At 43.6% G+C, this 119,271-nt stretch overlaps 5 protein-coding genes across 5 annotated transcripts; 3 read left to right on the top strand and 2 right to left on the bottom strand.

Annotated features, from left to right (window-relative positions):
• The first annotated feature begins 7,240 nt into the window (after positions 1-7,240).
• LOC129339496 (vomeronasal type-2 receptor 26-like) lies at positions 7,241-11,499 on the top strand. The gene is made up of 4 exons (XM_054994075.1): positions 7,241-7,672; positions 8,355-8,582; positions 9,950-10,076; positions 10,598-11,499. Exons 1-4 carry the CDS (start codon positions 7,241-7,243, stop codon positions 11,497-11,499), a joined length of 1,689 nt encoding a protein of 562 aa, XP_054850050.1.
• A 10,180-nt stretch (positions 11,500-21,679) lies between these two features.
• LOC129339495 (vomeronasal type-2 receptor 26-like) lies at positions 21,680-37,869 on the top strand. Its single transcript, XM_054994074.1, has 5 exons — positions 21,680-21,973; positions 22,067-22,225; positions 33,510-33,740; positions 34,295-34,421; positions 36,932-37,869. The coding sequence occupies exons 1-5, from the start codon at positions 21,680-21,682 to the stop codon at positions 37,867-37,869; spliced, it is 1,749 nt and encodes a 582-aa protein (XP_054850049.1).
• A 1,832-nt stretch (positions 37,870-39,701) lies between these two features.
• LOC129339494 (uncharacterized) lies at positions 39,702-44,446 on the bottom strand. Its single transcript, XM_054994073.1, has 2 exons — positions 44,329-44,446; positions 39,702-40,746 (listed from the first exon to the last, which is right to left on the bottom strand). Exons 1-2 carry the CDS (start codon positions 44,444-44,446, stop codon positions 40,145-40,147), a joined length of 720 nt encoding a protein of 239 aa, XP_054850048.1. The 3' UTR covers positions 39,702-40,144.
• Positions 44,447-45,159: 713 nt separating this feature from the next.
• Positions 45,160-80,968, top strand: LOC129339493 (vomeronasal type-2 receptor 26-like). Its single transcript, XM_054994072.1, has 6 exons — positions 45,160-45,506; positions 50,480-50,620; positions 58,792-59,083; positions 68,311-68,538; positions 73,856-73,982; positions 80,028-80,968. The coding sequence occupies exons 1-6, from the start codon at positions 45,160-45,162 to the stop codon at positions 80,966-80,968; spliced, it is 2,076 nt and encodes a 691-aa protein (XP_054850047.1).
• Positions 80,969-100,291: 19,323 nt separating this feature from the next.
• On the bottom strand, positions 100,292-105,083 carry LOC129339492 (vomeronasal type-2 receptor 26-like). The gene is made up of 3 exons (XM_054994071.1): positions 105,003-105,083; positions 104,609-104,735; positions 100,292-101,190 (listed from the first exon to the last, which is right to left on the bottom strand). Exons 1-3 carry the CDS (start codon positions 105,081-105,083, stop codon positions 100,292-100,294), a joined length of 1,107 nt encoding a protein of 368 aa, XP_054850046.1.
• Between the last annotated feature and the right edge of the window lie 14,188 nt (positions 105,084-119,271).

The following is a 119,271-nucleotide window of genomic DNA, read 5'->3' as shown; positions in this document are numbered from 1 at the left end:
TCTATATGCCAAGCGGGCACAATAAGTATTGTGCCTCAGCCCACTTAAAATGGCTGCCCCCAGCCCAAGAAACAAAATGGCCAGTGCTCTCAACTGCTTGGCAGCACTTGGCAGAGAAAATGGCTGCAGAAAAAAAAAATGGCTGCTGCTGCAAGCCAGAAAATGGCTATTCCTGAGGGCAAACCAATCCCAGCACACCTGCAAGTAGGCGAGGGGGGGGGAGAAGAAAGGGAGCTAGGCAAAACGGTCATGGCGTCCCTGAACTTAAAAGAGGGGCTTATAGCCAGTACTGCCACCTAACTCCAAAATGATGCAGTTAGGGAAAAATGGGAAGGGGTGAGTTTGAGGACACCTGCACCCCAGAGAAGAAGATGGTCCAGGAGTAATTGTGAAAAGCCTCTCGCCCGGCCCCACAAAACTTCAGCGCAAGACGATGACAATGCTCGTAACAGGGGAAACAGGGAGGCAAGAAGCCTTGAAGCAGGTGTGTGTGGGGGATGCGGAGTCTAAAGCCAGCACCCCCGCTGTATGCCCAGCCTCATGAGCCCTACAAGGCCCACGGTAGGTCCTTGGCTGCTGCGGTTCGCTTGCCACTGCCATTACTCCCCTGCCACCGCCACTCTTCACAGCTGCACAAGCCCAGCAAAGGCCACAGCAAGGCCTTTAGCTGCTGCACCTTATTTGCTGTTGCTGCCGTGCCTCCCTTGCCACTGTGGCCCATCACTCGATGCCGCTTGGCACTGCCGCGCTGCCTTGTTCCCCGATGCTGCACTGCAAAGTGCTGCAACAGGCCTTGGGGAAATGCTCAGGAGAAAGCCGCAACTGTCTGCCTTTCCGACCAAGCACGAGGCAACTGATGGCGAGCGCTGGGGCGGAGCTGCCAATATGCATTTGGATCTGCCCTTCCCCTGACCCCTGGATGGCTGGGTAGAGCGCACTATGACTCTTCCTCCATTGGGGGAGCAAAGAATGGCCCCCGGCTTAAGTCAGCTTTGCTGCCAGCCGGGACTGCAACATTCTTTAAGGTGTGAGAGGTCTTTAAGGTCAAGATCTGCATTTCAATAAATGTATGTGGGAGGTGGGGGGTGGGGGAAACTGGGATACTTTTAACAGTTGAGGAGGAACTGATATTGAACGTGTGAATGTATTTACACAGAGCAAATTGAAGTGTGACTGTGCGAATGAATATATGGAAAGTTGGAGGGGGGATACATGATATGAGGTTCACTTGAGCATCCAGAGGCACGTAGTAATGTGCATTTCCATCCACAGTTACATTCTTTTAAACTGATTGACTTCAACAGACTTTAAAGGGTGTCACTTTGTTAAGGAGGATACTGTTAGGTAGTGAGCTAGTCCTGTGTAGCCAGCCCTGTGCTTTCAATCTCCTAGGAATGAAGAAGGGAAGCAGATAAATCAGTACACCATTGTGTTCTGTGTAAGGAAAATAAACTCAAGTGTGAGGTTCTTATTTACACTCAGGTATTTGCCCATGTGTTATGTTCACACAGGAGAAGCCTTGAGTGTAAAATATTTCCATTCACTTGCTCTTGAGGCCATTTCTACTATTTTGTTGTTGTTGTTATACTGGCCAAATGTACCAAATCCTGGTACATTTGGCCATCCAGTTAAGTAGAAGAGAAAACTTCTGTTCAAGTATGGTAAACATGTTTTCTTTGGCAATTCCTTGGGGAATCCCAATTTTGTGTTATTACTTATTTTCCCTCGGATTACCAAACAGACCATAATTTATTCTGCAGCTTGCCAAAATCTCTGTGGACTTCCAGTGTCCAGACAATTTTTTTCCAGTGGAGAAAGATGACATAAATACATCCCATGTCATTCAGAATTGGGGCTAGGGACTAGGATCCAACAGTCTGGTTTCTGACATTTTACCAGTGCAATCCTAAACGGAATTAAATCCTCAGTCCATTAGAAAGGTGTAACTCTGCTTAATATTGCACTGCTAGCCTCTCAAAAGATTGAATATTCAGTTATATTAGGAATTGGATGATGTAGGAACTAAAGGTGGAACTTGAATCTAGAAAGAAGATTTATACTTAGGATGCCGATACTACTTTTGCAGCTGGTACTGCTCTCTTACAGGCTATGCAGGGTTCACCTTGTTAAATGCAGGCTTAGAGAACCACATGCTTCACTTCACAAATATCATCAGTCAGGAGACTTCTTTATTGGAGGTCTTGCTTCTCAGAGTTTCCTTATCATAAATCCACCAGACTTCAAGAATTATCCCCCTCCGGCATCATTTTCAGAACTGGTGTAAGCAGTTTTTTTAAATATATATATATATATATATATATATATATATATATATATATATATATATATATATATATATATATTCCAAACCTTTAACTGGATATACTAGCAATTGAACCTGGGATTTCTTGTCAGCAAAGTGTGTGCTTTACTGCTAAACCACAATCTATCTATCTATCTATCTATCTATCTATCTATCTATCTATCTATCTATCTATCTATCTATCTATCTATCTATCTATCTATCTATCTATCTATCTATCTATCTATCTATCTATCTATCTATCTATCTATCTATCTATCTATCTATCTATCTATCTATCTATCTATCTATCTATCTATCTATCTATCTATCTATCTATCTCTTTTGAACACCTGAGTGATCATTCCTAGAAGTCTCGCAGTGCAATCAGTAAATTTACAACTTTCTAAGTCCATTCAAGTCAATGGGTTTAGAAGGGTGTAACTCTGTTTAAGATTGTACCATCAGTCCATCCTGAGAAATAGGACCATAAGTGTTTGATCCAATGTTCTAAGACTCTCAGAAAAAAATCCAGAGGTTAATTAATCATAAATCCACTGTGTCATGTATTCCTGTTTTTTTTTCTTTTTGTTATGTACTATATTTGCAGACTTCCCTGTTACTACATAACAATAGCTAAAGATGTCCTATTTTAAGTTTGTCTAGTTCAATATTGTCCTTTCTATTTTGATGTGGCTCTGCACAGTCTCAGGCAGTGAAAGTTCTTTCCCAACATTCCAAACCTTTAACTGGATATACTAGCAATTGAACCTGGGATTTCTTGCTGGCAAAGTGTGCGCTTTACTGCTAATCCACAATCTATCTATATTGCCTTTCTAGCATACATGCTCTTTTTGACAGTTTTAAATCCATTAGGAACAATCTTTCATTTATATTCCTACTGTGAAGCATATGTAACAACTTTGTTTCAGATCTTCTCTAAACCTTCATGAGTTTAGTTGGTAAATGATATTTTAACCACATATTTAGTGTCTAGCACTTCCAGCACTTTTCCAAAATACTCGTCTTATAAATTTAATTGAACCCCTGGAAGTTTCAGATCTTTTACTGATTTTTTTTAAAAGAAAAAAACATGTTACTTCAGAATTTGAAGCATCTTTATATTCTTCCACTAATTTCATGCATCAACGTACATTTGCCATTATTCTTTAAATCCATCTAAACCTACACTGAACCATTCCAACAGAACATTGTAATTTGGAGACATTAACACTTCAGTGCCTCCCAACAATAATATTTTTACTTCAGATCATTCTCTTATCATACTATTTTCTTGCAATATTCCCATGTGTTAATGTTGAAATATTGAAATAATGGGGTCTGCATCCTGTGTCTTTTTGGATTTCTTCATATGATAGACTTCTACTGTTTAAGGTCATAGTTTCAAGAGAACCAAGAGGGGCACATTCACCTGACAAACTCGCAGCTCAGGTAATGAAAGCCAACCCAGGACTAGAGCTATTTCAATAGAAAAACCCAGAGGGAAAAAGACTGAAATGATACAGAATATAATTGATTCATTTTTAGCATTCCCAACTCTAACGAAGTACAATACCAAGAAAGTATCAGTGTACTAAAGGTGAAAATTGGTATTGTAAATATGGAAATAACAGTGTGATGAATTTGAAACCTGTAAAACATCTTTCTGATACTCTCATTCCAGAGTCGTGCCTAAGAATTATCAACATATTGTGGCCTTGGCATTTGCTGTAAAGGAGATCAATGAAAATCCTGAGATCATACCCAATGTAACTTTGGGTTTCCATATCTATGACAGCTATTTCAATGCACAGTGGACCTATCAAGCCACAATGCAACTTACTTCTTCCTCATCAAAGAATTTTGTCCCCAGTTACAAATGTGACAGCCAGAATAATCTGATAGCAGTCATTGGGGGACTGGACTCCCAAATCTCCCAGCATGTGGCAACACTATTGGGGATCTACAAAATTCCACAGGTAAAATGTGTCTTGTGGTGTGGGTAGTGAATACCTTGTTAACATATTACTTATTCTTCTAGAACTGGATATGGATTTTAAGAAAGGAATGACCTCAGTTGAATTGGTAAGACCTTATTATTTGCTGTGAATGTCAAAAGGGGACTGCCAGAAACCCATGTCCAACTCAGGCTTAGGCTGACCTTCCCCTACCCTGAGGTAAAACTTCTCCTCTTTAAGCCTATGAAGCTGTATACAGGGCTGGGAAGCCTCTGGTAGCGTGGTTGATGTTAAGCTTCAACTTTTCTTCTTGTCCCACCCTTATGGAATATTAAAAATGGTTACCCAGCCAAGTCTTAGTAGCGAACAGATCAGGGGTTTGCGCTTTCCTTTAGCAGAAACTGGCTCACAAGGCTTGGGGAGGTTCAAAATGTAACAGAAGGTTTATTTACAGAAGGTTAAAATCAAAAGGCAGGCAGGCAGGCAGATGTTTGAACTGAAGTAACAGAAAGGTTTTTATACAGAAACTTCACTGGTGTGAGGCACTAAACACTTGGTATTTTTGAGAGGTTGGCACAACTTCACAAATGTTTCACTTTTAAAGCACAGACAGAGCATGACTTTCTCTCCTCTCCAGACTTAAGGGTGCTCCACTGAGACAGACCCTTACTAGATACTGGGCAAGCGTTATAGTTATTATGAGCTATAACCCTGTTCCTGGCACTGAAGGGGAGACTCCTTTCTACCACCTACCTTGGCCCACTATAATTCCCAGATCTCTCAAGTCTAAGTAGGAGTTAGTGCTGATTTTTCCCACTTTAGTCCAAAGACTAAAAGTGCTTCACAAACGTTACTTCCTCACACAGAAGATTCTCTAGCTGACCCTTTCTGGTCAAAAGCCAGGCTTCAACTCCCTTTCACTCTCTTGTTTTTTCTCCAGCTCCAACTGATAGCCCCCTCAACATTCCATCCCCAACTGCCATTTCAGGCTATGCACATGGTGGGGGGGGGGGGAGGAAACATGTCAATCATAGCTCACTGACTGGAAATCTCAGCATCTGAAACTGAGTCCATCACAGGGACAAACAAAAATGGTCTTAAAGTTTCATTTATAACTGAGAAAAGGTTGGCAAGGCACCTGGATGTAGTCCCAGTGGTTAACCAAATATTGGATAAGGTAGGAGGTTATCTACAGTACCTCATAGCAGATTATAAGAACATTTCATACAATAATTTAAAAGTATTCAAAATTTCCAGTAGGTTTCATTATTCATTATTCATTTCATTATGCAAATAATTTCTCTGACATGAGTAGTGTGTGGGTTAAAGTGAGTTATAAGACATAGACAGTCTGATCCTAAGCAGAATTATACTGTTGTAAGCTTGTTGACTTCACAGGATGACTCTCTCCTGAGCAGAAAATTCCTTAGGAATTCTCCCTTAAGCAAGCTATTATGCTCTCAGCTACTGTTGTTATGGGAAGGGAACTTTCTTTCTCTGAAATTCACTTTTTTAGGTCCCTTTATTTCTTTTGTTCTTTTTTTAAAAAAGGGGTTATCTTTAATGTCTCTTTGTAGATAAAGCAATGCACTCTTTTGTAACTTCAGCCCTTTAAGTTGTTTTATGGTACACACCATCATGTGATGCTCTAGCTGAAGGACAGGAAGGTTTGGAAAGACACTGCCTGCCTCCAAGCATCTAGAGTGAAATTCTGAAATTCTGCAGAACCTCCCTTCCTGCCCATCCTCTCTTCCAATTGCTCTTTGATCAAAACAGAATTGGTTAGAAACTGACTCCAAATTCCTAAAAAGAGGAAAAGAAAAGGATTGTTGGATTTCAGGGAGAAGTTTGGTAATGAGAAATTAGAAGAATTTCAATTCGCAATGCTCCTCAGAGACTCTAGCATAGGAATAACACATTTTTTTTACCTGATAGAGTTGTTCTAATTAGAGATGGGCATGAACCAAAATACGAACCAAAATTTATGACGAACCAAGCTGGTTCGTGGTTCGCAAACCGGTGGTTCATCAGATCCCATTTCTGACAAACCACCACGAACTTTAGGCTGGTTCGTTTGGTTCATTTTTCTGCTCGTCACTGCAGACAGCCTGGTGTCAATCAGTTTCCTAGGCAACAGGGGATGGACTTCCTGCAGATCTTCTGCTGACCTGGAAGTGACCTTCTGCTGGTCTGGAAGTGACCTTCTGCTGGCCCAGAAGTGATGATTTTCTGACCTGGATGTGACATTTTCACAAACCAAATGAACTGGTTTGCGAACCGGGGGCTAGGTTTGTGAAAGTTCGTGGATCATGGTTTGTGAAATTTGACGAACCACGAACCACATGGTTCATTTCCCCCCCCCCTGGTTTGTGCCCATCTATAGTTCTAATGTGTACTGACATAATATATAGGTTCTTTGAAACCTTGGCAGAAAGTAGAAATGCATTTATTATTCTGTCTTCTTACACTATAATCAATCTGCAGCTCATATATGGCTCTGTCTTCTTACATTTTCTGTCTTTTGTCTTGTTATGCTATAAACAATTTGCAGCTCATATATGGCTCTGCTCCAGTAATGAAGGCTAAAACTTCAGGCTCTTCCATCTACCACATGGTACCTAATGAATCCCTTCAGTATGCAGGGATTCTCTCTTTACTGTTGCATTTCAAGTGGATATGGATTGGGATCTTTATCATGGATGATGAAAATGGGGAAAAAATTGTGCAAACGTTGCTCCCAGTATTTTCCCAGCATGGTATCTGCTTTGCCTTCATAGAAAGAAGTGTTAAATCACATTATGTCACGGAAATTTCTGACATGATTGGACATGGTGCTAAAATTCATGAGAAGATAATGGGCAGTACAGCCAGTGTATTTCTGGTATTTGGAGAATCTTATTCCGTCAATGATTTGAGATGGTTGCCGTATGTCTCAGAAAAAGACACTGTGCGGTGGAATACAAAGGGTAAAATATGGATCATGACATCTCAGATGGAGTTTACTTCTTATGCCTTTCAAAGAACATGGAGTACAGATATCATCCATGGTGCTCTATCCTTCACAGTTCATTCCAAAGACGTTCCAGGATTTCAACAATTTGCTGGAAGCATAAACCCTTCCCACTCAAAAGGAGATGGTTTTATGAGGGATTTCTGGCAGCATGCCTTCATTTGCAGATTCCCAAATTCAGTTCAGCGCCAGGAGACTGATGATATCTGCACTGGGGAGGAGAAGCTGGAGAGCCTTCCAGGATCTTTTTTTGAAATGAGCATGACTAGCCACAGCTACAGCATCTACAATGCTGTCTATGCTGTGGCCCATGCTGTACATGCCATCAAGTCATACCAAAAAAAGCATAGCGCAATGGCAAATGGAGAAAGCCTGGATTTGTCAGGCCAGAAACAATGGCAGGTAAAGTCAGAGGAAGCAAATATGGGACAGCACCATTTCTGTATGAGTGACTTAGCTCAGCTCAGACTAGTAAACCATATGCCCAAAGGTGTATTGTGGCCACATATTCATCTTCCTTTCCCTTTCTCTAGATCATATTTCATTTGGCATGTGTTGTTTTTTCCTCTTTGGAAAAAGGGTCACTTGCACTTATGTAGATTTTGTTCATTTTAACAAATAACAACAACAACAACAACAACAACAACAATAGATTTATATACCACCCTTCAGGGCAACTTAATGCCACACTCAGAGCGGTTTACAGTGTGTTATTATTATCCTCACAACAATCACCCTGAGATGGGTGGGTCTCCAAGGTCACCCAGCTGTCTTCAAGTGGAGAAGTGGCTCTCCAGATTAGAGTCCTGCTGCTCTTAACCACTACTCCAAACTGACTCTCATGTGTTAGACCTCTGTTCTATTTTGTGTGTGTGTGTGTGTTATGTGCCTTCAAGTTGCCTCTGACCTATGGCAGTCCTATGAATGAGAGACCTCCAAAATGTCCTATCCTCTTTTTTATATATGCAACTTTTACAAATCACATCGGGGGAAAATACATAGAGAAAGCTGCCCAAAGTAATACTGTGAGACATTCTGTGACTTAGTTTCAATCTTTTCTAAAATCTTCTCCTTTTCTTTTTAGCTCCATCACTTTCTCAGAGATATCTCATTTAACAGCAGCAATGGGAACCAAGTTTTCTTCAACAGGAACAGGGAGATAGTAGCAGGATTTGACATCATGAACTGGATTATTTCCTCAAACCAAACTTTTCACAGAGTGAAAGTTGGCAGGATAGATCCTCAGGCTTCCCCAGAACAACCATTTGCCATCAATGATGAAGACATAACATGGCCAAGCTGGTTTAACCAGGTAGGGTCCAACAGCATGGACAAGTCTCCCCAAATTCTTCACATGCACTGAACATCTGTCCTGACAGAACAAAGTGATATTAATTAGACAGCACTATAAATAATATACTTACACTGAAAACACAGCAAAGTTCAAGTGATGAAAAGAATGAAGCTTCATAACTTCTGTTCAAATCCTTCTGCAGTTGTATATATAAGTTGATGTTTTGGAATAGGGGATCTAACAGCACCGTCCTATGCAGTTAAACCTTTTTAAGCCCTTAGTCTTCAGTGGACTTAGAAAAGTGTAACTCCGCTTAGGATAGCATTGAAAAACATTGAACTTCTGTCCTGATAGAACAAAGTGATGTTAATATAAATACTATGCTTGCACTGAAAATGGGAAAATCCTGTTTCAGGTAATCCCTTCTTCCTGGCAGTTACAGCATCTCAAGAAAAGTCACAGTCAAGATTCATGCATGCTGGCAGCTTGCACAATGGCAATGGCCAGGAAGAAAGGGATGCCTGAAATGGGATTCCTTGCTAGCTAACCCGTTGCGGTTACACCTGATTGTATTTTCAAATATATTTATTGGTCAGTCACTGGATTTTTGCCATGCAAAATGCTGTATATGAATTTTGATATATAAGCTTGTATAGCTACTGAACATTTGTGGTCAAACCTGATTGTATTTTCAAATATTTATTGGTTAGTCACTTGGTGTTTGCCATGTAAAATGCTGTATATGTATTTTGATTTGTAAGCTTGTATAGCTACTGTAAATTTCTGTCTATTTACTCTGTGGTTACTCAAGGTGACTTTGTGGGGCGTGCAAGCATTGATTTTGCATATTGCAGCTGTAATTCACTCCCACAGGGCACTTGTTAGCAATTTGTGCCAGCTTTTGACCACTTAGAGTTTATTTTATATTCTATTAACTTTCTTATAAAGTAACTTTTGCATTATTTCTTTGGAATTGTTATTCATTCTGCCTTAGTTGGTCACGGCTATTGCTTCTTTCCATTGTACACAGAGGCTGCTTCCACACACGTTGGATAATCCACTTTCAACACTCTTTAGTGAACATTTGAAACTGATTTTCCATGTGTGGAACAAAAAATCCACTTCCAAAGGATTGTGAAAGTGCATTGAAAGTGCATTATTCAACGTGTGTGGAAATGGCCAGAGTTACACCTTTCTAAGCCCATAGCCTTCAATGGTCTTAGAAAGGTGTAACTCTGCTTAGGATACCATTGAAATACATTTTTAAATTCTCTCCTTAATATTATGAATAATGATTATATGATGGTGATGTGAGAACATTAAAGATTTTAATTAATTAATCTCAATGTAATTATATGTGTCCTCCTCTCCCATTTGTGGATTAGACACAACCTGTTTCTGTATGTACGGAGAGCTGTCAGCCTGGATACAGCAAGAAAGTGAAAGAAGGGAAGACATTTTGCTGCTATGATTGTACCCCATGTCCTAAAGGGAAGATTTCAGACCTGAAGGGTAAGAATAATGGTGTACAAGGTTATCAACCCTATAGATTTAAAATCACATCCACGGTTAGCTTTGTTTAGGGTTTGAAACATGATTGCAAAATTCAGTAAAGATGGGCTGGGAAGAATCTGGTGAGGAGAGAAGATCCTGATATGTATGGGCCTTTGTGTGAATTAACATATTCAACAGCCAGAACTGAAGGAGGTGAATGAGCCAAAACCACCATTTGACTTTTCAAAAATTTCATCTTGTCACTGTGACTAGTTTTGGTCCACTCCATTTTTATTCATTCTTTTGTGAAGTTGACTACTGCTACAGGGTTTACTTGGACTTTTCTTTGACGGCTACTGTGATTCTCCAATCTATATAGAAGTTGGTTGCTTATTGCTTGATAATCGTGGGTTACTAGAACCTCCATTTAAAGAGGGCTCTGTGATCTCAACTGGCTGAACCATTTTTCCTATGCCCCTACAATGATTTATGACCTCTTTAACATTTTGGTTTAAACCACTCTTTTTTTCCTTTTCCAGACCTGAATGACTGCAGTAAATGCCCAGATGAGAAGTATCCAAATGAAAACCAGGATTTGTGTATTCCCAAGGATACAAGTTTCTTGTCCTATGAAGAACCTTTGGGGATCACTTTAGCCTTTTTTGCTCTTTCCTTTTCTTTGATTACGTTGCTGATACTGGGTACTTTTCTGAAGCACCACAACACTCCCATTGTCAGAGCCAACAACCGGAGCCTCACCTACACTCTGCTCATCTTCCTCCTGCTGTCCTTCCTTTGTGCTTTGCTGTTTATTGGCTCTCCTGGGAAGGTCCTATGTCTACTCCGACAAACTGCCTTTGGCATTAACTTCTCAGTGGCTATTTCTTCTGTGCTGGCAAAAACCATCACTGTGGTTCTGGCTTTCATGGCCACCAAGCCAGGATCCAGCATGAGGAAGTGGGTGGGGAAAAGACCGGCCAATGCCATTGTTCTTTCTTGCTCCCTTTTCCAAGCAAGCTTCTGTGCTGTGTGGCTGGTAACATACCCCCCATTCCCAGATGTTGACATGCATTCAATGGCTGAACAAATTGTATTGGAGTGTAATGAGGGGTCCGTGATTATGTTTTACAGTGTCTTAGGCTACATGGGCTTCTTAGCCGTTGTCAGCTTCACGGTGGCTTTCTTTGCCCGGAAGTTGCCTGACACATTCAATGAAGCCAAATTGATCACTTTCAGCATGTTGGTGTTTTGCAGTGTTTGGTTATCCTTTGTTCCAGCCTATTTGAGTACTAAAGGGAAATATATGGTGGCTGTGGAGATCTTCTGTATCTTAGCCTCTAGTGCTGGGCTGCTGGGTTGCATCTTTTTCCCCAAGTACTACATAATTTTGCTACGGCCTGAACTGAATGTCAGGGAACAGCTAGTAAGGTGGAAGGTTTAAGCATGTAACTAAGGGTGAAGTATGTAACTCTTTGTTGTATGCTGCAATCCAGAGATATATTTGCATGGCCAAGTATTTTTGTGATAAAAATAAGAAGTTGTACAGTGGCATCTTAAAGGTTATTCCAGCATATGCTTTCATGAGAAAGAGCTCGCATCATCAGATGTACTGCAGTGTGCATCCATTAAGATGATGCTTTTATATTCACAAAAGAGTGGTGGTAGCGGGATGTTACAAAGAGAGGTCTAAACTGGTAATGCCTGGTCTCCACACACATGAATTGTATAGCTTTGTCTAGCAATCACTCTTTCTGGCTTAGGGTAGATATTGCAAAACAACAGTTTCTCTTATTCTAAGCGACCTGGAAACAAATCATCCCTTAACTGCCATGACTAAGGGGATGGCAGGGTGTTCAAAGGGCAGCAAGACTATAAGCTAAACAAGTTATTATTGGATTTATTTATTTATCACATCATCAAAAAACCCCACCCACAGCAAACAGAAATAAAGCCTAAACTATTTAAATGTATCCCATTATGTCCTATTTTTAAAGCAATATAGTTTCCTATTGTAGGTGAAAGAAAGTGCTTCTGTCATTTAAATAATAGATCTTTCAGCCTATGACATTGTTGGCAGAATGTCTTTGCAGCACTCAGGCCACTGCACTGATTAAAGGGGTAAAAAAACCCTTTATTATTAGAATTGACATTTCTGTCTATCTAGAGCTTGCTGCTGACCTCTACAGGATCTTGTCTTCTTCTTTGTATACTAGACATTGCTATATTCCAGCAGACACAAAATGACACCATTCAATGAAAATTACCAGCTATATAATTTAAGCTATATTTCCCCAGACTTTATGAATAGGCATAACATGCCAGGCATAACATGAGCGGATCCTGGAGGTTGGGGAGTATGGTGGTGAAGGAGCAGTTCTTCTCAATCTACACTAGGGGCCAAGCTACACATGATGAATGACACTTGAACGGCAAGTGGATTGAGTGGAGGGCAAGTGAACAGGGAGAAATACACTTGCCGTTCAAGTGTCATTCGTCATGTGTAGCTTGGCCCTAGGTGGCAGCAATACCCTTTGGAGCTTTGAGTCATGGTGAAATGGCTAGAAACCATTAAAATATATTCGAAATAAATATTTATTATACAGTGTACATATTAATAAAATTAAATACAAAGGGCCTGAATGTCAGGCTACATAGGAAAGCTTTAGATAAGCAGTAACATTCTCCAAATACAGTTGATAAACACGTCAAATGACTAACACAAGGCCATATGCATGTCAGCCCAAGGGACTTCCTCAGTGGTCAATAATACACACTTCTGCAATAAACAAACCCACACATCCAAAACCCAATATGTATGAATTCTGCCCTGGTGTTATCTCATATATTGTGTGGTATGATATAAATTATTACAGCAGGCCATGGATCCCTTCTTATGGTAATTGCACTCACACAAAGCTCTTCATTGGTGTTATATTCTGGTATTAAGTTGACAATATTTCTTGATGTGTGTATCATCAATCTATAATTGAAGTCAAATGGCCAATACAGATTGGTCTTTTGTTGGTCATTTGATATGTTTATCCATTGTATTCGGAGAACGTTACAGCTTATCTAAAGGTTTGCGTAACCTGACATTCAGACCTTTTGTTTTTAATTTTATTACTGTGTACACAGCATATTAATAAATATTTATTTTGAATATATTTTAGCTTAACCCTTGTAATATCTACAGTATATTTCAGGTTGAGTTGTGGGGTTCCCCCTTCTTTTCTTTGTTTGAGATGGCTAGTAACACCAGTAGCCCTTTTTCAGATAGGTTAGCTCACACTAAGGCAATGAGGGAGAGCTGATAAATCCATTGGTTAGGTGAAATATAACCAAGCTGTTATATAAATATAAATATTAAACATAAATATAACCAAGCTTTTCTGTATTGTGTCGTCATTTCAGGGGTGGGCAGCCAGAGATCCAAATCACTGTGGCGCAGCTGCTGCCTTTTCTAAACCTTTCTTCTTTTCCTTCTAAACCTTTCCTTCTTTTCCATCACTTCCTGAGAGGGGTTGCCTTTAACAACAGCTCTGGGGACCAAATTTCGTTCAACAAGAATGGGCAGTTGGTAGCTGGCTATGACATTAGGAACCGGGTTTTTGCCTCAAACCAATCCTTTCAGAGGGTGAAGGTTGGGAGAATGGGTCTCCAGGCTGCTCTAAAACAAGCATTCGCCATCAGCGAGGCAGAGATAACATGGCTGAGCTGGTTCAACCAAGTAGTTTGAACCAGCTTGGCTGGTTTGAGATGCCTTTTAGCCATAGATGAGCAATGAGTCTCAGATGGGGTGGGGGTGTGGAAAATTTGACTGGACAACAGCAAACAGTATCCTTGCGATACAGCTATTTACTAATAGATCTCTTTCTGTAAACATAAACACTCCTGGATAACAAAATAAATGTTCAGTAATCTGGTTTTGGTGCTGGTGTGCTTGTTTGCATGAGTTAATATAACATAATATGCTGAGGGTATAAAAATACCCACATGAGAAATGATAAATATTTTCCTTCACAGCTGTTGCCAATTTTCTAATATCTAGGCTTCAAAGCATTTCCTCTCTTGTTTCAAATATAAAATAAGAATACCTTTATAAAGTATACCGAACTGGTATGTTACTTGCTATGGAAAGGGGGTGGGTGGGAATCTACTCAGAAGATACATTCTCCTTCATGTGAAAGTGCATATTTACGCTCATGATTTTGTGACACACACTGTCTTCTGCAACCACAAACATAGATTTGGGGGAAGTGGCGGGTGACATCCAAATATCCTAAGATACAGTGAAGCTTTGCTATCAATTTGCCTCAAAATGTGTGTAAGTTTTTTCACACGTCTTTAACTGGGACCTCTACCTGTGCTCATTCCACTCTCCAACCCTAAAGCTCCCAGCGCTCGCCATATATGATGGTAGTTAGAATACTGAATGAGCAGTTTTGCCTCTTGCCAACAGAGCTGTAGCAATACTGGGGGAAACAACAGCAAGAGCAATGATCCCTTTTTGCAGACAGTTCCCAAAATTAGATTCATAACAAAAGTATTAACCCACCATGGGCTAATGTTCCAAAATGGGAAACAAAGAGGCTTACATTGTTCTTCTGTACTCTGTTTTATACTAACAACAACCCTGTGACATTGGTCTGGCTGAGAGGGTATGATTGGGCCAAAGTCATCCAGCAACCTTCCTTGGCAGAGTGGATCCCCTTGAACCTCATCTAGCATTCTAACCACTACACCACACAGGCTCTGATAGGTCAGGGTTCAACCTCTTTTGTTTTGTTAGAGTGGGGATTTTATTTCACCCTTCTTATCTGACCTGACTGCTGGCTTCCATTGCAAATGCTAAAGGTTTGTTTTGGAGAAAATCTATTCCAGGGTGGTGTGATGCCCATTTTAGACATTGGAAGTCTCATTATCATCCTGAAGCCAGTCCCCTATTTTTAAAGCTGCTAGCTTTATTTTCTGATGAGTTATGCCTGCCACAGATAGCTGCAGCTTTCAAGGCAAAAAACAGGTATGTGTGTGTGTGTCTGCAGATGGCAGGGGCCAGGATGTTCTGATTTCCTTCATGTTTAGCACTGCAACTCCCACAATCACCCAGAAGCCAGTTGAAATTCTGAGGCAGGAACCTTTACTTTTGGATGAGTTATGCCTGCTACTGACAACCTTAGCCTCCAGTGGAAATACTGCTTTTTCGTGTGTGTGCCTAGGTGTGTGTTGTGGAGATAACCAGTGTTTCTGGCAATTACATGGGACAGGATTTGGCATTGCATCTCCTGTCCCATGTAATTGTTCAGGACAAGGAGTGAACAATTTTGAGGGTCCTAGCTTTATTTTTGGATGTCTCATGTCTGCCCAGGCACACTTAACTTTCATAGCAAATAGCATTGTGGGGCTTCTGCAGCTAACCCAGGCCAGGATCTCCTTATACCCTTCATTTTTGTTATGGCATCACCCGTCATCCTAATTGGAAGTCCAAATTTCATATTCTTAGGCTTATTTTCGGAGGACGTATGCCTTTCAAAGGAAGAAATGACTTTCAATACAAAAAACACTGGGGGTGGTGGTCCTAGTGATTATATGGGCCAGGATGTTCTAATTCCCCTCAAGTTTGTTAATGCAACTGCCATGGCCACCCTGAAACCTGTGGCCAATTTTGAGACTCCTAGATTCATTTTCTGAGGTGTTATGCATGCCACAGATGGACAAATGGATCCTTTAATTTACACAGATAACTTTAACATTCCAGATAATCAGTCTGAAAATAATTTTTCTCACATGCCACTTTCTAGATTAGGTGCTGCCTATTTCTGTATGTAGTCAGAGTTGCCATCTTGGCTACAGCAAGCAAGTGAAGAAGGGAGAGGAATTTTGTTGCTATGACTGCATCTCATGCCCAGAAGGGAAGGTTTCAGAACAGAAGGGTAAGAAACATGTACACACTCAGCAGTCAGGTTGACGGTGTTCCATGCGAACATGCTTTTAAAAACAAAAACATACGGTGATTAAATAGGTTCACATTTTGAACACTGTTCGCAAGGGTGGGGACTGGGAGATAAAGGCTTAGAGGAAGCAGCTGAGGAGGACATAATCTGATGTGTATATGGATTCCCTGTCTCAAAGGAATAATGATGGAAAGTTCTGATGAGAAATGAAGACATCTTTCTGTGTTTGGGGCTGAGTTGCTCATTTTATTGTTCCTTGATCTTCAGTGAGTATTCCCAGAAGGAAAAGAAGGCCACCAACTTTCATTTTATGTCATGAATGACACTTACGTAATGCACTGGGAAGTCTAGAGGCTTCACTTTACCTCCAATTGTCCAATGAAGCTCTAATCCTTCCAGACCTTACAACTCCAGAGACCATTTAGCAGCATAAAGAGCTGTAATTCTTATCACAATCTCCCTGCCAGATTTCTGAATATCAGAAGATTTAAGGTGAAAATATTCTGACACATCATAAGAAATGGGTACAATGTGTTTGTATGTTTCCCCTCATATCTTGATTGTAACCTGAATGTTTTCTTTTTTTCAGACAAATGCCCAGATGAAAAATTTCCAAGCAAAACCCAGGATGTATGTGTTCCCAAAGATCTCTTCCTTGTCTTACGAAGAACCCTTGGGACACAGCTTAGCCTTTTATGCTCTGTCTCTCTCTTTTATCACAGCTCTGGTGTTGGGAACATTTATAAATTACTGGAACACTCCCATTGTCAACGCAAACAACCGGAGCCTCACCTACACTCTCATCATCTCCCTTCTGCTCTGCTCCCTTTGTGCCCTGCTGTTCATTGGCCAGCCTGAGGTGGGGACATGCCTCCTCCGTCAAACTGCCTTTGGCATCATCTTTTCAGTGGCCATTTCGTGCATACTGGCAAAGACCATCACTGTGGTCCTGGCTTTCATGGCTACCAAACCAGGAAGCAGGATGAGGAAATGGATGGGGAAACGACTGGCCAACTCCATCGTTCTTTCCTACTCCCTTGTCCAAGGAGGAATTTGTGCTCTGTGGCTAGCAATGTCTCCTCCATTCCCAGATGTTGACATGCACTCAGTCACTGAAGAACTTATATTGGAATGTAATGAAAGATACATGGTTCTGTTTTACTGTGTGTTGGGATATATGGGGTTCTGGCCGTAGTTAGCTTCATCGTAGCCTTGCTAGCTAGGAAGCTGCCTGATACTTTCAATGAAGCCAAGTTTATCACTTTCAGCATGTTGATCTTTTGCAGTGTGTAGTTGTCCTTTGTTCCAACCTACTTGAGCACAAGGGGAAAATATATGGTAGCTGTGGAGATTTTCTCCATCTTAACTTCCAATGCTGGTTTGCTTAGTTTAATATTTTCCCCTAAATGCTATATCATTTGGTTGAGGCCCAAGTTAAATAACAGAGAAGGATTAATTAGGGGGGGGGGGGGGATGAAAGCACATAAGTATCATTTGTTCTCTTCAGTAGTACAGAGATACCTTTGCTCACATTCGATTGTCTCTGAGTTTTCTTCTCAGTAGTTCCCCAGTAAAAACCATCAATATAGTTTCATCCCTCTCTTCGAACCAGTGTGAGGAAGGAGGTGAGGAAATTTTGGCCATTGTTCTTTGCATCTCTCTTATTCAGCCGTGTTCTCTGGTTTGCAGTATCTCACCCATTCCAAGATATTGACATCTATTCAATGTCTAAAATTATACTAAAGTGTAACGAGGATTGGGTGACTACATTTTACAGTGCCTTCGGTACAAGTTAGGTTGAAGAAGAAATGACATCTGACTCCAAGTGGGTGTAGTTAGTGCAACGGCAGCCACACAGAATCTATTCACCCCAGGAATCTATTTTGTGATCTATTTCAGATAACAAAAACTGTGTGGGAGGGCAGGTGGAAGCCTCTCTTATTCAAGTCCTGCCGCTGAACTCAACTGAGCCCCAGTGTGCTCTGTAATGTGAGTTCAGAATCAAATGAAAACAGCTGGGTCAAGGTGTTATCTTGACATCAGATATGATGTCTAGTAATTCCTTTGGCAAAATGGGCCTCCTGGCCATTGTTTGCATTCCGCCCCCCCCCCCCCCCCGGTGATTTCTGGGCAAGTTCAGCAAAGTTGGTCTTCTATTCTGTTTGGTTGTACTCTGGTCCAACCTACTTGAGTGCTAGAGGAAACACATGGTGGCCCTGGAGATCTTTTCTAGATTTTCTTCCAGTGCTGGGCTACTGGGATGCAGTGTTTCCCTATGCGTCACTTGTGTTGCATCATCCCTACATTCAGACACCTTTGTCAAGAAAAATCTGTGCTGTTCATGAAATATCTATTTTGAACTTCTGTTTGTCCCTTCAAAAATAGCTTTCATATCTCCGTGAAAGTGGACACACATTGTGGATGCAATTGATGGCCGGAATATGAAAAACTGTCTGTATATATACCTCTCCAGATAAAGAGAGGGCTCAGAGATCACCCACTTTCTCTTCAATGGTGACAAGCCTTCTGGATTTAGAGCAGAGGCAAAAGTCTGTGTTGTAAATCAGAGGGAATTGCTGAGAGACTGGGTTTACAGCCTGCTCCTTGACGGAACTCAAGTCTGACCACTCTTTTAACTTTCTGAGGAACTATCTACTAACATCTGTTATGGTGGACTCAGGGCTTTTTTTCTGGTAAAAGAGGTGGTGAAACTCAGTGGGTTGCCAGCACAGGGGGCAACTCTTGGAGGGAGGTAGCACCCCTGGAACCACATGCATGTGCACAAAGTGCGCGCATGCTCCCAGGACCACACAGTGATGTCATTTTGGGTCAGCTGGAACAAGGGGGAAGTTTTTAAAAGTTTAAATCGCTCTCAGCGAAGCAGCGCAGAGGGCAATCTAAACTCCCCTCTGTTTGGAGAGCATGGGCTGGGGCCACCAGCCATGTGACCATTTTCAAGAGGTGCCGGAACTCCATTCCACCACATTCCTGCTGGGAAAAAAGCCCTGAGTGGACTTGTAATAAAGCCAAAAAATGTTGGAAACAAATACACGCAATTATCCAGAAGGTTTTAAAGACTAATATACAAATGAAATGGGAGGGTTTTTGTTGAAACTAATAGACAAACAGAAGTTACTCATGGAACATGTTTTTTGTATATGACAACAACAGCGAGAATGTTATATGTTAAAAAATAGAAATCTATAATATTACCTACAACAGAAGAATGGCTGGAGAAGATGATGGACTATGCTGAGATGCCTAAACTTACATCTTTGATTAGGAAACAAAAATGAATTGATGATTTGTGCATTTGAAGATGACCCAAGCTGAAAAAATATGTTTTAGAGGGAAGAGAGATATAGTCACTTAGGGTTAATTTGGGGTTAATGTATATTATTGATGGTAAAGGTATATTTGGAGTTAGGTAATATGTAATATGTATACATCTTTTCACAGGGAAAATTGGTACTTATTCCTAATTTCTATTACTGTTTCTTTTTTTGGCTCAGTGTTTTTCTTTTTCTTTTCCTCCTTGATGTTTTTATTAACCTGGAAAAACTTTTCAATGAAATTCTTTTAAAAAGATTATAGCTTTAGTTTGTTGAAATTTATGGTTCCAAATTTACATATTAATCATTGCCACTTAGTTAAAGGAGTCATAATCAGAAGAACATTTTACACCAACAGCCCAATCCAAAGTGCTGGTCTGGCACAGCTTGTTTGCTTCCTAAGCACTTTGGCAGGAGAGCTATGCTGGTGCCCAAACCCAGGAATGTCTGGTGCAGATGCCACCGTGAACACGTGCCCCACTGTTCCCCCAATGACCCCACCTGCACCCGTCAATGGCTGGGCTGCCCCCATGATAGGCATACAAGTGGCAAGCAATGGCGCAGCTAATGGGTGAGCTGTGATTCCTGCAGCCCATAAACACCTCCCTCTTCCTGATGGAGCTAGCAGCTGGGGACTAGGCACCACCACGAACTTTGTGGCAACTGCATAGTGGTGCTCTGTTGAGGTTGGGTGCCCAGATGAGCTGCTGATGGGGTACATGGCCCAGGGCCTGGAAGTTGCATGCCTTTCTGTGGCAGGCCTGAGGCAAGCACCCCCCAGAGGAGTGTACACTGGTGGGGCAGTCCTGCCCCTGTTTATGTGGTTGGCCAGTGGCTGTGACTCCCTTCTGGGGTCAGAGTCAGAGGGGTGGCCCAGTGTGGGGCAGAGCTGGTGAGATGCCCCAATGACAGGGCACATTCCAGTAGCCCTAGCAATGCTGTCAGAACTTGCCCATTGGGGGGGTGGCTGCCAGTGCCACAGCCATCCAGTGCAGGTACCCTGCTCCACTGCCAGTCATGCCCACTCCTTGGGACATGGTGTGAGATGGGGTTCCCACCCAGGGAACATCCCATTGAGTAGTACCCAGGGGCATTGACGGGGACAGCACCCACCAGCAGGTGAGTAAGCATACTCGGAGGCACTGGGTGTCCAAAAGAAACTTTATTCATCCATAGGGAGCATACATGTTATCCAGACAACTGTTGGCACAGGGCAGGGGACATCCGCACCATATGCTGGTCAGGCTGCAGGCCCCATGCCTGCACCCCTAGCATAACTTCCTCATCCTCTCCACCCCCATCCAAGTCTGAGGGTAGCTTGTCTACCTCATCTGGCCTGCCAGGCTGTGGATCAATGGCCCCACGTCCCCCTCAGAGGATGTGGAGTCTGCCGTGGAGCAGGGACCCCACTAGCCACTGTATACATGGACTGGCCAAGGCCAAGCATCTGGATGAATGCCATTCCAGCTGTTGTGGCCTGGAATGTCTATGTCATGGCCCATAGTTCTGACAGCACCTCTGCGAAGAACACCACCATGCAGGCTCCTGCGGAAAAGGAGGCAAATGAGCATGGGAGCCATCTGCCAATGGGTCCCATTGCCACCCGACTGGACCCCCTATCACCTGGCAGTTCTGGGCCCTCAAGATCCTCACATGCATCTCCCTGCTCCAGCTGCCCGTGGTTGTCCCCCTTGGTGAGGAGAGGGATGGGTTCTGTGGCAGGGTGGCTTCTCAGATAGCATTTGCCCCTCTGTTGCTGCCTGAATCAGGGATGTGGCTGTGTCAACAACTGCCAGTTCCAAAACCTGGCCCCAGAGGCCCTTTACCCTGGAGTCTGCACCACCAGCCCCAGCCCTGGATTTACCAGCAAGGCTCCTCCATGATGGCTGAGGGGTTGACCACCAGAATCACTGCCTCTGGCCCCAGCAAGCCCTGTTTGACCACGCACTTATACAGGACACCCTTGGCCATGAGGGCCCTGATCCATTTCCTCACTGGCACAAAGGAGTCATTCCACTACTTCTTGGTGGAGTGTTTTATCTGCGTAGCATCACCAGGGCAGACACCCTCTCTATTGCCATTGCCAAAAGGCCTGATGGCAACCAGTGGCTGAAGTGTCCTGCCTGTAGCGAGAGCGACCTCAATGTGCTCCACCACTAGGCTGTACAGGAGCACCTTCTGGGCCTCAGTCTAGTTGAACTGCCGATGGGCTCTGCTCCCACTAGTGCTCTCTGCAGATATGGCATCCCCCACCTGAGGAATGCAGGGGATGGCCCATGCACCATAGGAAAGGGAAGGGAGTGGGATACCAGCATGCCCCTAACAGGCATTCTGCAGGATGGACACAGATAGCCAGGGTGGTGATGCTGAATACCTGTCCATGGACCCACCTTTTCCCTCCACCACAGGACCCAGCAGTGAGGGCCTTGCCTGGTGCCTGCTCCTGCTGGCCAACATCCAGACATTGTGCCTCGTCCCCTTCCTGCTGGAGCTGTACGTCGGGGCAGTGCGAAGCCTCTGGAGGAGTCGCCATGCCCGGCAGTACCGTGAGCACACCAGCTCTCTCCCATTCTTGAATGGCATCTGCCTGGACAGGGTGGCCATTCAGGCCCTGCGCAAGAAGTTTGCTCTGGTGCTTTAGGGGCATGCCTTGGCAACCAGGGAAATCCGGGTCCTGCAGCAGAAGCTGCTCTCGCTCTGCTTCTTGTCAACTTGGTCTTTCTAGGGCATTGTGGTAGAGGTCCTGGAGTTCTCCCAGTGCCTCCATGGCTTCCTGAAGGTGATGATGGGGTGGCTCCAGAAGCACGTGCACTTGCCCACCAAGGAAGCCAAGCTGGCCCCCATCCAGGCCTGCTTTGTATCCATGGTGGGATTCCAGAATGTGGTGAGAGTGGTGGACTGCACCCATGTTGTGCTTTGTGCCGCTGGGAGGAGCCCCAGGTCTACCAGAATCAGCACTGCTTCTACAGCATTAATGTCTCAAGAGGCCTACAAAAACCAGGGCATCTTCACAGACCTGGTTGATAAGTTTTTCCCCTTGCATGGGTGCCAATGAGCACCACCACTGTTTTTCTTGATGTAACTCTCTCCTGCCTTGAATGGTGTTCCTGGGTCTGAAGCAGCTTAGGGAGCTGGCTACCTCGCACCCCACCCCCTGGACTTCCCCCTGAGTGCCAGCGTGGCGGTGGGGAGGGGGTTTATGCCATATTTACACACATGCATGGCCATCGCTGAGCACTGGCATAAGGCTGCAGTGGAGTGGTGCTGTGGCTAGGTGCCAGCATGGGTGTGTGTGTGTTACGCCAGTATAAGTGTGGGTTACACTGGTGTAGCCCTTAGTTCACTCCTTGAGCACTTCCCTTCCCCTTTAGGATTGAGCTGCAAGAATTTTACCTTTAATGAAATGACACAAAATGTAGTGGGAAGAATGTTAGACAGACACAGGACATCCAGATTCAAATCTTCATTCAGTCATGATACTGATCGGGTGAGTTTACAGCACTCACTCCTCAAAGCCCAACCTACTTTACTAGGTTATTGTGATAATGACAATATAACAGGGGACAATCATACATTCATTCACAGGTCCTGAGAAGGAGGGTAGGAAACATTTCAATGGATAATTGTTTGGCTTGGCGATACTGTTTGCCTAGTCAGTGGATAAGAGCCCCATGGCACAGAGTGGTAAGCTGCAGTACTGCAGCCCAAGCTCTGCTCACCACCTGAGTTCAATCCTGACAGAAGCCTGGTTCAGGTGACTCAGCCTTCTATCCGTCTGAGGTCAGTAAAATGAGTACCCAGTTTCCTGGGGGTAAAGTGTAGATGACTGGGGAAGGCAACAGCAAACCACCTCGTAACAAAAAGTCTGCCAAGAAAATGTCATGATGTGATGTCCCCCCATGGGTCAGTAATGACTTGGTGCTTGCACAGGGGACTACCTTTACCTTACCTAGTCAGTGGATGGAGATTTTTCACACTAATTAAACAAATAATATGGAAATCATAGTCCTAATTTTTTATACCAAGATACTTGAGACTTTTTAAAATGTGAAACTTCTGGTCTATTCCAATATTCATTTGATGTTCTAGTAGGTCAGCCTTGGGTTACAGTTCCACTCTTGTCTGTCTCCAGATAATAAATATGTATTCCTCTCTTCAAAAGTAAGAAACATGTTTTCTTCTGGAATTCTTCTGAGAATCCCTAGCTGTGGTCATTCCTTCCACTTTAAAAAACAGAAAACCATAAATTAATTTGTTGCTTATCTGAATCCTTGGGGCTTTCCTCTATGCTGTGAAAGTTGGTAGAAATATACCTCTTCATATCTGCAGTATAGACTAGAGACTAGAAATGGGCTAGAGACCCACCAGTTTGATCTCTACAACTTTACATTTTAAGCCTCAGGCTTCGAGTCTATCATCAGAGTGAATGTTCTTTCTGACCTGTGGTAATCTTGGAAATATACTGCAGTAGGTTGTAGATAGAAGCAGGATTAGCGGCTGGAGAGATTTCTCCTTGAGATGAAGTTCTTACTGTTGTTGCAGCTGGTTCTTCTTTCTCCCAGGATAAGCAAGACTCTCATTGTTAAGTGCAGGATTAGAGATCCACACCCTCCAGTCCAAGAATATCATCAGCCAGGAGACTTCTTTGTTGGGGGCATTGCTTCTCAGAGCTTCGACATCAATCCAACAGAATTTGACAAATATCCCCAGCCAGCATTGGTTGGAGATCTAATGTAAGCTTTTATTTATTTATTTATTTATTTATTTATTTATTTATTTTTTTATTTATTTTTTTATTTTTTCTACCTGAGTCCTAGGAGCAAAGGTCTATTACATTTATATTGTATAATGTGTCAATATTTGTTGATCTAATATTCTACAATCATATCTATTAGTTTGCCTTCCTTCCCTATGCCACAAAACTACATATGCAGCTACTGTATTTGAAGTCAGATTAGTACAGCATTTAACACAATACTGTCAGTCCTGTCTGGCTTTAAGTCCCCATGGTTTCCAACACTGATAGATCTTTCCCAACACTGGTTAGTTGTAATCTGTTAACTGGATGTACTAGAGATGGATCCTAGGACTTTCTGAGTGCAAAGTGAGTTCTCTGCAGCTGTACTGCAAGTCACCCCCCATAGCCTTTCCAACATCTAGTACATATGGTCTTTCCTACCATTAGTATGTTTCTTTTTCATTTTGTCCTAATAAATTTGTTTTAAACTCTCCCTGAGTCTGCATGAGGTTGTTCCATAAATGATGCAGATAAACACACTCCAGTTTTCTGGAGCCTTTGGGCATAATCAGCTCATTGATTTTTAATTATCCCCACATTAACCACATATTTCCCTACAATCAAGAGTCTTTGGAGGCTTATGATCCCATCTAGAAAGTGTTTACTGCTAAGGTATTTTAAGCAGAGACCATGTGAATTAATTGTTGCAAATGTAATGGAGCCTGAGTCCTCCCTATTTTTTTTTAAAAAAAGGTTCTCCCTATTCCCTGGAAAACAGCATCCCTCCCAGCCAGTCTTAGCCCTGTGACAGGTGATGTGAGTTGTCTTGGTCAAACACAAAGTCTTTCTTAGGAGAGAAGGAAATTTTAAACTATAGTCGCCTTCCATGTCAGCCATTTTGGGGCACATGTGTGCAGTATATGTGCTGCACTCGCAGTACCTTGTATCTTCGGAGACACACCTTGCTTGAATTATGTTAGACTCCAGCTGGTCAGCTCAAACATGAATGATTTTATTTATTATTTATTTATGTCATTTATATTCCGCCTTTCTCACTAAGACTCAAGTTCAGTGTAGTGGTTAAGAGCACGGGACTCTAATCTGGAGAACTGAGTTTGATTCCCCACTCCTCCACTTGAAGCCAGCTGGGTTATCTTGGGTCAGTCACAGCTTCTAGGAGCTCTCTCAGCCCCACCCACCTCACAGGGTGTTTTGTTGTGGGGATAATAATAACATAATTTGTAAACCACTCTGAGTGTGTGTTAAGTTATCCTGAAGGGTGGTATATAAATAAAATGTTATTATTATTATTATTAAGGCAGATTACATAGTGTGAGATTAATGCAATCATTGGCAAGAACAAGGGCAGGCATTTCCATACAGTGTAAAGAACATTTCCATAAACAATGTCACAAGCTAAATGAATACAAGTTTACAAATACATAGCATTAGCAAGGATCCAATATGGGGTTAAAGAATTGCTGAAACAAAACATAATCAATTCTAGGACTTACATTAAACAATATGAAGCATAGGTAGTATATAGGAATACATATTTAAAGCAACAGATAATATGTAAGGCAACATAAAGGTGAAGTCTATGGTTCCTAACTCATTAGCGAAACGTCTGGGACCCCTTTCCTATAATACCAACCTCCTAGCTGAGAAAAAAGCCTTTTTGAACAATTCAGTTTTGCATTGTTTGTGGAAAGCCAGGAGCATAGGGGCTCTCCTGACCTCCTCAGGCAGGCTGTTCCAACAATAACATTTCCATGAATTCTTAAAATGGATGCACCTTCCCTTTCTTAAATTACAAAGCTTGTCTCAACATAGGTGGTTTAGGCACATTTTAATATAACGATAAAGAATATGATGTGATGATTTTTAAATTGTGAAATATCCTGCTAAAGTATCCAAATCTCATTCTAGCACCGTACCTAAGAATTACCAACACATCCTGGCCTTGGTATTTGCTGTAAAAGAGATCAATGAAAACCCTCAGATCTTACCCAATGTCACCTTGGGCTTTCAAATCTATGACAGCTATTTCAGGACAAAGCAGACCTATCATGCCACAATGCAACTTATGTCCACCTCAAAGACATTTGTACCTAACTTTAAATGTGACACCCAGAATAATTTGCTAGCAATCATTGGGGGGTTGGACTCCCAAACTTCCCTCGATGTGGCAACAGTATTGGGACTCTATAAGATTCCACAGGTAAGATGTTTTGGTATTTGACACATTGGTTAACATATTGTTTGTTCTTCAGAACTGATTGTTGGGTTGAAGAAAGAACTGAATGTGGTTTAAAAGTTCAGAAAGACTGTTTATATGAAATAGAAGACAATGATTTGATGATTTGTGGATTTATGGAGTGAGAGATTTTGACACTATAAAAAAGTAAGCTTTTAATCATTACCTAGAGAAAGTGTGGATTTGACATGATATAAATACTTGTTTTGTAGAAGATTGGAAACCTTTAAGTTTAGATTTTTTTCTTGTTTTTTTTCTATATTAGATATTTTTGTATGTTGATTTTTTGTTTGTTTTGTTAGCATGTGTGTAACTGTCATTTGTAAGGTTTGTTTTTAAATATATAAATCTCTTAACAAAAATTAAATAAATAAATAAGATAAATATGGACAAGGACTCTGGATATAATTCACGCAGAAAAACTTACAACCAAAGAAGCAAGAACAGCATTTTGAGGCATAACATACCAACATTTAGAGCAGAGGGACTCTAATCTGGAGAACGGGGTTTGATTTCCCTACTCCTCCACGTGAAGCCAGCTGGGTGATCTTGGGCCAGTCACAGCTCTTCCAGAGCTCTCTCAGTCCCACCCACGTCACAGGGTGATTGTTGTGGGGATAATAACGTATTTTGTAAACCACTCTGAGTGGGTGTTAGGTTGTCCTGAAGGGTGGCATAAAAATCAAATGTTGTTGTTATTTCATTCAGTGTCATGAACATGCTCAAAATCCTTATTTGGTACATATTGTTGATCCTGGTAACTAATCAATAATTTTCCTAGTGATATGAGAACTTCCGTATTGGTAGGTCCCATACCACACCATAAACATCTGTAGGAAGAAATCCCATTCCACATTCTGACTTCATTTGAAGCAATGCTGCAAGGTTTCTTCTTTCCTCCATGGGTCTTTATTAAAGACACAAAACTGCAGGGAGGGATCATACAGATATTCAGCAGCAAACTGTTGCTACTTACTTCTCCACTCCAATTTCACCTAAATGCATTGGAAGTGCAGAGACCATGATGATTTGATAGGGGTGAGCAAGTTGACCCAGTCAAGATGGCAGTTCTGTGAATGAAGGTAAAGCCAATATGTGGGGTTCAGCGTAATCTGAATGGACTTCTACTCCCCTGAAATATCAGCTTTGTGATCTGAGGATGACTCCAGATGCTGCTCTGTCTATAGAAAAATAGATGACTTGCAGTGCTTTCTAGCATTTAGCTGTTCAGCTACTGAGGACATTTCTGGAGAAAGGTGACCTGGCCAGTGTGTTTATAGACACTTTGGAAACATGCAGACTACTTTAATATAAAATGCTCCAGGTAAGCCTGCCAGTGAAGGCAGCTTGAAAACGTGAACAGAGGGAGGCTGCAGTGACCATTTAGCTCAGTAGGGTTTATCAGTGACACTACCTCCAAGTTAGTTTCCCTGGGCCAGTTGAAGGGGCTGATATTGACCCTGGATGCTCTGAATAGGTTGGACAAAGTTCCCAGGGGTCGGCCTTAGAGATGGGTACGACCCAAAATAAATTAACGATCCAGCCGATCGTCGATCGGCGCTGGTGACGATCCACAATAAACGATCCACACCAATCATCTCCTGTTCCCGAGCCGTGGATCATGGATTGTGGATCGTGGATTGTGGAGGCCAAAGCGGGGTGCGCTGCTATTCCCAGCTATGTGGGAAGGTGGGTGCTGGCAGTGGCAGCCGGGCCTGGTGGGCACGGGGAGATGGCGACGAGCCGCCTCCCCTCAGGGGGCGGGGGGGGGGTCTGGCCTGTGTTTGGCTGTCAGAGCTGCCTATCAGGGTTTGCAGGGATGAGATTGGAGTTCCCATGGCTACAGAACACCCCCTTCCCCCTCCCTCCCCTGGCTGTCTTCTCCCAACTGGTGACTGCTTTGCCGCTCCGTGGTTGTAAGGAAGCCCTGCTGATCAAGGAAAGCTGGGCTTCCATTCGGGTTTCCAGGGTGACAGAAGGAGGGCAAACACAGCTCAGGCATTCCCCTGGCTCTGTTGCCAGGGGAATAGATTGCTGGTGCCTGAGTGTCTGGCTTCCTGATCCGAGTACAATCGCCCCGATCAAGCCCCGATCCAGCCCCCCCCCCCCGATTGCTGCATTGTTGGCCATAGCCGAGCACGATCAGCCGGGTCCCGATCACGCGATTGCCATTATCGTGTTTTTTTTTTTATCGTAATGCAGATCGTGCCCATCTCTAATTGGCCTCCACATGTACAATCAAACTTGGATTTTGAGGTCATCCTGGAGGCTTGGCTGAGGAAACCTGCTTTTTCACAGATTTAACCCAGTAAGATGTAGTCATTAGAGAATCGGAGTAGGATGTGGGAGACCCAGGTTTGAATCCCCTCTCTGCCAAGGAAACTCAAGGGGAGACTTTGGGTCAGTCACACTCTCTCAGCCTAGCCTCCCTCACAGGATTGTTATGAGGAAAAAATGGCATAAGTTGCTTTGGGTCTCCAAAGGGGAGCAAGGTAGAGTATAAATGAAGTAAACAAAGAAACTTGCATTGATTCATGAAAAGGCATTTTTGACCACCACTTCTAAATTATGGAAAACCTTAACTCAGAAGGTGAATCTCTGTATACCAATGTATGACTTCTGGAAGTCCAAGAATTATGAATCCCCAAATGCCTTTAATGTTGAATAAAGTTGTCATATTTCCATCTGAACTGCATTTTATTTAGGTTCTTTACAGGTTGCTTTGTAGCTTTGTAGCTTTTACTATGGGCAATATCTGATGGGAAAACATATTATTATTATTATTCTATCTTCCCACTCTCCATCACCTCTAGATCATATATGGCTCTGCTCCTGTGACAGATACAAACCTTTCCCTCTACCAGATGTTCCCTAATGAAGCACTTCAGCATGCAGGGATTCTCTCTTTATTGCTGTATTTCAAGTGGACTTGGATTGGGGTCCTTGTTATGGATGATGAGAATGGAGAAAGAATTGTGCAAAGTTTACCTCCAGAGTTTTCCAAGCATGGTATCTGTGTTGCCTTAGTAGCATATCGCCCCAGAGCAAATTTTGTCACTGAAGTTTCAGATATGCTGGAACAGGGGCTGAAAGTACATGATCAAATTGTGGGCAGCAAAGCAAGAGTATTTGTAGTGTTTGGAAGATCTTATTCTGTCAATGACTTGATGTTGTTGCCGCATCTCTCAGATGGAGAAAATGGGTCATGGAAAGCAAAAGGCAAAGTGTGGATACTGACAGCTCAGATGGAGTTTACTTCATATGTTTATCAAACAACTTGGGATGCCATGGTATTCTGGCCTTCACAGTACATTCCAGTGATCTTCCAGGATTTCAGAAATTTGTGGAGAGAAGAAACCCTTACCACACAAGAGAAGATGGCTTTATACAGAAGTTCTGGTACCATGGCTTCAGCTGTAAATTCCCAGATCAAGTTCAGGGTCTGGATAAGAGAGAAGAGGGTGCAATTTGCACAGGACAAGAGAAGCTGGAGAGCCTTCCAGGATCTTTTTTTGAAATGAGCATGACTGGCCACAGCTACAGCATTTATAACGCAGTCTATGCTGTGGCCCATGCGGTACATGCCATGCTGACATTCCAAACTAAACACAGAGGACTGATAAGTAGAGATGACTTGAATATTCGAGGGCAATACCAATGGCAGGTAAAGCAAATACAGGAGAACATCAGTTTTGTAGATGAAAAAAGAGGCTCTATTTTATGTAGCAAACCAGCTCTCTGAGTTGTCGTTCTGCAAACATTCTCCTCTTCCTTTCTCTAGTTCATATTTCACTGAACAGCCCTTGCAGTCTTTGTCATGGTCTGTAAATTGTAAACTGTAATTTTTTTCACTGAAATAACTTGTTCTCCTACATTCTCTGGGGCAAAATGGGTGATTTCTTCTTCTGTCACTCTCCCATCACCTGAAAGTGGTGCATGGCAATATTCTGCTGCTTCATTCATGATATCTGCAAGTTTTGGTTTTGAAAATTCATATCCCCTGCTTCCTTCCTTGTGTCTAAGGAGCAGGAGAGCAGCATTAGGGATAAATATTCTGTTGCTCAGGCAAACATCTTTGTAGTTTTCATAGGTGTGCTGCCCAGCTCCAATATGGGGCACTAAATCTGGGTATACACAAGCACGTATTTTGGTCAATATTTGTGGAAATATGAGAGAGAGATCTAAAAGAGAGAGACCTTAACTAAACTGACCTTTGGGAACAAAGCAAGAAGGGGAAGCAGTTTTTAAAATGACATGGGGAAAATCAATTCCATTAAATCAGATAATGTAGCCAAAAGCAATCAAACAATTTCTAGTGGAAGTGATCACATTAAGCTAGATGTGTTCACCGAAGGTTAGCCAAATTGGAGCTCATCAATGATGTATGGATGGTGGGGAGAGGTTAGGGGGGAAGAAACTGTACCACAGGTTGGGGAAGGAATGAGTTCAAGGATTCGGGGGACGAAATAGGTAAGGGTTTAGGATGGGCTTCTGAAACTTAGCAGAGCAAGGTGGAGAGAATTGATGTGGTACCCAGCCAGGAGGTGTTTGGGAGGGAAATGGAGAAGAGAGGTGTGTGTGTGCATTGCTGACAGATCGGGCTTTGAACCGGTGGGAGAGGAAAAGAGTACAAAAAGAGGGAGAAAGACATGGGGGAAACTGGAACAAGAATGGAAGGGTATGTTGCTTCCTCTTTTGCCTTAAATCACTTAAATGGCACTAGAGGTGTTTTAAAATTCAAAAATAACAAAATATTTCATTTAACATAAGAGGAGAAAAGTCAGGTGAATTCAGGGGTTGAAAAATTCTGGAGGAACAGTACTGGGATGAGACTGAACTTAGCGGGAGTTTTCCATCTATGCAAAATGTGCACGTTTTTTCTGCCAGTGATTTGAACAAGGTTTTCTGAGTTCCTCCAAGGCATGTGTTTAATGGGGCAGGAGATGAAGGCATTCGGCTGATTGAAGTCTTGATTTATTTTTTGGGCAAGTAGGTATTATATTGGTCACTTCTGAATGGAATGGATTTTGTATAGAGTACCGTCTGGGTTGTCCTGACTTGATTTAGTTTAGTGAGATTATAGACTCAAAAGGTCAGTTCTTGATAAAAATTGTGACCATTTCTCCTATGAGTTAATTCCCCCTATCCAAGCCAATTGAAAGGACCCCCCTCCCAAATAAAATAAATACCCTTCTGAGTGCTTAAAAGGTAAGCAGAAAATCCCATTTGTCTCCTATGGCTATAATGGGTAGGGTGGCAGCATGTTGCAATACCTGCATGTGTGAGGCAGAGCCTGCTTTTAAATCTCTCAGCACCGTTCACGTTGGCCAGGCACCAGCTCAGCTAAGCCATTCAGGTTGCGTGCCATGAATGAATTTAAACTGTCCACTTAGAAGCTCAGAGAAACATGAACTTTATGTTTTCATTTGAATTCTTTCTTAGGAACCTCAAATGAGCTGTTCTATTGATTAGAAAGTATTAGCTGCCAGCCCAGCTCTTAAAATTGCTTCTCATTCTGCATTGCAATGACTGACCCTGGATCCAACCTGTGACTTGTGTCAAATCTATATATCCCTTGCATACAGGCCACAAAGATGCTGAAACAGGCTGTGGTGGGGGGAGGTATTTGAGTCTGTGGCACAAGAACATGTGGCCATATTGCCTTTAGAGATGGGCACGAACCTAAATACGACCCCAAAAAACCCATGAACCAGGCCGGTTCGGGGTTCGTGAACCGGGGTTCGTGGAAGCTCCTTTCCATGCTGGTTCGTTGGGTCATATTTACAGGGGCAGTTTAAATGGCTATTTCCCCAGGGGAATGGCCATTTCAACTGCCCCTTTAAGGGCCCTGCCACAGCAGGGGATCCCCCCGCCTGCCAGTTGATAGTTTAAAGGGACCTGCCATGACAGGGCCCTTTAAACTGCCCAAACCCCAGCCCCCTTCCGCCCAGCCCCCACCCCCAGCCCTAGCCCTACACTTACCTTATCCTGCAGTGCAGCCTCCTTCCTCTCCTCCCAGGAGGGGTGGGGAGGTCATTTTTGGCCTCTTCCACCACCCTGGGGGCCTGCAGGGTGATGGAAGAGGCTGAAAACAGCCTTCCTGCCCTTCAAATGGCTGCTGAGGCAGCCATTTGAGGGGCAGGGAGGCCGTTTTTGGCTTCCTGCCCCTCAAATGACTGCTGCAGCAGCCATTTGAAAAGCAGGAAGGTCGTTTTCAACTGTAGGCATGGTGCTGGCACACCACACAGTGTACATGCTAAGTCTTTACATTCCTGCATTTTTGATTCCTGGTCGATTGGCACACCACCCAGGAACCAGGAAAGCAGTGTCAATATGTTTCATCTGAGCATAGTAAGTCTCTTATCCTTCTCAGAGCACAATATTCCCATACACTCTAAGTAATATTCTTACATGTCTTAAAGGTCCACTGTGTTCCTCTCACTATGCTTCATAGATAAGACAAACGCTGATTACAGCATGTTTGCCCGGTCGCCTGTGACTGGTTTAGAATATGCTCCTGTTGTTGTAACTGTTGCTATAGACATATTTGGGCATTGCTCTTTTCCGGGTTCCTGAAAGCTTTCTCAATAAAGCTCTCGCCTCCATGTTGGAGGGACAGACTTTGCATCCAGATCTCGGTCTCGTGTCGTTACTACATTCAACCTCTTCCGTTGCCCTGCAGGCCCTCAGGGCTGCGAAAGAGGCTGAAAACGGCCTTCCCACCCCTCCTGGGAGGAGAGGAAGGACTGCGCTGCAGGATAAGGTAAGTGTGGGGTTGGGGCTGGGGGAAGGGGGGGCTGGGGTTTGGGCAGTTTAAAGGGCCCTTTAAACTGTTAAATGCCCCTTTTCCTGCTGCTGTTAAAGCCAGAAAGGGGCATTTAAACCCCACAAACCACAAACTGGTTCATAACTGGTCCAGTTCGGTGGTTCATGGTTCGTATTTTTTTTTTGTTCCGTGCCCATGTATAATTGCCTTCTGGAATAGGACAGTAGTTCCTTTTGTGGACTATTTCTGTTAGGGTTACAATGTTGGGGGATGCCCACCAAATTTATCAGAAATAATAGGAAACTTGCCTCTATTCTGGACAGATGTTCATACATGCCATTCTGAAAGGTCTGACTCAATATAACCCAGTTGCAGCCTCCTATAACATTTCCTCTTGTTACATCTAGCTCCATCACTTCTTTAGAGGTCTTACATTTAACAACAGTGCTGGAGACAAAATTTCGTTCAACGAGAACGGGGAGCTGGTAGCTGGATTGGATGTTATGAACTGGATTAGTCCCTCAAACAACACCTTTCACAGAGTGAAGGTTGGGAAGATAGACCATCGGGATCCCCAGGATTCTGAAGCATTTACCATTAACGATGAAGACATAAAATGGCCGAGATGGTTTATTCAGGTAGGGTTCAACAGTTTGAGGTTTAGGAGCCTTTTGGTTGTGAATATACTCTGAGGGTGAAAAGTGAAGTTCACTGGACAGTGATGAGCCTCTAGGAAGTTCCGAGCTTGGCTTGAAAGTAGCACGGGGGGTAGAACTGATGTTACAAAGGATGACCCAAAGCTAAACACAGAGGAGCAGATGAAGTTAGACTGGCTCCTGTGTTGGAAGGAAAGAAGTCAGCAGAACAAAGGGAGAGGCCTTGAGGGCTGTCAGGAAAAGGAAGGAGGAAACAGTGGGGGAGAGATATAGGGGAAAGTGAGATGCCTCCTGCAAGTCCTTGCAGTTCCCCCCTCCCTGTACTTAATAAACAGTGAATTAATTATTTGTTAGACAAACATACATGATGTTAGTATTTCAAATGTTACTGAAGAAGAATTTTGGGAAGCAGAGTACAAGCGGCGTCTGACTCCTTGCAGCTGAACATTTATATGTAAAATGACTATATTGACTACAAAATGACTACAACTATTTAAACCCAATAAAATCATTCTCATTTTTTGTTTGTTTATCAGACACAGCCTATTTCAGTATGCAGTGATAGTTGTCGTCCTGGCAATTTCAAGAAAGTGAAGGAGGGGGAGCCATTTTGTTGCTATGATTGTCTTCAATGTCCAGAAGGGAAGATTTCAGACCAGAAGGGTAAGGCATTCTATAGATATTTCAGTAAGAGGAAAAGGCAGAGGAAAATCAGGCACATGACATGATTACCTATCTTCATTATTTTGACATGTGACTTGATCAAAAGGATGAGTAGGATTGGGGCTGGAAGAAAGCCTCTGGAGACGACATCAACTGAAGTGAATGCTCACTGGGAGAATTTCTGGTAGTGCAAGTCAATGTAATTTGATTTAAGCAGGATTGGAGTCTTCCTGGCACTGCAGTATAAATCTTGGTTCGCTCTTTAACCTTCCATGAGAATCCCTGAATTTAAATTTTACAGGCTTCTGTAAAAAAATTGCTTCTTTCCTCTCTTATTCCTTGTGATCCTTGCTGAAGAAGCAGAGGGGAATCTGTTCACATGTGAGGAAGCTTGCCCCACTGGTCTCTCCCAGGATACCATGCCATCACTCAAGCTGTGCCTATCCTCTTTCTACCTGTCTTACAGGGGAAGGTGTATTTGACTGTGTGCAGGTTCTGTCACCCCCCCCCCCTCTTGTCTGCAGCCCAGTCAGGAGGAGTTCTTGTTTTATGAGTGGACTCAGCAGTTAGGCACCCTGGGTGGGGTTCCTTGATCACAATTCTGAGATCTTTAAATGGAAAATATTTTTCTTCACTAAAATACACTCTCAGTTCACTAAAACACAAGGCATTGGATTACAATGTATAACCAAACTAAAAAAGGGTGTAAAACAAATGAGGCTAAGTTATAAAGTCACTGGTGTCTCCTTGGCATTTCCTTCCCTGGAATGGACTTAAGCCTGCAGGAACTTTGAAAGCAGAGAATGGTCCCTGGAGAGATCACTCCATTAGCGCCTTCTTGCCAGCCCTTGAATTGCTGGCTTCCAAAAAGACCTTTTAATTTTTTATAAAAATTTTTAAAATTTATTTTATCAAAATAAAAAGGGTACAGAAAGAAAAAAGAGAGGGGAGGAAATGATAAGGTCAAGAAAATTTTACAACTGTTACAAGAGTTGTTAAGACTGCACAAAAACTTAAATCTTTTTCAATGTTTGTCAATATATCAATGGAGATGACAACCTTTATTAAATCTGGTTACTATACATTATCCCTCTTAATGCATACCTCCTCTTTCTCAACATTCAATAATAAAAATTAATGATCAAAAAGGATCATTACAATATTTCAACTTATCTCTTAATATAACTCCGAATGGACCTTTTGACATTTCCGGTCGATGATTGAATGATTGAACTTTAACCTAGCATGAAACTGGAAGTGGATCTCCACTGGCACCTTCCCTCCCAAACTTTTAAAACACTCAGATGAAGCTACCATAGAGTGAATTAGCTCATTGATCCCTCAAGCTCAGTATTTCTTCTCAGACTGGCAGTGGCTCTCCAGGCTTTTTAAAATGCATCTTCACCTCATCTACTACCAAATCCTTCACCTCATCTACTACCAATTTCTTTTAACTGGAGATGCTGGGGATTGAACCTGGGACCTTATGCATGCCAAACAGATATTCTGCTACAGAGCCATGGCCCCTCCCCACTCTCCCTCCTCACTGTATCTAAAATAGCCACCTATCTTGCCCCGTTCTGGCATGTGGGCAAATGTTCATGTTTTCTCTGAGATCAGGGCATCCTTGAGTAGAGATGGGCACAAACTGGAAAAAACCAAACCATGTGATTCATGGTTCGTCAAATTTCACGAACCACAAACCACGAACTTTCACAAACTTGTCCCTGGTTCATGAACCAGCTCATTTGGTTTGTGAAACCGGCACATCCGGGCCAGAAAACCATCACTTCTGGGTCAGCAGAAGGTCACTTCTGGGTCAGCAGAAGGTCTGCAGGAAGTCCATCCCCTGTTGTCTAGGGGCCAAGCTACAAGTGACGAATGACACTTGAACGGCAAGTGGATTGAGTGAAGCGCAAGTGAACAGGGAGAAATACACTTGCCGTTCAAGTGTCATTCGTCACGTGTAGCTTCGCCCTAGGAAACTGATTGATTGGCACCAGGCTGTCTGCAGTCATGAACCAAAAAATGAACCAAATGAACCAGCCTAAAGTTCGTGGTGGTTCATCAGAAATGGGATCTGACGAACTGTGGTTCGTGAACCATGAACTGGCCTGGTTTGTGCTTAATTTTGGTTCATATTTTGGTTCGTGCCCATCTCTATCCTTGAGTACTTTTTAAGGGATGCTGCATCTCTCTTTCCTAAGAGCTTCCAGGATTTCTTTTATGTCATAAATATATTTGTAAAATTGACATTCTATTAATACTTAATAGGTTAATGAGTCCTTCTTAAAAGATTTCTTACAGTCTACAATGGGAAGAAAATATGAAAATATGCCTTAATAAAAATGGGCCATGACACCCATTGAAGCAGGTGGGTGGGATCATAGTTGGCTTCACAAATATCCTCATTCATCTTTCTCTTCAGAACTGAAAATTAGAAAAACATTTTCTACCACAATGAATGGTAAGTTCTAGGCAGTTTTTGAGACTTTTTTTTTCTTTTGCAGACATGAATGACTGCTATAAATGCCCAGATGAAAAATTTCCAAACAAAAACCAGGATTCATGTATTCCCAAGGATATCACTTTCTTGTCATATGAAGAACCGTTGGGACTCAGCTTAGCCATTTTTGCTCTCTCTCTCTCTTTGATCACAGCTCTGGTGTTGGGAACATTTATAAAGCACCGGAACACTCCCATTGTGAAAGCAAACAACCGGAGCCTCACCTACACTCTCCTCGTCTCCCTTCTGCTCTGCTTCCTTTGTGCCCTGCTGTTCATTGGCCAACCTGAGGTGGGGACATGCCTCCTCCGTCAAACTGCCTTTGGCACCATCTTTTCAGTGGCCATTTCTTGCATACTGGCAAAGACCATCACCGTGGTGCTGGCTTTCATGGCTACCAAACCAGGAAGCAGGATGAGGAAATGGATGGGGAAAAGACTGGCCAACTCCATTGTTCTTTCCTGCTCCCTTGTCCAAGGAGGCATTTGTGTTGTGTGGCTAGCAACATCTCCTCCATTCCCAGATGTTGACATGCAGTCAGTGACTGAAGAAATTATATTAGAATGTAATGAAGGATCTGTGGCCCTTTTTTACTATGTCTTAGGCTACATGGGCTTCCTGACCATTGTAAGCTTCTCTGTGGCTTTCCTTGCCAGGAAATTACCTGATAGTTTCAATGAAGCCAAATTCATCACTTTCAGCATGTTGGTGTTTTGTACTGTTTGGTTATCCTTTGTTCCAACCTACTTGAGCACGAAGGGAAAATACATGGTAGCTGTGGAGATCTTTTCTATCTTGGCCTCAAGTGCTGGGCTTCTGCTTTTAATTTTCCCCCCTAAATGCTATATTCTTTTGCTGCATCCCAGGTTAAACAGCAGAAGTCATATATTTCTGTGCATTGCAACGTTCCTGAAACTTTCGCTCCAAACAGTTCTCCAGTGAAAAAGTATCAGCATAGTAGTGGTTTTGATGCTTACCAAATGAGGAAGTAGCATGTGAAAGTAGATGTGGGAAAGATCGGCCAACTCTATTGTTCTTCACTTATCCCTTATCCAAGCAGTCATTTGTGCTGTGTGGTTTGTAATATCTCACCCTTTGCTGTCATGTTATCTATGCCTCAACCTTAAAGAGCAATTTCTCCCATCTCAACCTGCTGGTCCACTCCAATCATCTTCAGAGGCCTTGCTTCTGGTGCTCCTGCAACCTGAGGTTAGACAAGTGGCAACCGAAGAACTGGGCCTTTTTGGTTTTGGCTCCTAAACTTTGGAACTCCCTCCTCAGGGAGATCTGCCTGTCTCCCTCTATCACTGTTTTCCACTAGCAGGTGAAGACTTTTCTGTTTCGATGGTTGTTGTGGATTTTCCGGGCTGTATTGCCGTGGTCTTGGCATTGTAGTTCCTGACCTTTCACCAGCAGCTGTGACTGGCATCTTCAGAGGTGTAGCACCGAAAGACAGGGATCTCTCTGTGTCAAACACTGTGTTAATTGGCAGAAGGTTATGTTTCCAAATAAATGAAGTTATCAACATTGCAGTTTATTAATAGGAAAATTATTAATAAGAACATTCATGAAAAATAGTTCTTATGAACAATACTCCATTGACTGGAGAAATCTCATCCAGCCAGGAAAGTTTTAATTTAATGAGCTACAGCTATCACTAAGGGCCAAGCTACAAGTGACAAATGACACTTGAACAGCAAGTGGATTGAGTGGAGTGCAAGTGAACAGGGAGAAATACACTTGCCGTTCAAGTGTCATTCGTCACTTGTAGCTTCACCCTAAGAGTCAAGTGTGGATTAGCACAGACGAGATTCATGTTCAAATCCTAATTCAGTCGTTACACTGACCCGGTGACCTTATGGCAATCATACTGTCTCAGCCTAACTTGTTATGACAGTGAAAATGGTGATTAAAGGGAACTTTCACATTCAGAGACTGTACACCTCTGAATACCAGTGCTGGGTGTATGCCTTTGCCTCTCTGCCCTGTTGCTGGCCTTCCCTCATAGCTGGTTGGCCACCGTACGAGATAGGATACTGGACTAGATGGACTACTGGTCTGATCCAGCAGGGCTGTTCTTAGGTTCTTATGGAGAAAAGAAGAAACAGGTATGCTGTTCTGAGCTGATCGAGGAAGCGTAGGGTGAACATATGAATAGTATTGGAATGGAACTTCTGAATCAAATTCTGTTTCCTTCATCAGTGGGTGAATTTTTTTTTACACTAAAAAATGTGAAAAGAGTACCTCTAATTATTTTATACAAAGTTATATTCATTTATGTTCTATATTCAAGACGCCATCCTTGATGAAAATTCACCCTCACCCCAAAAATCTGGCTTTAGATGAGTGTTTCTGAACCTTTATTTAATGTCATTCCAAAGCCTTGGCTCATTTGGAATTCAGCTAAGTAGAATAAAAGAAACTCTGTTGAGAAGTAATAATTTACTTTAATGATACTGCTCATCTGGCCAACAGGGCTTGGGGAATGTCACACTAAATACTACTAGAACAAACAGGTAATTTTAAAATAAACTTACATTTGCCAGTCTTAAAAATCCTTGAAATTTAATTACTTGTGCAAAAAACTTAGCAATGGCCAGTATAATTCTTAAATCCAAGCCAGAATCAGGCTCTTCTACTACAGACTAACATGGCTACCCACCTGAAACTATCTATAAATACTTTCCCCCTCAAACCAAAATTGCTACGTGTGTGTGTGTAGGAATCTGAGATGCCTTTATCACTGTGCATATCTATTTGCCCCCATATTCGGAAAGAAGAGACGGACACAAGGCTTGGGTGAAACAGGGCCATTTATTGACCAAACAAATCTAATTTAAACTAGGAACTAGTAACGGCAAGGGTGTAACTAGCGGTACAGTTCGAGCGAGAAGGTCACACTGACCAGCTCCTGATACTGCATGGGCGAGCAACCCCCTGCCCTAGGCGCGAGCCCTGCAATGCATGGCTGTAACCCAGCCGGCCAGGCGAATGGTTCCCCCCTTCAAAGCGCCATACACCCCAGCCGTAAAGCCCGAGGGAAGGCCTTTTCCAGGGGGTCCCAGGGCAGTCTGCCCTCTCAGCTGGCAGCCGTAAAGCCCGCCAGCCGATCCGAGACAGACCCCCATTCCCCACCAATGGGGATGTGCCACCGGGTGCTCACCAGCCCGCTCTGCCTACCCCGGCTAACCTGCCACCGTTAGGGCCAAGCCTCTGCTTAGGCCCTAACGCCCCACATCTCCTGCAGGGCTAACCACAACCCTTGCCGCAAGTCATTCAAAAAGATCTCATTGCCCTTAAAGGACAGATGGACACCATCTCCCCGGTAAAGGTCAGCATACGTGTCCCTAATCTGGGGATGGGGCAAATAGACCCCCAGCCCTGCACCCAAAGCCTTAAACATAGCCTTATTGGCCTTCCGCCTAGCCCGTTCGACCCCTTCGTGATCCAAAGCCTCCCTCCACACACGACGTGGGAGGATGGCTGACCACATTATCAGGACCCCGGGCCAACGCTGCCCAATAAACTCTAAATCGGCCTGTGCCTGCAGCGTAAGGGCCTTACCTTTGACCCAACCTAAATCATTCCCACCTAAATGTATCACTAAGAAATGCGGGGGAGGTGCACACCGTCCCCCAAACAAGAGAGGCAACAGGCCCGGCCACCGCAGGCCCCGACGGCCCTGCCACTCAATTTGCGCCCATCGACTGAGGCCAAGCTGGGACCCCAAATGCGTCCTCTTAGCCTGATGGGCGGCCCAGAAGATCATGCTGTGCCCGCAGATGAGGATCCGACACCTCCCAAAGCGAACCACAGCACCTGAAGAAGAAAAAACACAATCAGCCACAAATCATAACGGGGCCGGCAGAGGACGGACATACCCCCGGTACGCTGCCGACCGCCACCGCCCAACTCTGCGAATGGCTGCTTCTGGGTAGCCCATCGCAGCAGCTGTAGAGGCCGCCCCTATCCGAAACGAATGGGTACAGAACTTGAAACCCACAAGACCAAGCTTACCCAAGGCCTTTTCGGTAACCGCCCAGAATTGGTACCGAGTCAATGGGGACGCATCCAGATGGCGAAATAAGAGACCATCGTCAGACCCGCGCTTCTCCAGATACAAGCGCAACCCTCGTACCGGGCATAACTCTGCGTCAACACAGGATCCAAGCCGAACCACAGACCCCTTGCAATGTTGGTCGGTTTTGGACCGTCTGAGCCGAAGTGAAACTGCATCCCCTGCAAACTGCACATCTCCCACCAACAGCGCACGCTGTGATGAGTCCGTACGGGACTTGGCCACCAACTCCCCAATTCTGAGGGCCCCAAAGAAGGCCGTGAGCGCAGCAGCATGGAAAAGCGCCGCTTCATAGTCAGAAGAGCATACCGACTGCCAGGTGTCACCTAACCCCTTAAGGATGGAAGGAGAAATAGGCTGCCTGGCGTCAGGCTGGGAACCTACCTCCCGAGACCAACCCTCCAGCATCTTGCGCAACCTAAAGTCCCCAGTCACCTCCTGAAATCCCCGCGCCTTGCTATCAAAGGCCAGGGCAGCCAGAAGCCCTCTAATGGACTTCACAGAAAGGCCGCTCAACTTCCTATTGATGCAAAACTGCATAAGATGCTCAGCTGGAATGGGCCAAATCTGCTCCAAACCAGCCTCCAGTCGGAAACCCCCAAACTGCCGCACAGCGCGATCATACGACCTTCTTGTTCTAGGGGCGATGGCTAAACGGATGGCTCTGTGCACTTCGTCCCTCCAAGACTCCACAGTTCCAGAGGCATCAGGGATGGCATGGGATCGGCCTCGGGGGCCAGCTGACGAAACCGCTCCATCTGCTGGCGAGACAGAGCGTCCGCCACGCCATTATCAATACCGGGAACATGTCGTGCCCTAAACAGGATGTTGAGCTGAAGGCAACGGAGCGTGAATGGCCTGACCAGTCGCATGACCCTAGGCGACCTGGCCGAGAGGGAATTGATAACATGAACCACAGCCATGTTATCACACCAAAAGTGGACAACACGGTTTGCCAGTTCATCCCCCCACAACCAGAGTGCCACCAAGATTGGAAAAAATTCCAAAAACGTTAAATCCTTGGTGATGCCCTGATTGTGCCAAGCTGCCGGCCAGGATTCAGCGCACCAGTGACCACGGAAAAAGACACCGAAGCCTGTAGCCCCGGCGGCATCCGATGCCACCCGTAATTCTGCCTCTAACAACAGCTCTTCCCGCCACATCAGAACTCCATTAAAGGACGAGAGAAAGTCCTCCCAAACCTTAAGGTCTTCCCTGACCCCCAGCGACAGCCGAACCCTATGGTGGGGCAGACGTAGCCCCGACATGGCGTCGCACAGGCGCCTCAGAAAGGCCCGTCCTGGCGCCACCGCCTTACATGCGAAGTTCAGGTGACCTACAACCTGCTGCAGCTCGCGGAGGGAAGCCTTCCGTTTGCCCAGAAGCGCCGCAAGGCGCATCCGCAAATCAGCCACCTTGACAAATGGCAGACGCAAAGTCTGCGAGACAGTATCAATCTCGATCCCCAGGTACGTAAGGACCTGGGCTGGACCCTCCGTCTTTTCATGGGCCAGGGGGACTCCAAGCTCATCCGCCAAGGCCATGAAGCCCGCCAGCAACCGGGCGCATTGGCCCGTTCCCTGGGGGCCACAAAAAATAAAATCATCAAGGTAGTGGGCGGAGTCATGGCATTGCTGCCTCTGACCCAAGGCCCATTCCAAGAATGAGCTAAATTTCTCGAAGGCCGCGCAGGAAACAGAACACCCCATAGGGAGCGCCCTATCCATATAAAATTGGCCATCGAAAGAAAAACCTAACAGCTCGAAGTCCCCCGGGTGAACAGGAAGAAGGCGAAATGCAGACTTAATGTCACATTTAGCCATCTCCGCACCCAGCCCATTGCGCTTCACCATCCTAACAGCCTCGTCAAAAGACGTGTACCGAACAGTACACAGATGCTCTGGAATGGCATCGTTAACGGAGTCCCCCCTGGGAAAGGACAGGTGATGTATCAATCGATACTCACCAGGTGCCTTCTTAGGCACAACCCCAAGAGGGGACACCCTCAAGTTAGGTACCGGGGGAGCTGCAAAGGGGCCTAAAACCCGCCCGTCAGCACATTCCTTGGAAATTTTAAGTCGAACAACTTCCTCCAAGCCGTTCACTGAACGCAAATTTGACGACATGAAGGGGGCCCGAGGGCCCTGGAAGGGAATACGAAAATCGTGCGTAAAACCATCTAACAGGTACTGGGCGGAGGCACGGTCGGGGTATCCCCGCAAGACCCTAGCCAGTGCCTTCAGATTTATGGGGGTAGGACCCCTTGTCAACAGCTGGCTGACTTGTCCCGCCCCCAGGGCGCTTACCTCCGCCCCGAGGCTTGGGGCGAGGGCAGGCAGAAAAGGGGTGGGAACCCCTGCACCTTGGGCACTCGTGCTTAAACCCACACCCCTTCCTGGAACACACACCCTGATATGCAAAGTCCCAACAAAGCAGTCGGGGCTGAACCGACTGCCCCGCTGAGGCGCGGGTACCAGAAGGGGTGCTAAGCTTGTGCAACAAATGCCCGCTATCAGCCCTATCGCCCAGATTGGGCTTGGCTGGAGCCATCAACTGCAACCATAGCTGCTGATGGATCCGGTCCCAAGGTAAAGTGGGGTCGGCAGCTGCGCGCATCCGGAACTCTTCGTCGTACTGCATCCAAGCAGCACCGACGAAGTCCGTATATCCCCTGTAAACAATATCAATATATTGAAACAAGGGAGCCGCCCGCTGGGGTTGAGCCCGGGCAATAACCCCAGCATAAATCAGCATGCCGGGCAGCCAATTGGACCAGGTACGATCCACCTTGCGCCTTTTAAGCCTCTCCTTGTCGCGATCGTCCATGTCCTCCTTATCCTTCTTTTCCAGCTCCCGGAAAAGAAGGGTAAAGACATCGACAAACTCGCCACGGAGTATCTTGTCCCTGGTGGCTGGGGTCAGATGATCTCCCAATGGGAGCGCCGCATCCCCAAACGGGGTAGCCCTGTAGGGCAAAACCCCCAACGGAGTAGGTTGATAGTAAGGGGCGACTTGATAAGGCGGCCAGAGGCCCTGGGATTGCGCAAAGGGTTGCACACCAAAACCAGCACTAGCCGAGGCAGAAGACGTGCCCGGAGTAGAGCCAGAGGGCACAAATCCCTGCTGAACTGGGGGAACCTGCTGACCCCAAGACTGCCATTGCCCCCCGCCAACCGACTGCGGCTGGAAAGAGTGCCCAGGCCAAACAGCCGACCCGGCAATAGGGGCGTGCGCAAACTGTGATCCCCAATTAGCCGGGTTGGCAGCTGGGACAACTGGCCCCCAGGGCCAAGAATGTGGCGTAAGTGGTGCAGGAGACCTACCCTCCTGCTCGGGCTGATCCACTGCAACCGCGATCTGAGGAATCTCTGCCACTTCAGCAACCTCTTCCTCCACTTGGGCAGCACTCCCAGCAGCCTCCAGGTCCTCCTGCCGATCCATTCCGCCACCAGCGCCGGCACCTGTTGGACCTTCCAAAGCAGAGAGACGGGTGAGGACCTCCCGCTGAAAAGTGGCCTGTGAAACTCTCTTCGAAGCCCTGCCAGCCCTACTCCCAACCGCATGCCTGGAAGAGCCACCTCTGGCGGATTCCAGAGCGGCCAATTTTGCCAAAATCTCCTGCCTAGCCGACTCTACATCTTCCTCATCCGAGGAAGACACCGGCAATGGTCGCTTGGCAATAGGGCGCCTGGCGGGCTGCTTGCCCTTGCTATTACCCACTCCCTTTTTAGGAGGCATGGTCTAGGAGTGGCCAAGGACCCCAACCAAATCAATTGCCCCTAGGTCCCCAAATGGGCTGCTGACGAAACGCAGCCCCCACTGAACCCAAGTCAAAGCCACCAGAACCAGGAAATGCCCTGAAGCCTAAACCCTGCCTGGAACCCACCACCAACCCGTAAACACTGTGAGGTGGGTGGGCTGAGAGAGCTCTGACAGAGCTGTGACTGACCCAAGGCACCCCGCTAGCTTCAAGTGAATGAGGGGGAAATCAACCCCAGCACTCAAGCTTAGAGTCCTGCGCTCTTAACCCCTACCCAACTAGCTGTCCCAAAGCGGGGGGGGGTTATCACCACCCGGCAGTTGAGCCGATCCCAAGCTTGGGGGAAAAAAGGGGACAAACACCCCAGAAAAAGGAATGCCCCTTCCAGAGCGGGATGGAAACCCGCTACCACCCCTTCCCCCCCCAAAGAAAAGGCCCGACTATTCCAGCAGGACAGGGAAAACACGCGGCGCGGAGGCGGGAACCCCAGCAGCCAGGCCGGCAGAAAGCCGCGCCGCCGCTAAAAGGCTCCACGCGAGGCTCGACTGACGGGAAGCCCCCGCCCGGAACGCCAAACCCCGGGACGAAGCCTCCAGCAACGAGGCCGCCGCCCGAGGAAGATCCCAGCCCAGACCAAACCGCGCCGACTCCCGTCGGCCGAGGCAAGCCGAAGCAGCAAAGCGGAGCTGCTGCTGGCCGAGGAGAGCGGGCCCGACGCAGCCCAAAGAGCAAGTCGCGGCCGTGCGTCCTCCTCCCAACGAGCTTGCCAAGCACTGCACGGAGGGAAAAGGCGGGGTGTGCCTATAACGGCTACAAGCCCCGCCCCAGCCAAGCACCCGGATGCCCGGGAAAGCCGTCGCCTCTCCCTCCGTGCATGCGCGCAAATGGAGGCACCCGGGTAAGCGCGCAGGCGCGCTCCGGGAGTGCCTTTTTGTAACTGCTTATCCCATTCTAGCCATTTTCACAGAAATTTACACTTGATTCAGGATGGAATTCACACCCACCCCTATATTTTATCCCCTCCTCTCTGGTGTCCCTTTAAATAGAATTCCCAGTTTGGTTTCCCACCACACAACTGAGGAAATAAGGTGTGACTCACAAAAACTCATATGAAAGAAATGTTGCTAGTCTAAAAGGTGTCAGTGGATTTTTTTTATTAAAAAAAGTGGATTGAGTGGAGGCAAGTGAACAGGGAGAAATTCACTTGCTGTTCAAGTGCCATTCGTCACTTGTAGCTTGGCCCTCAGTCAGAAAGAGACATTCTGATAATTCAAACCCATTGCAGATAACAGAAATCTGAGGATATTCTGATCTCCTTAAGTATAGAAGGAAATGGAACATCTGAAGTCTGTCTAAGGTCCAGAAATCAGCACATGAAGAAGATGTGGACTATTTGATGCATGTGAACTCCTCACACATGAAAATATGGGGAAAATTAGTTATCGCAGATTTGCATAGGTAGGAAAATGTGGAATAACATGTGATGAAACAGTCTCCAAGCCAGTATATCGCAAACAGATAAAACTTAATTTTATTGCAGCTAATTCCCATTCACTTGCATTCTTGTAGTAGCAAAAGAAACATAGAATCGAAGTAACACTATTCCCTTTTTGAAGTGGCTGGTGGGGATAAGGGAGTATGGGGGTGCCTCTTGCAAGGCTGAACAGGAGAGCTCTACAAAACCTCTTGCTATTTACAAGACCAGGAGGAGAGAGAGAACAAAGTCCCCTAAAAGAGAAGGGGGGTCAGATAGAAGAGAAAGGGAAAATAGTGCCACATCAATGTCCAGACATGCTGAATCACCTATGCCAAAAGAGCACACCCCATTTTTTTGTGCAAGTCATTCTCAGAATGTCAGCAGAACCTAAATTAAAACATCCAATGTGATTAAAGAGTGCATACCTGGTGATGTCAGAGTTAGATCTTCTAGAGCATTCTCTGTTTGCAAATTGTCTTCTTGGAGGGATTAAATTAAGGGCCATTCTGGTCATGATTAATGACCTGGGTCACTGAGACAATAACCAAGCACAGGAATTTCATTTCAACTCTTCCTAATGTAATTAAGCACCTAGGCTTGCTACTTCTGCTTCTTTTTTTTAGTTCCTCTGACCTGCACTTTATGATCTACTTCTGGACTGTACTCTTGTCCATTTGTTGTCCTTCAGGATCAGGCTCGTATGACTTCTCCCGCCCCCCTCTTCCTAATGGGCAGGAACCCATAGACAAATAGGTGTATGTAAATGTTTTCACTGATTTATTGCATGTAGCTGTTTTACTGTTTTGTTTTGCTGATTTTGCCTTTCCACTTTTTATTCTGTATCTTGCTAAGAGGAATAAATTTTTTTCTTATTTAACAGCTGTTTTTCTCCTCATTCTTTTAAACTGATTCCCCAAACTGGGACCGGCCTGGTGTACATAGACAGGGGATTCCAAAGTTAATTAACCAGGACACACATTTGTGATAAAAGGATATGTTAGCACGTTATAGCCTCTGCATGGGTACCTATTTGGGTAACGTCTTTTCGATTAGAGAGCCTGGCAGACACTACTGAAGAACTCACAATAGTAGAATTTATCCTTCCACTAAGTCCTTCTTTTGTACTCCCACAAACGAGGACATACACAAGTGGGGGGCCCACAAGGATTTGTGCAGGTTATCTCATTTTCTCCTTTCCTTGTCCTCTTTCCCTTTCCTATTCCCTCATAGCATCTCCCCCTTTTCCTGCTTGCTTCTTTCTTTCCCTCCTTTATCTAACCCCCTGACTTTACCTTTCCCCCTCCCCCCCACAGCAGCTCTCTCCTATACCCAGCTGTGTGATGCTGCCTGTGCTGGGCCCAGTTGTGTGACAGGGATCCGGCAAGGACTTGTGGGGGGTACTTCACTTTTCCCTGTATCCTAGGGTTGACAGGAGATTGGGAGGTGAGGGTGTGTGTGCACTTTCCTTTGTATCCCATGCCCGTGCACTTCCACAATCCACTTCCACTGCAATATCACATTATATTTTTGGCCCTGGTGCAAAGTGCATACGTGCTTATGCTCCACAAGTGATATCACTTCTGAAAGAGACATCAGCATGGCAGGGCGCAGAATGTGTTCACCCATTTGCTTGGGATGCCTGCCAGTGGCAGATGGTTGCTAGGGGGCTTGCAACAGTCAGCAGTTTTGCACTAAGCAACCCTACTGCATCCCCTTCCCCACACTATTTCTTCTTTCCCTCCTCTTGGAGGCCTCCATATGCTCATCTTACATTCTTTTCTTACATTCTTTTAATCAATCAATCAATCAATCAATCAATCAATCAATCAATCAATCAATCAAATTTGTAGTCTGCTCTCCCCACAAGCAGGCTCAGAGTAGATCACATCAATTTAAAAATACAAAGAGAAACAGTTAAAAACTGGAAAAGAGCAAGAGTCCAGTTCTTCAGGTATCTGAAGAAGTGAGCTGTGGCTCATGAAAGCTCATACCCTACCACTAATTTTGTTAGTCTTATAGGTGCTACTGGACTCTTTCTCTTTTCCACTGCTACAGACAGACTAACATGGCTACCCATCTTGAGTTAAAAACTGGTAGCATAAAAAGAACAATTGCAGTTTCAAAACCCACTCTCAGCAGAGTACATTGCAGAATCCTTCATACAGTCATTTGGGCCCATGGTGGCCAACGGCAAATAACAGATAAGAAAAGCAAAAACCGGAAGAGCCCATCCCTCCCAGGTAGGAGCCTGGAGAGGAGACTTGTTTGCCTCAACCACCAAAATGCCTGATGGAACATCTCCATCTTACAGGCCCAGCAGAATGATAATAAATCCCACTGGACTTGAGTTGTCACAGACAGAGAGTTCAACCATGTTGGGGTCAGGGCCAAAAAGGCCCGGGCCCTGGTCAAGGCAAGTTGGACATCCTTGGGGCCATGGACCACCAGTAGATGATCATCTGCTGAGAGCAGCACCCTCTGGGGAATATAGGCAGTCCCCTGGTTATAAATTTTATTTATTTAAGCTATAAAAAGTTAACATGAAAAATTAAAAAATAGAACAATCTAAAAAAAAGCCACACTAGCAATATATAGGGTGAGAGGCAGTTCTGCAGGTATGCTGGTCCGAGGCTACTAAGGGCTTTAAAGGTCAGAACCAGAACATTGAACCTTCTCTCCTTCAGATCAGCTAAAAAACCTTTTATCTTCCCCATCTTTATCTATATTTATTAATTAACTTCATTTACATACTACTTTTCTCACAATAAAAACCCAAAGCACCTTACATCATTCTCCTTGCCTCCATATTACCCTCATAACAACTCTGAGAGTTAGTTTAGGTTAAGAGTGTGTGACTGGATCAAAGTTATCCAGTGAGCTTCCATAGCAGAGTAGTAATTCAAATATGGGTCTCCCAGATCCTACTCTGAAACTCTAACCACTACACTACACTGGCTTTTGTGGGAGGTGCCTGCTGTTGAACAGTAGCAAGCCTGAATGTGTCATTCAAGTCAAGTGGTATCAAGTTGTGTGGTGGCGGCTTCTGAGCCTGTCCCCAATGAGTCCTCCATCAAAAGCTAAAACAACCCCGGAAAGAGCCCTGCCCCATCCCTGCCTTTTCTGACAGAAACCAAACCTAACAACAGCAACTAAGGGCATCTGGTTAAAGCTACAGGGCTCATCATTTTGGGATTTTTAAAAACCATCCAATGTATTTTTGTTTTAGATTTCAGATTTTTCTGCAAACCTGGAGCATTTTTCAGGTGTTTTCAAAGATCTGACTTGTCCATTCATGGCTCCAATCTCCAGATTTAAGTATCCACAAATCAGGGCCACTTAGTACATAAGCTAAGAAGAAAGGAGACTGTCCAAAAGACTTGAGGATTTTGTAACAGTTTGATGTTCATTTGTATTTTATTGGAAAATAAATAGGTTTTTAACTGTAATTCATTGTTGATGATAAGAAGTTTTTCACATTGGAGAGTCTGAGGAATGTTTCTGAGCAGACTAGCATGCTATACAAAAAGAGAAAAAGAGAGAGGAGAAGTGAATGGGGGAATAAAGACAGCAGAGAAAGTAAACAGAAGAAAAAAGGAATAAAACATTTTGTTCTAAATCCTCCCTTGTTCACTGGCACACATCAAGATATAAAATGTGTCAATTTTCAAAATACAGGAACAATTGTCTGTACCCTTCACTCACAGAGACCAGCCCATGGATGAAAAGATTTCATTTCTCTCTGGCTTCAGGCCATGGTCTTGTATGTTTGGTGTCCTTGTCTTATTGTGGGTAACTCAAATTTTCCTATTACTTGGAATAGGAAACTTCTGTTCCAATGTGATTATAATGTTTTTCTTAGTTGAACGGGCAATAACAAGTTTTGCATTTGCCATTATCCTGCCTTTCAGTTATCAAAAGAACTATAATCAGCTTTCCAAAATCCCCATGGACTTCAAGTGTTCATATGGATCAATGAGAAATGACATAAATATGCCCCTTGCTTTCTGAACTGGGGCTAGGTGCTAGAAATACGTATGCATTTGGTTTCTATTAGTGTATATTTTAGTCTTACAGCTCCAGGTCTATTAGCAGAGATAGGCTGCTCCAAAGGATTCTGTTGTAGATTGTAAAAGTGGAACCTGTTTCTAGAAAGAATATTTAAACTTAGGATGGTGGTTTTCATGTGGTTGTTGCTCCTGTCTTACAGGGTATGCCAGACTCATGTTGTTCAATGCAGTATTAAAGATCCACATTCTGCACTTCAACAGTATCATCAGTCAGGAGACCTCTTTATCGGCGGCATTGCTTCCCTGAGCTTCAACCACAATCAAATAGAATTCAAAGACTATACCCAGCTGGCATTGATTGACAACTTTGAGTAAGTAGTTTTTTTAAAAAAAATATGGTATTTCATTTTCTTTATGGCCACTTGAGTGATCAGTCATAAGAGCTACAGTTTAGTGCATACATTTTGCATTATGTGACCATATTTGTTGGCCCAGTATTTTACAACCATTAGCCAGACTGCAGAGAAAGCTAACAGATCACAAGTTCCTGTGTCCTTCAACCTGTTGCCACATGAAAACATATTTATTGAGTCTATTAGTTCGCTTGTCTTACTATTACCTCCTCTGTAGTCTCTCTACCAGAAAAAAGCCTTTCACAAGAAATCCAGCAAGAGCAGGAAGCATAGTCAGAGAGGGTGCCTAATATCCCCTCTCTTACAAAAGGACAGGGGTTTCACCAGTTCCCTGATCTATCGGAGCTGATGTGTTGTAGTGTCTGAAAAGGACCTAAGAGAACGAAGTTTGAATCCCCAATCTGCCATGGAAACTTTGTAGCCCCCAGAATCTGGGCCTCATGTGGACCCCATTTTGATCCCTCATTTTGTCTCAGCATGAGCCTAGCAATATAATAATAAAATAGTAACATTTGATTTATATACCACTCTTTGCAACAACTAAATGTCACACTCAGAGTGGTTTACAAAGTGTATTATTATTATTCTCATGACAATCACCCTGTGAGATGAGTGAAGCTGAGAGATCTCTGAGAGAGGTGTGACTGACCCAGGGTCACCCAGCTGGCTTCAAGTGAAGAAGTGGGGAATCAAACCCAGTTCTGCAGATTAGAGTCCTGCTGCTCTTAACCACTACTCGAAAGATGGAGTCTGCATCATGCCAATATTGAATGGCTATAAGCCACATCAGGAAACTGAAAACAGGTGGCAGTAAGCCATACTAAATAGCAAAGAACTGTGAGTCATGTCATTAGCGTGACAAAATGCAGAGCAGCACATCCATCATGAAGAACCCTTCCTAAAAGAGATTAAGCCAGAGGTCCACCCCCCCCCCCATTTTTTTGGAGCTTTCTTCCAGCATAATTTGACGCTAATGAATGACCCAAGTCTCCAATACAATAAGCAATGGACTGATTCCTGCTCATTCCTTCCCCTCAACCTGAATCTAGTTATTCACTCACTCTTAGGCCAGTGTCCCCCCAACCTCCTCCAAGAAGCATTTTCAACTTTTATGCAAACCATAAATGAGAAAACTCACACTTTCAATATCAGCCTCCTCCTCACTTTAAATTTGGGTGATTCTCCAGGATTAGATTTTCTGAAATCCTTTGTGTAGAACATGATCTAGCAGATAATACTAAATTTGGCTTCATTTTGTTTTTTGCTTTTTGTTTTTTTAAAAAAAGATTTTATTGAATGGGTTAACATACAACACAATACACAATACATGATCATTTACCCTTATAATTATAATATATGCCCCCCTCCCTTCCCCCTCCCCCTTTCCCTTTTTGACTTCCAACAGCACTAAAACCCCTTAATTTCTTATCCTTATCTCTAGTTACTCTATAGTCCCTATTTATCAAAGGTAAAGTTGATGTTCTTTCTCATAGTTCATCTCACTTAGTAATTATTTAGAGTCCACAGTTGTCTTCTCACATCCCATTTATTTTCCACATAGTCCTTAAGCTTCTTCCAATCAGTTAAAAATTCGTTTGGATTCTGCTCTCTCAATTTCCTTGTCAATTTGTCCATTTTTGCCATGTACAACAGCTTTTGGATCCACTCCTCAACTTTTGGTATATCTTCTTGTTTCCAATATTGTGCATACAAAATTCTTGCTGCAACAATCATAGTATAACAGAGTTCTATCCCTTATGTTAACTTCTTGCATATTCAGTCCTAACAGCAACATCTCTGGGCTCTTCGGTAAATTACATTTCATAATTAGCAGTATTTCTCCATAAATCTTATACCAAAACATTTTGGCCTTTTCACAGGTCCACCACATATGATAAAAAGAGCCCTCGTGTTTTCTACATTTCCAACATTTATTTGACATTTTACTATTTGTATTTGCTAATTTTTTTGGTGTTAAATACCATCTATAAATCATCTAATATCCATTCTCTTTCAAATTGTTACATGTGGATATCTTCAAAGTATTTCTCCACAAAAATTCCCAACTTTCCATTGTAACATCTTTATTAAAATTTATTTCCCATTTCATGATTTGTGTTTTAACCACCTTATCCTGGGTATACCATGTCAGCAGAATTTTATACAGTTTAGAAATCATTTTCGCTTCTTCCCCAAACAGAACCTCTTCTAGTTCTGTATTTTTTATTCTAAAACCTACGTTTCTTTTGTCAGTTTCAAATATATCCTTAATTTGCCTATATTGTAACCAACCATATTCAAATGGTAACTCATCTTTACCTTTTATCTTGAGGGTGTCTTTCTCTCCACTCAATAATTCCTTATAAGTTAACCAATCTTCCCCTCTATAATACATATTTGGGTTCACCACTTCCGCCGGTACAATCCACATAGGTCTTTTTTCACCCAAAAACTTCTTAAATTTTTGCCAAATCATATAAGTATTCCTTCTCACAAAATGATGCTGAAACATACCGTCCATTTTGTATTTCTCATATCATAGATACGCATGCCAACCAAACAAGATATTGAACCCTTCTAAAGCTAGTAATTTTAGGTTAGATAATTTAACCCATTCTTTCAGCCAGACCAAACAGATTGCTTCATAGTACAGTCTCAAATTTGGTAATTGCAGGCCTCCCCTCTCTTTTGCGTCACACAGTACCTTCATCTTGATTCTTGGTTTTCTCCCCGCCCAGATAAAGTCTGAAATTCTTCTTTGCCATTTGTCAAAGTACTTCATTTCTTTAACTATTGGAATAGTTTGTAACAGAAACATCATTCTCGGTAATACATTCATTTTAACAACTGAGATACGTCCCAGTAATGACAGATTCAATTTGTTCCATTTCAACAGATCTCTCTCATTTGTGACCACAATTTTTCATAATTATTTTTAAATAGATCTATATTCTTAGCTGATACTTCTATCCCCAGGTATTTAGTTTTCTGAACCACTTTACACTCTAAAACATTCATTAATTGTTCTTGTTTCATTTTTGTCATATTTTTACAGAGCAATTTTGACTTTGATCTATTAATAGTAAATCTTGCCAGATCTCCAAACTCTTTAACTTTATCTAACAATATTGGTAATGTCTGGATTGGATCTTCTACTATAAACATTACATCATCTGCAAACGCTCTGAACTTATAAGAAAACCCTTTGAGTTTTATACCCTTAATGTTGTCATCATCTCTTATTTGCCTCAAAAGTATTTCCAACACCGTAACAAATAATAACGGTGAAAGTGGACATCCTTGTCTTGTACCTTTTCTTACCTCAAATTTTTCTGTCAAGTCCCCATTTACCACTAATAACAGATTTTGTTCAGAATATATAGCTTTCACTGCATTAACAAAATCTTGTCCCATATCCATCTTTTCCATCGTCAAGAACATAAACTCCCAATTCAAATTGTCAAAGGCTTTCTCAGCATCAGCAAAGAACAAGCCTACTTCTTTTTCTGGATGCTTATCATAATATTCAATGGCGTCCAACACTACTCTCAAATTATCCCCAATTTGTCTATTCGGTAAAAATCCAGCCTAAAATCCATTAGAAATTTCTTAAGTTTTTCCACTATAATTCTTGCAAAAATTTTGTAATCATTGTTTAATAGAGATATCGGCCTGTAACTTTTAACATTTAATAAATCTTGTGGCTCTTTTGGTATCAGTGAGATATTTGCTTCATTCCAAATCTTCAGGAGATTTTTCTTCTTCATAATTTCATTCAACAACTTTTGTAGAGGCTGCACCAAGTCTTTTTTCATTATTTTATAAAATTTCAAAGAAACTAGACCTCCACCTGGGAGACCCATCATTTCGGCTTCAAATTCGGTTTTAGAACCTCAGGCAATTTACTTGGATACGTTTTTCCAACATTTTGTGATGAAAGTTGATACTTACATTAAAGATACCAAAGACTTTATTACTCTTGTGGAAAATATGGCCCTTCTGGTGGGTTCCTATCTAATGACCATGGATGTACAATCTCTTTATACATCTATCCCACATTCAGAGGCTAAGGTAGTCATAGAAGAGACTTTAAATTTGAGAGTGAACAAATTCCCTCCTACCCACTTTCTGCTAGACCTCTTGGATTTAATTTTGGAACAAAATTATTTCAGATTTGAGTCCCAATTCTACTACCAGGTGAAGGGGGTAGCAATGGGTTGTTCCGCTGCCCCCAGTATTGCTATATTATTTATGGCCCATTTGGAAAACCGGTTCATTCTCAATAGTGCCGTCAACCCCTTTTATGATAAAATAATTTGTCTGAAAAGATTTATTGACAACATTTTTGTGGTCCTTAGGAATGTCGAGTGCGTGGATGGCTTTCTACATTGGATCAATAACATTAATCCTAGTATAAAATTTACACATCAGGGTAGTTTCCAATGCATAACATTCTTAGACGTTGTTGTCTTCAAACAGACAGCGACGAGGTTAGGCATAAGACCCTTTCGTAAATTGACTGATATATCGGTGTATTTGGAATATACTTCATTCCATCATACAAATTTAAAGAGGAATATCCCTTTTAGCCAGTTCCTACGTATAAAACGCAACGCCTCCTGTAATAGTGATTTTGTTCGAGAGGCCAATCTTATGAAGCGAGCCTTCATAGCACGCGGATATCCAGTCCAAATAATCCATCAAGCCAGGATTAAAGCAGAGAAAAGGTCCCGTGACTCTTTGTTACAATATGGATCCAAGAGACAGGGCAATATTAACATCCTGTCCTGGGCTTTAGATTTTTCTCCACTATCTAACAAAATAGTTGATATTGTCAAAAAGAACTGGCATATTATTCAGGACATTCCCGGTTGCCATAAATTTCCCCAAATTGGCTATAGAGGAACCAAAAGTTTAAAAGATCTATTGGTACATTCAGACCTTAAAACCCGATCCAGTCAAACTAAGTTGCCAAAGGGCCACTTCCCTTGTGGCCACTGCAACGTTTGTGTTCTAAGCAGGAATCTTTCAATGTTCTCTTGACTCTGCAAAAGATCTTCATTTAATCTCCATCTAAATTTCCTGACTCCTGTCGCAATTGTCCACAACATTGGATTATGATCCGAACTCACCCTTGGCATTATTTATATTTTTTTTCTAAGCAAATTTAAATCCTTTGTTGCCCAAATCATATCAATTCTTGAAAACGACTGGTATCTTGTCGAATAAAATGTAAAATCTTTTATTTTAAAGTTCCAACTTCTCCAGATATCTCCCAAATTTTCCTGTCCAACCAATTCAAAAAAGGATTTTGGTAGCTTCCCAGTTTTTTTATACTGTAATTTGGATTTCCTATCTAATTGCAAATTAACCACCCCATTAAAGTCCCCAGTCATTATAATTTGCTCATACGAATACTGTTCCATTTTCTGAATTAGTTCCTTATAAAAGTCATCTTTAGCTCCATTTGGTGCATATATACCTAAAACCAGGGTCTTCTTGTAGTTCAAATTAGTCTGTACTGCCAGATATCTTCCCTCTTTATCCTTAAAAATTAATTTTGGGTCCAATTCCTGTTTTATATAGATCACAAACCCTCTTTTCTTCTGTTTAGCAGATGCCCAAAACTCTTGTCCTAATTGTCCATTTTTTAAATACTTACAATCTTGCTCTTTAATGTGGGTTCCTTGTAAACATATTATATTACAATTTTGCCTCTTGACCCAATGAAAAATCATTTTACGTTTTTGGGGTGAATTCAAACCAATGGCATTCCAAGATAGTAGTTTGTACTCCATGTTTCTACTTTTTAGTCTCTCGTGGAAAGTCTTTTTCATTATCCACCAAAAACACAGTCATCTCATGCTTTGACTTGATGGTCCCTCTTGCCAAATTAAACATAAAGCTCAAGCCTTCAGGTATTTCCCACCTATACCTAATCTTTTTTTCTCTCAATTTCCTGATCAACTCCCGATATTTTTTGCGCTCTTGCAAAATTTTCTTTGGCAACTCCTTCATAATTCTGATTCTACTTCCTTCCAGTACCAGAGGGTTTTGAAAATGTCTACTTAAGATTTCTTCCTTCATTCTTTTGGTTGTAAGTTGTACAATTATGTCTGTAGGTAAATTCTTCTACTGTGCATAGCTGGAATTTCTTCTGGCTGTTTTTCCAAGTAATCAGATAATATTCCAATCATTTGCTCCTGTGTATTTTGAGCCAAGGACTCGGCACTCCTCAAAATCTTAATTGATTTTCCATAATTCTGCATGCCATCACCGCAATCCGCTCTTCTAATGCTTGATTTTTTGTTTTTAAACCAGAGGTCGTCTTCTCCACCTCTTTCACTGTTTGATTAGTCGTTTGAAGCTCCATTTTTACGTCTTCTATACCCAGCCAATTCTGAGACCTCTGCTTTTATTAGGTCTTTTAAATTTTTCGACAAGCTCTCCTCCATTCGTTGTATTGATTGAGACAACTCCTTGTTGCTGTCTATCACTTTTTTTTCCAGCGCCTCCATAGCCACTTGCAATTCTTTCTCACCTTTCTTCGTCATGCCTGAGCTGCCTTTCGCGCCTCCCCACGTATCTGCTCTCTTTCTAAGCTCCGTTTTTAATGTTCACATCGGCTTCCCTTAATTTCGAAGTCTTACTTTAAAAATTAAATTTTCTTCTCAAATTAATATTTTAGACCTTACCAAAATGTCAGGCGCAATTTCTCTATGGTATTTTGCCCAGTTTATTCCTCCTTCCCTTCTTAAAATGGCTGACCTTCCTGCTGACCTTCTTGTCTCAGCTCCTCTTGATAGTTCCTTTATTTTGCTTCCATAGTCCTTTCAGCTCTCCTCCTCCACTTCCTCTTCCACTTGTTTCCTCTCTAGACAGGAAGGTCATCTGTTCTCAATGTCCCTTTTATTCTCACACTATTCTTGTGATGTTCCAGCTAGTTCTTCCTCTTTCCTCCCTTTTCCCACCACCGTTATCTCTTGCAAAAAAACCAGGTATGTGTAAACAAAACTTATTTTTCCCTTTTAACACTATTTTCTTCATTCAAATTCACCAAATTTCTCAAGATTGCCTTAGTCTTTTACTCAGCTAACAGTCTTGTCTTTTAATTTTTGCTCCTCTTATCCTTTTTCTTTCACTTTAAAGTCCAGGAAGTGTGATAGTAATCTTTACCTTTTCCTGTTAAACTTGGGTTGTTCGTGCTATTTCTTCCATTTAAAGATATTCAAATTTGGTACAGATGCTTGGGTTTAGGCGATCTTATGTCGGCATTCGACTCCAAAGAGCTCTGGAGAGATCTTAGCTCGTCCTTCTCAGAGGGGACTTCAAGGCGGTGGGGAAAATCCTTTATTCAGAACCCCCCCTCTGCTGAGATCACACACTCTCAGGATCACGTAGCGTCCAAGACCCTCCCCTACCTGGAGAGGGTTGGCAGCAGGTGATCAAAGCACCTGGCCTGCCCAAACAGATGCTCTTGTTTTCCCAGCTCGCCGGGCAACATCAGTTCGCCATCAGTCCCAAACCGGAAGTCCAAATTTGTCTTCATTTTGTTAATTCAATAAAACCCCTTTTCATTTTAAGAGTACCTATTCCCCCTTCATTCTTTCGGGTGCTGTGCTGAATGTGGACCTTGACACACACAGGTTAAAGATCCCTAAAATATCTACAATACACATGTTTATTCTGTGTGAGGAAGAGGCTGCCTTTGCTTATTATAGGGTCTTCACAGGTATAGTGATTTGTATAACGGCTTGCTGGTGACTTTGGGCCAATCACACCCTCACTGCCTAACATTCCTCACAGGGCAGTTGTAAAGAGGAGATAATGGAGAATAGGAGAATGATGAGAACTGCTTTGGGTCACCATTGAGGAGAGAAACAAGTCATGACATTCAATATACGTTTAATGTTGGCTTCAGTTTGCGGATAAGGGTAATCACACTGGCTGTTGTTTCATCCATCAATGCTGCAACTTTTTTGGCACAACTGTTTGTTCAGTATTCAAGCTATTGTTAATTATTGGGAGGGCAACAAGTTGTGGGGCAAACAAATCATTAAAATGTAGAGATGCAGAATGCTGGATGCGGATGGTTGTCCTTCTGATACAGGGCACAACTCTCATTCTAGTAGTGTACCCAAGAATTACCAGCACATCCTGGCTTTGGCATTTGCAGTAAAGGAGATCAATGAAAACCCTCAGATCATGCCCAATGTCTCCTTTGGATTCCGCATCTATGACAGCTATTTCAATGCAAGATGGGCCTATGATGTCACCATGCGACTTACATCATCACAAAACCAATTTGTCCCCAACTACAAATGTGACACCTGGAATAATCTAATAGCAGTCATTGGAGGTCTGGACAGAGAAATCTCACTTCATGTGGCAACAATCCTGGGTACCTACAAGATCCCACAGGTAAAGTGTGTGTGTGTGTGCATGCGTGCACAATATGGGAATTTCATGTCTTGTTAATAAATTATTTTTTTCTTCCAGAACTGATTGTGGAGTCCAAGAAATAAATAATCAGATGGATCATTTTTTCTATGACCCCCCCTTAGTTTTTATGGTTTATTTGTACATGAGAAGAAAAAATGCAAGGGAATCATGATGTAATTCATGTGGAGAGCCAAAGACATGTAAAGCAAGAACAGCTTTGTAGTACAGGCATATTATATAAATATTCCTCACAGTATTTTAAAGGTGCTCAAAGCTCTTATTTGGTTTATATAGTGTTCAGATTGAGAAGCAGTTAATATATTACCATGGTGGTATGAGACCTGCTTCTGCATGGGAGACCCCCTGCCCCTTGAAGAGTAGAGCCAGTTTAGTGTAGTGATTAAGAGCATGGGACTCTAATCTGCAGAACCAGGCTTGATTCCCCACTCCTCCACTTGAAGCCAGCTGGGTGACCTTGGGTCAGTCACAGCTTCTAGGAGCTCTCTCAGCCCACCCACCTCAAGAGTGTTTGTTGTGGGGATAATAATAACATACTTTGTAAACTTCTCTGAGTGGGTGTTAAGTCGTCCTGATGGGCAATATATAAATCAAATGTTGTTATTATTATAATTAAAATTGGGAGGAAAGAGTACCATTCGTTTAACTGAGGGATAAACAAAGACCAATCGGTATCTTGGCCATAATGAGGGCCTGAGAGAAAACTTCCCATTCTCTGAATTGCCAACTGGGGAAGGACACCAGCAAGACAACAAAGGTTAATCAGAGATGACCTCCCTTAGATCTGTAACACAATACAGTTGTTATAAATATTATTTCATACAAAGGATGTATGATCAATTGGTCAACAAAGCAGATAGCAAAAGAACATCTTGCTTTTTTTCTGCACCGCCACTTTTCATCAATTGATTTAAGATATGTTTCATGGATTCCTGGGTTCCTGATGGTGGGCAGTTTTAAGTTAGAATTTTTCCCCTCTAGGATCCCTTCACTAATTTTTTTAATGCGGGATTTGATAAAAAAACATATGGGATTTTTTTGGTCCAAACCTTTGTTCAAAGGAAAGGACCCCACTTTTTTCAATGTCATCTATAAAAAAGGAATTTAATTCCATTTTTTTCTGATTCTTGTTCTTGGATGCTGAGTCTTTGAGAGTAATCTGTTGGCATCCTTTGGCCTACTTTCCACCTTTGAGTAAAATGATATGCTTTTCAGATTGCAAAATTTAATAATCATTCTGGAAAATATTAGGTCACAGAAAACTCAGGATATCGAAAGGGACCATTTATGTGCTAAGGGACAGCCGTTGACTAGTCCACAAAAGTTCACTTCATACAAAGCTTCCAGCATTTCAAGCCCTTTTTGCCCAATTGGCCTCCCTAGTGAGCCCCATCTGGAGATAGTGAAAGGGAATCTTGCCACCTCTAGAGGTTAGAATGATTAAATAAAGAGAAAATATCTTTTCTATCTTGGAATATGGCTGGATGGAATAACCAAATGAGTATGATGGGAACAGAAGAACTCCTGAAAAGCTACAATATAATCTTAGTACAGGAGACTTGGTCAATGGAAAAAATATACCTTTCAGGCTGTTCAAATTATTTTCTTGAGGCTGTAAAGAACAAGAAAAGGGGATGCCCCTTGGTTGGCATTGCTTGTCTCATCTCTGCAAAACTAGTTGTAGAAATTATAGTCTTAACTAATTATCCTCCTTATGCAAAAGCCTTGTACTTGAATTTTCAACATTTCTCATTTATAGTGATTAATGTCTATTCCTCTTGCTGTGCATAAAATGGATCTGTATAATTATGGGAGTAAATTCAATGAATACTTCCAGTATATTAATTCTTTGTATCCAAGGGGCTATGTTTGTGGTGGCTGGCAACTTGAATGCACTCACTGGGGCTTCCAATAAAGAACTTTTCCTTAAAAGCTTTGGTGACTAATATGCAACTAATTTCCCCGTCGGAGTAAGAAAGTCAAAAGACACTAAGAATAAACAGAGCAGGGGAAAAATTAACTTCCCTAATAGCTAATAACAGCTTGATGATCATCAACAGTTGTCCTTCAATTGATAACTGTGGGGATTGTACATATGTAAAGCACTGCGGTGCTACTATTATTGCTTATTTTATTGGTTCCTTTGAATTGTTTGGCTTAATTGAATTTCTTGGAACAACTATCTGGGGGGTGATCATCTCCCTTTAGAAGTGGTTCTTTTGGTCCCAGGTAAAGCTAATTATCCATCCCAAGAGCCCTTGCAGTTTAGGCAAACCCATGGCAAACTTAGACCTTTGTGCTGGAGCCAAACTACAGGGATGAAAGCTGAAGAATTCAGAATCTATCCTAAAGCAATCTACCTTAAGACTTTGATCTCCACTTGCACTAACGCCTCAGATCTTTTAGACATTTTAAAGGATGTGATAGATTAATTTAAAATGATATATATGTCTGATTGTTTGGCCAAAAGTTATTTTTGGGTTAACAGGGAACTTGTGGTTTGATGCAGACCTGTAAAGCATTTAAGTGTGAAATACGCTATATGCACCACCAGTTTAAAATTTGTAACTGAAGGCAAATGTTACAGGATCTACTTCTTCTGAAGCGGGAATATAAAGCTGTTGTTAAATTTAAGAAAAGGAAGGCCCTGCAGCTGGAGTGGGACTGTTTAATTTGGGCTGTTAAGCAGAAAGATAGTAAACTCTTCTTGAGTACTAGTAGCAGAAAAAATTAATTCTAGTTTCATATTATATTTCTGCTGAGTGCTGGAAAGAACATTTTAGAGCTTTGTTTTCTGATCCAACAGTGGTTGACTCAAAAGCTCAGCTGGCTTTATCTTCTGATGCTAATGCGTCTCCTCCTGTTTCAGTTGAAGAAGTTAGTACCTTAATAACGCAAATGAAGACAGGTAAAGCTCCTGGCCCTGACATGGTCTCCCCTGAATTATTTAAATCAAACCCAATTTGGTGGGCAGAAGCTTTTGCACCAGTTTTTACACAAGTTAATGATACAGGCTTAATGTTTAGGATTTGGCATCATGCTATTATTATGCCAATATACAAGAAAGGGGACCCATCAGATCCTTGCAATCAGTGCTTTTTTCTAAAAAAAGTTTAGGGGTACTCTCAGTTTGACTCAAGAAAATCACCATTGTTGGGAATTCCAACATTTTAAAATTTTTACTTTCTCTCGTTAGATACACAAAATGTTTAGGGGTACGCGTCCCCCTGCATCCCCCCAGAAAAAAAGCACTGCTTGTAATTACCGCTCTATCAGTCTGTTATCACTTGTGGGTAAATTATATGTATCCCCGCTGTATGGCAGGTTGGTGGGTTGGTTAGAAAGCAAGACAATCTTGAGGAAAGAATAATCTGGCTTCTGAAGGGGAGCAAGTGCAATCTATCACTGTCACATTTTACCGTTTATTGTTGATAAATACGCTGGTAATAAGAAGTGATTATTAAGTGCTGCCTTCATGGATCTCAGAAACGCTTTTAACAATATACCTAGAGATAAACTATGGGCAAAATTGGGAAAACTAACTAAGGATGAATGTCTCTTATTTCTCATTAGTCAACTTTATGACTATCCAACAGCCCAAGTTAGGTGTGGCCCTTTAGGGGTATTGACAGACCCTATTTTGCTGGATAAAGGTGTTAAGCAGGGATGTATTTTTGCCCCTCTCTTATATAATTTATATATCAATTATCTTAATTCTTTTTGTTACAAGAGTATTGCTATTCACCTTATATAGCATCAGTGAAGCTGCCAGTTCACCTGTATGTGGATGACACTGTCTTGTTGTCTAGATGCATAGTGGGCTTGTGTAAACTCATCTGTTTATTTTCTAAATACTGCTGTAGTGAAGGTTTGGTAATTAATGTAGCAAAGTCTGAGGTTGTCATTTTTAGCAGAAAACTGAAAGTAAGGGACTATAAATGGACTGTGGCTGGTCGGCCTATGACCAGCCTATGTACACCCAAACAATGTAGGCTCTCGCTGACCCCTTGTGGGGGTGTCGTTTGGAGTCTAAGAATCCATTCAGCCTCCTCCTTCAGTAGCAGCATATAATAGTGACACATTACTTTTTGAATACATGAAATGGTGATATCAGTAGGTCTGTGGTTTTATAGAACAAAGTATGAAATCAAGGAAGCGCCTATTTTTTAAGGAGAAATATTGTTTTTTATGTTCAGCACACATTGTTTTTATGTTCACACAGCAGTGCACATTTTGTGAGATCCTGAAGGCTTTCCAATATGCATTTTATCACATGGGCACTTGATGGTGTATATCTGTGGTAAAAATTTCTTAGTAAATATTGGTTACCCTCAACTGGATTTCCAAACGATTCCATGTTACATGTGAACTTAAAGTGTGCACAGATTCCACATAAAAAGTAACCTACCGGTTACCTAATTAAATTTTATTTCATATAGAAAACAAAGAAATTACATGGCATTAAAAAAGGTAGAAAGCAGAAAATCTGGTTGAGCCCAGTCCAATAGGTGGACCTAAACAAGTCACCATTCTCTCAATCTCAGCCCCTTATGTGTAGCACAGGAATATTACCTGAAAAGGTTGTTGTAATGACTCGTATGCAAAATTCTTTGAAAACTTGAAAGTATTAGATATTATTATTATTCTGTTTTAACACCCCAAAATCTACCTTTAGCTTATCTACGGTTCTGCTCCAGTGATGAAGGAAAAATCTCAAGGCTTTTCCATTTACCAGATGGCCCCTCATGACGCACTTCAGTATGCTGGGATTGGAGATTTACTGCTGCATTTTAAGTGGACTTGGGTTGGGATCATTACTATGGATGATGACAACGGAGAAAGAATTGTGCAAAATTTGGTTTCAGTGTTTTCTAAGAATGGTATTTGTATTGCCTTCAGAGAAAGAAGTCCCAGATTAAATTTTGTTTCTGAAATTTCGGACATGACAGACCAGGGAGCAAAAATAAGTGACAAAATCATGGATAGCAAAGCCAATGTCTTTGTGGTATTTGGAGAATCTTATTCTGTCAGTGATTTGAGATGGTTGCCACAACTGTCAGGAAGAAAAAGCATCCAATGGGAAACCAAAGGAAAAGTGTGGATTCTGACAGCCCAGATGGAGCTCAATGCATTTGTCTATCAAAGGTCTTGGGGTACAGATATAATCCATGGTGCCCTGTCCTTCACCATTCATTCCAGTGACCCTCCTGGGTTTCAAGAATTTGTTTCAAGCAGGAGTCCTTCCAGAACTAAAGGGGATGTTTTTATAAGGGATTTTTGGCAACAGGCCTTTGGTTGTACATTCCCAAATTCAACTCCTGATAATATAGAAGGTGACATCTGCACTGGGGAGGAGAAACTGGAGGACCTTCCTGGGCCTTTTTTTGAAATGAGCATGACTGGGCACAGCTATAACATCTATAATGCTGTCTATGCTGTGGCACATGCTCTACATGCCATGCAGTCATTCCGAAGCAAACACAGAACAATGATGGATAGAAAGAAGCCGAATCTTGCAGGGCAGGACCACTGGCAGGTAAGGCTAGAGGAGGCAAAGACGGGAAAGCTCTTCAGCAGATGTCACACTCACAAGAGGTCTTAATCTGTGTACCGAAGAGCCTCCTCACACTCTTCCTGTGTTCCCATCCTTGTCATTCTCTGGTTCATTTTTCAGTCAGCAGTCACAATTTTGCTCTGTGGACTGTGAACTTGATGTATTCATAGTTTGTAGTATTGTATTTTTAATCCCCAAATTTACCCTCTTTAAAGCCCATTGACTTCAACGGCTTTATGAGGGTGTAACTCTGCTTAGGAGTGCACTGATAGTGTCCTTTCCTGTTTATAGAGCTTGGTCTTATTAATGCTACAATAATTTAAGCTACTCAGTAGGGGTGTTCCTCTAGAAATTTTCCATTTCAGTTTTGATTCTGGGGGTTCTGGAAAAATCTTGTTCCATTGCTACTCTGCTCTAGGTCAGGCAGGACCAGCTCATGTCTCATTTGTTTGGATTTTTCATTTGCATGAGTTTCGGCCTATTGCATGCTCATGATGCAGACGTTGACCACACATGTGCACAAAGACACAGTTCTTTGCAGGGTAGGGGTGAGGTGCGGAACCAAGGTTCTGGGGTGGTAGTTTTTACACACAACAGACCAAAATTGCACAAAACACAGTTTGCCCTGTAGACCATCAACCCACTGAGTTTTGCCTCAGTTACTCACATAATAACAGACCCTGAAGAATGTGAGTGTCACGAGAAACTGGCTGGATAATGGGGGAAATGGTGGAATTATGCTCCTTTCCATTCTCTCTTTTCTTTTTCTGTAATGCCAATAAATTACCTTTGGTGCCATGTTTCCTTGTGTTTACCCCCAGGGAAGTGTTTTTGGAGTTGCAACATATCATTGAAGTATTCCAGGACTTTTATAAAGTTTGATTGTTTGAACACACCATCTCCCCCAGCCCTCTGCACTTTTCCTCACAGTTCGTGCCCTGATTTAGGTGGGGGAGACAGACCAAGGCCGTTTCCCCACGTTCTTAAAATAGTGCGACACTCACTGAACGCTGGTGGCTTCCTCGCTATTTCTGACATCACTCAGATGCAGGCAGTGATGATTCCATTTTCGTAGTGCAATGAAAACAGTATAATCACTGCCTGCATCTGGGTGGCATCAGAAATCGCACTATTTTAAGAATGTGGGAAAACAGCCCAATTCCTGGATAGTGCGGCAAAATAAACCAAGATGCACTCAATCAGGTCTACTCAGATTTAAGACACGTGTTATTCTGTAGTGCTTACTTGCAGCCTCTGACTGAAGTCTCCCTTCCAAACTTTTCCAATCCTGATAGGTGGTGGTGGTGGTGGTGTCTCCCCTTACATGGACCTGATTGGCTGGGATGGAGAGGAGAAGCATTTGCTCATTTCTCCTTCCTGTAAGGAGAAATGAGATCTGATTGTGGAAATGCTGTTAAGGGAAACCAGAATGCTATCCTGCGAGGCAAGCCCTGTGCCTGGGATTGTTGCAAGGAATAAACCAAAATGAAACAAACAGACATTTTTGTGGGAGGAGCTTGTTTTGTTTTAGTTTCCCAGTTCAATGGTGGTCGAAGACAAAGATCAGCTCTGGAGGCTGCTTTGATGAGCCAAACTAGTGCATTTTGTGTGTAATATCTGTTCTTTCCCCCCAGTTATGCACATCCCCTACTACCCAGAACCTGGTGTGAGGTGCACAGTGTCCACTCTTTCTTTTCTGCACCCTGCTCTGAGTTCACAGTTTATTTATACTTCTATTTTTTTTGTAAGCAAACAAATATCCTATTATAGACAAAAGAACATGATTCTGTCTTCTTTTTAAATAATAAACTGTTCTGCTTATGACATTGTTGACAGAGGGTCTGAGTAAGTCAGGATGCTGCACTGATTAAAGGTGTAATAAAAGCTAAACTAGATAGAAAAGTGGAGAAATACAGCTACTTGCCTAGCTAGCTTGAGAGAGAGTGAAATCTGGGGTGTTCTATAAGGACAGCCTAAGAGCGGAACTATAAGTGACAAAAGGCACAGATTGGACACTTGTCAGCTTCCCTCAAGTTTTGATGGGAAATGTAGGCATCCTAGCCTTGCAGTTTGGCTCTCCGACTGCTGTCCAATGGACTTTTCAACTGTCACTTGTCCAACATTCTGCCAAGCTGCCTACATGTCCCATCAAAACATGAGGGAAGCTGACAAGTGTCCAATCTGTGCCTTTTGTCACTTGTAGTTCCGCTCTAAGAGTAGAATTCTGCAGACATAGCGGGAGAAAAGGTTCGAACAAAAAAAAAGTATTCCTCCTACATTCCTGTCTATCTAGAACATGCTGCCACCTAGACAATCTTTTTCTTTGGTATATTCCAGAGGGTGTAACATGACACCTTTCAGCGAAAGTTACAAACTAAAGAATTTAAATTATATTTCCCCAGACTTCATACATGAACAAGCATAAAATGAGCAGATCCAGGACTTTTGGGGAGGATGGTGGTCAACGATCAGCTCTTCTCAGTCTACCATAGGGTCGCCAGGTTCCCTGTGGCCTGAACCATGGGCCAGAGGGGTTGTGGGGGGACATGTATAGGAATATCTTATCATGTGTGCTTTGGAGCATGGGATCACAGTTCAGAGCTTCTGGAATGTGTAGTTGTTAGAATACATGGCTTCTATAAGATGTAATCAAATCTTCCTCTTTACAAAAGAGTAATTAGAAACTGACTCAAATCCTTTAGAAGAGGAATAGAAATGGGTTGCTGGATTAGAGAAATCGACTTAATGACTGTAGTTTGGGGCTTTGATTCATGGTCAAATGTCTGGTAACATCAGAAACCCTTTGACAGCCTATTGGATAGAATAGTCCACCCAAAGTCAAGCAGGAAGAGTTAATAAATATAGGGGTCAAAATTATCCCAACTTTTATGTCTCATGCCGTCATTTCATAGGTGGGCAATCAAAGATCCATCACACTGTTGCTCAGCTGCTGCTGTGAGTTTGGTGTAGTGGACTCTAATCTGGAGAACCAGGTTTGATTCCCCACTCCTCCACTTGAAGTCAGCTGGATGACCCTGGGTCTGTCACAGCTCTCTCAGAACTCTCTCAGCCCCACCCACCTCACATAGTGACTGTAGTGAGAATAATAATACACTTTGTAACCTGCTCTGAGTGTGACATTAAGTTGTTGCAAAGGGCAGTATATAAATGGAATGTTATTATTATTTTTTATCATTATATTGGTAGGCTCATGCTGATGCAAAATGAGGGATCAAAATGGGGTCCACATGAGGCCAGGATCCTGGGGGCTACAATGTTTTCACGGCAGATTGGGGATTCAAACTTGGTTCTCTTAGGTCCTTTTCAGACTCTACACCACGTTGTCTTTGATAGGTCAGAGAAGTTTTTAAACCCCTGTTGTTTTGTAAGACAGGATATATTTTCCACCCTCTCTGACTATGCTTCCTGCTTCAACTGGATTCTTGTGAATAAACTTTTATTCAGTTGAAAATAGCAGAGGGATGTTTGGGAGCTAGACTGAGCAAGGATTTCCAGTTCCCACCTCACAAGATGATTGTCGTGACTCTGATTGGGCATAAAGTTGTCCTGAAGGGTAGTATATAATTTGAATATTGTTTTGAATGTTGTTAAACCTTTCTCCTTTTTCTTCTAGCTCCATGACTTCCTTAGAAGGGTTGCATTTAACAACAGTGCTGGGAACCAAATTTCATTCAACAAGAATGGAGAGTTGGTAGCTGGCTATGACATTATGAACTGGATTTTTGCCTCAAACCAATCCTTTCACAGGGTGAAGGTTGGGAGAATGGGTCCCCAAGCTACTCCAGAACTCATGTTCACCGTCAGTGAGTCAGAGATAACATGGCCGAGCTCTTTCAACCAGGTAGAGTACATTAAAGTTTGAGGTGTCTTTTAGCCATAGTTGAGCACTGAGTGTCAGAAGAACAGGGGACAAAAGAATTTTACTGGACTGTAGCAAACTGCGTCCTTGAAGTACAGCCTTTTAATACTTACAGATTTCTTTCTGTAAACAAAAAAGCTTCTGGGGAAGAAAATAAGCTTTTAATAATCTGGTTTTGCTGTTGGTGTGTTTGTTTTCCCAAGCTAATATAACAAGATGTGCTCAGGGTAAAAAATACCCAAAACAACAGGTGTTGCGAATATGGCAGTCCTGGCCAGTGGCAACAGCTGCTTCAGCTGGGGGCTGCATTTTGCCTTCCCTAAGGAGGAGGAGATAGTGGCGCTTTCCTGGTCATCTAGAAACGCTGGAGAGCTTGGAGCAGGAGGCCTTATAAGGCTGCTCTGCCCCTCAGCGTCTCATTTGTGCCTTGTACTTGGCCTGAGCAGAGCACACCTCAAGCTCTCTCAGCCAGGCTCCTCCAAGGCTGGTTTTACTGAAGGCCCTCAGGGCTAGGTGGCAGTAGCTGCCTTGTAGAAGCTGTGATATTCCCCTGGTTCTTACCTTCAAACTCCAGGATGAGAGCCCGGACCCAGCGCCAGCTCAGTGGTTTGGCAGAGACTTTTTTCTTATTTACATTTGGGTCCTGTTATCTATCAGCCGAGAAGCTAAAGCAGGGTTGGACTCAGCCCCTACAGGCCTCTGGCCTATCTAGGCTTCTCTCCCTCACCATTGTTTTCATTTTATTGGGAGGGAGTACTTACAGCAACAACAGCAAAGGCCTTGCTGGAGGTCTTGCTGTGATATTCCCCTGGTTCTTACCTTCAAACTCCAGGATGAGAGCCCGGACCTAGCGCCAGCTCAGTGGTTTGGCAGAGACTTTTTTCTTATTTACATTTGGGTCCTGTTATCTATCAGCCGAGAAGCTAAAGCAGGGTTGGACTCAGCCCCTACAGGCCTCTGGCCTATCTAGGCTTCTCTCCCTCACCATTGTTTTCATTTTATTGGGAGGGAGTACTTACAGCAACAACAGCAAAGGCCTTGCTGGAGGTCGCGTGGGTGGCTTGCAGCCATCTGAGGGGTCCATTGCTCCATACATTATTGCTACTGGTCTAGCAAAGGACTACATTTTGAGGGTGGTTGCTGGTAAGCCCCCCCCCCCGGTTTTTTTTCCATCCTCAATTTTGCTGTCTTTTTAAGACCTAAAGAACTGCTATTAGGCATTCTTACTCAGACCACCTGATGGCTTATTGTGTTATTGCATCTGCTTTAGCAAGAACTGGGTTTTATGCAAAGAAAGATAGGGACAGAAGGGGAAAGTGGAAACCATTTGATTGGCAGTGTGTGGGATTTGATAATAGCAATTAATTTACAACAAACAAAACACATTGATATTAAAGAACAATCATCACAGTTACTAGGTGTCAGGCTTTGTGGGTTGCTGTAACTGCATGGTGGAATGCCACCAAAGAAAGCCAGTCAAAAGCCGCCCCAGAGAAAGGGAGGGGCATGTATGTGCCCCACAACCAGGAGGCCCCGAGGCAAGTTTCCTCATCCTCTGTGTACAGCACATTTCGATGCTTAGGAAAGGCCAGGGCCCAGAAGAGAAGATCCTCTGCCTCATGTTCTGGTCATTCATCTGGGGGTAATTACCTAGGCTGCGGGGCATGGCCCTTCCAATACAGGCTCACACAGACTTGCATGCATAGGCAAGGTGGCCTGGTGCACCGGAGGGAGGAGCGGTCCTCCACCACACGTTCTTGTCATTCACCTGAGGGTAATGACCTTGGCTGCGGGGCATGGCCCTTCTGATACAGGCTCACACATACTTGCACTCATAGGCAAGGTGTCTTGGTGCACTGGAGGGGAGGAACAGTCCTCTGCCTCATGTTCATTCAACTGGGGGTAATGACCTTTGCTGTGGGACATGGCCCTTCTGATACAGGCTCACAGAGATTTGCATGCATAGGCAAGGTGTGCTGGGGGAAGAACGGTCCTCCACCGCATGTTCTGGTCATTCACCTGGGAGTGAATGAGTGAACCTTGGCAGCGGAGCATGGCCCTTCTGATACAGGCTCAAACAGACTTGCATGCATAGATAAGGTGGTCTAGTGCGCTGGAGGAGAGGAGCAGTCCTCCACCTCATGCTCTGGTCATTCACCTGGGGGTAATGGCCTTGGCTGTGGGGCATGGCCCTTTCAATACAGGCTCATACAGATTTACATGCATAGGCAAGCTGTGCTGGCAGGGAGGAGCGGTCCTCCACCGCATGTTCTGATAATTCACCTGGGGGTATTGACCTTGGCTGCAGGGCATGGCCTTTCTGATACAGGCTCACACAGGCTTGCACATATAGGCAAGATGGCCTGGTGTGCTGGAGGAAAGGAGCAGTCCTCTGCCTCACATTTTGGTCATTCACCTGTTAGATAATGACTTTGGCTGTGCAGCATGGCCCTTCCAATACAGGCTCACACAGACTTGCAGTGCATAGGCAAGTAGTGGCCTGGTCATTTGAAGTTAATGTAGTCTGCAATGCTTCTGCATCATGTGTGGTGGGAAGTGTTGGACTCAAAGAGATTGAGATGGCTAGGCATAAAGCCAAGAGAGCCCTCTTTTAGGCATTGGGAGAGGGGTTGGTAATCTATCTGCCCCAACTGCAAATCATGGCCAAATTTGCTGACTTTGACAGAGCGGATGGAGTTCAGCTATTGGTGAAAGAGAACAAAATCTTCTGGAATGATATGCAGCAAGGGCTCAAGTTGGCTTCAAGCCACATGTGGGGGGCAAAGGCTAAAGCAGAGGCTTGGCCTTGCTGGTGGCAGGTGAGAAGTTGGGGAAAATTAGTGGACTGGTGAGCCCCCTTGGCGTATTCTCATTGGTGAGGAGCTGGGAGCTGTCAGGAGCAGCTGGCTGCTTTATGGCCCAGTTGTGAGGACAGACTGCCTGGTGGGAAACCCATGGACAAGCCAGTTCTCCCCCAGACTTCCTCCTTCAGAATGATCCCGAGATGGTATAATTGGTGTTAGGTCCAGTGATCGTGGTATTGGAGTAAATTTGGGGACAGAGTTAATATCTTGGTTTATTGCATACTCTGGTCCCAGAGTCCATGTCAGTGTTAGGAAGAACATGATTATGAGTGAGAAGTTCTTTAAGGTTAGGAGACTGCGGGCAAGAAAAGGTCTGCCTCCCAATGCTTGGGAGAGCATTATCCAGCATAAGTTTCAAGGGAGCTCTGACTCTTGAAAGCTTACACTCTGAAAATCTTGTTGGTCACTAAGGTGTCACTGGCTGAAAATCCTGCTGTTCTACTGCAGGAAAGAGGTGGGCGTGGACTGGAAAGCAGACCAAAATTTGACATGAACCAGCCTGGTTCAGTGTTCGTAAACCGGCAGGCTGTGGGGACACATTTTCTGTGGACCCAATGACTTTTGGGCCAGTCCATTGAACCATTGGTCCGTAATTCCAGATATCCCAGCCAGGCCGGGTCCCAGCCATGCACATGGATGGCTTGCACCTGGAGCAGTGGGGGGGCTCACCCAGATAGGTCAGGGCAGAGGTCTAGGAGTGACCCCCGGGCCTGGCCTGTACTGTTAGTTAGACCCTTGCCGTGTTGACAATTATGTTGCTGTAATTTAATAAATCCGTCCTTTAGTTCTCAACTCTCATGTCTGCCTTTTCATTCTGAAGTGGGTGGGGTGGGGGGCAAATGGTAGATGTTTTTTTTCACAGATGATGTTGGATTTCTAACATTTAGGTCTCAAAACATAGCTTTTCTTGTTTTAAAAAAACAACAATACTGTTATAAGGTAACAGAATGGCTGTGCTACTCACACACGATCATTTAGAAGCCAGTGGCTAGTTCTAAGGCATGAACATTTATTTTTGGATGAATTGGGGTTTCCATGGGCAACCATAGCTGCCAGTGCAAATTGTTTGTGTATGTCTGGAGACAACCAGAGTTTTGGGCCATTACGTGAGACAGAATGTTCCAATTCCCTTCATATTTGGCACTGAAACTCTTAAAATCATCCAGAAGTGGGTAATCAATTTTGAAAGTGCTAGCTTTAGTTTTGGATGACTTATGTCTGCCCAGGCAAAACTTAATGTTCATAGCAAATAACATTATGGGGGGTTCTGCAGATAACCCAGACTAGGATTCCCTTCCTTCCAGTACAAAAAACACAAAGGTGTGGTTTTCTATTGATTACATGGGCTGTGATGTTCCAATTAACTTCACATTTGTTAATGAACTGTCACAGCTAGAGATGGGCACGAACCGCATTACGAACTTCAAAAACCCACGAAATTGGCGATCACACGATCGTGAACCAGTGGTTCGTGATTGTCCACGGCCAACGAACCAGAGTTCGGGAGAGGCCTGGTTCAGTGCGTTCGGCTGCGGTTCGGGAAGCCAGACACTCAGGTGCCAGCAATCAATTCCCCTGGCAACAGAGCCGGGGGAATGCCTGAACTCTGTCTGCACTCCTTCTGTTGCCCTGGAAACCCAAATGGAAGCCCAGCTTACCTTGATCTGCAGGTCTTCCTTCCAACCACGGAGCTGCAAAGTGGTTACAAGTTGGGAGAAGACACCCAGGGGAGGGAGGGGGAAGGGGGTGTTCTGTAGCCACGGGCAATCCAATCTCATCCCTGCAAACCCTGATATGCAGCTCTGATGGCCAAACACAGACCTCCTGCATTGCTCAATGGGACCTGTGCTTATAAATAGCCATGGGCTCCCAGGCTGGGTTTCACTTTCAGCGAGCAGTGGAGTGGGACAGAACTCTTGCTTGCCACTTGCTAGCCTTTGAGGAGAGAGACTGAGATTATATTTGAGCTTGGATTTTTGTGGGAGTTTCCTGGGGGCCTTGGATTGGAGAGGGTATAACTGCAAGATCCCTTTTGCAATCTTGTTCAAACTTGGGTGATGGCTGTAGGAGAGCTTGCAAAACACTCTCCAGGAATATGGGCTCTCTGTGCCACGGGGACCGTTCTGCACACCACAAACCGCGAACTGTGAACTGGTTCGGCAACAGAAAATGTTCGTTGCGGTTCGTGATCTTGGGATCGGCGGCAGCACTGAACCATGAACCGCTGGTTCATTAAATTTTTTTCGTTCATGCCTATGTCTAGTCACGGCTACCCTGAAGCCTGTGGTCAATTTTGAGACTTCTAGCTTTGTCTTCTGTGGAGTTATGTCTGTCACGGGTGGACAGAGGGATCCTTTAATTTACATATATAACTTTAAGGATTCCAGACAATTAGAATCAATATAGTCTTTCTCACCTGTCACTTTCTTGATTAGGCGCTGCCTATTTCTGTATGTAGTGAGAGTTGCCATCCTGGCTACAGCAAGCAAGTGAAGGAGGGAGAGGAATCTTGTTGCTATGATTGCATCCCATGCCCAGAAGGGAAGATTTCAGACCAGAAGAGTAATAAATGTCCGGGGTCTGAGTCCCAGCCCCCAGACTTGCCAGGAGGGAGCAGTGGGAGGCAACCGGGAGGCAGTGGCCCTACCACCCCAGCCAGCAACCAGGTCCAGAACCTGCCCACTCCAGGGGGAAGGGTCGAAAGGCCAAAGCCTCAGAGGGCTGGAGGGAGCAGGGAGAGACCAGCCAGTTCCACCCTCCCGGGGGAAGAGAGGGGGCTAAGCAGGACACAGGAAAAGGGCCAAGGCAGGGGGAATAGGGACCCAGCAGCAGCCCAAACAGAGCCCTTACCAGCCAAGGAGGAGAAGCAGCCACTACAGCCCAGAGCCACACCCCGGCTAGAGGACAGCAGCCTGGCTCAGGAGTTGCTAGGTGTCAAGCCCCTCCAGGTGGAGCTGCCACAGGCATTCTGGGGGAGGAGATGGGTAGCCCCGCCCAGCATCAATGAGCAGGCAGCCCAGAAGCCAGCTGGGGCAGCTCCTCACGAGCAAGGCCAGGCATGCTCAGCAGCACAGAAACCGGCTGGGGCAGTTCCTCGTGAGCAAGGCCAAGGAGACCTCAGCTGGGGATGGCTCGCATTCAACCCCACCCTGCCAGCAAGGCAAGGAAGCCAAGAAGGGATTAGTGGTAGGAGGGAAACACCTGAGGGAAGGCACAGCTGGGCCAAGTCAGGAGAGGGAACAAGCCTAGAAGGAGGGCGGGGCAGGGAAAGGAAACCCTATATAAGGTGGCTAGGAAGAGCTCTGAGGTGGTGGGGGTGAGTAAGGAGAGATGGTATGGAGTGAGAGCGGAGGCTTGGAGGAGAGTTCTGGGAGAAGGAGATGATGGAGGACACAGAGGGTAAGCAGACCAGGCTGAGCAGGCCAGCAAGTGGATTGAGAGGGAGTTGGGGTGATGTATACTGCCCCTCCTTCCACAGAGCAGGGTCCTGCAGCATCCCTGGTGCCCCTCTGATGTCAGGGCTGGCCCAGCTGGGGCCCCGCCCAGAGGTGGCAGCGACAAGCCCTGACAATAAACATGTACACATTGATCAGTCAGGTTGGCTGTGGTCCATAAGAAAATGCTTTTAAAACCATAAACATATGGTGACTATGTAGGTTCACATTTTGAACACCAATTGCAAGGCTGGGGAGATATAGGCTGAGAGGAAACCTTGAGATGTGTATATAGATTTCCTGTCTCAAATGAATAATGGTAGAAAGTTCTGATGAGAAATGAAGACATATTTCTGTGTTGGGGCTGAGTTGTTCATTGCATTTCCAAAACTTGCATTGTTCCTTAATCTTCAGTGAATATTCCTAGAAGGAAAAGGAGCCTGCCAGCTTTTATTTTACTTATACCAAAAAGCTTTCCCGCCAAAACAATAATTACATGCTGTATAGTAAAGTTACTAAGTGAGTATAACATTCCACGCAGCTCCACTCAGTTGATCCAGCAATCCTCACAGGAAATAGAAAAAGACACAATGGGCTAGTGCTAATAGTCATATGTGGTGGGAGATATTAAGACAGAAGAAAACAACATGGAACTACACGGAAAGGAACTGTTATTTCATGAACTGTGTGTGTGTGTGTTATGTGCCGTCAAGTCGTCTCCGACCTATGGCGACCCTATGAATGAAATACCTCCAAAATGTTCTCTCTCTAACAGATCTACTCAGATCCTGCAAACTGGAGGACGTGGCTTCTTTTATTGAGTCAAGCCATCTTGTTTTAGATGGTGACCCTATGAATGAAAGACCTCCAAAATGTTCTCTCTCTAACAGACCTACTCAGATCCTGCAAACTGGAGGATGTGGCTTCTTTTATTGAGTCAAGCCATCTTGTTTTAGGTCTTCCTCTTTTCCTGCTGCCTTCCACTTTTCCTAGCATTATTGACTTTTCCAGAAAATCGTGTCTTCTCATGATGTGACCAAAGTACAATAGCTTTAGTCTTGTCATTTTAGCTTCTAAGGAGAATTCAGGCTTGATTTGATCTAATACCCACTTATGTGTCTTTTTGGCTGTCCATGGTGTCCGCAAAACTCTCCTCCAGTACCACATTTCAAATGAATCAATTTTTTTCCTGTCAGCTTTCTTTACCGTCCAACTTTCACATTCATTCATGGCAATGGGGAATACTATAGTTTGGATTATCTTGATCTTGGTTCCCAGAGAGACATCTTTATCTTTAAGGATCTTATCTAGCTCCCTCACAGCTGCTCTTCCAAGTCTCAATCTTCTTCTGATTTCTTCCTTGCAGTCTCCCTGTTGGTTGATGATTGAGCCAAGGAATAGAAAATCTTGAACAACTTCAATTTCCTCATTGTCAACGTTAAAATTGTGTAGTTCCTCAGTAGTCATTACTTTTGTCTTCTTGATGTTCAGTTGTAATCCTGCTTTGGCGCTTTCCCCTTTAAACTTCATCAGTAGTCATTTTAAGTCTTCACTATTTTCTGCTAGTAATGTGATGTCATCTGCATATCTCAGATCGTTAATGTTCCTCCCACCAATTTTCACTTCTCCTCCTTCTAGAACTAATCCAGCTTTCCTTATGATATACTCTGCGTAGAGGTTGAACAGGTAGGGAGATAATATGCATCCTTGTCTGACACCCTTGCCAATTGGAAACCATTCTGTTTCCCCATATTCTGGCCTGACAGTAGTCTCTTGTCCAGAGTACAGATTGCGCATCAAAATAATCAGATGTTGTGGAACCCACATTTCTTTTAAGACTCTCCATAGCTTTTCATGATCTACACAGTCAAAAGCTTTGCTGTAATCTATAAAACACAGGCTGATTTTCTTCTGAAATTCCCTAGTATGTTCCATTAGCCATTGTAAATTTGCAATGTGATCTCTGGTGCCTCTTCCTTTTCTGAATCCAGCTTGAACATCTGGCATTTCTCATTCCACATATGGTAAGAGTCTTTTGCTGTATATTTTGAGCATCACTTTGCTTGCATGGGAGATTAATGCAATTGTCCGATAGTTGCTGCACTCCTTGGCATCCCCTTTTTGGGGGATTGGAATGTAGACTGAGCATTTCCAGTTGGTGGACCATTGTTTTGTTTTCCATATTTGTTGGCATATTCTTGTTAAGATTCTGATGGACTCCATTTCTGTGGCTTGAAATAGCTCTATGGGTATTCCATCTACTCCAGGTGCTTTGTTTCTCTCAATTGCTTTGAGTGCAGCTTTTACTTCACTTTCTAGGATTTCTGGTTCTTCATCACAAGATTCTTCTTCGAAAGTATCTGTCATCCGTCCATCTCTTTTGTATAGTTCCTCAGTGTATTGCTTCCATCTTTCCTTTATTTTGTCCTGATCAGATATTGTATTTCCATATTGATCTTTCAGCATCCCAAACCGTGGTTTGAATTTCCCTTTGATTTCTCGGATCTTTTGGAACAAATCTCTTGTTCTTCCTTTTTTGTTGTTCTCTTCTATTTCTTTGCACTGGTTATTATAATAGATTTCTTTGTCTCTGCATGCAAGCTGCTGAAAAGCTGCATTTAGAGGTTTGACCCTATTTCTGTTGCCTTTTGCTTTTGCTTCTCGTCTATCTTTAGCAATTTTAAGAGTTTCCTCAGGCATCCATTTAGGCTTCTCCTTTCTTTTGGCTACAGGGATAGTCTTTGCACATTCTTCCTTGATAATATCTCTAGTTTCAGCCCATAGTTCTTCTGGCTCACAATCAATTAAACTTAGTATTGCAAATTTGTTCCTTACCTGCTTTAAAATTTGTTCCTTACCTGCTTTAAAATTTAAAATTCTTCAGGAATGTTATTTAGATTGTATCTTGGCACTATGATTCTTTTGGTGTTTCTCTTCAGCTTTATTCTAATTTTTGATAGTAGCAACTCGTGATCTGTATTGCAATCAGTTCTTGGTCTTGTTTTAGCTGAGAGAATAGAGCTTCTCCATCTACTGCTTCCAATTATGTAATCTATTTAGTTCCTGTATTGTTCACCTGGTGATTTCCACGTATACAATCGCCTTTTTGGTTGCCTGAAGCAAGTATTAGCAATGAACAGGTTGTTGGCTTCACAAAATTCTACTGCTACTGCCCAGTAGCTAAACTTCAAGGATTCTTCTGCTCCCATCACCTTTGGAACATTCAATTCTCTTCTGCCCATTTGACCATTGATTCTTGAAGGGGGTGGATACATCTTAGTCTGGTGTCTCAGCTTTGACCATTCCGCCTTGAGTGACTCTTCCAGAAGTTTAGACTCTTGATCAAGCCTGTGCTCCTGATGGTGCTGCTCTCAGGCTCACTGGCACACTCAAACCCCCTCACTGCATGAAGGTGTGTATCCAAGAAGAGGTTCACAAACTGTATCTTGAGAGAATTACTGGACTCGAAAACTATCAATACTACTGATGTGCATGTATGATTTTGAGGTCCAGTGAACTTTGTAAGAATTCTGTAAGAAGTTTGTGACTTTGTTTACTGTGTGTTAATAAGATTTGGAAATGTATGGAATGTTATATTCGCTTAGTAACTTTACTATATAGCATTAACTACAGCACAGAGCATTTTACACATTCTATTGTTCATTATGTTATTTACGTTGTGAATTTAGTAGCATTGAGCAAAGATTGTTGATTGTGTCAATATTGTTTTTTGGGGAAAGCTTTTTAGCATAGATTTTGTCAGAGTGGCTCCCCCTCGTTGAGCCTCTTTGGTTGCATATTGTGAGCTCTTATTTTATGTCATGACATTTCAGCAACACTCTGGGATATTTGGAGGCTTCACTGTGGCACCCATAGCCCAATGAAACTCTAATTCTTACAGACCTTAGAACTCTAGAGACTATTTTGTATTCTAATGAGCTGTAACTTGCATCATCTCCCTGCCACATTTCTGAATACCAGCAGTTTTAAGGTTAAAATATCCTGAAACATACATAGAAGACAATTAAAATGTTGGTAAGTTTTCATCATATTTTGATATTTGCTTTTTTCAGATACGAATAACTGCTTTCTTACCTGTCACTTTCTTGATTAGGTGTTGCCTATTTCTGTATGTAGTAAGGGTTGCCATCATGGCTACAGCAAGCAAGTGAAGGAGGGAAAGCAATTTTGTTGCTATGTTTGCATCCCATGCCCAGAAGGGAAGATTTCAGACCAAGAGGGTAAGAAACATGTACACATTGATTGGTCACCTTTCTGAGTTGGGGCTGAGTTGCTTGTTGCAGTTCCAAAACTTGGATAGTTCCTTGAACTGCTGAGAATATTCCCTGAAGTAAAAGGAGGCTGCCAACTTTTATGTCCCGAATCACACTTACAGTGTGATCCTAAGCAGAGTTTGAAAATGGGCCGAGACTAGGGGTATCCAGGGCCAGGTTGTTTCGGGTTTACCAAAGCGGGAAAAAATTGGGGAAAATAATTTGGGATTAATTTGGGAATTTGGGCAAGCCGCTTCTGAATTATGGTATTTTACTCGCTTCAGTATGCTCCGTTAATATTTGGAGCCCCCACCCCCACTTCCCCCTCCCCCTGGGGCAACCCCTCCATTGGCATCGGTGTCAGCATCGCATGGCCGTGGTGGCCATGGTGGTGGCGCCACTCGGCATTGGCTGTGGCATCATCGTCATCACGCAGTTGTGGCAGCTGCAGTGACAGCATTGCTCGGTGGTGTCGGCTTCTCTCAGCATTGTCAGCATCGTCGTTGCTCATCGGCATCTGCGTTGTGGATGTTGTCGTCGCTTGGTGGCGTCGCCATTGCTCGGTGGCAGTGGTGGCCTGGAGCCAGCCAGCTCCCCTGCTGCTGCACTGCCTCCTGCCGCACTGCCGCCTCTGCCGCTCAATGGCCCACAGGCGGCGGGGAGGGCCGGAGCCACTGCTGATCATGAGGCCAAGGTAAGTGGGGGCAGGGGTAGATGGGGGTGGGGGGCTGTTTTGATGGTGTTTAAAGGACCCTGCCGCTGCTTGCAAGCAGCAGTGGGGCCGTTTATACTAAGCCCCGAAACATACATGGAGCCTGAAACATACATAGGAGACAGTTACAATATGTTGGTAAGTTTTTCATCATATTTTGATTGTAATCTGAATGTTTTTTTTTCAGACATGAATGATTGCTATAAATGCCCAGATGAAAAATTTGCAAGCAAAAATCAGGATTTATGTATTCCCAAGGATGTCTCTTTCTTGTCTTATGAAGAACCTTTAGGAGTCAGCTTAGCCTTTTTTGCTCTCTCTCTCTCTTTGATCACAGCTCTGGTGTTGGGAACATTTATAAAGCACCAGAACACTCCCATTGTCAAAGCAAACAACCGGAGCCTCACCTACACTCTCCTCATCTCCCTTCTGCTCTGCTTCCTTTCTGCCCTGCTGTTCATTGGCCAGCCTGAGGTGGTGACCTGCTGCCTCCGCCAAACTGCCTTTGGCACCATCTTTTCAGTGGCCATTTCTTGCATACTGGCAAAGACCATCACTGTGGTCCTGGCTTTCATGGCTACCAAACCAGGAAGCAGGATGAGGAAATGGGTGGGGAAAAGACTGGCCAACTCCATCGTTCTTTCCTGCTCCCTTGTCCAAGGAGGCATTTGTGCTGTGTGGCTAGCAACGTCTCCTCCGTTCTCAGATGTTGACATGCACTCAGTCACTGAAGAACTAATACTGGAATGTAATGAAGGGTCTGTGGTTCTGTTTTACTGTATGTTAGGATATCTGGGGTTCCTGACTTTTGTTAGCTTCACTGTAGCCTTTCTAGCTAGGAAGCTGCCTGATACTTTCAATGAAGCCAAGTTTATCACCTTCAGCATGATGGTCTTTTGTAGTGTGTGGTTATCCTTTGTTCCAACCTACTTGAGCACGAAAGGAAAATATATGGTAGCTGTGGAGATCTTCTCTATCTTATCTTCCAGCGCTAGTTTACTTAGTTTAATTTTCTTCCCAAAGTGCTATATCATTTGGTTGCGGCCTGACTTAAACAACAGGGAAGGATTAATAAGGGAAAAAAACAAAACAAATGACTGTCATTTGCTCTCTCCGGTATCTTTCTGAGATTTTTTCACTATAGCTGTAGTTTCTTGGCTATCAAACTATAAAGCAGCATCAGGCAGTATGTTGGGAAATGACTGGGCAGTTCCATTGTTCTATTGCATCTAATCTGCTTTGTTTTAATATCATATTAGAATCCCTATCAGCAAAGAGGCGGGACTGCTTTTTACCTATTTCAGTAATCACCAGTATATATCTATTCACTAAAATCAGTATGTTATTGGTATAACCTAAGTTAAAATGAGACAGCCTAAAGTGACTACAACCACTTAAACCCATTTAAAAGAGTTTAAAAGAGCCTTAAAAGAAAATTAACATTTATAAAAACAGGGAAGTCAAAATCCAGTGATTATCAACCAGTTATCTAAGTAAATGAATAAATGTAGCTTACTCAGTGCTCCCTAGTTATAAAAGTACATAATGTAACATAACAGAAATAAGAAAAACAAAGCTGAGCTATCCTCTTAGTTCCACCAGAAATGAATAAATCTTTCACCTAACTACATATAAGTAGCATGAAGAGGAAAATAAAAGAAACAGCAGGAGGAGGTTTCAGAAAACAATAAACTATTTACGAGTTGGAGCTCTAAGTAAACACAGCAAATGAACAGCTGCAGCAGAAACAGTAGCAGCAGCTTTAATCAGTTAAAAAAAAAACTTCTCCATGCTATGTGTATAGCTTCTGAGGGTACCTGAGATAAAATTGTGGAGATAGCTTTTGCTTCTCGCTTATAAAACAGACAAAATAAAAGTTTGTCCCCTCCCTTTACCAGAAGAAGGGGGGAAGAATTAAAAACAAGATTAAAAGAAAACTATTTAAAATAAAAGCTAAAATCGATTAAAATATGCTAAAACAAAACTCCTCTGTAATGGAGTACAGCCTAGAAACACCAAACCAACTCAGCTGCATCATCCCTATGCTTAGGCATTTGTATTAAGAAAAATCACACAGATGATGGAATCTCTTTTCCAAACTACTCCAAGTCCCCTGGGCAATATTCCTTTGTCTTTTAAAAGCCACTGCAAAATTTTGGCCCAAATGTCTGTATGATAATCCTTTCTAATGTAGGGAACTGCTAGCCCATTATACGATTTTCCATGCAATATTATACTAATTCTGTTTTCATGAAGTTTATGGTTCCATATAAACTTAACTATCAATCCATGCTATTTATTCAGGAGAGTCAAAATGCAAGGAAAATGCTGCATCAAAAATAATACCACTGGTAGAAATATACGCTTGATGGCAGAAATCCTGCCCAACAAGGAAAACTTTAATGTAATAAGACAGAATGTAGCTGGAAGAAGGTGGGACAAAGACCTGGGAGACCCAAGTTCAATCCTCATTCAGCCAGTAAACTGAAGGGATGACTTTTGGCTGTCGCTCTTTTTCAGCCTAACTGAAAATTGTACCACTACTTTTTTAAATATACCAAGATACTTGAGGATTGTTTAAATTCTAAACTTCAGGCTTATACTAAGATTCACCTGGTGTTCTGGTAGATCAGCTAACTTCAAACAACAGTTGTGAAATTCTGGCTCTTTTCTTCATGTGAGCCATTCTAAATCTCCCTTGGAATTTAACTAAGTGAAATAGAAAAACTCTCTTCAGAAGTAATAAATGTGTTTTATGCTTATGTAAAGGTTTTCATTGGATTATTGCATACAGCTATTTTACAGTCTGGATTTATTGATCTTGCCTTTCCATGCTTCATTATCTTCTAAGGGGAATAAAGATTTTTCTTATTTAACAGTCTTTCCCCCTTATTCTTTTGGACTGCTTCCCCAAACTGGCACTCCAGTATACATAGGTAGGTTATCCTAAAGATAATTAGTCAGGATGTGCATGTATGGTCTCATACATGTAAAAGGACATGTTTGAATGTTATAGATCCCACATGGGTACTTATTTGGGTATTATCTTTTAACTAGAGTGCCTAAAAATGATTCTGTTACTCTTTCTGTAGCAGAATATATAGGGGCAAATACCAGAAAAATGACATTTTGTAAGGTTCTTCACTATTTTCTGCTTAAGGTGATAGCTGTACGAACAGTGTAGACAGACTAAAGAGCCTGGCAGACACTACTGAAAAACTCACAATAGCACAATTCATCCCACCAAGTCCTTCTTCAGTAGTCACACTAATTAGAAAATACATACGGAGAAAGGAGATTGTCCAAAAGACTTGAAGATTTTGCAACAGACTTCTGATTATAGCTTGAGGTTCATTTTTATTTCATTTGAAAGTTAGTTAGATCTGTAACTACACTTCACTGTTGATGATAAGGTTTGTCCTGTTGGAGAGTTTGAGGAATGTTTCTGGGCAGACTAGACTACTCTGTAGAAAAAGAGAAAAAAAGAAAGGAGATGTAAATGGGGGAATAAAGACGGTGGAGAAAAGAAAGATGGCCCACATAAAGGGCAAAGGAATAAAACATTTTGTTCTAAACCTTCCCTTGTGTTTTTCACTGGCATGTATCAAGAAGATACAAACCACGTTCAATTTTTAAATGCAGCCACATCTATCTGTATCCTGCACTCAAAGAGATTAGCTCATGGATGAAAGAGTTCCCTTTTGCTCTGCCTTCAGGCCATGGTCTTGTGCTTTGGTGTCCTTGAGATTATTGTGATTTACTTACAGCCCAATCCAAAAGGCTGATCCTGCACCTATGCACGCACACTGGTGTAATAGCAACACTGCTCAACTGCTACCTAAGGGCTTTGGCAGATGAACCACTCCAGCACTTGAGCCTGGGAAGGTTTGGCACAGCTACTCCTGAGAGCACCCGCCCTGCTGTTCCCCTGATGGCCTGACCAGAACCTGCCAATGGCTTTGGTGCCTCCTGACAGGAACGCAAGAGGCAATGAATGGTATAGCCAATGGGCGGGCCGTGATCTTTGCTGCCTGGTGACACTGCCCTCCCTTCCTGGGAGTGAGCTGCTGGGGAATAGCTCCATGGGAGGGATGGCAGCTGGGAGGAATCACTGGGGGCTGGAACAACTTCCTGGCCTCCCTGACAGGGTTGCGTCTTATCTGAAAAGGAAACTGACACATTTATGGCAAGAGGCTGGTGTGGAATTAAAATTAAATATCTAAAGTTGTGGAGTTAGAAGTAAATGTCTTATGGAATATAATGTTTTCTTGTTAGGTTTTCAAACCATCTGCTATGTTAAGGTTGAATGCCCAGGGGAATGTACAAGCTCATTAGGCGGCAAGTTAAAAATTGCCCTGTTAACCAGGCAAAGGTGATCAGATAAGGAAATAGTTATAACAAAGACAACTGCAACTGGATAAATGAAATCATGTTAACTGATTAAAAGGGACTAGTTCCAGGCAGTTTTCCTTATGTAGCCCTAAAGTTAGCTAAATAAATATCAAATACAGTAAAGGTTAAGTGAAACACTAAAAATAGACCAAAAGAGACTTTGTAGTTTAAAGTATAGTGATTGGGTACAGGAGATTAGGTGGTGGGGGGGAACCTGTTCTTTTTCAAAGCAAAGAAGTAGGAGTTAGCCATTGGTATATTAACTAGATGAAAAGATTTTGTAGTTTATGTATAACTGTTATATTTACATAAAATGTGTAGGAGAGTGTAACTTAATAGGAAACCAACCAATGAGGGACTTCTGGTTTGGATCTATGGCAGTCTGACGTGGTCCAGGGAGCTGGACCATCCAAGTTGCTGTTTTTAGGCTGGCAGATGCTTCGACCACCTGCAAACCCCCGCTTCGAGGAAGAAAGCAGGCAGGAATGCTTGTAGCCCCGAGAGTGAGTGATCTCAGCGGAGGGGGGGTTCTGAATCAAGGACTCTACCCCTGCCTTGAGGTCCCTTTGAAGAAGGGCAGCTGTTATCTCTGCAGAAGCTTTGGAGTCAACGAATTGGCATAAGATCGTCATACCCAAGCCTCAGTAACAGATTTGAGTGAAGATTGGCAAAAGAAGCAGCGATTACAACCCGAAAGAAGAGATTAAGAGGTAAAGATTACTATCTCCCCATACGGATGCGATTTCGGCTTAAAGACTAATGCTTTAATTGGGAATCAAAGATCTAATTAAAGGGGAAGAGCTATTAATGCCACCCAGGGAATTTTTTTGGAGAATTTGAAAAACTTTAAAACGTAAATGAGCCAAAAAGAACTTTTGTTTACATACCTGTGGTTTGGGAGATAGCGACGCGAAGGGAAGGAGCGTGGGAAGCGGCAGAAGTATCTCGAGAAGATAGTTTGTTTACAAGAGCAATGAGACGTGTAAAGAAAGGCAGGAAGTACATTGGAGAAGCAACGGAAGAAAAGCATCAGAGGATCGACAGAGGAACAGAAGAGGAAACGGAAGTACGCCATTTTAAGAAAGGGAAAGGTTGAATGCTTCATCATAGAGTTTACCATAGAGAAAAGACGCCCGACATTTTGGAACTGTATTAAATTTGAAAAGGCATTTACAAATATAAAAATTGGCAAGCGAGAAAACGGAGCTTAGAAAGAGAGCGGACTCGTGGGCAGGTACTAAAGCAAGCCCAAGGATGTCGAAAAAAGATAAAGACTGGCAGACGGCTATTGAAAACATGGATAAAAAGTTAACAGAGGGCAATAAGGAGCTTAATGAGACTATACAAAAATCACAACAAACATTGTTAAAGGATATTAAAGAAGCAATAAAATTAGAAGCGGCGGAACTGGCAAAAAATATTGATGAGATCAGAAAAGAGCTCCAAGTAACCCAACAGAAGGTTCAGGATGTGGAGAAAAAAACAGAAAATTTGGCTACAAATTTAAAGGTAGAGACTTCAGTGTTAAGCGACAGGATGGCAGTCATGGAATGTAAAATTATGGAAAAACAACTGAGATTTAGAGGCGTCCCAGAATTTATGTCAAAATCAGCTCAGGAGCAGATCACAGAAATACTAGTAGATTTTTTAAATAAACAACCAGAAGAGATTGCAACTAATTTGGACATAGCTTACAGAATTAATTCAAGCTATGCACTGCAAAAAGACTTTCCAAGAGATATTATTGCCCAATTAATTACAAAAAGAATGAAGGAAGAAATGATCAGGAAGCATTTTGAGAGCCCGTTAGTGATCGAGGGAAAATGTCTGAGAATTATGAAAGAGTTAACAAGGAGAATTTTGTTGGAGAGGTGATTCAAATGAATGGCGTAGGCTCCCTCCAGCATCACTGAGCTTCCTGCCTTCGCGGAAAGGATGTCACGTGACTGGTCATGGAAGTACCCATTCACCCCTGCCCAGAGGGGACAGCTGGTTCCGTTGACGGGGGCCACCATGAAGTACAATTTCATGTGCTACAGCAGCAGAGCTGCATCATCAAAGAGCACCCACCTTCCCGCCTTCGTGGAAAGGATGGGAGGGAGAGATGTCATTTGGAGGGGAAGTGGGAAGATCTCCCAACAACCACGAGGCCTCATCCGAGGGTCCCACTGAGGTATTCTCCAGAGGCAGCTGGCATCACCCACCTTCTTGCAGGGCCCCACGGTCTGGCAGCAGCCCTGAAACCAGAGGGAGAGGGTAGAGCCCTAGCCCAGCACTCCCAGAAACCTGACCAGATCAGGCACTGATAGTAATCAGTGTGAGCCCTCAGCCGAGGTGTCCACTGAGCTTAGCCCCAGGGCCTGACAGCAGCCCTGGCACCAGAGGGAGGGATGGACTAGAGCCCTAGCCCGCCACTCCCACAGACCTGACCTGATCAGGCACTGACAATAATCAATGTGAGCCCTCAGCCGAGGTGCCCACTGAGCTTGGCCCCAGGGCTTGACAGCAGCCCTGGCTCCAGAGGGAGGGGGTAGAGCCCTAGCCCAGCACTCCCAGAGACCTGACCAGATCAGGCACTAATAATCAGTGTGAGCTCTCAGCCCAGGTGCCCACTGAGCTTGGCCCCACGGCTTGGCAGGAGCCCTGGCACCAGAGAGCAGGGCTAGAGCCCTAGCCCAGCACTGCCAGAGACCTGACCAGATCAGGTACTAATATTCAGTGTGAGCCCTCAGCCGAGGTACACAGTGAGCGTGGCGCCAGGGCCTGGCAGCATCCCTGGCACCAGAGGGAGGGGGAAGAGCCCTAACCCAGCACTCCCAGAAACTGGACCAGGTCAGGCACTAATAATCAGTGTGAGCCCTCAGCCCAGGTGCCCACTGAGCTTGGTCCCAGAGGCAGGCAGCAGCCCTGGAACCAGAGGGAGGGGGTAGAGCCCTAGCCCAGCACTCCCAGAAACCTGACCAGATCAGGCACTGATAGTAATCAGTGTGAGCCCTCAGCTGAGGTGCCCACTGAGCTTGGCCCCATGGCTTGGCAGCAGCCCTGGCTCCAGAGGGAGGGGGTAGAGCCCTAGCCCAGCACTCCCAGAGACCTGACCAGATCAGGCACTAATAATCAGTGTGAGCCCTCAGCCCAGGTGCCCACTGAGCTTGGCCCCAGAGGCAGGTAGCAGCCCTGGAACCAGAGGGAGGGGGTAGAGCCCTAGCCCAGCACTCCCAGAGACCTGACCAGATCAGGTACTAATAATACTGTGAGCCCTCAGCAGAGGTGCCTTCTGAGCTTGGCCCCAGGGCCTGGCAGCAGTCCTGGCACCAGAGGGAGGGGGTAGAGCCCTAGCCCAGCACTCCTAGAGAGCTGACTAGATCAAGCACTAATAATACTGTGAGCTCTCAGTCAGACTATGGATGTCAGGTTATGGCAGATAGATCCCTGGATCATTTCAGCATGACACATGTTCTTGGCTAAATGATCTTTATTCAGGAATTGTATATATACACAGGTCCATAGGAGTACATGAAGTAAAAAGCAGCTGAGACTAGTCACTTCTCATTGAACGGAATAAAGCTTCAGGCTGTTACCGTACAATATACTCATCCAGTCTCCTCCCCCCCGAAACACCGGTATTGAAGCAGCCTGGGAAACATTTCCAAAATTCACACACTAGCCAGACTGAGCAACACAACACTCCAGACTCTCAAGGTCAGATTAACCACTATCAAATGAAAGGAATGTCTGCCTTACCATCTGCTGGGAGAAAACGAAAGTAGTTATTGAAAGCAAAGGAATAAACTTATCAGTTACAACATGAGATCAGTTCTAAGACTGAAATGATTCAGGATCACAAACTTAACAGTGGCAGGGATGAATGGGTACAATCTTCACTTGGATAGACCTGTAGGCAATACTGATGTAATTTCTGGGTGTAACAGAGTTGTGGTAAACAAAGTGGTGATTTAAAAAATCTGGTGGGGAGGGATTTAAAACATTCGTCCATCCCCTCCCCTTACATGGCCGGTGGAACCCAACCTCAACTATATGCCTGGCAGAACATCTCTGTCTTACGGGCCCAGCAAAAGGACAACAAATCTTGCTGGGCTCTGGTTTCAATAGACAGAGTTCCACAAGGCCAAGGCCAGGACCAAGAAGGTCCTGGATCTGGTTGAGGCCAGGCGGGCCTCCCTCTTTAGTTCATGTACTTTATCAATAGTGGCCAGCAAGTCGTAGTAGAGAGATTTTATCAGAAAAAAAGCTCCCCAAAGCCTCACAGTTAATACTCGAATTCAACATTTGGTGGTCTCCCTGTGATAGGGAGACCAGTGATTGAACTACATTAAACAATTTTGCTGGGCATGAGCTTGCTGACATGATGGAGGTTGCATAATATTCCTTCTTCATAGCCTTCACCACCACCTCATAGGCTTTAATAAGCCTATATTCATATAGGATGTTCTTGCCTCTTCATCTTGAGATCGTTGCCACACTTGCACAAGCTGTGTCAGCTCTCGCTTCTTCCATAGTAGCTCCTCTGTATACCAGGGATCCCCTCTGGCATGGGAATGGAGAGGGCGACGGGGGGCAATTTTGTTGATGACTTCAGAGAGAAGGACATTCCAGTCCTCGATGGTTGTTGTGGATTTTCCAGGCTGTGTAGCCGTGGTCTTGGCATTGTAGTTTCTGACGTTTTGCCAGCAGCTGTGACTGGCATCTTCAGAGGTGTAGCACCAAAAGACAGTGATTTCTCAGTGTCACAGTGTGGAAAAGATGTTGGCAGGTCATTTATATCTACTCAGGAAGGTGGGGTTGGGCTGAGTCATCCTGTAAGAGTTTCCCAGGGTGTGGAATGCTAATGGAGTCCTCCACCAGCTCATCTAACACCCTGCCAGGGAGCATTGGATCCTGCAGAGCATTCTGGAAACCTATTGTATCCATGAGTCTCCGTGGGTGAGCATAAATCAGCTCGCCACCCCTGCGGGGGGGTGGGAAGGGTGCATCCAACTGAGCCTTCAAGACCACATGGTCTGACTATGGCACCAGTTCCGCTACTTCCAGATCCATGTGAATTCCCATCCCGAAGATCAGATCTAACTTGTGGCCTGCTCAATGTGTAGGGGTCAATACAGATTGGGAGAGTCCCAGCACTGGCATGGAAGACACCAGGTCTGTAACCTGTGAAGAGGTAGCATCACCAGCATGGACATTGAAGTTCCCCAGCACTAACAGTCTGGGATACTTCAAGGCCTACCCCACCACCACCTCCAACAGGCATGGCAGGGTATCTACTGGTGCGCTAGGCAGTCAGTACACCAAACAGATAGCCTCGGCACCCCACACGAGGCCCAGACAATCTATGCCAGAGATCTTGGGGACAGGAAGTGGCCTGAAGGAGAAAGTCTCACAGGTAAGAATTGCCACCCCTCCCCATTGGCCTCCTGTTCGGAACTGATGGAGGACCAAGAAAACTGGGGAACACATATACTTGTGTATATCCAAGTCTTGTGCTAATTATTTTACTAGATGCCACTATTCAAGATGTTTTACAACTGGTGTGTTGTAATCTGCTTTGAACCAAGGCCAATTAAAATTACTGTCAACAGTCTTTTCAAGAAAATGGCAATATCTTGAAGTTTAAACTTTAAATGGCATAACAAGAGAGTCCCTTACAATCATACACATTGAAATGGAAAGTTACCAAGAATTTTACACAAACATTAAATGATAGGAGCCCCCAGTTCAGCAACAATTTAATGGGCCACAGTCTCCCACTTCATCTGAACACTGGTGCTAGCTCTCTTACATTGGGAGTGAAACTACCATTTAAGTACATATCAAGCCACAATTGCAGCATGTCATTTAAAGGTACAGAGTATTGCTCACAATTAAAGTGATTATTTTAAATGAAATATGATAATTTATAGACATTATTAAGACCATGTGGAAAATAAGCCCTCAAGTTATATATCCATTGAGCCTCTACTCTTAATAATTGTCTCAGAACATCTGTTCTATATGTGAGGTATAAACTTTTGTATAATAAAAATCTTTAACTCATCCACATCATGCCCCTGAGTCATAAAATGTTGAACTAATCGTGACTCAGTATATCTGTTTTTAATATGGGAACAATGTTCTATAATCCTCTTAGGGATACCTCTCATACATGCCAATGTTCCGAAGTCCACAAGGGCAAAAGATACCATAAGCTACAGTTGGTAAATTGGGATAGATTTATCTCACACTACCAGCAGGGTATTGAAATATTTCAATTTTTAACACAAACGAGCACACTGAACAATGGCCACTAGGGGTGTGCAAAGGCACACTGTTTCGGGATTCTCGTTTCGGGTATACCCGAAACGAGAATCTGTTTCGGCAACCGCTTCGGGTATTGTTTTGGGTTGCTTTTCAATGGGAAAATGCCTCCGTCTTCCCGGACGCCTGGGGGAGGCATTTTCCTACTGAATCAAGCCAAAATTGGTGGGGACCTTCCTCTAACTCCTCTATAACAACCTCCCAAGTTTCAGACCGATTGGACTTTGGGGGACCATATTATGGCCCCCCAAACCAGGTCCCCCTATCCTCGCCTAAAAAAGAGAAACGTGAACGTATTTTTAGCTTGCTGCTGCTAATCTTCATTATTTCCTATGGGGAAAAAATGAAGAGGCAGGCTTGTCTTGCCAGGGGTGGCATTTTGCATGCAAAATGCCCCCCAACCCTCAGGGGCCCTTCTCCCACCTTTCCTCCCACCCCCCACCAAGGCCCCCCACCATTTCATGGCCTCCCCAAGTAGGTGCTCTTTTCTCCACCAATTCCACATGGGGGATGCTTGTCTTGCCAGGGGTGGTGTTTTGCATGCAAAATGCCCCCAACCCTCTGGGGCCCTTCTCCCACCTCTACTCCCACCCCCCACCAAGGCTCAGCCTGCTCCCACTTGGGGGGGCATTTCATGGCCTCCCCAAGTAGGTGCTCTCAGCCCCCAAAGTCCACCCCCTACAGCCCCACACAAACCCAATTCCCCCCCAGCAGCCACACACAGACCAAAATCCCCACATTAGCCCCTCACAGACCCAAATCCACCCCCAGCAGCCCCACACCCATAACCCCAGGAACAGGCTGGCCAGCCCTCCCCATTTGTTCCCTATGCTGGGAACTTCTAAACTCTCTTTCCCAGGGCAATTCCGCACAGCCCAGGGGTGCCACAATGGTGGGCACACTTCTTAGTGCCAACTTGTCCCTGGGAAAGAGCACCTGACACACAGACAACCACCCCCTGACACCCCCACCACCTACAGAGAAGGCTGGCCAGCCTGCCTCATTGTTCCCTATGCTGGGAACCAACCTCACATCAAAGAATGAAGCACACACACGTTTCAAGTTTAAAAAACTTTATTTTCTCACTTTCAAAGTACAATAGGTCAACACATCACGGCAAATCACAGTAACCATCCCCCACACAAAAAACACAATTCACTACACATCAAAGAATCTTAATTTTTTTTTAACTAACTCTAAATTTTTGAACAGATTTAGGTTACATAGTAGGAGGGCACAACAAGGCATGGAAAAAGAAGTCCAGTAGACAAAATTAACATAACTACTAGCTTCAAATAAGAGATACAACAAAACCACAAGACCTTTCAAAAACACCTCATGAACAGCTTAAATTTACACAGCAGTAGGGCACAAAAGGGCAAGATAACAGCCTGCTTGCAGTGAGTCACACTACTTAAACATAACACAACTCAATAAATATCAGGCAATTACCAAAGCTTCAAAACATCTGTACAAGATGTGTGTTACACAGCAGGAGGGCAAAATGGGTCAAAAACACTTTTGTTCTTGAACAGATTTAGGTTACACAGTAGCACGGCACACCCACCGGCAGGTCAGCATTGTCTTAGTCAGAAAACAACACAACTATCATGAAATAAAAAACTTATTTGCTTAACCCCTCAACACCTCCGCCATAACAACAAAAAACCACACAAAGACTTTTTCTCTTTCAAAATTTCTTTATCTCTATGCGCGTGAGCCCATCTCCCAACCATCCCTCCATAACCAAACTTAATGGGGGTAAACCACTGCAACAAGGTCCAGCAGAACCAATGTCATTTCCTTTGGCTATGCTTTCAGTTCAGCCACACAAAGCTGTGGCACAGGTGGGCACTGCCCAGTGGTCTTTCTGGAGCAGTGTTGCAGAGGTTTCCCCCCAACCCCACACCAGCCTCAGCATTTACCTGGAAAAATCTGCGAGACATCATCATTGGCTGGTGCCCATCCCCAACTCTTCCCGCATCCCCCCCCCAAGCAAACCAAACAGTAACATTTCAACCTTTTTTTTTGTTTTTTTTTTTTATAAATAAACATTTCAACTTTGAAAAAACATTATTACAACTTTTTTTTTTTTAAAGAAAATGTCAACTCTTAAAAAACATTTCAACTTTTTTGGGGTTTCTTTTTTTTTAAACAAAGATTTCAACTCTGAAAAACATTTTAAACATTCCAAACAGCAGGATCTGACATTTTCCCATTCCCTAATCCCCACCTAAGCAATCCCTATCTAAACTATTTCTCCCTCCAGTGGCAATCCATGTTTCTGGGGCGTTATTTTTCAGAATAAATTTGGTCCCACAGGGTCTGTCTCAGTGCTGGGAGATGTTTTGAATTTCCTTGGGGGGGGGCTTTCAAATTGCTGGGTGGATTCCCTTTGCCACTGGTTCCTAACCACCCTCCCTCTACTGGCCGGTTTTAACTGCGTCTACAGGGTTTTATGCAGGGGAGAGCGCGATTCCAAAGTATTGGACTTGCAGAGGATGCAGGCCACAAGTTGGGCTCACCTCAGTCACTCTGGAAGTCCAGTCCTGAGAAATCGAAGAGGCGAGAGTTGACCTTCAGGAAGGTCAACTGCTCGACTCTCCGTGGGAGAAGGTGAGTGCGATGTGGGCAGACAATGTCGCCCGCATGAGAAAACACGTGCTTGCTCTCCACACTCGTCGGAGGGCATGAGAGCAGGCGATGCACCTTGAGGGAGAGGTCCGGCCAGACCGACTCCTTCTTGGCCCAGTAGCTGAGCAGATCGGTGGAGAGCAACTCGCAGGGCTCCGTGAGGTAGTCCCTGACCATTGCCTCTGCCAAATCCTCTCTCACGTTCCTCACGACCCCAGAGGGGAGGAGGGCCCACCGGAGCATCTCCATCTCCATTGGCAATCTGGTGGTGGCGGGGCGGGGCGGGGCGGGGCAGGCGGCAGCAGCTGCGCAGAGGGGGCGTCAGAGGGACCCACACGGCAGGGCCCCTCTCGCATCCCCCCTGTCAACAGGTGTCCCCTCTCGGCCTGCCTGCACCTCACCCAAGAGCAGAGCCCGTTCCCGACCCGCTCGGCGAAATTGACCTTTATGCGCAGGTCACACATGGTCGCCAACATGTATGACTCGATCTGCGTGAGAGGATTTAGCCTGGCAACTATGCCATGCTGCAGCCTTCTCACCAGTGCGTGCACCGCTGGAACGAGGTCAGCATGAGGCGCGACCTGGTCTGCAAGGGTGGCCAGATTCCTCTGGAGCGTGTGCACCAGGGGACTGACCAGACCAAGGGTCACCGTGTCTGACGAGACCGCCATAGTGAAGTCCTTGAAGGGCTTCAGGACCTCCACTGTCTGGGTGACAGTGAGCCAATCCTCCAGGCTGAACTCACCCACCTGACTCGCACTGCGGCTCTCGGAGAGCCATGCGTGGAGTGCAGCCTGCTGCTCCACCAAGCGCTCAAGCATGGCACAGGTGGAGTTCCAGCGAGTGCTCCTGTCAGTGATCAGAGCGTGCTCTCGCACACCTGTCCTGACCTGCCTCTGGCGCAGTTCATGTGTGGCTGTCATGCTGCGCGAGAAGTGACTCATGAGCCTCTGACATTTCTGGATCAGTAACTGGAGTTCACGAGTCCGGGTATCAAGGGGTTCCTTCGAGGAGCCCAACCCCAGCGCATCTCTCACCACTAGGTGAAGTTTGTGTGCCGCACAGAAGATGCACTCTCGGCTAACTAGATGCGCCGCTGCCCTCATGTTCTTGCCACTGTCCATCACCATGCATCCCACGTTGGTGGGTCCCTGGCCTACCCACTCTTCCAACTGTCTCCTCAGGGTGGCAGTGATGTTCTCCGCCGTGTGGGACACGCCGAGCACCTTGGCATGAAGCAAGGCCTTGCAGTAGCCGGCCTGGTGGTCTCCCATCCTTCCCTGACTAGCTGTTCTAGGCACCTCCCCCCGGCCCCCACCCAGAACAGCCTCAGGTTCCCACCAGTGAGCAATAAGCAAGAGGTACGCTTGCTGCACACTTGGGCAGGTCCAGATGTTGGATGTGAAGTGCAGAGTTCTCCCGGCAACCCGGGACAGCTGTGCCTTCACATGGTCCCTGGCAGCCCTGTAAAACGAGGGCACCACCGATCTGCTCAATATCGTGCGAGCAGGGACGGCGTACCAGGGAAAGAAATCGTGGAGCAGCCCTGAGAAGCCAAAGTCTTCTACTATGGAAAACGGTCTCCCATCCACCGCTACCATGTTGATGATGTGGCGCGTGAGGCACCGGCTCGCCCTCTGGATCCCCTCTCTGGGCACACTAGGGCCCTGCTTACCAAGCATCTCTGGGAGAGAGGCTTGGCGTCCCTTCCCTACAGGAACCCTTGGGGGGAGAGCACCAGAGGAGCCTGCCTCCTGGCTAGCTTCCGGCCGTGTGGCGCCACTTGAACTCTCCTCCTGAAGAAGCACCGCCTGGTGGTGCCTCTTCATGTGGGTCCTCATCCCAGACGAGGAGAGATGGTGCACATCTCTGCCACAGCTGATGCGCTGCCTACAATGCAGGCACTGGGCTGCTCGGGGATCCTCTGTTGTCTGGAAGTGCTTCCAGATTTTGGAGTAACAGGACGGCCCACGCTTCACAGGAGAAGCGCTTTCGGGCCCACCCTGAGGCACCTCCTGTGAGGTGCTCTGGCCGGACACACCATGTCCCACTCTCGGCTGGGCAGTCGGGGATGGACGAGGCTGAAGGGGCAGAGATGTGGGCTCTTCCACCACAGTCTCTGCCTCTTCCTCCTGCATCCTCTCCTCCTGCACAGCCCCGAGAGGCCTGCTGCTGGCCTCAGAGGAAACTGTAATGGACCGCCCCACAGGGGGTCTCATGGGCAGTTCCTCCAACATCCTCTGGGTTCCTGGGGTGATCATGAGGGATGGAAAAGTCACATGCCCCACGTCCATCCCAGGAGACACCACATGCTGCCCCTCCTCCAGCAGCTGTCTCGCAACCACTGGAGGAGGAGGAGCCTCAGCAGCAGGCCCCTGCCCAGAGCCAGCCCCTGCCTCACGCACCCGGGTTGGGGGTGGCCCTCCAGCAGCTGCCTCAGGAAAGAGAGCCTTACAAACCCTCTTCCTGTCACCAGATGCCAGGCTGGTGAAAGGCAGCAGTGTAGGGGAGGGCCTCCTCTGCTCAGATGGGGGGGCTGCCGCAGCAGTCCCCCTCTCTGTCCCCTCCTCCCATCTAGATTTCTCCCTAACCTTCCCCCCGGGGCCCCTCTCTGCTTTCCTCTCTGCCATCCTTTCCCCTCACGGAAGCTACACTAACTACTCAGAAACCAAGGGAAAACAAAGGTGCACTTTGTTTTCAAGCCCTATCTACCTGCTTCTAAATCTGTTCTTCTTGTGGCTCTGTAACTTGTCTTGGAGATGGTCACTCAAATCTCTTTTTAAACAACCCTATTTATGTTGGAGGACCTGAGCCTGCCAAACACCTGAATTCCTCCGGAATTGAGCTGGCCCTATACCTCAATAACAACAAGTGAACGCCTTATACACTAACAACACTAGTATGCCTGGGCCGGCCTGGCTCCACCACGGGTGCCAGAGATGGGCAGTGGAACCCTAGTTAGGGGGTCAGTAATGGGAAGCCTATTAACAGCTATTCAAAATTTGTATGTAGAAATCAAATATAACCTAACTCTCACTCACTAATGCTTTTCCTGCTGAATCCCTATTTAATGTTTTAAAAAAACTAATCTTGGTTTCCTGATTGATTAGGTTGAGGGCAATTAGCCACTGAATGCCTACTAACTGGCCTACCTACCTAAGACACTATTTAGCAGGAACAGTGTTTCTGTGTTGTGTCTGTGTGGGGTGTGGATGCGGTGTTCTGAAAATGTACCTCCCCCCTCCCAAGCTAGCAAAAACCCATCCCTAAGCCCACCCTGCTGTAAACCCACAGACTCACTCACCAGTTCTGCAGTCCAGCAAAGTTCAGGCAGTCGTGCAGCTGGTCCTCCTCTCCTCCACGATGCTGTTAAGAAAGTTGGAATGTTAACAGAGTCACACATGCTGCACACACAACCCCTAAAAGTCAAGGCCCAGATCTGCTTTGGGCCTAGACAGTCATGAAGCCAATGTGGGGAAGCTGTGCCAGAGTTAAAAGTCAGGTGGCATGCAAGAACCTCCCCCCCCCCTAGAAAGGCTAGGCCCAGCCAGTGGAAAAACACAACACACCCACCCTGCAGAGCAGGCCTGTGTGGGCCAGAAACTGGCACACTCATTTTTAAGCCTGGGAAGCATTAAATCAAGCCCACAGTCAAGCATAACACAGGAAACATTAAATCAAGCAAGCACAACAAGCAGTACTGAACCCCCCCTCCCACCCCCAAACATTGTCCTCTTGCCCAACCAGAAAATGTCCCCCTAGCCCAAGCCATGAAGACCAAACTGAAACATATGCTAGCAGATTGGCCCAGAAGCAGCAATAAATTTCCAAAAAGAAATTTAAAAAAAAAAATCCCTACCAGTCCTCCTCTCCGTATGTCCAGCAGCAAAGTTGATCCTCCACACTCAGAGGTCTCCAGGCCGATGTCCTCCAGGTGCAGTCCAGTCCAGAGGAAATCCACAAAGGCAGTCTCTCAGCAACAGTCAACTGCAACCTGTTTGTGAAGCATAAATGTAAGTGCCAGCCAGCAGAAAGACACCAGAGCCACCCAGCAGAGCTGCAGGCCTGTGTGTAGTCCAGAAGCTGGCACACTTGTTTAAGAGCCTGGGAAGCATTAGATCAAGGGCACCAGAAACAGCAAAGCAAGCTACCAATCCTGTTTGTGAAGCATAATTGTGAGTGCCAGCCAGCAGAAAGACACCAGAGCCACCCAGCAGAGCTGCAGGCCTGTGTGTAGTCCAGAAGCTGGCACACTTGTTTAAGAGCCTGGGAAGCATTAGATCAAGGGCACCAGAAACAGCAAAGCAAGCTACCAATCGTGTTTGTGAAGTATAATTGTGAGTGCCAGCCAGCAGAAAGGCACCAAAGCCACCCAGCAGAACTTCTGGCCTGTGTAGGCCAGAAGCTGGCACACTGGTTTTTTAGGCCTGGGAAACATTAGATCAAGCCCACACTCAAGCATAACAAAGGAAACATTAACTCTAGCAAGCACAACAAGCATCATTGAAATCCCCCCACCCCCAAACATTGTTCTCTTGCCCAACCTGAAAATGTCCCCCCAGGCCATGCCAAGACTAAACTGAAACATCTTTTTGCAGAGGCAGGCCACAGCAGCACATTGGCCCAGCATCAATAAATTTACAAAAATTAAAAAAAAAAGATTCCTACCAGGCCTCCTCTCTGGATGTCCAGCACAGTTGATCCTCCAGGCAGATGTCCTCCAGGTGCGGTCTCTCAGTCCTCTCTCAGTCAACAGTCAGTGAGCAACAGAGCTGTCCCAGTCTTGCCACAAATTTAAATCCCCTGCTGCAGCCTCAGCCAAAGATTTGAATCTATTGGCAGGCAGAAGGATGCAGAAGTGGGATTGGTGACTCCTAAAGTCCTCCCTCCCTTGCATGACCTCCCACACACTCCTACAGTCACCCTCCCTCCTGCTCCCCCTCCCCTACCTGATCATTTTGGCGGGAATCTCTGCATGCTGTCATTGCTTTGCAAATGCAAAGTGCAATGTTATCAATGCACCTTGCATTTGCAAAGCAAAGGATTCCCTCCTATGCAAGAGGGGTGAGGGGTGAAAGAAGGAGTGAGTCACTCACTCCTTCTCCCCCCTCCCCTCTTCTAAGAGACTGCAAGAAGCTTTAGCTTCCAGCAGGATTTTGCTAGACGCTTGTAAAGGCAAACGCCTAGCAAAATCAAAATGGCGATTCTCGGTATCCGAAAAAACCCCGAAACAACCCGAAACGTTTCAGGTATCATTGTTTCGGGTTACCCGAAACGTTCCGGAAAACCCAAAATGTTTCAGATAACCCGAAACAACCCAAAACAGGTTTGTTTCGGGGGTTTTTCGGGTATCTGAAACCCGAATTGCACACCCCTACTGGCCACATTTAAAGTGGCTTGATCTATTTATCCCTCACACAGTGGCCAACCAGTTACAATGGAAAGCCAGCAACAGGGCATAAATCTGACACTGGAATGCAGAATGTGAAGTTTCCCTTTAGTCACCATTTTCATTGTCACAACAAGTTAGGCTGAGACAGAGAGATTGCCATAAGGTCACCTAGTCAGTGTAATGACTGAATTAGGATTTGAACATGACTCTCCTCTGTCTTAATCCAACACTTAAAGCTCTTACAGATAGCTCTAGCTCATTAAACTAAAGCTTTCCTGTCTGGGTAAATCTTTACAATCTACAGAGTATTCTTCAAAAGAATTTTTTTCCTTGAATGTTCCTCTTATTAATAATTTTCCTATTTTAATAAACTGCAAGGTTGATACCTTTGTTTATTTGGAAACATAACCTTCTGCCAATTAATGAAACAATTATGCAAAAAAAGGAAGTTCTGTAATGGCCTGGTTGTCTCTGACTTTACAAAGCATGCATAATTTGGGCTGCAATTTTAAATACTCTTCAGGGGTGTCAGGATCATGGCCCTGGGGTCAGGAATGTCAGGGGTGTCAGGATCATGGTTTGGGGTTCACTGGTGTGCTGCAGGCCTGATCTTCTTTGGGCTTCTTTGGGAGTGCTATGAGGATCTTTGACTTACTTTGGGAGTGCTGGTGATGCAGTTTGAGAAGCTGTGAGATGCTAAGAAGGAATGCAGTTATTGGCATAGCCAAGGATTTTTAATCATAACAATTCTACTTTCTCTCTCTGTACTTTCTTTCTCTGCATAGATGAGAACCTGGCCAAAAAAAAGGGGGGGTTAAAGTAGGGTGGGTGGTGCTTGAAGAGTTTAATATACCTAGTAGGGGGAGGGAAAAGTTATTCCTATCAAGGAAGTCTTTCTGTACTGAACTCTTAGGTCGTTAAAAGCTTTAACTCATGCATCATTGGACTCATGCAGTGAAGTTATTCGAGATCTAAGCCGGAAGTCTCTGACAAGGGGACGTGGAGCAGTTTTTCATAGATATTCCATTAGCACCATTGATTTTTCTTGATAAGGATACCTGTGGGAAGGAATGAGGAAAAGAAATAGTACCTGGGCTAAAATATGCAAACCAGCAGCCCAATGCTGAGGTATAAACTAGAGACGATCTTGACAGTTACTACATACTGTCATATAGTGGTGGACTGGCAAAAGGGATAACCAAATATTATGACAGATCAGCATGTTGAAGGAGATAAACTTAGCATATTTGAAACTGTCAGGCAGTGGCCTGGCAAGAAAAACCACAAGGATTCAGACAAAGGCCAGGGAGCCTGGGTAGCCTAAGATGGCATAAAGTGCAATCCTGGATCCCTCAGTACCCTCCAGTACAATTTATTTATTTAAAACACATATATGTCATTTCCCCACCCAAACAGGATCCCCAGGGTGACAAACATCAAGTTACTGAAATATTTTAAAAATTAAAACCATGTCAGATTTTTAACAATACAATAAAACATGCAGATATTACAAACCACATAGCACAAATGACTGCTTGGATAAGGGATAAGTGAAGAACAATAGAGTTGGCCGCATGCTGCTTCCTGATTTAGTAAGCATCAAAAACACTACTACACTGATATTTTTTCACCAGAGAGCTGCTTGGCCTCAAACTGTCAGGAACATTTCAATGTTTAGAAACATATGTCTCAGTTCCTAAAGCAATGGCCATTATCTGCTGTGACTATTTCCCCCTTATTAATCTTTCTCTGCTGTTTAAATTGGGATGCAGCAAAAGAATATAGCATTTAGGGGAAAAAATTAAAAGCAGAAGCCCAGCACTTGAGGCCAAGATAGAAAAGATCTCCACAGCTACCATGTATTTCCCCTTTGAGCTCAAGTAGGTTGGAACAAAGGACAACCATACACTGCAAAAGACCAACATGCTGAAGGTGATAAACTTGGCTTCATTGAAAGCATCAGGCAGCTTCCTGGCTAGAAAGGCTACAGTGAAGCTAATGATGGCCAGGAAACTCAGATATCCCAACACACAGTAAAACAGAACCATAGACCCTTCATTACATTCTAGTGTTATTTCTTCAGTGACTGAGTACATGTCAACATCTGGGAATGGAGGAGATGTTACTAGCCACACAGCACAAAGTCCTCCTTGGACAAGGGAGCAGGAAAGAACAATGGAGTTGGCCAGTCGTTTCCCCATCCATTTCCTCATCCTGCTTCCTGGTTTGGTAGCCATGAAAGCCAGCACCACGGTGATGGTCTTTGCCAGTATGCAAGAAATGGCCACTGAAAAGATGATGCCAAAGGCAGTTTGACGGAGGAGGCATGTCCCCACCTCAGGCTGGCCAATGAACAGCAAGGCACAAAGGAAGCAGAGCAGAAGGGAGACGAGGAGAGTGTAGGTGAGGCTCCGGTTGTTTGCTTTCACAATGGGAGTGTTCCGGTGCTTTATAAATGTTCCCAACACCAGAGCTGTGATCAAAGAGAGAGAGAGAGCAAAAATGGCTAAGCTGAGTCCCAAGGGATCTTCATAAGACAAGAAAGAGATGTCTTTAGTAATACATGAATCCTGGGGTTTGCTCGGAAATTTTTCATCTGGGCATTTATAGCAGTCATTCATGTCTGTGAAAGAAAAAAAAGTCTTAAAAAGTGCCTAAAACTCACTATTGACTGTGGTAGAAAATGTTTTTCTAATTTTCAGTTCTGAAGAGGTAGATGAATGAGGATATTTGTGAAGTCAACTGTGATCCCACCCACCTGCTTCAATGGGTGTCATGGCCCATTTTTATTAAGGCATATTTTCATATTTTCTTCCCATTGTAGACTGTAAGCAATCTTTAAGAAGGACTCATTAAGCTATTAAGTATTAATAGAATGTCAATTTTACAAATATATTTATGACATAAAAGAAATCCGGGAAGCTGTTAGGAAAGAGAGATGCAGCATCCCTTAAAAAGTACTCAAAGATGCCCTGATCTCAGAGAAAACATGAACATTTGCCCACATGCCAGGAAGGGGTAAGATAGGTCGCTATATTAGAGCCAAACCAGACAATACGAATTACACATGAATGACACGAAAACGCACCTACACGTGTTCCAACCTTGTTTTCAACTACATGCGCCAGGAATGCAGGACCCCCATCGAACCCGTGTTCATGGTGGCACGGGTTTTCTCCGCGTTCCTCCAAGACGCAGGAAGGATATCCCATCATGCATCTGCACTCTGCGCATAGACGTGAGCGCCATCTACCTGCAGTTCTGAGAGCACGGTGGAGTGAGCTGCAGATAGGAAGCGGAAGATCCAGGAAAAAAGGACACTCTGCATTGTCAACTTACTGGTTGTGACCATGAACACGTGCCATCACAGCCACACCGGAGCATAACATTAAGAATCTGTGCCTGGACCAGAACACGTGCTCATCGAGAGAATGCTGGACACAGGCATTTGGGGTAAGACATGACACCTGACACTCACTCGGTCTTGTGTAATTTGTATCGTGTGGTTCGGCTCTGAGATATAATGAGTGCCGGGAGTGCAGAGGGGCCATGGCTCAGTAGCAGAATATCTACTTGGCATGCTGAAGGTCCCAGGTTCAATCCCCAGCATTTCCAGTTAAAAGGATCTGGTAATAGATGAGGTGAAGGTGCATTTTAAAAAGCCTGGAGAGCCACTGCCAGTCTGAGGGGACAATACTGACCTTGAAGGACCAATGGGTTAAATCAGTATATGGCAACTTCATGTGGGTGTTGTAAAAGTTTGGGACATGGGCCTTAATTTTATTGGAGGAAAGGTGCCAGTGGAGATCCACTCCAAGTTTGAGGATAGGTTAAACTTAAACCATTCAAGCTTGGACAGGAAGGGTCAAAAGGTCTGTTTAGAACCTGGCAAATCAAGGGCTGGGAACATGGCGCTAATGGAGTGATCTCTTCAGGGACCATTCTCTGCTTTCAAAGTTCCTACAGGCTTAATTCCATTCCAGGGAAAGAAATGCCAGGGTGACATAGAATCATAGAATCATAGAGTTGGAAGGGGCCATACAGACCATCTAGTCCAACCCCCTGCCCAGTGCAGGATCAGCCTAAAGCATCTCTGACAAGTAATCATCCAGCCTCTTCTTGAAAACTGCCAGTGAAGGGGAGCTCACCACCTCCCTAGGCAGCTGATTCCACTTTTGAACTACTCTGACCGTGAAAAAGCTTTTCCTAATATCCAGACAGTACCTTTGTGCATGTAGTTTTAGCCCACTGCTTCGCGTCCTACCCTCTGCTGCCAACTGGAACAGCTCTTTGCCCTCCCCCAAATGACAGCCTTTCAAATATTTAAAGAGAGCAATCATGTCCCCCCTCAACCTCCTCTTCTCCAAACTAAACATTCCCAAGGCCCTGAGCCTTTCCTCGTAGGGCTCAGTCGCCAGATCCCTGATCATTCTTGTCGCTCTCCTCTGCCCCCTCTCGATTTTGTCCACATCCTTTTTGAAGCAAGACCTCCAGAACTGCACACAATACTCCTGGTGTGGCCTGACCAGTGCAGTATAGAGAGGGGCTATGACCTCCTGCGATTTCAATGCTATGGCCCCTTTGATACAACCCAGGATTGAATTAGCCTTTTTTGCCACCGCATCACACTGACTGCTCATATTCGGTTTACAGTCCACTCTTACCCCAAGATCCCTTTCATATATACTACTGCCCAGAAGTGTATCCCCCATCCAGTATTTGTGCTTCTCATTTTTGTGGCCCAGATGTAATACTGTGCACTTGTCTTTGTTGAATTGCATCCTATTCACAGCTGCCCACTTCTCCAGAGTATTCAGGTCTTGTTGAATTTTAATTCTATCTTCTTGGGTGTTTGCTACCGCTCCCAATTTGGTATCATCAGCAAATTTAATGAGCAGCCCTTCCACTCCTTCATCCAGATCATTGATAAAAATATTGAAAAGTACCGGGCCCAAAACTGAGCCCTGCAGCACCCCACTGGACACCTCCCTCCAATCTGATGAAACGCCGTTGACCACCACTCTTTGAGTGCGGTCCTCCAACCAGTTCCCTATCCACCGAACTGTCCTATAGTCTACTCCACAGTCTTCCAGTTTGCCCATCAGAATGTCATGGGGGACCTTATCAAAAGCTTTACTGAAATCCAGATAAATCACGTCAACAGAGTTCCCCCGATCCAGTAAGCTGGTCACTCGATCAAAGAAGGAAACCAGGTTGGTCTGGCAAGATCTGTTAGGAACAAAACCATGCTTACTTCCCCGGATCACTGAGTGGTCCTTCAGATGCTGAGTGGTCCTTCAGACAACAGTGACTATAACTTAGCCTCATATGTTTTATTTCCTTTTTAATTTGGTTATACATTGTAATCCAACGCTGTGTGTTCTAGTGAAATGAGAGTGTATTTTAGTAAAGAAAAATATTTTCCCTTTAAAGATCTCAGACTGTGATCAAGGAACCCCACCCAGGGTGCCTAACTGCTGAGTCCACTCATAAATCACGAACTTCTGACTGGGCTACAGACAAGGGGGAGGGAGTGTGGGTGACAGAATGTGCACACAGCCAAATACACTTTCCCCTGTAAGACCAGTAGAAAGAAGACCACAGCTTGAGTGGTGGCATGTTATCCTGTGCAACAGGAGGGAGAGATCCAGTGGGGCAAGAGCTCTCAGATGTGAACAGATTCCCTTATGTCTTTCTGGCAAGGACGACAAGAAGGAAAGGAGGAAAGAAACAAATGTTTTACAGAAGCCTCTTTTCACATTGGCTTTTTTAAATCTGGGAATTCTCACAAAAGATCAAGAAGCAATTCAAGATTAATACTGCAGCGCTAGGCAGACTAATCCCATTTAGATTGAATGTCATTGACTTGTGCTATCAGAATTTTTTACTTCAGTCGACGTTGTCTTCAGCAGCTTTCTTCCAGCCCCAATCCTACTCAAACTTTTGATCAAGTTTCAAAATATGAAAATAGGAAATCATGACATGTGCCTGATTTTCCTCTACCTTTTCCTCTGACTGAAATAATCTTGATAATTTCTTACCCTTCTCATCTGAAATCTTCCCTTGTGGACATTGAAGGCAATCATAGCAACAAAATGGCTCCCCCTCCTTCACTTTCTTGAAATTACCAGGATGACAACTGTCACTGCATACTGAAATAGGCTGTGTCTGATAAACAAATGAAAAATGAGAATGATTTTATTCAGTTCAGTTGAAATACATCAATTTGCGTATAAATATTCAGCTGCAAGGACACCATTTGTACTATGCTTCCCACAATTCTTCTTCAGTAACATTTGAAATACTAACATCATGTATGTTTGGCTTACGAATCATTCATTCATAGTTTATTAAGTACGGAGAGGGGGGAACTGCAAGGGCTTGCAGGAGGCATCTCACTTTCCCCTATATCTCTCCCCCACTGTTTCCTCCTACCTTTTCCTGACAGCCTTCAAGGCCTCTCCCTTTGTTCTGCTGACTTCTTTCCTTCCATCGCAGGAGCCAGTCCACCTTCATCTGCTCCTCTGTGTTTAGCTTGGAATCATCATTTGTAACATCTATGCCTGAGTTATTTTCAATCCAAATTCAGAACTTCCTAGTGGCTCATCACTGACCAGTGAACTTTACTTTCACACTCAGTGCACATTCACAACCAAAAGGCACCTAAGCCTCAAATTGTTGAACCTTACCTGGTTAAACCATCTTGGCCATTTTATGTCTTCATTGTTAATGGTAAATGCTTCAGCTGCAGAATCCTGGGGATCCCAATTGTCTATCCTCCCAACCTTCACTCTATGAAATGTGTTGTTTGAGGGACTAATCCAGTTCATAACATCCAATCCAGCTACCAGCTCCCCATTCTCGTTGAATGAAATTTTATCTCCAGCACTGTTGTTAAAGATAAGACCCCTAAAGAAGTGATGGAGCTAGATAGAACAGGAGGAAATGTTATAGGAGGCTGCAACTGGGTCATATTGAGTCAGACCTTTCAGAACGGCATGTATGAACATCTGTCCAGAATAGAGGCAAGTTTCCTATTATTTCTGATAACTCCAGGACCAAAATTTGGTGAACATCACCCAACATTGAAGTCCCAACAGAAATGGTCCACAAAAGGAACTACTGTCCTATTCCAGAAGGCAATATGGTCTTCTTGTGCCACAGTCCCAAATACCTCCCCCCTTCCCCACAGCCTGTTTCAGAATCTTTGTGTTCTGCATGCAAGGGATATATGATTTTGACAGAGGTCACAGGTTGGGTCTGGAGTCAATAACTGCAATGCAGCATAGACACAATTTTCAGAGTGGGCTGGAAGCTAAGCAGTGGGAATTGTCTGAAGATTTCAATCAATGGAAGAGCTCATTTGAATTCCCAAGAAAGGGCACACTGAAAACATAAAGTCAAGGGTTCTCTGAGCTTCTAAGTGGTCTATTTAAATTTATTCATGGCACACAACCTGAATGGCTTAGCTGGACTGCTGCCTGGCCAACAGGAACAGTACTATGTGATTTAGAAGCAGGCTCTGCCTCACACATGCAGGTATTGCATCATGGTGCCACCTCACCCATTAAAACCATAAGAGTCAAATGCGATTTTCTGCTTACCTTTTAAGCACTTTTTATTTTATTTGGGGGGGGGTGTCTCCCTTCAATTGGTTTTGATAGGAGGAATTAACTGAACTGGAATATCATCTCATGAAGTACCTGTCACAATTTTTATCAAGAACTAACCTTGTGAGTCTATAATTTCACTAAAATAAGTCAGGACAAATCAGGCATGTGGGATGGTACTTTATACAAAATTATTCCATTCAAAAGTGACCAATATAATACATACTTGCCCAGTAAATAAATTAAGATTTCAATCAGCCAAATACCTTCATCTCCTGCCCCATTAAACACATGCCTTGGAGGAACTCCGAAAACCTTGTTCAAATCACTGACAGGAAAAAAGTGCACATGTTGCATAGATGAAACCCCCCCACTATGTTCAGTCTCATCCCAGTACTGTTCCTCCAGCAACATGACTCTTGCTAATACTCATGCTTTAGGAAGAGATCTTCTCCCATTCTCTTCTTCTCTCTCTCTCTTGCCATGTGTGAGGGACTGCACTTTAAAAAAACTCAGATAAAGAGATAAGGGTCCTAAAGGAGACTTCCTGGAAAGTGAGACAGAGGCGGAAGGAATATGCACCACTAATAACTCAACTAAAGGAGGACTTAATTTCTTTTCAATAGCTAATTCCAGAAGAAGTTAATTTTCAATATGAAGGAAAAAGATTCAAGATCGATTCTATATACAAGACGGAGAATTTTATGGAAAGACACAGGAAGAGACAAAAACAAACGGACAGTAAGAAAAAGAGTGCTAGAAAAGAAGCAGGTGCAGAGAAAGACAAAGGAACCTCAACACAGGACTACTAAGCAGCATCAGATGAAGAAGAAGGGCCCTCAATGATCAAAACTCAAATCAGGAACTGAAATAGATGAGAATGACCAGAAGGAATAAGGAAGATATTAATAAATGGAAAATATAATGGAGAGGAAACCAATAAAATCTTCTCAACAAACATCAATGGATTAAATTCACCAGAAAAAAGGGAAAAAACCACATTTAGACAATTAAAAATTGTGAATGCAGATATTACTTGTCTGCAAGAGACTCGTATTAGAAAGAAAGATCAGCACTACTTACAATGTAAAAAAACTTGGAGATACCCTGTCCTCTGCAGACTTGATTAAAAAAAGAGGGATAGTAGCATATATTAAAAAAGAATTGAGCCCAAATTTGATATATTTGGGGGAAGATGGTAGGATACTGTTAGTCGAAATTCATATGGAAGAGAAGAAGATTTTACTGAAAATGACATATGCTCCAAATGATCACCAGGAAAAATTCTATAATAACTTAAATGAAATATTGGCAAGATTTAACTATATAGACATATGTTTGATTGGAGACTTTAATGTGGTATTTGATCAGGAACTAGACAGAAAGACAACAAAGAAATCCAAAAACGCTAAAGGATCTCTTCCAAGATTCTTTCTTAGACTGGCGGAGGAATATAAACTGATTGATGTGTGGAGAACAAGGAATCCAACAGGAAGAGATTATACATTCTACTCAGACTGTCATAAATCTTGGTCAAGAATTGACATGTGTTGGACATCCTCAACTTTAGTACAAGAAGTAAGAGGTGGATATACTACCGAGGACCTTTGTGGACCATAATCTTATATTGGTGAAAATGGCAGAAACAACAAGGAAATTTAGATGGAAACTGAATGCACAACTACTAAAGAATAAAAAATTCCGGAATGATGTTAAAGAGGAAATGAAAAATTACTTCTAGCAAAATATGAACCATGAAGTACACATGAATATTGTCTGGGATGCTAGTAAAGCATACTTTAGAGGATTGGCTATAAGATATGCTGCAAAATGGAAAAGAGAAAAGCAACAATGTTATAAGGAAAGGATGGGAAACCTGGAAAAAAGGGGAAAAGACTTTTAAAAAGATCCCTCAAATGTAAGTTTAAAAACAACATTAAAATTTTACAGAATCAATTTAACTTACTGCTGACCAAAGAGATCGCACAAAATATTAAATTTGCTAAGCAAAATTTTTTTGAACATGCAAATAAATCAGAGAGATGGTTAGCTTACAAACTTAGAAAGGAAAGAGAAAAGAGATATATCCATTGCCCGTATGATGTATGATGTATGAACAAGAGAAAAGATAAGAAAAGAGGAAATGAAAAAGTTAGTGGAGGACTTTTACAAACACCTATATAAAAAAGAGGAGATCTTCGTAGAAATCCAAAAGGAGTACTTACAAAAGCAAGAACTACTGAAATTATCAGCTGAGGAAAGAAAAAAGGTAAATGAACCATTTACAGTGATGGAGATAGTAGAGGCAATACAGAAACAAAACAACGGGAAAACCCCTGGAGCAGATGGATTGCCAACAGAATATTATAACGCTTTAGAAGATGTTATTATTGTACCATATAAGAAGATGATTACTACAGTACTGTAAGAAACATCTGTACCGGAGTCATGGACAGAAGCAATGATCTCATTAATACACAAAGAGGGAACAGACACAAAAGAGATTAAAAATTATAGACCCATCGCCCTATTAAATTGGGATTATAAAATATTTGCTACAATATTAGCTACAAGATTAAAAAAAATACTACTGGACATACTACATCCAGACCAGACAGGTTTCCTTCCCAAAAGACAATTGAGAAATAATATCAGAGTGGCTCTACATTTATTAGAGTACTATGAGGCCCAGCCAGAAAAACAGATGGCAATAATATTTGTTGATGCGGAGAAAGCTTTCAATAACGTTAATTGGCAATTCTTTATTGAGCAGATGAAAGAAATGGACTTTGGAACAGAATTTATAAAAGCTATTGAAGCTATATATAAGAAACAGAAAGCAAAAATAATCTTGAATGATGACCTTACAGAATCAATCCCAATAGAAAAAGGGACGAGACAAGGCTGTCCACTCTCACCATTAATATTTATTTTGACGCAAGAAATATTAGCAAGAGCAATAAGAAAGGATATTGCAATAAAAGGAACATCAGTGAGAGGACAGATATAAGCTGCAAGCATTTGCATATTACCTGCTAATTTATACTAGAAGAACCAAGGGAATCAATAGAACATTTAATGAAACATCTAAAGGAATATGGAAAGATGGCGGGAATGAAGATCAACTAGCAAAAAACAAAGGTGATAACCAAAATATGACTATACAACAAAAAATGGAATTGACTAGAATGACAGGATTTCAACTGGAAAAGAAAGTAAAATACCATGGAATACAATTGACCTCGAGATGTAGCTCATTGATGAAAGAAAACTACATGAAGCTTTTACAAGAAACAAAAAGAGACCCAGAGAGATGGAAAGGATTACAACTCTCATTGATGGGAAGGATTGCAACTATTAAAATGAGCATACTGCCATGTATAATATTCCTTTACCAAACTATTCCGATAAATATTAACATGTAATTCTTCGAAGTACTAAATAAAAATATAAGCAAATTTATTTGGCAAGGAAAGAAACCAAGAATTAAGCTGAAAACGCTTCAAGGTCTAAAAGAGAATGCAGGCTTGGCTTTACCCGACTGGAAAACTTATTATCAAGCATGTTGCCTTGTCTGGATTAGAGACTAGATTTTATTGGAAAATCCAAGACTTTTAGCTCTTGAAGGTCATGATTTACAGTTAGGATGGCATGCGTTTATATGGTACGGAAAAGTAACTGGACACAAATATTTTAAAAACCACCTGATAAGAAAAACTCCTATAACGACATGGGAAAGAATTGTAGCACAAATATATGAGAAAATCCCACAATGGGTCTCCCCACTAGAAGCATTTACACAGCTAAATGTATTCTCTTTGGATAAAGTTATTAGGTATAAAGAACTTTTAGATGATAAAGGAGTATTAAAAACAAAAGAGGATTTACTAAACCAAGGTATTAATTTAGATTGGTGGTCAAGAGGACAAATTGAATCTAGATATAATAAAGACAAGAAATTGGGCGGTTTTTATCTAGAACAAAAAGACTTCGAAAAGTTATTATGCGACTCAGATGAAAAATTGATTAAGAAAATGTATTTATTTTTAATGCAGATGAAACAGAATGAGGGGGTGGAAAAATGCAAAACTTTATGGATACAGAATCTAGGAAATAACATTGACTCAGCACAATGGAGCAAAATGTGGAAAGTGAATGTAAAAATAACTAAATCTGTTGCGTTTAAAGAGAATTTATACAAGATGTTTTACAGGTGGTATCTAACACCAGATAGATTGGCCAAAATGAATAAAAATGTGTCAAATAAATGTTGGAAATGTGGGAAACATGCAGGGACATTTTTTCATATGTGGTGGTCCTGTAAGGAGGTGCATATGTATTGGATAATGGTGCATGCCTTGATACAAACTGTGTTACAAATTTCAATTGCTCTCAAACCAGAGACTTTTTTGTTAAATTCTATGCTGGACATAAACAAAGAACAGATGCATTTCACTATTCATGTAGTAACTGCAGCTAGAATTCTACTCGCATCCTACTGGAAACAACAAGCAATACCTAAACAGGAGGAACTAATAGAGAAGATAATGGAAACTGCAGAAATGGACAAACTAACTTCCATATTGAATGGACAAGTGGAAGAAGACTTTTTTACACTTTGGAATAGACAAGGGCATGAACCAAAAAAATTTAATGAATCCGCGGTTCGTGGTTCGGTGCTGATGAGGATCCCGAAGTTGCGAACTGCAACGAATATTTCCCGTTGCTGAACCGGTTCACGGTTTGTGGTGCTCAGAATGGTTCCCATTGCACTTAGAGAGCCCATATTCACAGGGACTATGTAGCAGGCTCTCCTCCAGCTAGCACCCAAGTTTGGTCAAGATTGCAATAGGGATCTTGGAGTTATACCCTCTCCAATCTGAGGCCCCCAGGAAACTCCCACAAAAATCCAAGCTCTCTCTCTCTCCCCAAAGGCTAGCAAGTAGCAAGCAACAGCTCTCACACTCCACTGCTTGCTGAAAGTGAAAGCCAGCCTAGGAGCGCAGTGCTTTTTATAAGCTGAGGTCCCATAGAGCAACGCAGGAAGTCTGTGTTTGGCTGTCAGAGCTGCCTATCAGGGTTTCAGGGATGAGATTGGAGTGCCCGTGGCTACAGAACACCCCTCCCCCTCCCTCCCTGGGTGTCTTCTCCCAACTTCTAACCACTTTACAGCTCCATGGTTGGAAGGAAGACCTGCCGATCAAGGTAAGCTGGGCTTCGATTCGGGTTTCCAGGGTGACAGAAGGAGCGCAGACAGAGTTCAGGCATTCCCCTGGAATTGATTGATGGAACCTGACTGTTTGGCTTCCTGAACCACGGCCAAACACACCGAACCAGCCTTCTTCTGAACGCTGGTTCATTTGCCATGGACAATCACGAACTGCCGGATCGCGATCGCACAATCGCCAATTTTGTGGGTTTTTGAAGTTCGTAATGCGGTTCGTGCCCATGTCTACTTTGGAATCTCTTTTACGAATGGATAAACAATAAATATACAGAACAAAATCCAACAAGATGGCAATACTGTGAAATATCAGAACTTACAGTTAAAATTGTATTGAGATTAATTAGAAGACTTGGAGAACTATAATGTTGATATAAGCAAGCCTACTGAAATTGTACTGAAAACTTTCTTGCTCCTTTTATCTTATACTTATCTTCTTTTCTTTTCTATCTGGAAAAATAATAATGAAAATATTAAAAAAAAATAATAAAAAAACTCAGAAGTGCCATACAAACTGCTGAAGGACTGTTAAGGATTAATGCTTTACAGAAACAGAGAGCCTTGAGTGACAGGCTACCAAGGAATCTGATTGGGTAGTGTGAGCTGAACAGAAAAAGACTTCTGAACTGGATGCTGGGGAGAGGGAAGTCTGATTTCAGCCCTACCTGAGAGGAGTAGAGTACTGATAGTTTCCAGATTCAGTACTAATTGAGAGCAGTTTAACACAGACAGGAGAACTGGGGGAAAGTTGGCAAGGAAGTTTGGGAAGTAGGCACAGACTCTCATTCAGGCTAAAGAAAAGGGATAGATCTTCTAGTTGAGAGGAGATTTTCCCTACCCAGTGAAATAGGGAATTAGCTCTGAAGAGTGAAGAGATCCCTGGTCTGGTGTGGTTAGAAACTGCTTTGGGGGACTTAAGGGTCAGTTAAAAACTGAAGACAAGTACTGGTTTTTCAAGAGAAGGGGTCTGGGTACTGGAAAGAGGGTACTAGGCTTCTGGAAACCAAAAAGATTATGAGAATACTCAAAGAAAGTGTACTAGAGAGTTTGGTAAAACACTGGAACAAAAGCCTCTCCTATTAGACTTAAGTAACTCTGAACAGCTTAAGCAACTCTAATTTCTCTGAAACCTAAGAAGAACGGTATATATATAGTGACTTTACCTCAGAGTTATCTATATTGAGTTACTTCAGAAAGTTTAAACCCCTGAATTCACTTGATCTTTCTCCTCTATGTTAATTTTTTTTATTTTTGAATTAAAAAAATGCCTCTAGTGCCATTTAAGTGGTTTAAACCAAGGGAGGGAGGAGGATCATACACTGCTATTCTTGCTCCCTCTTTCTGTGCTCTTTGGCGTGGTCTCCCTCTGCCTCCCACTCAAAGCCCCTATCTGTCAGCAATGCACCCCCCCCTTGTTATTGGTTAGAACCATCCCCATAATATTAGAAGGCATATGGTTATGTTTATGCCATGAACCCCTTTTCTGAATGTACTTCCAGCACTAGAAGTACTGCCCAAGCAGATAGAAAAAGATGGAAGCTGCTGCCGAAGCAGGAAGCAAGATCCCACCTGGGAGATGGAACATGCAAACATGGGGTGAACCAGGCGAGGCCAGCTCAACCCCCTACCTTGCCTTGGAGTTACGCTAAGGATCCTGATACAATACTGCCTTCCCAGAGTTCCTGCATTAATCAATGCAACCCACTGTATTGTTCACACCTTAACCACGTTCCTATTCTTAAGTGATTCAGAGAACTGATAACTTCACCCATCTGCCTCACAGGTCATCAATCATAATTTGATAACTTTAGTGCTGTCCGGGAAGACTTAATCAGACCTTCCTGGTTCTTTGCTAAACCCTGGAAATGGTTTGCCTGCTTATTGTCCCACCTTGGAGACAGTTCGTCAGCTCTTTGTCTCGCTCTGGAGACAACTTTGCAATCCTTTATCCCACCCCGGGACCAACCACTCAAGCCTTTGTTTTTGGAGTAGAAGATGCAATCTTGCCCCAAGGTAGGTTCCATGATATAAGATAGGCTGCCCCTCAGCCCGAACTGTGTATATGCTTGGATTCAGCATTCCACCTTCAAACTCCGTTGAAGCCCATCTGCCTTGAAGCACTGGCTGTTTCAACACTCCTCCTCTCTCTTGGACCACTGGGTGGTAACTATCCACCAACCTTTACTCTCTTTCCTAGTTAACCCTTGAATGTGTGTTGCATGTTTTGTGAATGTGTTGTGTGCCGTTGATTTTTATTTTCAATAAAAATTCCCTTTTGTTAGGAACATCTGTCTGTTTATTGAAAGGAGTTCTCTAGCTGGGATAATCCTCATATACATTGGTTGAGATACCCTAGGTACCATCTCTCACTGCCTCCTCTTTGCTACTAATTCCCCCCAACTCACAAGAAGACCTTCCCCTTTGGGTAATACCCTCTCTTCTCCATTTCCCTCCAAAACAGCTCCTCTTAGGTACCACATCAATTCTCTCTGCCTTGCTCAGATAAGTTTCAGAAGCCCATCCTAAACCCTTACCTATTTCGTCCCCCAAATTCTTGTTTTCAACCCAATCATTCCTTCCCCAACCTGTGGTACATTTTCTTCCCCCCTGCTCCCTCCTCCATTTTTAGGGACATCATACATACATTACTGGTGAGCTCCAATTTAGCTAACCATCAGTGAACACATCTAGCCTAATGTGACCACTTCCACTAGAAATTGTTTGATTGCTTTTGGCTGCATTCTCTGATTTTATGGAATTGATTTTTCCCTATGTCATTTTAAAAACTGCTTCCCCTTCTTGCTTTTCTTGCTTTGTTCCATAAAGATCAGTTTAGTGAAGGCCCCTCTCTCATATTTCCACAAATATCGACCAGTGTATGTGCTTGTGTATACCCAGATTTAATATCCCATATTGGAGCTGGGCAGCACACCTATGAAGAAGACTACAAAGATGTTTGTCCGACCAACAGAATATTTATCCCTAATGCTGCTCTCCTGCTCCTTAGACACATGGAAGGAAGCAGGGGATATGGAAAGGAAAGCAACCTGATGAATTTTCAAAAAAGAAAACTTGCAGGTATCATGAATGAAGTTACAGAATAATGCCATGCACCAGTTTCAGGTGATGGGAGTGTGACAGAAGAAGAAATCACGTATTTGTCCCAGAGAAAGTAGAACAAGCTATTTGAATGAATTGTTTACAATTTGCAGACCATGACAAAGACTGCAAGGGCTGTTCAGTGAACTATGAACTAGAGAAAGGAAGAGGAGAATGTTTGCAGAACGACAACTTGGAGAGCTGGTTTGCTACATAAAATAGAGCCTCTTTTTTCATCTACAAAACTGATGCTCTCCTGTATTTGCTTTACCTGCCATTGGTATCGCCCTCGAATATTCAAGTCATCTCCACTTATCAGTCCTCTGTGTTTAGTTTGGAATGACAGCATGGCATGTTCCGCATGGGCCACAGCATAGACTGCGTCGTAAATGCTGTAGCTGTGGCCAGTCATACTCATTTCAAAAAAAGATCCAGGAAGGCTCTCCAGATTCTCTTGTCCTGTGCAAATTGCACCCTCTTCTCTCTCATCCAGGCCCTGAACTTGATTTGGGAATTTACAGCTGAAGCCATGGCACCAGAACTTCTGTATAAAGCCATCTTCTCTTGTGTTGTAAGGGTTTCTTCTCTCTACAAATTTCTGAAATCCTGGAAGATCACTGGAATGTACTGTGAAGGCCAGAATACCATGGGTTTCATCAGCATCCCAAGTTGTTTGATAAACATATGAAGTAAACTCCATCTGAGCTGTCAGTATCCACACTTTGCCTTTTGCTTTCCATGACCCATTTTCTCCATCTGAGAGATTTGGCAACAACATCAAGTCATTGACGGAATAAGATCTCCCAAATAGTATAAATACTGTTGCTCTGCTGCCCACAATTTGATCATGTACTTTCTTCCCTCGTTCCAGCATGCGTGGAACTTCAGTAACAAAATTTCCTCTGGGACAATATCCTATGAATGCAATGCAGATTCCATGCTTGGAAAACTCTGGAGGTAAACTTTGCACAATTCTTTCTCCATTCTCATCATCCATAACAAGGACTCCAATCCAAGTCCACTTGAAATAAAGCAATAAAGAGAGAATCCCTGCATGCTGAAGTGCTTCATTAGGGAACATCTGGTAGAGGGAAAGGTTTGTATCTGTCACAGGAGCAGAGCCATATATGATCTAGAGGTGATGGAGAGTGGGAAGATAGAATAATAATGTTTTCCCATCAGTTATTGCCCATAGTAAAAGCTACAAAACAACCTGTAAAGAACCTAAATAAAATGCAGTTCAGATGGAAATATGACAACTTTATTCAACATTGAAGGCATTTTGGGATTCATAAGTAGTTAAGGTTTTCCATAATTTAGAAGTGGTCATCAAGAAAGGCTTTTCATAGATCAATGCAAGTTTGTTCACTTCATTTATATTCTACCTTTCTCCCCAATGGGAACCCAAAGTAGTTTAACTCATTTTTACTCCTAACAACCCTGCAAGGGAGGCTAAGCTGAGAAAGTGTGACTGACTCAAAGTCCCCCATTGAATTTCTATGGCAGAAAGGGGATTCAAACCTGGGTCTCCCACATCCTAGTCCAATTCTTTAACCACTATACCTCACTGGCCTAAATCCGTGAAAAAGCAGGTTTCCTTAGCAAAACCTCCTGTATGGCCTCAGAATCCATGCTTGATTGTACCAGTGGAGGCTGACCATTGTGAACTTTGTCCAACATATTTAGGGTTTCCAGGGTCAATATCAGCCCCTTCAACTGGCCCAGGGAAAATAACTTGGAGGTAGTGTCACTGATAAACCCTACTGAGCTAAATGGTCACTGCAGCCTCTCTCTGTTCACATTTTCAAGCTGCCTTCACTGGCAGGCTTACCTGGAGCATTTTATATTAAAGTAGTCTGCATGTTTCCAAAGTGTCTATAAACACACTGGCCAGGTCACCTTTCTCCAGAAATGTCCTCAGTAGCTGAACAGCTAAATGCTAGAAAGCACTGCAAGTCATCTATTTTTCTATAGATGCAGAGGAGTTAGCCGTGTTAGTCTGTAGTAGCAAAATCAAAAAGAGTCCAGTAGCACCTTTAAGACTAACCAACCTTAATGTAGCATAAGCTTTCGAGAATCACAGTTCTCTTCGTCAGATGCATGGAGGGCAAGAAGAAACTGGTCAGATATATAGGTGGAGAGGGGAGGGCGGAGTTCTATAGACAGAGCAGCATCTGGAGTCGTCCTCAGATGACAAAGTTGATATTTCAGGGAAGTAGAAGTCCATTCAGATTACGCTGAACTCCACATATTGGCTTTACTTTCATTCACAGAACTGCCATCTTGACTGGGTCAGCTTGCTCACCCCTATCAAATCATCATGGTCTCTGCACTTCCAATGCATTTAGGTGAAATTGGAGTGGAGAAGTAAGTAGCAACAGTTTGCTACTGAATATCTGTATGATCCCTCCCTGCAGTTTTGTGTCTTTAATAAAGACCCATGGAAGAAAGAAGAAACCTTGCAGCATTGCTTCAAATGAAGTCAGAATGTAGAATGGGATTTCTTCCTACAGATGTTTATGGTGTGGTATGGGACCTACCAATACGGAAGTTCTCATATCACAAGGAAAATTATTGATTTGTTACCAGCATCAACAATACATAAAATGAATAAGGATTTTGAACACATTTATGACACTAAATGAAATGCTGTTATGTTGTGTCTCAAAATACTAATACTCTTGTTTCTTTGATTGTAAGCTTTTCTGCATGAATTATATTTAGAGTCCTTGCCCATTTTACCTTATTTATACAAGAACCACAAAACCAAGTTTCTTTCTCTCTCTCTGACATTCACACAAAGGTAAAGTCTTTCTGAACATTTAAAACACATTCAATTGTTTCTTCAACCCAACTATCAATTGTGAAGAACAAATAATTTATTAACTGATGTGTCAAATACCAAAATACTTGCCTATCTTACCTGTGGAATCTTGTAGAGTCCCAATACTGTTGCCACATCAAGGGAAGTTTGGGAGTCCAACCCCCCAATGATTGCTAGCAGCTTATTCTGGGTGTCACATTTAAAGTTAGGGACAAATGCCTTTGGGGTGGACATAAGTTGCATTGTGGCATGATAGGTTGGCTTTGCACTGAAATAGCTGTCATAGACTTGAAAGCCAAAGGTGACATTGGGTAAGATCCGAGGGTTTTCATTGATTTCTTTTACAGCAAATACCAAGGCCAAAATGTGCTGGTAATTCTTAGGTACGGTGCTAAAATGAAAGTTGGATACTTTAACAGTAGGATATTTCACATTTTAAAAATCATCTTACTTTTAAAAAGGGAAGCCGTGTTGGCGACAATGACTCATCTTTTATCCCTGTGCAGGTGCACTTGCACGCCGCTCCATGGAAATAAAAGTTGAGTCCTAGGCAACACAGCTTGCTTTGGAGGGCCTGCAGAGGCTGCTGCAGCTGTCCAGCAGGGCCTTGGGAGGGCCATGCTACCCTCTGCCCCCACTTACCAGGTTGGCGTGGGAAAGGGTGGGAGAACACACCTCCCTGGTGGTATGGTGCACTCCCATGGCCCGGGTGCACTCCCAGTAGGCCCGCTGTGGAGCACAGGGGGCCCCTTGCTCCACTCAGGTGGCACTCCTGGCCTCTGCAGCAGCCTGAATCAGGCTGAATCGGGGCCAAGTCAGACCACTGAGGAGTGCAAGAGTGCTCCAGGGCCCCATGGCCAGCCAAATCAGTTTTCTAGAGCACGTTGTATTTTTTTCACACAATGGGCTCTGTTGCTAGTCACATCATATTCTTCATCATTATATTAAAATGTGCCTAAACCATCTTTGTTGAAACAGGCTTTCAGTGAAATCCTAAACACAGTTACTTCATTCTAAGCCCATTGATTTAAATGGGTTTAGACTGGAGTAAATCTGCTTAGGACTTCATTATTTGTTTCTGAGATGAGTAATAATAATAATAAAGGGATCCATCCATCTCTCTGTCCATCTGTCCATCTGTGACAGGCATAGTTCACAGAAAATAAGCGAAGGCTTTCCCCAAGAAAGACTGTGTGATTGGCCAAGGCAAGTCGCCTCACTTGTCACAGGGCTAAGATTGGCTGGGAGAAATGCTGTTTCCTAAGGAATCGGGAGAAACTTTTTTTAAAAAAAGGATTTAGTCAGGCTCTATTACGTTCACAACACTTAATCCATATTGTTCCTGCTTAAAATACCTTAGCATTGTCTCTGCTTAAAATAAACTTTTTACATGGGATCATACATCTCCAAAGATGATTGTAGGAAAATATGTGGTTGATCCAGGGGATAATTTAAAATCTATGGGCTGGTTAAGCCCCAAAGGTTCATAAAACTGGAGTGTGTTTATCTGCCTCATTTATGAAACAACTTCATACAGACTCAGGGAGAGTTTAAAACAAATTTATTTGGAGGAAATGAAAAAAAAAGATTGTTCATACTAATGATGGGAAAGACCATATATACTAGTTGTTAGAAAGGCTATGGGGATGGCTTGCCCCTCAGCTGCAGAGAACTCACTTTGCGCTCAGAAAGTCCTAGGATCCATCTCTAGTACATCCAGTTAACAGATTACAACTAACCAGTGTTGGGAAAGATCTATCAGTGTTGGAAACCATGGGGACTTAAAGCCAGACAGGACTGACAGTATTGTGTTAAATGCTGTACTAATCTGACTTCAAATACAGTAGCTGCATATGTAGTTTTGTGGCATAGGGAAGGAAGGCAAACTAATAGATATGATTGTAGAATATTAGATCAACAAATATTGACACATTATACAATATAAAT

Source organism: Eublepharis macularius, chromosome 12 (assembly GCF_028583425.1).
Source record: "Eublepharis macularius isolate TG4126 chromosome 12, MPM_Emac_v1.0, whole genome shotgun sequence".
Lineage (NCBI taxonomy): Eukaryota > Metazoa > Chordata > Lepidosauria > Squamata > Eublepharidae > Eublepharis > Eublepharis macularius.
The sequence above is the reverse complement of the archived record's forward strand: the minus strand, read 5'-3'. Positions and strand labels throughout refer to the sequence as shown.

Excerpts from the sequence above, each read along its gene's own strand:
- LOC129339496 (XM_054994075.1), top strand. The coding sequence starts at position 7,241 with ATGACATCTCAGATGGAGTTTACTTCTTATGCCTTTCAAAGAACATGG. Across the intron at positions 8,583-9,949 it reads GGCCAAGCTGGTTTAACCAG|ACACAACCTGTTTCTGTATG; the intron begins GTAGGGTCCAAC and ends TTTGTGGATTAG. Across the intron at positions 10,077-10,597 it reads GAAGATTTCAGACCTGAAGG|ACCTGAATGACTGCAGTAAA; the intron begins GTAAGAATAATG and ends TTCCTTTTCCAG.
- LOC129339495 (XM_054994074.1), top strand. The coding sequence starts at position 21,680 with ATGGACACAGATAGCCAGGGTGGTGATGCTGAATACCTGTCCATGGAC. Across the intron at positions 22,226-33,509 it reads TGGTGGGATTCCAGAATGTG|CTCCATCACTTCTTTAGAGG; the intron begins GTGAGAGTGGTG and ends TGTTACATCTAG. Across the intron at positions 33,741-34,294 it reads GGCCGAGATGGTTTATTCAG|ACACAGCCTATTTCAGTATG; the intron begins GTAGGGTTCAAC and ends TTTGTTTATCAG.
- LOC129339494 (XM_054994073.1), bottom strand. The coding sequence starts at position 44,446 with ATGGATCGGCAGGAGGACCTGGAGGCTGCTGGGAGTGCTGCCCAAGTG. Across the intron at positions 40,747-44,328 it reads GGATCAGCCCGAGCAGGAGG|GTGCTGTGGTTCGCTTTGGG; the intron begins GTAGGTCTCCTG and ends TTTCTTCTTCAG.
- LOC129339493 (XM_054994072.1), top strand. The coding sequence starts at position 45,160 with ATGGAAACCCGCTACCACCCCTTCCCCCCCCAAAGAAAAGGCCCGACT. Across the intron at positions 59,084-68,310 it reads GTACCTACAAGATCCCACAG|CTCCATGACTTCCTTAGAAG; the intron begins GTAAAGTGTGTG and ends TTTTTCTTCTAG. Across the intron at positions 68,539-73,855 it reads GGCCGAGCTCTTTCAACCAG|GCGCTGCCTATTTCTGTATG; the intron begins GTAGAGTACATT and ends TTTCTTGATTAG.
- LOC129339492 (XM_054994071.1), bottom strand. The coding sequence starts at position 105,083 with ATGAAGGTGGACTGGCTCCTGCGATGGAAGGAAAGAAGTCAGCAGAAC. Across the intron at positions 104,736-105,002 it reads TTGAAGGCTGTCAGGAAAAG|ACACAGCCTATTTCAGTATG; the intron begins GTAGGAGGAAAC and ends TTTGTTTATCAG. Across the intron at positions 101,191-104,608 it reads GAAGATTTCAGATGAGAAGG|ACATGAATGACTGCTATAAA; the intron begins GTAAGAAATTAT and ends TTTCTTTCACAG.